The sequence below is a fragment of the Tachypleus tridentatus genome, chromosome 12, assembly GCF_004210375.1.
Source record: "Tachypleus tridentatus isolate NWPU-2018 chromosome 12, ASM421037v1, whole genome shotgun sequence".
Lineage (NCBI taxonomy): Eukaryota > Metazoa > Arthropoda > Merostomata > Xiphosura > Limulidae > Tachypleus > Tachypleus tridentatus.
The window spans coordinates 100,158,076-100,270,961 of NC_134836.1; the positions used below are offsets into that span (position 1 = coordinate 100,158,076).

Consider the following 112,886-nt stretch of genomic DNA (forward strand, 5'->3'; position numbering starts at 1 on the left):
AGGAATTTTTTTTTCCTCTTTCAAAATATAAATTAATTTCACACAATTACTGTGTAAGTTATCTAGTTTGAATTACACTTTGTAAAATAAATTTTTTACCTAAAGTAAAGAGCATTATTTCATTACTTTTCTCCTTAAGTTATTTTACAAATTTTATTGGGTAAAAAACAGAATGCTCACTTCTAAATGTCAAAGGTCAAGTACAGAATTGTATGAAAATCTGAAACATCACTTGTTCTTCTTTTAACACAACTACCTAAGTTTTTGGCTTTTTTTAATACTTGAATTATATATACTACTCTCATATATTTAACATTGTCTCTTGTGTTAAGACATTTGACTTGTTTCAGTGTGTGAAAAATGAAAGTCCATAAACATAATTCAAGATCCAGAAACAAACACACACACAGCTTTTACAATATGATGCAACTTGTACACTTTAAACATTTTTTACTAAGTTTGAAATAAATTGAAGGGTTTAAATAAGGAAATCATCATTAAATAAATCATTGTGTATTTCATCTCAAATCAAACAATGAAAACAAAACACTGATATTTCTCTTTATTTTATGACATTCAGTAACATGACAATCATGAAGCACAGGCCATGAACAGTCAAAATTTCTGGCATCCTTCAGTGACTGTTAGCATTTCTGTACTGACTCTGTGGCCTTCAGATTATAAGTTATTCATGCAAGTAATGCTGGAATTTCTACTTTTCTCTAGGGATGATAACAGGCAAAATAACATTCTTGCTTTTGCTCAGTCCTTCAATGACCATGAATGTGGGAACATATATCCTCAACAGAAGCAGTATTACCCTCACATAGATAATGGCAGTCTGATTGCAGGCTAAGAAATTTGGTCCTATCCTACGATAATAATTAGATACATTGACACATATATATTAAGACTGTTTTCTTTTGCTTTAGTTATCTGAGTGGCCTGGCATTAGGATAACAATATACTGAATAATGAAAAACTGAGAACTTGAAATGATTATCTTGAGTAACAACTTTCCTTCAAATTTTATATCAAGTATCTTTTCAAGTGAATGCCACACTTTAGAAAAAGCTTTCATAGTTTGTTTTAATATTTAGTAACACTCCAAGTATCAAGCATTACAAAATTAGGAAACTGATGTTAGATGGTTACTGAAGAGTAACATGGTTACATCCGTGTTATGTAATCAAATGTACAGCCAATATCCCCATAACACTAATCAAGAAACTAATCCAACACAAAAGTTCCAGAAATCAATGGCCCCATACTTAATAAATCACACTATTCCTTTACATACATTCATTCATACTAACATTTTCTATGGATGTATTAGTAGTTTACAAAAAGCTGTTCTATTATTTTATCACACTTTCATTGTTTATATAATTTGAGTCATCATTTATTCACACCTGTAAAAATTTCAGTGCAAACCAAACATGAAGTTTAATTTTATGTTGGATGCACACCATCTATTTCACTGTAAATCTAAATACAAGATGGACAATTATTTTAACAACATACTATGAAAGCAGCGTATAGAACATACCAGAATTGGACAATAAGCTTTAGAACCTTTTTTTCCTAATCTAAATATTGTAAAAGTGGCTCTGTTTATTCTCTGTAATTTGGATAAACTTGTAACAAAAGTGAAAAATATGGTAAAAGAAGTGATGTGTACAGACTGTTACGGCATTTTGATGTAGTATGTAAATTAGGTGAGTGGTTAAGCAACAGTTTTCATGTATCCACTTTTAAAGAACCCTAAGGGCAACCATGAAAAAATTCCTTTAATTTTTAGTTCAAACAGTATAGACGTTTTGATTAGAACAGTTTAAGGAAATTCGTGATTACAAAGGTATCTTAATTATATCAGCAATGCCTTCTCAGCTGTGTCAATTAAATTATTTGTTTCTTACATACTTACATATTTCACAATTAGAAAAAAAGCTATATAACTCAAATTAAACTGAGGACATCAATATATATATATGCCACAAACGTCTACTCATAAATACACAGTTTTTTGTAACTAATCTTGTCCAATTTACAATTAATTCATCAACTCAGAATAAGAAATCTGGACTCCTTCAACACTGTTAGCATCACTGGTACAGAGATCAAAACTAAGAAATGTAAAAACAAAATCATAATAGATGTACAAATGACATTAAATAATAGAATTTACAATGACTGGAATGTGAAGAAACATGTAGTTAAGTAACTGTAATCAGCAGAATAACTATTTAAGCAGTCTAGTGGTAAAGTTTGTCATTATTAGAAGTAGATTAATGTTTGAGAAACAAATTTAAGAATTAATGCCTGGCTGTTTATCAAACACTTGTGAGACTTTTTAAATTTTATCATACTCTTAGAAGAGTTTAGCTTATTAGTTTGACTATTATAATACTAATGCTGGTATTAATCATGTGAATTTATTGTTAGGTTTGTAACTTGGAAAGATTCCAGCAGTAAGAAAAGAACTGTATTAATCCCTTCTGTGTCAGGATTTTTTTAGAAGTGAGGTAAAAAAAATTTTCTTTGCACTTTTTGATAGCCTATTGTAATACACAATAATGTGCAAATAAATTTGGGTAAATTATTGAAATATTATTAAAAAGTGTTTACCCCTATTAAATTAGGCAAATAACTTCTGAAATGTGGAGGGTGTCCGAGTTATCTCAAGCAATCAGAGAAGAGGTTAAAATGCCCAGAACCTTATTTTAAGGTTGTTTTATTCAACCTACCCCTTTGTTTGTGTAATAATTTGTAAGTGTGTGTGTAGAGGGAGATATAATATGCACAGATTTAAAAGTTTAAAACAGAAAACTTTATATGTAATAACTAGCAAATTTCAGACATACCATACTTATTTCAATATACTAGAAGTCTTTCAGAGAATTTTGGATTAAAATTTTACTAAATATTAATTTACTATAACCTTTAATAGACAATGTTTCACTTAAATGTTATTTTTGTGAAAAAACCTTTTTTACCTATTGATAAGAACAATCAAATTTGGGGTTTTCACACACAAAATAATAGAGTAAAGATATAAAATGAGTAACAGAAACTAATTTCTTGATTGGGGTCCCGAAAGTTCCTAACATCATTTCATCACAACCTTGACTCTCACATGTCAAGATCATGTAATTAGGTTGTGTGAGCACCAATGGACAAATTCTGTACTATATTCAGACTGATATATTTAAACAGATACAGATAATTTTGTGCATTTTCTACAACCATAACTAAATACTAGCTATGGTTTTATGTTACTGTGAAGTACAAAGCTACAAAATGGGCTACCTGTACTCTGCCCACTACAGGTATTGAAACCCAGCTTCTAATGTTGCATGTCCACAGACACACCACTGTGTCACTGGGGGGCTACATCATTATGAAGTGACCATTGACTTGGAAACACCTTATCATAACTACAACAAAAATGCATCAGTATTCTTCCAATATCTGGTTCTTTGAACTCAACAGGAAGAACAGAACTTTATTAACACATAAGGGAGTCAAGAAAATAAAACTGTGAAGACTTTTTTATGTGAAATAATAACAGACAAATAAAAAAAATATAGATCATACATAATGCAGAAATCAAAGAATATAGAGCATCTGATTTCAAACATTAGAACTGTATATAAACACACACACACTCAATGTTAATATTAAACTTATTTAAACAACCAAGAAATATTGTGTTCAGAGATGGACAAATTTTTGTTTATTTTCTAACCTCCAAATCAATGTACATTTATTAGAAAGAAAGTAATTTCATAGTACACAGATTTCTCTAAAACAGAAATAAAAAACAGGTGATAATTTATTGACAATTCATCTCATTAGCAAAATAAAAACACAAGTTATAGCTAGTACATGGTTTATGCTTATAAATATCAACTTCTGTTGCACATGTACACTTACCTTAAAATAATCTAATTTTTTTAAGCATCTAATACAACAGCCAAAAGGAAAACTGATCTTTTTTTTTTTTTCAAAGTAGGGTCAAATAAAAGTTAGAATTTGTTTACATTCTGCAAGGGAAATGTTTAAGCATTTATATAGCACTACAAGTTACATATATAAATGAAAAAAACAATAACTTATCTGATTTTATTTAGTTTTTGCATACCTACATATAATCATTCACTTTTTTAGTTCTAGTATAAAATTCCTTAAGGCTATTTATAGTTTAAAAAAATCTGGGTTTAAGAAAAAAAGAAATGGAAAGCTACCTTACTGACGTGTTTTCTACAAAAGATTCTATTTCAATCAGCTATTATTAAATTTCACAAAATTTGGTCACAGACATTTATCCTCCATGATTTCCTTTACAGATTAAACTAACAGGTAACTAAAAGCTTCCTCTTCAAGCAAAAATGAGGAAATAAAATAAATCCTAGATTTAAGTTTATGTGTGAACTTTACACATACCCCATTTAAACATGACTTGTTCACTGAAGGAAACAAATCGTGTTAAACCACCAACCAAAAAACAAGGTTTTAAAATTGTTCAATTATCGAAACTGTATGATACAAGTAGAATTTTAACCATTTAAGGAGTACACTTAAGATTCAATGATAATATGGTGAGTTCATATTTAGTTGTTTACTATCAAATAAAATTACGAGTTTCTTAACAATACGTTCGGTGCACAAGCACATGTACCACACGTACAAGTTTTTACTGAGTACAATAAAATGTATAAAAGCTTAACTTCGAACATTTTGAGCTAACAAAATTGTTTATTATTTCATTTTTTACACATGCTGAATGTTCTCTGTTTAATGGAAATATTCAAAGATTTCTTTGCATAAAATATTCCTATGAGTAACAACAATTCCAGAGCACAAACCAAAAGTAAAATTAAAGAAAAATAATTACTATTCAATCTTTTGTTTAGCCTTTTAACCAGACAAGATGACCCAATTTCTCCTCAGTAATATATTATTTTCTGTTCCTTGTGTGGGTTACTCTTACATTTCATCAATATCTTCATCATCATTTGCCTCATCCTCATTTAAATCATCTTCATCATCATCTTCAACCTGAAGGAAAACACCATGTTATGATTTTGTATACAAAAAAGAATGGTCTGCACATAATAACATACGAGCAGTATGTTATAAACCAATCAAACAATTCTTATGATTAGAATCAACTTATAGCTTGCTTTCTTAGTGTAAAGCTACACACTGAAGACTTCTACAGCTAAAGCCTGAGGATGAGGCCCTTGGTATAAAAAGAGGGGTAACTGGTGATTTAAGGCAGTAGCAAATGCACTGATGTGAGGAAAACCCTAAAGACTACAAAGTGACAGGTAAACGAGAGGATGAAGAGACCACTCTGTTGGGTAAATCTTGTTGATGTGGGATAGACAATCTACCACAAGGTTGAAAACACCAAGAATATGGTACACAATTAAATGAATATGTTGTGTGTGGGCCTGATACAGGAGATCCAATGTAGGAAAACAGAGGGATCTCGACCAGGTGCCATTTCAGTGACTGATATAAGCCATTACTGTGGAAATGCTGGAATGGATCATCATCAGACAATGTCAAGTAATGGGAAGAAAATGATTAAATACCTGACAAATAGCTAAGAGCTTTTGGATGTTGATACATAAAGACTGTTTGTCAACATACCAATGATCTGACCCTGGTGACCAAAACACGTGCCCCACCCCTGAAAGGATGCATCTATAAACATATCTAAATCTCAATGAGGAGGAAGAAGCAGGACACCTGTCAATGCATGAGTCTTATACAACTATCAAAGGAGACAAGTGTTAGAGGAGAGTTCAACAGATCCTGAGCAAGGTTCCACTGAATGTGCAGAGTTCATTGATGAGAGCAAATGTGTTCACAGCTAATGGGGAGTAACAATGTCACAGAAGGTCACATGTCCAAGAGCAATGGAAACTTGCATGCAGAAAGTGAGGAAGCAGACAAGTCCATACAATGGAGGTGTAGAGGAGAAGTTTAGGCTCAACTAAAGTGAATGTTGAATGGACACTCAAATACACAAGTAGGATGCATGTAAAAATGGAAAAGAAAAGCAGCCAATGAGCAGGGAGGGAAAGAGCAAATGCTCACATCTTCCAACAGAAAACTTGAGGACCAGAAGCCAGCACGAAGGGCAGTGCATGAAACTGATACACCACCCCTTGACTGGCAAACAGAAGATATGTGCACAGCCAAGGAAGGGTGGCAGCATTACAGAAAACCACATCTCCAAAAATGACAGAACAACAAAAAAAAAACTGAGTATATTAAATTAAACCTCTTCAAAAACTAATTTAATCTAAAATGCCAATCAATAAGAAAAAAGAAAAATGTCTGAGCAAAGTGTTGCAAAACTAGAAGTGATACTTCAGTAGAAGTGCACAGAGGGAGTCACATGCATCATGTAAGTGTACTATGCTCCTACTGGTGGAATAGTGATGCACAATGATTTGTACTAGACACATGTTGGAATCATTCAATTATAATTGGGGGATGTGGAAGTCTTTTGGCAAGCATAATAAAAAGGTTCAGAAAAGGGAGGGAAGCAGCAATGAATGAGAATAGCTATTGTTTTGAGTGGAGGGAAGTACCATATCAGAAACCATGTTGTGCTTGTGTACTTTTTGAAATGCTTTAATTAACCATTAAATGGTAGCCATCATCAATTAATGTTGTCACCTAAAACATTCCCACTGTTTATGGGTTAATATTTATTTCCATTTTTTGTACAGTAACTGTAACTAGTTACTGATATGTACAGATGTTGATTATGCATATGATTAATTTTTGCCACAAAAACTAAACTGTCAGCATCAGGGAGAACTCCACCCTCCAGACTCCCTGTGACTGGTATTGCCTATCAGGGCAATTACAGGTTTCAGTGCACCCCTAGGTTAAAATATCTTTCTTCACATATCTTTAATCACACTATAATATCAAAACTGATCAAATAATAATTAAAGAAATCTAAAAATAATTAAAATGTTAAGACAACATATGAAATTAACATAAAAGGAAAATTTCAACAATGTGTACCCTTGTGCAAATTAATTGAAACAAATGGTCATTTTACAATATTTTCATCATGGCAGCCTGTGCAGACTCGCTGGACCCGCTGATTTCCTTTAATAGTCATTTTTTCACACAGACAGTGTCATTAGCTGTGTTTTGCAGTATGGTCGATCTATTTTTGGGATATATGACAAAATTCTGAGGAATATTATGTCATTCGAAATTGCATTAGAAGGGCAAGGAGATCAGTCAAAAAACAACTTCTTACCAACTCAATGAAAAAAAAATGGTATTAATGGGGTCTGAAATACAAGAACTGGATGCAAAAACAATGAAGAAAGGTGTTATTCAGTGACGAGACTCATTTCTTCGTACAAGGTCAAAGAAGTCTGCATGTTTGCTGATCTCCAGGTGAGAAACTTCTAGAATCTCACATCAATCAGTTCGTAAAACATCCCTTGAAGATGTTTTGGGGCTTTTTCAGCTAGTATGGCATCAAGGCTTAAATATCGTAGAAGGTATGATGCAAGGACCATAGTTCATCGAAGTTTTGCAGAGAAGAGTCATTCCAGAATTGAAAAAGAGATTTCCAGATGGATCTGGCATTTTTCAGCAAGATCTGGCTCTGTGCCACACATGAAACTTCTGAAGAATTTTATGACTACAATGCAAATAAAGGTGCTGGACTGGCCTGGAAACTCTATGGACTTAAAAGTCCTATTGAAAAACTTTGGGCAATTTGTAAAGAAAGACTGTACTATGAAAGATAAGCTAACTGAGGCCATAATTGAGGTGTGGTACCGTGATCCAAAAATTAGTAAAGATTGCGGTCAACTTGTGGACTCGATGCCAAAGTGGATTAATGATCTTCTGAAAAATAAAGGCGGTCATATCATGTATTAATTTGTGAGTAATTTTTGGATTCTCAGAAAAAATTGAAAAAATCGTAATTTTCCGTCTTGTTTCAATTAATTTGCACAAAGGTGTAGGAGTAATAAATGAGATAACACATAAAAAAATATAAAAACAGAGAGTACTAAAATAAAGATATCAATTAATGTGAAGTGTAATTTCTCCAGTATCAAAAGCATAACTTGCTTCAAACTTACCTTTTCCCCAAGCTCTCTAAGTTTTTTCTTGTAGGCTGTTAGTTTGTTGTCCTGCTCAGTGAGTAGTATAAGAAGGTCTTCTTGCTCCTTCTTTGTAGAATCTAATTCTTCTTGGATTTTCTGTTTCTCCTTGAGTATTCTAGACTTTTCATCCTCTAGCTTCTGAAATATGAATACCATAATTTTTAAGTTGTTGATTTTGTGGGGTTTCAATTTAAATATTTAGTTTGACTTGATTTGAAATATGCAAATCAAAATTAATCATTACTTTTAAACAAACAAATATGAAAAAAACATGTACAAAGAGTTATTTATGATCCATGATAAAATGCATATCTAAGTACCTTGTTCCTTGCCGTTCTCAGGACTTGTGATGACTGAACTTAAAAGCTAAGTATTTTGCAATTTAACTGAAATGATAAATTTAGGGTATAAATGGTTCTGCTTAAAACTTGTGTTTCTGGGAGGTTTAAATTGGTTAAAGAACTGCTTAAGTTTGAAGCAACTTCTTTTATTTTGTGATTATAAAAGCATACAAGTCATTAAAATTATAGTGTTTTAAAGAAAGAGATATTTGTATTGTTGAGCCACATCAGGAAAGAAAAAGAAGGCATTATTCCAGCAGGCACACAACATATTACTTCCCAGTCATTTACATGTATTACATTGGAGACAGTGAAAAATATTAAAAAGAATGTCACTGGTAATAACCAATGAGCTCACAGGTTTATTGCATATAATATACGAAACTTCTTTGGAAATGTAAGCAAAATAATTTGCAAAGATCTTGATTTACAAAAGTGTCACAAGAATTACATTCACAAACTTCTTTCAAAGCACATAATTGAACTGGAAACTGTCAAAAGCTGTAATAGTAGTACAATGTATCTACAATGTGGCAAATGAAAATATTTTGTTATACTGAACAAAGCACATAATTAGTTAAGTGTCTGCATCAAGGTCCTGACAATTATTATTGTCCTACTGTTGGTAAGGTATTTCAACTATGGTATAGAGCATGTTTAAAAGATTTTACAATAATTTTAAGTTCTAGCTATAATGGTAAGGCCAGAAAGTTGAGGGAAAAAGCTATGGCAAGTTCGGCATACTATCAGACACCACTATACCTTGAAGAAATATATCCAGAGTGTGCACTTTCTATGTAGAGATGGCACAGATGCCTGCATGAAAGCAATACAAAAGTCATGTGAATTTTTTTCTCTACAGGTCATCAGAGGCTTGATACAAAGAATTACCTCACATAGCCACTCTATTTCCAGTGTATATTCCAGCTATCATAATTATACCAAACTCAAACCAGCAAATAACCAAAACCAAGCTTCTTATTTTCATTCGTCTTTTTCTTTCAACAGATCCAGCAGTTACCTAGTTCTAGTAGTAACAATAACTTCATCATCATTTGATGGAGCAAATCAATCTTCATGATATTTAGCTACATCGTTTTCATTATTCCATACAAAATGTAAAAATTATATAAAAAAACCTGTAATTCCAGTGTAAGCAATGTTATTACCCTTTACAGCTAGCTTTCTTACAGAAATTTGGTGTTCCTTTAAAAAAAATATGTGCAGGAGTGAAACATAATATGACTGTAAAATGAAGAATACTCAGTGCTTTGTACACTGTACAACTGATGTCTTCAGAGAGTTAATCCCTAAATTATGTATGAAGTGTATCCTCTATAACCTAGTAACCCACAAATGACATCTTAAAAAAAAGTGAACAGAAAAATATTAGAAAAAAAACATTTTTGCTCATTACAAAAACTATGTAGGTCTGACTACTGAACTTGAAAAAAGGGGGCCAAACAAGACAGAGATGGATGTGGACTTATCACTTGATCAGAGTAATGATCACATAATAGACTTAGCCATCTTGAATTTACACAAAGAATAAACATCCTACATTACTGGTTTCTTTACTAGCACAACAAAAAGAGCCAGAATTTTTAACTGTAAGATGTTACTTTGTTGTAAAATAGTCATAAAATAATATTCTAAAGTTAGCTAATGGAAAAGTATACTAATGAAAGCTGAGAATCTATTCAAACACCAGGATTTTATTAGCCAAAATGAGGAAAAGAACAAATATTTTGAGACAGGAATTTAGTTTTAAAAGGAAAGAAGCTTTCCTAAATTGGGAGTATTCAGGTATATTGTTATTACCATTTATCCAGCTTGCAGTACTTTGTTACATTAGTGGAATATTTAATTTTAGCTGGAGAAGTTGGTCTTATGTTGTCTAGTAAGGCTTGGAACTGGAATATGAAGAAATGAGAGAAGTAGGTGCATGTCTGGAGGGTTCCATGGCAGAGAGAAAACTAATGATGTAATGCTATTGAAACTAAGAGAAGAAATAAGGTGACAAACATTCATCAAAATACACAGAAATAAATGTCCCATAGTCAGTGTCACAAAGTGGCTGGAATCTGTACATCCAGTACTACAGCTTGGATCACTAAATTCAAATGCCTTAGAATTTTTTGTGGGGAGAAACAAGAGTACCCTGAGAAAACCCACTTTCACAAGATAGCTACTAAATATTGTACCTTTCATGTGTCAAGTGCAGAAATTAGAAAAAAAACAAAACAGAAGAAATGATTAATTTTTGTACAGGGTATTCAGTATTAAACCTTTATCAGAAATTGTTTTACTTGTCTAAGGTGTTTTGGAGCCAAGGTATATGCTGTACAGAGATACTGTTTTGTTGTTTCTAATAACTGATAGTATTCTTGGGTTAGTGCTGTTAATCTGTCTGAGTATTTGGCAGTCTGTGGATTAATCATAAAACTCTCTTTTGCTGGAGTGTTAATGATTTGGCAATATTTTAGGGCATATTACATGCAAATTGTTAGCTGTATTCTATTAGGGGGCATATGTACTTTTTATGAACTTTTAAAATGTCATTAAGTTTGCATTCTTTACTGTTTCCTGTTATGAATTTCAAATGATTAATTCTTTTACTAATGGATTTATTAATACTTTTAAAATGCTGTGTCCAGGTGAGTCCCGTATCAAAAGTTGTATCTACTTAACAGGGAAACCAGTAGTGCAGTGACTTTATTTTCGACGTAAGGCCATTGTGGCTTAGTCTGCTATGCAATCATTAGCTGACCAACCAATGTGTCCACATTAATCCTTATCTTCTTTGGCCCCTCTTTCCTAGTTCACTAGTCTGCCCAACATAGTTTTTTATATAGAAATAATATTTTTCCTTATATTTTTATATGAATGTACTTGATACTAATAAGATATATGAATGTACTTGATATTAATAAGATAGAGATCCATTCAGCAGACACAGCATGTAGACATACATCCAACTCTAAACACTAGTTCCTCAATGAACAAGAAAGCATGCTATACAATTGGCAACTAGACATTTCTTCCATTTTTGTCCTTTAAACTGCTCAAACAGTCTGTTAGAACTTACCAACATTGTACAACTTATAGATAGCATATGAAGAAAGGTGCGAGAGTGAAATAAGATCTTATTGTATAGTAAAACAGATTCTGCAGTGTAAACTAATACAGAGAAATAGTTTATAAACATGATGAAGGAACAGAATGTAAATATCCATCCTCCTGTTACTTTGAATGATTCATAACCTCAAGGTAAACATTTAGATTATTATATATTACTTACCCTTTTTCTGTTGCTGAAATATTTTTATCATGACAAAAATTCAAGTTAACTCTTTCGGCGAGGTTGGTGACCACAGTCGACTTAAAGGCTCAGCGAAGCAGGTGACCTTCCTTTATTACTGTTATTTTTATGTATTGAATTTAACATATTTATATGCAAAAAACGGCTCGTTTGGGCTGAGAAAACACTTTACATAGAAGAGCGAACAACGTTTCGACCTTCTTCGGTCATCGTCAGGTTCCAAAGAAGGTCGAAACGTTGTTCGCTCTTCTATGTAAAGTGTTTTTCAGCCCAAACGAGCCGTCTTTTGCATATAAATTTCTCAACAAGTGGGTTTCTCGTCATCACTGAATTTAACATATATAGTATTAAGTACAATCACTGAATATTTCAGGGACTTTTGTTGAGTTACTGCTGAGATATCATGGTTTTAGTACTGATACCGTAATTAGTTGAAGTACCAAATGTATATATTTAACACCATGTCAAACATTAAAAGTTGTTATTCAGCGATAAAAGGGTTAAAGAAAAATCCTTAACCAATAATCACACTATAAACATCAGCGAAAAGGCCTGACAATGATCTAACTACCTCCTCTGATAATGTATTTTTTTGTGTAATGCAAAAAACATACAGTTATGTCAAACAAACTATATATATTACACAAAATTCACAAAAGTTGCAAATAGCAATCTGTAATATAGTTATTCTTCATTCTGTTCTTAAGCAAAGCTTTCCAAAGCAGAAGTTTGCTGCTAATAAAAGAAATTATTGCATAGTCAGATGCAGTCTTCAGCACATTCTTTGTTAAATAAATATGCAACAGCTATGGTTGAATATATATTCAAAATTTTAGGAAATTCAAGTCCAACTGTTAAAGTTATTCATCAGAAAGAACAGCTATCTCTACACATAGATAACTACATACAGAAGGCTATCCAAAGGATAAAACAGTAAAATCAGAGAAGATTCAATATTTTCCATAAAAGTGGAATACTCATACAGCATAGTGTTTAGGACAGTGAAAACCCAGTTATTATCAAAGTCTTTATTTACACAGTGAAGGCTATGGTTATTTAACCTTTTCACCTTTCACAACAGGTGCTTCTTTAAATGCTTTTCCGCATAGCCCACTGCATTACATTCTAAACTTAATTACACTTTACTATCTGCGTATGCGAATGAAATTAATATTATAACATATGTTACAATTTGAAGTTTTATTTTATCTGAGTTTTAAGTCCTTTATTTCTAAATAAACCTTTACAAACTACTTAAAACTTCAGATGTATTGTCATGTGACCAACGAGCTAGGAAAATTTTCTACTTTAGCTCTCTATATCTTCAATAATACAATGGTAGTTGAGCAGAATTATGTTTTGACAATAAGATAATTACATATTCTTTTGACTTATCCATTTCAAAACTCTCTGAAGTTAAAACAAGTATTAAATTGTTTTAACCCTTGATAGGTGCTATGCTCACCTTGAACAAATTTGTTTGAGTTTTATAGCCTAAATGTAGATGTTACATACTTATGTGTATAGTCACTAAAAGCAGCTCATTTTAAACCATACTATAACAACAGTTATACTGAAATTGCTGCCCAATTGTCTTCATGAAGCACATCAAACTGACTGTAGCATTGTTAGTTGCCTGATCGACTACAGCATTTATGATACATACTAAAATATATTATAGTTAGAAATACAGTTGATATTGTGTTTAGGTATTCCTATTATATTTTAGTAATTATGTATTATGTTTTAAAATGCATAATTAAAAGGTTTAAACATTTTTTTAACATACATAATGTTCTCAAGTCTTACAATACTATGAGCAGAATGGAAATTTTGCTGAAGGTTTGCACATGTTTCCCAAAGACACTGTAATATACCTCAAGGACACTGTTTAACAGAAAAAAAAACATTAAAAGATAACAATATGTGAAAAGGAAAAAGACCTAAATTATATACTGAAAAAAATGAAAATCTTTAGAGATATCGTGCAAAAAGATCAAAGGAATTTCCTTTTTCTATTTTTTAGTTTTAATCAGTTTGTTTCATTGTACATTGATGAGAATAGCTAGTTAGTCATATCATATAAATATATGTATATATATATATATATATATATACATATAATAATTTATTTTAAACACTTTTTCTAATCACTTAGAAAGTTCTAGAAATCATGCTAATGAAATACAAAAATTATAGAATAAAGAAAAATATTTTATATTTAAAATGAATATCACCCCATTGCACTTGAACTATCCACAGTTTGAGGGTACATAACTACTGAAAAAGAACATATTTTTATTATTAAGATGTAATTAAGATAATGTAATTCTTTGTGTACAAATTACTTATAAATGTTAACAAAATCACATCAAGTATTGTGAAGAACACACAGATTTACTATATTTTTATTGCATAAATGCCTTTTTCTAGTTGAACAAACAGTAAGCATATCTGCCTGTGTTGAAAGGGTTAAAAGGGAATCCTCTAACTCAAGAGCCACTGTCATATGATATCATTAACAAAAATGAACAATGATTTGAAGTTAATGAAGGCTCAAAATCATTTAAAATATAATGGCTATGTACATGAGAAATATGAGAAAGAATCACTGCAACCCTATCTCACCACATACTGTGCATGTGGTTCACAATCCACCTTCAGCAAACTCTTGTACATTGATCTATTTGAGCATGCATTTGAGATATTATATTTATATTTCTCATTCATTCTAATTAAGCTTAAAATTACTGTATGTTTAAAAGTAGCACAAATGGCAGTTAGCCAATACTCAATACATTTAAAATACAAAAACAATCAATCAATCTACATATTTAGTATTTATAGACAAATTATATATTACACATTTGTGAAAAAATTTTGATTACGATTAACAAACAGACTCCTCAAGATCTGACAACTTTGGAGAGAAGATATATGTACCAACTTTTGATAACTAAATGATAAGATAACATGAACTCCAAACGATTGCTTTGTATACACATTTTTGTTCTAATAAAAAAATGGTACATTTAATGGAAATCAACAGTTTACAATAAACATGAATGAGATGATGCTATTAAATATGTCAACATTATCAATGTCATTCCAAAAGATTAGTAACCAATTATGGCAACAAAAGATGTTGATAATGTTGGCCCATACTGCTGGTATAGACATAAACAAAACAGATATTATTCTTTGACATTCACAACAATTAACAAGAAATTAACTTTTCCACATGTGATTACAAACTAATAACTGTGATAGTAATTTGGAAAACAAACAAAACAAGTGAACATTTCACTTAAAGCACTGGAACCTGTTGTGAGATGAATAATGAACATACATCATCATGAGGACTTCTGTAACACAACAAAACTTATGACAACTAGAAAATGATGGGATAGAAACTGAGGCTATTCAATACACATCATATACTGAGCAATGGACAACAATGATTGGCAGGCCACACAGAAACGAAGAGTCACCTGGTTTTTGTCATTGACACGAGCCAGCCTTTGCTGTAACCTTCGCTTCTCTTCTGCTAACTTTGATAACTCTCCCTGCCCAGATGTTTTTCAAAGACCAAAATACGATAATTTTGAAAATAAAATAAAAACAAGGAATAAAATTAAATATTAGAGACTACACCAATCATTTAAATAAATTACAATGACAAGCAAAATGGAAAAATAATAAAATAAAGGAAAACACGTTAAGATCTCACCAAAAATTCATGATATTTGATGTCTCTGCTTAAACACAAGTAAAAGCAATAGTATTGTTAAATATTAAATACTTTGATTTACTATTTATAATTTTTTTTATTTTCACAAGAGTGTCATCACAAACCTAAGACTATTGTCACAATGCAATGACTTGCTAGTCAAATAACACATGTACAGTAACTTCTTACCATGAGAAAACTGGTGATAAATTTATGAAAAGACTGATTGACAAATATCTACTGTCCTTAGAGTTAGTCTGTGATTCATGTTAAATGGATTTCCACAATCATAAATGATAGTAATGGATAAATACACAATACATAAATTTCCATGCCTTTAGTTTCATTTCAAACTGAGCAGGTATGTGAATATAAGATATTATTATGAAAACCCTACTTAATCATTATTAATTATATATTTCAAACTCTAGGCAACATGAAAATTATAATATATAAAGACCATTTTGTAATTATACTAAATACAAGCACGAAACAGTACAGAATGAGTAAATAAAATCAGCATTTCAGTACAAGTGCTGTGAAATTAGACGTGATGTTTGGTAAAGGAACATAGAGGGAGTGACAAATGTAATATGCTCCTATTGAAGAGGTAATGCATGATTATTTACATAAGAGACACAGGGGAGCAGAAGGCTTGTGGCATGTGTAAATAAAAAGTTTGCATATAAGGGGGAGCAATGAATGAGATTAGCTAATATTGTGAACAGATGGAAGTACCATGTTGGAAGAATAATTTCATCTCTGAAATTTCTTCAATTACAAATGCAAAACATAATGTAACCTACAATGTGTAAAAAAAACACACTCCCTTTTGACACCAATAAGTATGTTATCTTTTGATTTCCAACTGAATGGTATCGCACAGCACAATAGAGTACCTGTTGTTTATGTTTTATTACATATTAAGACTTTTGAAATAAGAGCTATTGGCAAGTATTACAAAGATACCAACATTAGCCCATCTCTGGCTTATATACATCGATGACAGTTTACAATGTGAAACCATGACCTTTATGTTTGTAATGAAAATTCTACCTTACAAATTACACAGACACTATCATCCAAATCCCACTTAATAACTGAAGCATAAACTTGAAAACAGATTTTACTGATGTTACATTAGTGATTAATATTATATCTTGTTTCATGAACTAATTAAAAACCTATTTTTCTTCGATTTCCATCCAAAAGCCTTCATCAAAAGTATAGTTACTGCAATATGAAAGGAATTATTGCAGTGGTGAAAATACCACATTCTGGGCTAAAAGTCACTCCTTTTGTACAATGAATATCTAATCTTTTCTAAAATAAACATTTGTCACACTATGACAAAACAAATTAATATCAGACACATAGAAAGACAACAGAAAAACCTAGAAGTAAGAAGACATTTTCCCAAATATAACACAATCAATTTTTTTTACAGTATTTCTAATTCATGGGACTATCTCCAAGAAGTTAAAAAAACAATAACCAAGAAATCTGAGCCATCTATTAATGTTACAGAGTAAACAGGTCCAACTATCAGTGCACAACCCTTCACTGTAATAAAACCATTTTACAAAAATGAATTTACAATCTAAAGATGGTTGTCTTGCTTCTAGTACTGTATATCAACTACAACCACAACTAAACAGGTCCACAGGATGGCATTTGTAACATTTGTTTTTATCTTAATTTTACTTTTCTATATTCTTAATATAATTGTTTGATTAGTATAGATAACATTTTAAATTTTCAAAAATATAAATACTGGACAATAAGCTTAGGTGCATATGCCAACATTAAAATTTCTTGTATAAACTAACTGAAGCTTTATGCTGTTAGTTATTGTCCGTGTTTTAGTAGAATGCTCGATAGGAGACAAAGTAATTGAATGTCCAACTAAACAGAAAGAAAAAACTAATAACTCTAGAGCATATGGTGTTATAAGGTCGCTTATTTCAAAAATTATTAATGTCTTAAATACTTTAATATACAGTACACAAATGAAATATAATAAAGATTATTTGTAGATCAATGAACTAGGTGTTTTTGAACATATAATAATGGTATTAATCTGTCAAACAAGGTCAAGTACCTAGTAAATTAAGAACTATACAAGTCTGTTGGTTTCTAATACATTGCCAACTTGTGGCATCAAACAATGATTTATAAAGTATTATACAGCAGATATATTGTGTTTGTGAAAAAGTTTGTCTGTCATTATTCAATTTAACTGAAGACATCTAGTATTGAACAAAAGGACTCTTGAGCAGTGACTTGTGGAAAACAAATTATAAACCTGAAATGTTATTTTTTATATGCTTCTAATTTTGAAATTGCAAGACAAATTAACTCTTTTCATATGGTGTTGGTCTATGTGACTGATTTTGTAACCATAAAGTAACTACCAATTTATACACAACAAGCTTTTAGTAAACTTAAGTGTAGTACACAAAATATTAGATTTTTAAATTAAGCAGTTTTACTAAAAATTTGTTTGCAAGTTAAAGTCATGCACAGTTAAAGTTTTAACTGCTCCATGTTAAATCTGTCTGATTTTCAAGTCTATGACTCTGCAAACAAAGAAGATTGAAGTATGTAAAAATTAAACTGCAAATACATTTCCAATAGGTACTTCTCACAAGATTAGCTATTCTCATTCACTGCTACCCCCTATATGCATACTGTTTACTTACTCATGCCAAGTGATTCCAACGTGCCTCTCATTTGTAAATGTATAAATCATTGTGCATCACCTCTATGTCAACAGGAGCATAGTACATAAATGTGACTTCCTCTGTGCACCTCTACCAAACTATCACTTTGAGGCCTTGCAGAAAATGAATGTACCAAAAGTGTGTGAGAAGGAAAGGCAGGAAGTGTGAGAGAAAAATAGCTATTGGAAATACATTTTCAGTATAGGAAAAGTTTAACTTCTTGTATGGTATTTCCTTCCAATCACAAGATTAGTTAGAATTGCACACTGATTAGGAAGAGGAATCAGTGCAAGGGAAGAACAAACGTAACCCCCTTCCCCCATGCATCTGAGAGATAATTCCATTGGTAAAAAGAGTCATATCTGAAGAGAGGAACCACACCACTTCTAAGCCAGGTATTCTCAATGCCCACTCATGGAATGTGTAACAAATCAGGGCAGAAAATTAGAGGAGCACATTTGAGTTGGAGACAACTTGGTAGGAAATGATTATAACCAGAAAAAGATATTGTACCTCAATCTCACAATGAGAAAAAGTGGTGAAAAAGGATGTGCCCTTGGATATATAGTAGTCAGGGCATGGCAAACTATATTCAGTAACACAACCACATCTGAAATTTCCTTTCAGGATACTGACATCTGCACTATGGTAAGATAAGGATCATAAATCTTCACATCAAAATCAAGAAGAGAACCAAGGAATTGAGAACCACTCCTGAATCCAAGGTATGACACAAAGATTAACTCTGAGCTATCAATCCAAGAACTAGTCATCTACCATCGAAAGGATGTTTATTGCAAGCAACTTTCCTTGCTGTGAAACATGCTGGGACCTTCCAAATGGCAATAACACCCCTGTAAGAAGACAGAACAAGGGATAACTAAGTACAGAACCAAGAGGTTATTCACCTGCAAGTAATCTTGTGGAACACCCCATCTCACCAGTGAAAATTATGAAGCCATGGAAGAAAGCACAATTCAACATGGCTGTACAGCATGAATTTCAACAGAATAATACATGGTCAGGAAGAAACCATAATGTGGTGTAAGTATGGGGAGACAAATATATTAAGCATAGTCCTTATGTCTGAATGTAGAAACGTCTCAACTGGCTGACAAAGATGAGATGCCAGGATGCCAAATCTGATGAAAAGACATCTGAAAGAAAATGATAAAAGAGAGTGAGCCCATGAAATCAAAAGTAAAACACAATTGGTGAGAGCAGAAGGAGGAAGATCTTGACTTAAGACTAACTACTTTAGGAATAAAGAGGCAGGAGAGAGCATCACAGAACAAATTCATACAGGCAATGTAACAAAGAGCAGAAACTATATGTAGAAGTCCAAATACAAGTGTTGCCAAACAAGTGATAGTCTGACATAGATGCATACATGGAGTTGCATATGTAGTGTACAATACTCCTATCAGTGGAGAGGTTATGTATAATGATTTACATGAGAGACATTTTAGAATCATTTGACTTTTATGGGGGAGAGCATTTTATTTCATGTTCTATTGAGGATAGCATTTGGAAGTAAAGAATTTTAAAAGAGAAGGCTGAAAATTATTTTCTTGTGTATAGTTAAGAATTTCGCATATAGGGGACAGCAATGAGAATAGTTAATCTTTCAAGCTAAGGGAAGTACAGCATCAGAACATGATTTGAAACTAATTACCACAACTATTTTTTCCTTTTGACAAGCTGTACTTATACCTCTAACAAATGATTTAAAATATATACTATGCCTAAGCTGATAAAAACACTTAAATATAACATCGTCACTTTGTATTACAGATAAATTAAACCATATATTTCAAATCTTAGTCTCAGTATTTTTGAGGTGCTAAATGAAATAAAGATCTTTATTGTGCAATATATGATTGCTTAAGCTGAATAAAATTAGTTTATTCACATGAAATAATTTATTTACTATTCCAGATATGGTTATCATACTCTTATTACAAAACAGAAACCTATAGTAGAAAATAAGCTGAGTCTGATACAACTACAATTATGATACAATAATAGTTACTTTATAACATGAAAAATACATAAAAAGTAGAATCCTGAAAAAAGTATTTTATGAAAATGCTGAAAAACATTAGTGGTTATAATTGAAAAATTTTCTTCACATCAAAATTACACAGACCTGTTTTTCTCCACTAATTTCATTCTTTGTCTTAACTTCTTCTTCTAATCTATTAATAGTTTGCTTAAGTTCTGTGATTTCTTGTCTTTGGTGTTCTAGTGTTCCTATTAATTCTGAATCATTTATTAATGGCTCCTGTTTTTCAGCATCTGCCTGTTTCTTTTCTTTTTCTTCTTCCAGTTCTTTCTTCTGTATTAATAAAAGATAGATGGCAAATGAAAATAAGAAACACATAAACCGAAATAAATATTCAACAGTTGTGAAAGAGAATTTGAAATGCGTTTCTATTTTTTTATCTTTGTTATCTTTCCCTCAAATACTGACATGAAACAAATTTGTTTTATTTTTTTAAAACTGAGTTTAATATTAAAATATTTTACTATATATACCACAAACTACATAGTGTTTTTAAAAAACTATCACTCAATTTCCAAAATACAGAATTTCACCTGGATTTACATCATTCCTAAATATTTGAAATTACCATAAAATCCATTATAGAGATTACAAATGAGATATGTAAATACCTTAATATAGAACAAATTGTAACAAGGAGAGTTATTTATATTTTCATAAGAATCTCTTTCACATACACCAATTCTGCTCATCGATCCTTTCGTGACGAGTCATGGGTTAAAAACCATGTCATTGTGTTTGTTGTCTTGCATACAAAATGTTATTGAATAGCTATTTTATGAATTTGTCATGAAGTTTGGAATTAAATTCTAGATTATAATTCAAGCTTTAAGAACACATCTAAATATAGATTTTTAGTAAGTCATGTGATATGTTAAATGCAAAATCCTACCTTATCATTAAAAGTCTCCCAAGTTAACAGTTATTCAGAAATTGTATTATGACTCTAGTATTAAAAATTTAATCAATAACTAAGTAATCATTCGTATTCTTCTGTTAAAGTTTTTTTAAAATATCAAAACAATAGTACAACTAACATATCAACATAATAAATCAAGACCAATAGGAAATATTCATACAGCTGAAAGGTTCATGGATATGTTATTTAGGTCCTGAAACATCACCTCATTTTATTTTTTTCATAAAAATACATTCTACTTTTAGGACCCAAAATATCTAAAATATGTTGGATTGAAATGTGTTCTGACTATAATAAACTACAAGTATCCAGGTTTACAGCAAATAATATTAGAAATTATACACAGTAATTAGTAGTTTTATTTAAAAAAACCAAAAACAAACTACATATTTGTAGAACTCTTCATCAATTTACACTGTAAGTTATTTGTTTACGAGACATTAAATGGTTTAGATTCCTGAAAATACTACTGTAAAGTACAGGATCTCTCTAAAGTTCAAAGACAAATCATTGTGGGCTTTATTATGGGGCATTATTTCAAAAAACAGACTTTGACTGATATCAATCAGCAATGACAATGGAGAGTTGAATGTGACTGATTGAGGAAAAATTAATAAACCTGTTTGCAATGGGTCATGAGTCAAAGGCCATGGAATCAAATTTGTTGACTTGCATTCAGAATTTTATTGAACTATTATTTTATGAAGTTACGTGAATAAGACTGGAATCAAATTGTAGATTATAATTCAAACTTTAATATCATATACAAGTTAATTTCTTAATTTAAAAGTAAATATCAAAAGAACCCACCTGAATATAGATTTTAGTGAGTCACGTGGTATGCTAATGCAACACTGTTTAAAATTAGATGTTTGTGGCATTGAAATACTAAGTCTATAATTTCATACAAATAAGGAACTCTAATTACTAACGTTGACAAGGTAGAATATAAAATAAGAAACTCGTATCTGTTTATTTTGTTGAAATATGGCTTATGTACTGAATCAAACATGGTGGCCCTCTTCAAATGTTTCAATTTTTAGAAACAGTTCCCTATATATTCTCACTACCATATATAACATGTGAATAACCAATCAAAAGCTTAAAAATGTCCCCAGAGTGGTTTTCCCAGACATATTTGTAATCTGTGAAAAGGCTACCATGTCCTTTCAATCTAGGTTTCCAAGAATGTTGGTTGTGTTTTTAGTCTACTCTGAGTTTCATAGTTTTAAAAATCTAAATACATCTTAGTTACTAAGCTTAATAAATTATAGTGGAATTCTATGGTATCAGTACAGTTATTTATGATTTTCGGGTTATTCAACAGTATATATAAAACTCAAAAACATTTTTGTTTGATATCCTTCACGTGTGAAATTTTCAAAAGCTTAGCAACCTATGTCTAGCAACAACAAAGCAAGAGATAATTGTTTGATTTACTTCCTGATATATTGTTCTATATTTTAAGAAAAATAAGTTTAGTAACACACACACACACATATATATATATATATATACATAATGTACTATAATTGAAATGTGACAGTATATTACAAAATACTAGCCCACTAAAACACAGCCAAAACAGGGAAGACTAAAGGTCAGTTTTACATAACTGGATACGTAATATGTGAGCATGTGCACTGCATCAATGCAAGTTATGTAATGTTAGCTAAGCATGACTGGAAGGTCAATATAATAAAAAACATATACATGTAAATACATATAGTGTTACAAGACTTACGCTACTTAGACTAAACATTTCTATATTTATGTTATAACATGTAGCCATTCTAGCAATGAAAAAAGTATAATTTATATTTACTTTCTAACTTTTTTATAATTCTTACAAGGTCGATAAAGTGGCAGACTCCACATAGAGTATAGAAAATAAAATATAAAGTCTTATTGAAAACAAACATTTGAAATGTATTTAGGAGGTTTTAGAGATTACACAGATAATATTTGAATTTTTTGTGACAAATTGGTTTTTAACCACAACATGAAATTACCTTGCATTCAGACTGGTAGCAAAACAGATTATTTTCACAAAAAAATCTTTAGTACAGATATTTCATTAAATATCTGAATTTTTGTATACAAAATACTTGTAATCTTTGCTAAAAGTCTATTAGATTTTGTGAAGATACACAGGCTGCATCAAAAGTAATAGTGCAAATACTTAATGTGTGTAAATGTGCAGACAAACTTGTGTATATTATACAGAGCTTGCAGTGAAATGGTTAAACTTTGAAAATTTTACTTCAACATTAACAGCAACAGAATCTGAAGTTCTATGCTGTTAAGAAACCAACCAGTTTTTCATAAGAATCCTTTTGTTCTTTTAGGTTTTTTTCAAGGTTTTCTAGCTGTTTTTGTAATTCTTCTTTCTCATGTTGAAGGTTATTAATATCAATACTACTAGGACTTCCACTTCTTTCTGCTGACTGTGATGCCACTGGAAAACAAAAGCAAACCCAAAAATGACAAAAAAAATAATAATTTAAATACTGATCAGTTTATTTCTAGAATTATTTCACAATTCAATAATAATTTTCATCCCCTACTATGAGATTTTACTAAATTGGTAATTTATACAATAATAAAATATCACTGATCACTGATAAATCTGAACACTAAACAAATAAAGACAAGTATCAAATTAATCATTTACTATCCAAGAAACTAAGTCTACAAAGAACTGTGATACTTTGCAAAACTAAAAAGTTCTGTTTTTCTTTTACTAACTGAGGATCAGTTACAGCTAATAATAGATATCATGGATATCCTACTTAAGTTGGCAGAAAAATATGAGAGACCTATCACAACTAATATTCAGAATTGTGATGAAGACCAAAAATCTAAATTTTGGAATAAGATTACTTTCACATTTAACCATGATATTCACAACAAGAAAGCATCATCTGAAATAATAACTTCATAAATGTAATGTATTCCAAAAACTTACACACATTATCCATTTGAGTACATGAGGGATAGCACTGAATATGTATCTTCTTTAAGATGCATGTTGAAAAAAATTCTGTTCAGTAAGATTTTAAAATTCTATTTTGATACTGACATCAACAAAATTCCAAATACTATGCAATAAACAAACAAACCCACTTTTCACAAGAATTTTTTTTTTATCTTTCTTGAAGTTCTCTTCTCAAGATTAAACTCTTTTGGACACTCCTTTCCTTTTAAAATAAATAATAAATTCTGCAGCCATCTCAAAGAAAAAATTGTACCATTAATTTTATTTCATGTTCTTCAATTTTTTTTATTTCATGGTATACTGGATGATTTTGTAACAGTTAGTGTTAGGGTACAAAATATAAGGGCTAAAATACAGTTTTATTAAAATGACTTTTATATCCACTTAGGAGATTCTATGGGGTCATGCATATAAAACATAAAAACTGTATGATGAAAACTGTTTTCTTCTTCTTAGTACAAAAATCATCTTTCACTCAGAGTGAGTCAAGAAAAAAATAAATAAAAACTAAATACTTTACTAAAAATATCTGAATTTTTTGTACAACAGACTTTATTAATTATTAAATGCTTTCCAAATTTGATAAAGATACACAAAGTAAATTTACTGTTAAACATTATTATGAAAAGTTTTACAGATACACAGTTTGTCAATTTGACCAACCCAGGAACTCAAAGTTAATTAAGAGTCAGTCAATCTGCAGCTCATTCAGCATCAGTAACAAAATAAGTATTTAGAGTGCATTTTGCATATGTCCAAACTCTTGAAATGAAAGAAAACAATTCACAATTAAACAGACTGAATATTTTTGCTTAATGACATATTTGCTTTCTCGATAAGACCTATAATTTATTGGTTTGAATTAACTCACAAGATGCATTTTAAGTTATACGTAACAAATATTAATTTTTATGATACTATGTTTTTATATTTCTTGATAAATCATCTGTTGAATATTAAAACTTTTTTTTGTAACTGTAGCATTTCTAAAACTAGTTGCTGCTTTTCATAGGCATTCCTGGAATTTTACATACAGCTATCATTACAAAAAACACATCTTGATATTTAATTTATATCTAGTATAATATTCAGCTGCTGTCAAATTATATTTTAATTTTCCTAATGGCTTTCAACAGTCTTAGGGAATTTGTATGATACGTACAATGATACAAGTGGCTGGAATTATATTTGTATTGGTATATGTTTACTGAAATAGGTAGATAACCATTAACACTAAGACATTTATATTTGTAGATGCAGCAGACATAAGGGCCATGGGTTGGAAAACTGAATTTTGCCTAAAGCTATAAAATAGTATCTGAAATGTCATTTATTATTTAATGAGAAATAAAATCATTTCTGTACTCCAAGTTGTTAATCATTATAATGTACTGGTAGATACAGTTACAATTTAATTGCTAAATTTTTTGTGTAACAGCTGTTCTGATGTATAAACAATGTATATATGTATACACAGAAAATGAAAAATTTAGAGGTAGATATACAATTTTTTTACCAATTTTTTTTATATGTTTAACAAACATTTTCTATATATATTCAGAAGCTTTCAGATACTCAGTAAAATTAGAAACTGAAAACCTGAATCTACAAAACAGATTTACATAAAAAAAACCAGCATGGTGCGTAGTGTTTCAAAAATGTACAAAAACACCAGAAGAGGTTTTTCATATAGTTCAAATAAGCAAAATATAAAAACTGATACAATTAAACTAATCCAAAATCATTATAAGAAATATACAGAAAAATTAAACACAGAAAAAAATGATTAAGGGAAATCAACAGTTATTCTCCAAAAGTTGGTTTGAGGCCTTCATTAGACACTTTGGTTGGGGAAGGTACAAATAAATTATCTGCTTTATACCATGCCACTCACATTTTGGAGAGAAAGGAATAACCATGGAATAAAATAATTTTACTTAAGAGAAAACTCTGTGATAAGATGAGAGGCCAAAAACTAAAACCAAAACAGGCACAATGAAAGATTTTAAAACAAAAGCAATGACACAATCCTTATATGTTTTTAAGCAAGGAAGATGTTGGAATAAAAAAAAATAAAATCATACATGGAAGTAATGAATTTTACAAGAGAAGGCTCAAAGTGTCTTAACAAAAGATAGATGTATGAGAAGCCAAGTAGCCCATAAGAAATGAAGAGATAAAATATTCATTCAAAAACAGAAAAGTAAAGAGCTTTGCCAACTGTCAAATTAAAACCAACAGAGCATTACAGAATTATATCCACTCTTACCATGAAAACTCTTAACCGTAAATTACAGACAAGAATTGGTTTGATCATTTTGTAAGCAAATTGGAATAAGAATATTACAGCAGGTGCACAACACTTTAGGTTCTTACAAAAGCCAGTGTTAAAATTAAAATTGAGGTCGTATTTCAACAGATCTCGTCAAGTACATTCTAAAAACATATAGTTTTATATATTTTTCTGTTATCTAATAAAAGACATACAGTAACAACATTTTCAAAAAGGTTCACTTTTCTCTGCCCACCCTCTGTGTATATATTGTTGTATACATACTATATTTCAATTTAAAATCAAAGAAACAACTAAAACCACAACAAAAACTTGTGACTGATGAATTGAAAATATGAATGCACTGCACTACCAAGACTGTGCATTGAGAAATTTGCTACAATGGGTCTTCATAAATAGCTGGAAGGAGGAGAGCCCATTCTTTGAATGGTGCTTAACATGTAAACCAAAACAAATCACACAATATATTCATAACAGTTGACTTTAAAACAGGTTTAATGCACATTTAATGGCCATAATACAATCACAAAACTAATGACGTTATGCAGTAGTCCACTTCAAATAAAATTTGCAGCACAATATGTTATCTATATATCCATATATATAACTAATATCAATAAATAGTATTTATCTTACTATATGCAAACTAATAAAACAGCTTGTGTGTTTTTATGTCAGTCACTCAACACTATGCCTTAAAGATGAATGAACCTAGAGACCTGAAATGTTAAACAGATACTAATACTACACTAAGTGTGTGCACTTGGGTATTATTTTTCTTACATATAGACTTTTGACTACATTAACATACTTTTTTATCTTCAAGCTTTTTGCCCTCTTACCAGAGCCTTCATCAGAACAAGGCACTCAGCAACAATGCAATGAGCAATAAAACTGTTTAAAACAGGTATCAAGGCAACAGTCATAACAATAGCTGACACTTGCTATTAAAGTTATTATATACTTGCAATTGTGATGAAAACAGAATATAAATTGATTGCTTTGATATAAGAAAACATAAGGAAAATACAACTACAATTATTATATAGAAAAGAAAAAGGAATATTTAATTCTCCAAATAATACAGTGTAAAATTAAAGGGTTAATTTTACAAAGAAACCACATAGACATTATTTTTGTGTAAGTTTCTAAATATTGTTTTTGATTTTAAATTATAAAGAAAGCTGATTAATTTGGCTAGCTGAGAGTGATTGTTAAGCTGAGGGTTGAACAAGAGTTTAGGTTTTATTCCACATAACTTTCAAAACCCTGTCATTGTGCAAAAATGTATTGGAATCCATATTATTATTTTCAAAACAAATGTGCAAGGTTAAGGAATGTTAATATCAAGTTATTGTTTCAAATAAAACCATTTACATAAAAACAATTTGACATATATTGACATAAAACGTTGTTTTAAAAATGTTATTTCTGTATTTTTATTATTTAAAATTTCTTTCACTGAACTTGTGTTTGAGCAAACAAAATTTATGAGTTGCAAATTGTAAAAAAATTTTAAATAAGAGTTATCACCTGTGCAGTGGAAAGAACAAATCTGACTATATTTAAAATGAAAAATGAAACTGAAAGAGATATGAATAATGCAAAACTTTCTTCAAGCTAAGTTTGCATCTTTCAGCCCCAACAATAATAGTCCTATAAAGATATGGAAAAAGCATAATCAGGTTTGAAATTTAATTTTTCCACAGAAGACAAATTAGATTTTCAGTCTAATTTAAGAGAAATATAGTCAGAAATATTTATTTGTATTTTATAGAGATGTGTGCTGTTGATGCATTATCAGAATAAAAACCCATCAAACCCTGTTTTGTTTGCAAACAAACAAAACTAATTATTTTAGACAAGTTGAACCTACAAAATTCTGTAAAAATAAATTTGTTTTTATTTACTTTATTTTGTGAGGAGAAAGGGGAGACAGGCATGCTAATATTTTTTTGACAGTAAAATGTCAAGAAAAAAGAAAATTTTTATTGCCAATTGCAATTAGCAAAATGTATGCAGCAAAAATTACAGTGAGACTCCACAAGAAACCAAAAAATTAAGTTTATCCAGGGGCACTGCAACAACTGTTTGACTGCTATGGGGGGAGGGGAAGCTGCATATTAAATTTATGACTTCATCTATTTCATTTAATTCTTAAGTCATTAATCTTAAGTCACTGATCCTTTCCATTTAAAATTAGCTTAACATCATCCTCTGTTCAGGATAATACTTGGGCAATTCTGAGTAAGGATGGCTAATATTAATATAAAAGTTACCTCTGTACTCTTTTTAGAAATTATGGACAACTATTCAAATAAAACATACACAAAAATAATGCTAATCTCTAAGTTCATGTCAGGGGAAAGTTTATAATTTTAGATTAAAAATAGTAGTTTTGTTAAGCAAAAGACAACTGACAAATGCTAATTAATATTTCTTTGAAAGAAAAACAAACAGAAAACCAATAAACTTAAAATACATAAACCAAAATACGGTCAGATTATTTAAAGGCAAGCAATCAAGGCCGCGACATTATAACTAAAAGTGTTGAAATTAACAGCTACATAGGGAAGACATGAAGCTTTACTACAAATAGACTGTATATAAGAAAAGAATCCCAGATGTCAGATGAAATATCTATGGTTTTGTTGGGTTAGGAACTTGAAAATCATAATAAACAATATAGGAAGCCAGTTAAATTTTACAGGCTATGATACTACCAACTTCAAAGATTTACTTTTTCAAAAGTATTTTCAAACAACATTATAAATAGCACACACATATGTGCAGCTTTGTTTCATATACTGACAATATTTATCAATGTAGGGAAGAAATTTAAACATGGTGGAATTTTAATCAAGGTTAGTAGTGTGAAATTTGTTTTATTACTTATTCCAAGACAAATGTTATTAAAATTTTAAATATGAAAATTTCATTTATTATTTCATTTTACTGTTTACTTGAAGTGGAGAAATCAGACAGAATTTTAAAAATTTAATGATGTAACTTGTCCTCATAAAAGAAACAGAATACCACATTAGACAAAGCTATTAGTAAAAATGTACAAAAATAATTCGACATGCTACTCAGAGTTATACATGTATGTGTAAAGTAATCTCAAACAATTTAGGAAATCTCTACCTCGCTGTGCTTTCAACAATGCATTCTGATCTCGAAGCTGTTGTATTGTACTTGTCATTTCTTCCATATGAGATTGGGATTTCTCATTTTCACTCTTCAGCTCATTGAAATCTTTCTGTAGTTCATTTAGTCTTTGGTCCTGTGGAACAATATGAATATTTTTAAGCTGTTCAACTTATTTTAAGTTACTGAAACAGTATTACATATCCAACAATAACTACGTGAAGCACTGCCTCAAACTTCTCATTTAACAGTTGAAAGGAAAAAAAAATAAAGATTTGCAATAAATATAATCACAAGAATGACAACAAAACAAAAGACTGTCAACAAAATTACATTCATGTTCAAATATGTTAGCTAAATAATCATGCTTGTATAAAGAAAATCCCAAGGAAAAAAGAAGTCAAAAAACAAACAGCAATGGCAGAGACCAATAAACCATGTTTGTATAGCCAACTGAAGAAAAGGCAGAAAGCTGAAACACAGTAGGACAACTGGGAGGAAAGGTGTGACAGTTTTCAATAAACATATAAAGTGGAAAGGCAATATGAATAAGACAAGAAGAATGCTAAAGGACAAAAGAGTGCAATTCAATGGACTGGACAAATCCTACATTCAAAGAGGGAAGGATAACATCTCTTGATGAAAAAGAGATGTGTAAAGAGGAAGAAAGTGTGAAGGGGCATTGAATACATGAAGAGAGGTTCTAAAGCCAACTGAAGAAGCAGACAAAATAAACACTGGGGCATGCAAAGAAGAACCACAGTAAGGATTGTCTCAGGTGCCACAGGCAGCACAACTTCACCGATGCGGAGTTCAGAATCAGGGTGAATACCCTGTTGTACATGAAAATGGTCTCAGAGAAAGAGAAATTAAATGATATACCTCATGTTCGACGACTGACATGAGATATGAAAGTCGTCATAGAGCGTGTTTGCAACAGTGAGAGGGAGTTGTTCAGTGATGGCACTAATTTTTATACTGAAAAGTGTGACACTCAAAACACAGCCCTGAAGGACACCAAGTTCTTATAGAAAAGAATGGGAAAGTGTCGAACCCATACAAATTTGGAATCTCCTGTCCATTAAAAAATGTTTACTAAAAATGGGCAAATGGCCATGTAACCCATATATATGGAGGTCTTACAAAATGTCATACCTCCATGTTGTATCATAAGCCTTCTCAATGTCAAAGAATATTGGTACAGGATGTCATTTGAAAAAGTCTTCTCTGATTGACGTTTCAAGTTGAATCAGGTTATCCACAGTGGAGCACTGTCATCGGAATTAGGTGGGCGAAAGAAGGTTGTTTGATTCGAGGAACCAAACAAGACAAACATTAACCATCCTCTCTAAGAACTTACAGAGACAACTTGTCAAAGCAACTGGAGGCTAGTATGAAGGACTCTTGGGATCCTTCCCAGGCTTAGAGAAATGTATGAAAATAGCCTGGTTCTAGGCATCAGGAAAAACATTCTACTGCCATATCCAGTTAAAAACAATCAGAAGAATAGCAATAGAAGGAGGAGATAGATGGCACAGCATTTCATAGTGTACATCATTAGGTCCAACTTATGCACTGACAGACTGATGAAGGGCTAGTTTGAGTTCCACCAGTGTAAAGGAATGACTATTCATAGAGACAATCAGCTTGAAAGGAAAGAGATGATTGCTCTGCTCGAGTCTTGATGGCTAAGAAGGTGGAGGAAGAAGCAGAAGTGCTAGATACCCGGCAAAAGTTTTCACCTAAAGTATTGGCGATGTTCTGGGTATCAGCTACTTCCTGGCCATCAGAGCAAGATCGAGAGGGGAACAGAATTATATTGCCCACTGACCTTTTGAATCTTGTCCCATATGACTTTGGAACTGATGATAGAAGATATGCTGGTTGTGAACTTAATCCAAAATTCCTTCTAGGTTTGACGTCTTACCCACCGAGCATGTGCGCGGGTCTGCTGGAAAGCGATGCAGTTAAAAAAGTTGTGGGATATCTATGGAAAGTATCCTAGGCTTGTTTTTGAGCCTTCCGTGCCATGTGGCAGGTAGGATGCCACAGCGGACAAGGATATAGTGGAAAATGTGTCGAGGTTTTAGGAATACATTTTGCAGCTGCTTGTATAATACAGTCAGTTACTGCTGCCACACAGTCGTCTATTGATGGCTTATGGATGATGGAAGAATCAGGTTCTGCAAGAGCAGTGAAAAGAAGGCCAGTTTGTGTGATCCAGCTTCCACTGGGGCATGGGGGTCAGGTGGCATCAACCATGGCCAGTCTCTCTCAAAATTATAGGAAAATGATCACTGCCACATGGATTATTGTCAAACCTCCATGAAAAGTGGGAGAATAATGAAGAGGAGCAAACTGAGAGATCAATAGCAGTAAAGAACTGACTAGAAGCATGAAAATAAGTAGAAAAACCAGGACTGAAAAAGAGAAAGGTTGTGATGAGAGAGCATACACTCTACAGAGCAACCCCTCCTATCAAAATCAGCACTTCCCCAAAGGGAAAATGTCCATTAAAGTCCCCCAGGATTAAAAAGGGAGTCGGTAACTGGTTAATGAGAGCTTCAAGGTTTTATTAAACATATGTCTCTACAAGCACAAGGAACAGAGAGCAAACAATGATGGTATGACCCAAAGAAACAAGAATGTCTACGGCCTACAAGGGTGTGTCGAGTGACAAAGACAGGGTAGGCACATGCTAATCAACCAACAGTGCCACCCCTTCATGCACTTGTCCATCACACAGCCTGTCATTTCTGTACAAAGAAAACCACCGAAAGGTGACTGTATCGGCAGTTTTTAGAAAAGTTTCCTGTAAGGAAGAACATACAGGATGTTAGGAAGCAATCAGTGTTTTGATGTCATCCTGATTAGAATGTAAACATTGACAGTTTCATTCTATCAAGATAGACATTTTAATTTACATGCAGGTGAGTTGGGTGGAGAACCCTTCTATTTACAACCATGTCTTTTTTCTTTACCGTCCTTATTCGATGGAGATCTATCAACCTCCATGGATCCTGCCCAAGGTCAATTGTGCAGGTCTTTGCTGTTGGAAGAGAATTCCATTGACTGAGGACGTGAACAAATAATCGTTTTGCATGAAGATGTATCCAAGGAAATGCCTGTACCTGGAACCAAATGAAGCTATCCTTGGGATTTGTTGGAGTATGTGTAAGGGACAGAGATAAGTGTTGAAGTGGATTCACCAACTTTTTAGCCATGGAGGTAAAAAACTTTTCATTTGGTTTGAGAATGATTCTTTTGGAGGCACAGAGAGATCTGTCTGCATTCCTATTCCCACTGCAGTTGTGGACCGAAGTGCAGCAGCATATGTCCGAGATGAATTGGTGGATAAAAAACTTTCGAGCCTCAGGGTAAGTAATGTTATGAACTGTTTTCAAATGCTGCACCTCTTTTTCTTCCAACCATTTAGGGCAAGAACAAAAGTAGGATGGGTGAAAGCCATTGCAATTGATGCAACAAGGGTCCATTTCACACTCACAGACATCACAGTCCTTGCCACCGCAACGAGCACATGTCAAGGAACCACAGCATGACGTCTTTGAGTGACCGAACCACTGACACTGGAAACATCAGAGAGGATTTGGAATGTATGGCTATACCTTGTAATTAAAATAACATACCTTGATGGTGGCAGGTGGAAATGGTAATGTAAATGTCAGAGTGAGGATACATTGGTCAGCATTATAATTCCATATTTGTAAGTGGATATATGCCTCACTGCAGAAATTCCTTGAGTGGAGAAACCTAATGAGAATCTAAGACTCGATGTTCTTCAAATCCTTCTTAACAACAGTTCCTCATGACAAATTCAAAGTAGCATGAGGTGTTACCTCAATAGGTATATCCCCAATTGCCTTTGAATGCAAGAGGAGTTCACCATGTTGAAATGTGGATATGTCACCAGATCAAAGTTTCTTTACTGACTTTGGAGAGCCAACAAGTCCCTCTGCTCCCTTCTGAATGAAAAAGGGAGACATTTGAACCTAAAGTTTGTCTGAAAGACAATGTAAGATAAGAAAATGAGGTACAATAGGTGTTACAGGTGTTGAAGATTGCTGCTCAGAATCTTCAAAACATGATCGTTTACCTATTGACTGTTTTTTCATTATTTTATTCAAGTTTTTATTTGGAAGATTCATAATAAAAAAGGGAGATTTCGGTGCCCACTGACACCATCCACCATGGAGCTCTTGATGCACTACAATGTCAAACATGGACACTGCAGCAATGCCAGAGCTGTGTGAGCACTATACCCAAACACCAGCATCATATACAATGTCCACAACACCTGCTGAGAACATCCAATACTGGTACTTGGTTGGCCCTAGCCCAAGTGGACCAGCCAATTGACCCAAGACCATCTGCAGGAATTCAAGGCCAAAGTGGTGTGTTAGGGTTGGACCTATGAACCACCAGGATCATCTCCTCCCCTTCACGGGTCACCACACATGTCAAACACGAGTGAATGTTTAGATCCCAGAGGAGGTAAACTGAAAGAACAGAACCTTCCCTGGGAGGTCCCCTCACCACGTACAGAAATCCACACCAAGGTGTCCAACCAAGGCACCCTCTTCAAAATAAGGAAACTATGAGAAGAGAATACTACCAGAGAATGAGCCAACAGAAGTTAATCATCTTAGAAAACAAATGACAGCCCTCAGCTACAAAAATAGTGAGTGAAGGCCATTAGAATACAAAAGTGAAATACAAAAAAAATGTTGAAGGGAAGTGCAAGAAATTAAAAGACCTGAGTCTCATGGACCGAAAGTTGAAAGCATATGGAGGATGGATCAAAGGAAATGTGTAAAAAGGCGTTTAACACCTTGACTGTGGTCAATTGCAGACTAGGGGATGAGGCATTTGGATATGAGAGAGAAGCTGTTTAAGAAAGGAAACAGCATAAACCCTAATAACATGCAAAGACTCAGAGGAAAAAAAACAAGATAAAAACATACCTAAGAAGGAAATTCAGAAATATATTGTACATGTATGGTGATACACAAAGGAAATAGGTTAAATGTGCAGTCAAATAGGCCATTCTTGACTGAGGAGAAATTGCATCAGCTGAAAGGACAAGAATAGAAGACCCAGTAAGCATGTAATAAATCTCAACACACTGAACAAAAGCTGATTTTATCGCAATGTAATATAAGACTAAAAAATAAGTGTGTAAAAGTTACAAGTAGTTAAGAATTCTTGACATAAAGCTTTTGAAACAAACACTGAAGCAAATTAAACTTTCATTTACAAACCACATCAAATTAAAGACAGGTGAAAGTTAAACACATCTGCATCACACAATGCAGAGGAAGAAAAAATAATATTATTGTGAGTGCAAGTGTATAAAGGGAATTACTGTGTATTAAGTGGAAGTTACCTCAAAACCAACTGCATGCAAATCTCATCGGCAGATACACAAGAAGATAACATTTTTGTGTGAAAAGAATAGTTATTATCTGAGAAATTCTCTTTTTTTAAGTCTTGGTGGGTTGTTTGAGCAGTGTATTTTACCACAGTTTTCTACATTTCTTTCATTAGTTTAATATTATTTTACATCTATAACACATTCTTATCATTCTCTGCATAATTTCAAAGTAACTGCAAAATTTACAAGTTTTTATGACTTAATTACTCAATTAGTTTGAGAATTTTTTTTTTTAAATATTTTAATGATCTATTTGTCTCTCTTTTTTACATTTTTATTACTGTATTTTTTTTAGATAAACTTAAAGGTCTGGTAGGGCTTCAGGCCTACCTTATAATTTAAGTTTATACCTCAGAGTGCAAATAAAGGTAGTTGTTTATTATAAAATAAATTGTCCACAAATAAGTTAATATTTGTACCTGTTCTCTGATAACATCTTTGTATTGCTGTAACAAACTATGTTGTTGGACTGTCATGTTGGATTCTGGTCCATTCACTAAATCTTTTGGTTTTGGTTGAACTGCTCTGATGACTGCACCTGTGAGAGACCAAAAGTTGTAACAACAAAATACAGACTTTGAAAATTACATTACACTGAAATGTCTTTTATAAAATACAAGCTTTGTGAAATTACAGTATACAACAATTTATTCTCAACTTCAAGACACACTTCAAATACTTAAGTTTGGTTATTATGAACTCAAATTTTGCAGATTTCTGAAAATATCACTAAAACTTAAAAAAAAAACTTCAGGTTAAATGAGGGATAGTATTACCAAATAATTAGAATAATTCTAGACACATTTAAATGCTCATAGAGAGGCCAAAATACAATATTTTAAATAAATATTTTTGTTTCTGGAGTGATTGCTCACTTTACAATAAAATAATTGGGTAATTAAGATAAATGATACTTAATTAATATTTTCTGTTGCAAAAAAAAAGTAAGAGGTAACCTGCAGCACAAAAATAATTACTTCCTGTATTATATTATATAACTGTGATAGAAATTATACACCATTCTTCAATGTGAATGTTTGTTTCATACATTCACACAAAGTCATATACACACACAAATTTGTCTTAGATCAAAGCCAAATATGGCTATATGCAGTGTCCATTACAGGGAATCAAACTCAAAATATTTGTGTTTTAGGTTCATAAGCACTCCACTTTCCCTCTATGGAACCACACAAGAGCTACCTGCACCAGTCATCTCTAATCCTGAACCTACTGATTAGATGTAAAACAGCTAGTCAACAGCACTTTGTGACTTAACAGAATCATTTGTGTATGTGTCTATATAAAATACAGGAGTATATTTGACTAGACCTCTAGTATGTGTGAAATATGACAACTCAATTTGTTTTATGAAATTAACTTCTATAAGAGTATACTATAAAACAGTTAAAACTACAAGTACCAATGTGCCACCTCATACTGTGTATGAACAAAGCCTGGGTAAATATCCTCAGTATATTTACCTTCTAATGACTTGAAAAGACGACAAAATTCATAGTCAAAGAGAACCTCACTGGGTTGTTTATATTTCAGATGAGGTTTTTGTGCAGCACGACTGTAGAGTTCATGCTTGGATACAGAGCCTAATTTGTCAAAGAAAGTTTCTTGACCAATACGTTTCAGTATTAGTTGACACAAGTTTTCTCTGAATAAAAATAAAAAATATTAACAATGTTTCCTTAATGTAAATTAAGAATAACTACAGGGAACAGACTAGTTTAAACATATGCACAAGATAAACTGAATATAGAAAGTTGATAAACCAAAACTATTACCTATTAGCCTTTTGCAGGGACATATGTTTATCTTTTAATAACTTTATTGTCATTATTTTATGTTTACAACAAGCAATTACCAAGGCCGATGATTATAACAAAGTAACTTAAAAGATAACATTGATTTGATAAAACAAAACTAGCAAGGAGTGAAAACAAAAATACAATGTATCATACCTAGCCTTTGAACATTTTCACTGAAATGTATTTACAAGGAAATATTATTTAATATAAAATAATTACAATCATTTATATCACATTAAATCAAAGTGGATGAAATTATTAAAAATTAATAACTAGGAAAGATACTTAAAAGTTATGCACAGAAATCCAATGCTTATATTAAATGTAATAATATGTAACACAAATTTTGTTCCTGAATAGTATGTGTTATTTTTTTATTGCTTATGTTGTAAAAGTACAGAAAATGGCAATTATTCCCTTCAAACTTTGCTTTTGTGACCTGGATAACGAAATTTAGAAACTAATCTAAAGTTATACAAAAATGAACAAAAATGTTTAGAAGTGAGTAGTTTTTCGAGATTTTTAACTGTAATGTAAATCTCTTTCACATATCAGCCCCCAAATATAGTTTTCCATTGTGTTTTCGTTATATGCTCCCAGGTCACAAAAGCAAAGTTTGAAGAGAAAAATAGGTCTTTTCCATTTACTTTAGGCATAAGCAATTTGAAAATAACAATTTCTGCCAAGGAACAAGAAAAACTAAAAATTTTGTTACGTGGTGAGGTAATTAATACAATATTAAATTTATGCATTTAGAAAATACAAGTTGTTATGAATACAATTAAATGTTTTGTTAGAATTAACACACTCCCAAATTATTTATAGAATGAAGACTAGTTCCATTTTCTACATCAGTAAAATAAAACTGAGCAACTGTGTACAAATGAAATTAATTTGTCTATGTTTATTAGCAAAACATCTATAGGACAGATTCCAATTTGCAGGACTACTGACTATAATTCTGAATTTACTATGTGTGTCTATAAAAAACACAGCAAGCATTTAGTAACATAATTGTTTCTATAATACATAAAAAACAAATATGTTAGAAAAGTATTTGTTCTAAAACATGTCTGTGAATTGATTACTCTATTCCTAACAATTTGGTGTTGAATGGCACTGTAAAAATCATAACATATGCATTTTGACACCAACTGGTGCACAGACAGTTACAATAAGCAGCACACCACCCCACAAAATCACATTCTAGATAGATCTTTAATATGAAACATTGTTACTATATAACAAAGTTTAATAAGTAACCATTCAAGTGATATGAGCCTCTCATACTATCAGTATTAATTTTCCAAAGGCAGTGTATGCATAACACATTTTAACAAAACATTTGGTACTACATTTAAAACTTTTACACTCAACTACTGAGTTTCAGATTTAGTTTCTGATTAACACAGCTTTTTTTATGTCAGTACTGTTTATTCTCATGAATAAAATGCTTAAAACATATCAAAATTTAAAACACATAATATATTATGTTAAAAATTAGTTCATTCACCTTGTGAAGCTTGGAATTGAATCATCATTGAATTCAATGCAAATACCAAGTAAAAAGGCACAAAGACCCTGAACCAAATCTTCATGTTCATCTCCTTCTGCCAAACCAACTTGAGAAGTTAACTGAAGATGATGTTAAGGATATTACATGCACACATTATTACAAATGATTGGAACTATAAACTTTGAAAACTTAAAAAAGCATATTGAAATGTTACATGTTTGTCCAAGTTATATGTATATCTTTTAAGTAGAATGCAAGTACACAGAATAAATGTATTTCATGTATATTAATGAGTTTGAGCAACTAAAAAAACCCAGAAGGATACAGAATCATGTGTCTAACTCTTTTTTTCTGAATATCATCATTATATAGTGTCAACAAAAAAGAGAAAAAAGATTTTACCTGCACAATTTGTGACTTTGTTTAATCATACATACTTTACATTGTTACATTAAATAATGTGAAACTTAAACAACCAGTACTTGTTTAGCACCAGCTAAGAGTTAACCTAAATAAACTTTCCCAAAGCAGATGTGTGAATAAACTTCTAAGAGTGCATTAATGATGTTTTATTTCATGTGTTTTATAAAATACTGATGAAAAACAACTTTAAAAATGTTTATCAAATAAGTTCCAAAAATATGTCATGCAAAAATTTTGAAAACAATTTTATGACTTTCACCCCAATATAGAAAATTTCAAAAACAGTTTTAGAATAAAAGTACAAAAGTAACTTATAAATAACCAGAAAATAGAGTACCATTTTCGCTGACTATAGTTATATGTAAGGATAATTTCATTCTTGTATCAAATGATTGGATTTAAAAATATATCAAACATGCATACTAAATTACTAGTTTTATGTGTACCTACTTATTGCACCAAGGATACATAAGGAATATTAGTTGGTATGCTAAGAAAGTGAGAAACTGCTTGAGTGCTGTGAGCTAACCATGTACTCAATAGCATCAATAAGCCCAGTCGTGTTTGCACTTTTCCACCCTGCATAAAAGAAAGATCTAGTTGTTATCAAATACTTTAGTCTAAAAAATATAGAGTAGAGGTAAAAAATTCTGATTGAAGTTAAACAACTAAAGCAAATAAATTATTTTCAGAAAAGTAATTGAATAGTTTTATAATAAAACTTAGTCTTTACAACAGATGTTTCCAAACTGAAGTTTTTACAAGGTTGTAATATTATGTTACCCAAAATAAAAGTAATTAATGTATAACAATTAATACAATGAAGATATATCCCTTATCTTTTTGTTGTTATCAGTTGTACACATTTTTATTCAATTCATGATCATATACTTAGAATAAAGTTCACACTATTTTTTTTTCAATTTTTGTGTGTAATTTAAATCAACTTTGAATGAAATTTTATGCAGTTTGTTTCTAATGCAGCATAGTAGTTTGTCTAACTAGACTTCATATACCTGTCTCAGAAGTCAAATAACTAAAATTAACATCAGTAATCACTAAGGTTTAAACACAAAAAAAAACTTTGAAATACACAACTTTATTTGCTGAATAAATAAATAAAACTATACATCCAACAATGGTAAACAAGAATCTGAGACCAAATATGAACATTATAATTCAATCACTGTAATCTGTACTGTACCAAACTTGTCACCATCAAAAAGCATTAAATGTCTTTTACTCAGGTTACTTTATTAATTGAAAATACTTAAGCTGTTTAAGCATGCTTTGGTATAAAGGAAGCTAACTGAAAGTTATTTTCATTACTATTTTTATCCAGGGATGGATGGATTCCTACACATATTTGAATGCCCACTCAAATCACCAAAAAGTACGATGAGGTGTACATTTAACATGAAAGATAATGTTTTTAAATGTTAAGAAAAAATATAAATAAGAGAAAGAAAAATTTCCATAATTTTTATGGAAAAAAACAACAACAAGAAAACGTAAAACTGGAATACAAATTTGTGATTTTAAAAACTAAAAACTTTGGTTATCTACATACTTTTGTTTTCACTAAGGATTGTAATTTCTACATAAAATTTAAATCAGAAACAAAAGAATATGACAATAAGACTACTGGTACAATAAAGAAAAGAACAGAAAGTTCTTAATTTAAGCATTGAATATTTCACACATTAATGATTACTTCTAATGTCCATGAGCACGTGTTTCTCATTAAAATAAATTATATTTAAAGAATGAATAAACTAACTTCATTCAAAGATTGGTTGTGATATGGAAATAACACTTGAAAATATTATTTACATATAATGTCAATCACATCAATGATTTTGTTTGTTTGTTTGTTTTGGAATTTTGCACAAAGCTACTCGAGGGCTTTCTATGCTAGCTGTTCCTAATTTAGCAGTGTAAGACTATAGGGAAGGCAGCTAGTCATCACCACCCACAGCTAACTCTTGGCTACTCTTTTACCAATGACTAGTGGGATTGACCGTCACATTACAATGCCCCCACGGCTGAAAGGACGAGCATGTTTGGTATGACTGGGATTCGGACCTGCGACCCTCAGATTACGAGTCGAATGCCTTAATCCACCTGGCCATGCGGGGTCATGATAAATTATACACATTACAGAATGCTATTCTTCCACAGTTTTCATTCAGTTGATTTTGACACTCCTATTACATGGCAATAATCTTGACATTCAACATTCTATAACTAATAAGGACATTTAATAAGCAAGTGCAAAGGTCTATTTGAATCTTAAGTTACCTCTAAGCTCACATAAATAATATGCATTTATAATATAATTATACCATGCTATTTACATAAAAATATCAAACCATAAAATAAATATTTATAAAAAAAAATTGAGCTATAATATTTTTTACGATTCATGTTAAATAAATAAACTTTTTAAACACTGCACCTGTTGCAGTATAGTAGTGCATTGTTTCATCAGGGAGATTGGTGGGTTTCCTACACTTGTAGCAAGCTGAACACGCAGCAACTGCTCTTTCTGTGTTGGATTATCAACAAGAGAATGTGACAAGGCAACTGCAGCAAACCAGTTGGACAAACAGTCTAAGCTAAACAGTCCACCACAAAGTAACTGACCAGCAGTTATGGTTGTCACTAAAATAAAAGTTGTGCATACAGTTGCAAATTAAGCACAAAGTGTTTTCTATCTGTACAGAATAATGATAATATCCTTGAATAAAAATACAACAATTTAAAAGGATGGTATAATTCTTCAACTGTATTCTTGACTCTGTTACCATGACTGCTATAATAAGAAACTCAAAGCACTTTTTAATATCAATGAAAGTTATTCTAAAGGAAAAATGTTTGCATTTTTAAACTTACGCTTTAATTTAAAAAAATAAACCAAACAATTTATGACAATTTCGAGAAAAATGAGTCTATGAGATTAGGATTTAATTCAAAAAAATAATACTTCAGAATCATGAGAATACAGAATACTAAAAAACAGGAAACAAGATAATATTTTATTTGAAATAGCTAAAAAAAGTACTAAGTTCCAAAATACTTTAATTAATATGAAAAAAAACAAATTACATGTTGGTAGTTTTTGTCAAATATATTTGAAACTTCATGACTAATAACTATGGTAAATTAATATTATTACATAATATAGTAATTAGATAAAAAATATTAAGTATTTTGATTCTTGAGAGTAGAATTTAAAATCATGTTAGACATAACATTGTTGATATGTTACTTTAGATTACTTGACTGTATGTTGAGATCAATGATTTCTTAATTTTTTGAACTGTGTTGTGTCTTCAATTACTTAATCAGCAGTCTCTCTTTTATGCAGAGACTGCATTCATCAGTTTCAATAATTGCGTTTCATCTCAACTAGTATTTACTAAATGTAAAGAGCACTTGAATTCATGATTTTCTTAAGTACTGATTGAACGAAAAATTAGAGCCATATTAAATTCCTCTGTTTTTTATTGAAATGGACATTATGCCATAATATATTTTTACAAAACGCTCCTGAAAAACTGGATATTCAATTTCATACATTACTATTTTAATCTTGTACTTAGCTAACTTTAGATCATATACAACATAAATTTGACACTTTATTTTATAAATCAATCATTACACATAGGAGATTAATAAATATAATAACGACCAGTTCCACTTTGTGATTCGTAAATAAAAATGAAGAAGTTCCTAAATTAACATATGCATAAGAAGTTGCCATAAATGAACTGAAACAAATCACAACAATCCATGAGTACACTATAAAGACCTGCAACATCTCATACACACACTAATCTAAAGACAAAAAAATTTTCAAAATGTTGTTGTTTACACTTGTGATCTCTACAACAGGTAGTTGCCATTCATTCCAGGTTACTAATCATGAATACTCTGCTTAAACAATCTATTAAAGAATATTATAATATATGTTCACAAAAGTAATTTGATGTTTGTAAAACAACAAGTAAACACTTTTCATATATTTAAACCAAATGTTAACTACTATGTTACAGAACACATAACAATTTGTTGAATTACAAATATACCTTTTTATCCTTAGATTAGCCAAGTTACCATAAACATAGCAAACACATAACATAATGGATTCTACATGAGGACACTGATTTATCTAGAGATTGACAGTTACTTTATCTTTGGTTAATACTTCTTTTAAAAATTATTAGAATAATCAAGTTAAGTCCACTTGTTATTATTTAATGATTTTAACAGTGAAGTTTTTTTTCCCCATAGAGACTCTGAAACTCATGTTTTATGTGCATTTTGTCTGAATTACAGCATAAAATCATTAACACAGTTTTTATATCATAACAAAAAACCCTGAAGACTTTCCTTATATAGTAATTATAGGTGTTATCATTTTCCTACACTGAAATTGTATTTGCTACATGTACTTCCTTCCTCTCACAAGATTAACTAGAATCCAAAATTTATTGGGAAGAAGAATTGGTATAAGGGAAGAAGAGATGTATCCCCTGAATAAATGAGAGACACAGATCAGAAAATCTGACAAAAGAAAATCCACCCCTTTTGACCAGGTATACTCTTTGCCCATCTGTAAACAGTGGAGATAAAGGGCAGAAAAAGGATAGGAGCACATCCAAGCAGGAGCTGAGGGAGGATAATTATCTGAACCCTTAAACGGATATAAGCAAGTCAATCCCATGAAGCAGAAAAATGGGTAAACAAAGGATGAGCCCCTGGATGTACAGGGCAAGATAGGCTGTAATTGGTAAATCAATTACATCCAAACCCCATGCTGCTGGGAAATGACATCCACACCAGGGTAGGATGAAGATCATCTGAAACCCAAGAGAATGGATCAAATTTAGAACCACTCCAAACTCGAGGACACAACTGTTTTCAAAAGCAAGGTACTTGAGGAATATCTTCTTCCTGGAACCCGACGTCCAGTATTGTAAAGATGCCTATGTAAAAAAAATCTACTTCCCCAACCGAAAAACTAACCAGTAATATCCGATAAGCAATAACATCCTCTGACAAAATTACACAATGTATAGTAAAAAGATGGAACTGGAACAATTCCCATGAACCCTTCTGTGACTCACAACACATGGGGAACAAAACTGAAAAGGAAGATAAACCTTGAGAATGCATGAGAACCTATTTTGATTGTTTCACTCTAAGTTCAAACTTCAGCCCTGGAGTACAGAAATCCATGCTGGAATAGGATGAGGGCTCCCAATTGAAGAATGAACTGCAATTTGGCATCTTACTCCATAGTAACTATATAATGCATACTGGAGGATAGCATATCATTTACACTAGCAGAACACCCCACTCTACTCTGTAATGAATGGTATAGGTTTGTGTGTGTGTGTGAAACACATTCCTTTAGATTATCCTATGCATTTTCGCCCTTCTTCAAGAGGAGTAAGAGAGTCCTTCCCACTTACTGCTGGGGTGTGGTTGACCAAGGAAATACCTACTGAAAACAAAACTGTTTTTAAAAGCAGACAATCCCAAAGTATTCAATCAAGGTATGAGCAGCTATCCCTCTTCTGTTTTACTCATAAAGTCCATGGCCAGTAAGGCCCAGAACAGGCAAGTTTATGAAGCAACACTGAGAGGTTATTCATCTTCAAACAATTTTGTGAAATACCTCATCTCAACAATGAGTATTTCACAATGGAATGGAATGTGTCAAATAACATAGCTGTATGGTGTGAATTCTAAATTATAGATTATCTTGGCAGACACCATTCTTATAGAGTGGGATATAAGTAATGAAGGTATGAAGGATGGGCCTCTGAAATAAAATAAAGCATTATTATAGACTTACCCAGTCTTAGAGCTGCATTGAAGCTTGAAGAAAGACATAAGTGGTAGGCAAAAACCTAAGAAAGCTGAACTCACAATATAATATAAATAATGGGAGATTAATGTGTTAGGTGTGGTCCACATGTTTAAATGCAGGATTTCCTACAATGACCAATGTAGATATGAAGTGATGGTAAAGGTGAGGTGTTGAATTCGATGAAAAGTTATTCTTGAAAAATTCCAGAGGGACGGGTACAATAAGGAATAAGACAACTGAATTAAACAATGAACCGAAATGGTGAGGGTAGAAGAAGCGAGATCTCTAGTGAAGAAAATCACCAGAGGATACAGAGTCCAGAAAAGAAATCACTGAAGGAAGCCATGTTGGCAAAATAGCCACAAAGGGCATGCATTGAACATAGAAGGCTATTCAGATCAGGGTGAGGGTAGAGATGAGAGATAGCAGGGAGGAAAATAAGTAAAAAGGAGGGCTTACCCTCATATGCTGCCAAAGTTTAGGGGAGAAAGAAATGAGAAGGTAGGTAAGGTGATAAAATGTGGGTGTAAAGTTGATGGCAAACAAGTAAAACTGTCAATGATTACAGACCACGAGGAGAAGGAAATAACCTTTAAGGAAAGGGTGAAACACAGAACACAGGAAAAGAGGTTCAAAGAGAGATAAGCTAAGGGAATGAAGGATGGCATTAACATTCCAGTCTAGAAGAGTAGATGACAAATTCAGAAAAAAACAGATTAATATGGTAAACCAGGTAAAGCAAAAAATCTATGGTAACAGGAAAGTAGAAAGGTATGGAACAATGCTGTCTGATAACCCAAAATCAAGGTGAGTTAAGACCCTGGTCAAAAAGCCACATCAGAAACTCATGACACACCAACCACAGTATGTTGAGAAGCAGGAAATCCTGAGAATGGAGCCACATAAGAAACACTTTCCACTTCCATTGATATACCTCCATGGAAAAAAAAAATGTATTGACTAAGGCAATGAAAAGCTACATAATGGGATAACCCTTGCCAAAGACAGGGAAAAAGCTAGGCTTAAAGACAGAGGATGAAAACTGCAAGATACAGAACTGGTAACTGGGGTTTAAAAATGGAAGGGGTATGGGAGGGAATAATTTGAGTTGGTTCAAATGAGCTAGCAAATAGGGAGCTATCAAAACGATCTGGCATGCAGTGGTAAGGATTAGGAAAACCAACTGCTGAAGCAATCAGATAGGAAAATAAGCCAAAAGAGGGGAAATTTGTGATTCAGGGCAGTGGCAAATGCATGAGGAGAACCCCACCAATTGAAAAGCCACCGGACAAAAAAGAGAAGCTAGGGATCATTCTATTAGAAAAATCTTGTCAGAGCAGAAAAGACAATTTGCTACAATACTGAAAGAACCCATGGCATGAGATTAAAAAAAATGTCGTGCATGTGGGTCCAATAGAAGAGATCCAATGTACAAAAACAGAGGAATCTCAACTGGGTGCCACCTTAGTGATTGATACATGCTGCTATCACCGTTAAATTGTTAGAATGAATCATCACCAGACAAAGTCTGGTTAGAAGTAGAAAGTGTGATACAAACTCTAACAGATGGCTAGAAGCTCAAGAACTTTGAGATGTAAGGACTGCTTGTTGACAGATCAACAATTCAAAGCTTCCTAATGATCAACTCATTTACCCCAGCTGTGAACTGAAGTGTTCATAAGTAGATATGAATCCAAAGGAAGAGGAAAAAGTAAGATGCCTACCAATGTACAAATTTTGTGCAACCACCAAAGCAGGTTGTCCACTAGGGAAGTAGAAAGTGTACTAGGAGCTACCAAGGGATCCCTGCAAGGTTCCATTGATTGCTCAGAGTTTACTGCAGGGAACACAAATGTGAATAACCTAGTGGAACCGGTGGTGCCGAGGAAGATCACATCTCCTAAAGCAATAGAACCTTGCATGCAGAAAGTAACAGAGCAGACAAGACAAGGCAAACTAAAAATTCCATGGAATAAAGTTGGAGAGGAGAAGGTTGGGATCAACTAAGATGAATGTTGGAAGAGACACATAAATGGAAAAGGTAATTGGTAAAATGGAGGTATAACCTCTCCAATTTGATTAACCAGCCAACTCAAGCAACCATTTAGAGGAGCTGATGAGTATGACTGGCCAATTCCAGTTCAGAATGAGCCAGAAGCAGTTGGTCATCTATATAATAATTAAACCTCAGCCCCAGGGCATGAAGATGAAGAGCAAAACCTCTGACCACCTGACAGAATATATAAGGTGCAGAACAAGACTGAAGGGTAGGGTGCAAAACTGGTATTCCATCCCATGACGGACAAACTGAAGATAAAGATGAGACTGTGCTGAAATCAGAATATGCAGGTAAGCATTAGTGACGTCCATCTTGATAAACCTAGAGAAAATGCTCAAAGGACATCATGTTGAAATCAAAAAAGTGAACAAAACTATTGAGCTGGGACAAATCAATGGCAGGTCTCTGGTATCCAATTTTCTTGGAGACAGCAAATAGTCTGGAGTAGAAAACTGGTGATCAATGAAGAACAGGTGTGTTAGCCTATTGAATAAGGAGTTCCTGAATCACCTCTTAACAGATTCTGACAAACAACAGGATCCTAAGACTGAAAGGAAGAAATTGGTACTGGAGACAAGTGAGGTGTGAGAAGAAATGGGATCTGTAATTCTTTTGACAAAACATGAAGAACACAAACATTGTAGATGAAAAGGGTGCAAGTAAAGCCCCTATTGGACCAGGGTCCACCACGTAGTCAGTCACTAACAATGCCAGAAACATGATGTGGGTCCTTGAGGAAAATGACAAGCTATGGAACCTTGAGAGGGGAAGATAAGGATCAGAAAAAGAAAGAATGAGAAACTGTAACAGGTGTTACACCAGGTTCCAACAAACACAAATGGGCTACTAGATGTGAAATGTAGACTGTTGTTGGACCAAAACCACCCAAGATTCCAAAGACAAAATGCCATCGGAGGCGTACACAACTGGTAGTTTATAAAGTACAACCACTTCATGAAGAAACTGTATTTCAAATTGAAATCAGATCATATAATAAACATGTCTGAGCACAATCACCACCAAATGAGAAGTGATAGTTTAGTGGAGGTAGAAAAAGAGAATCACATACATCATGTGAGTATATTATGCTCCCATTGGTGGAGATGTGATGTACAATTTACACAAGAGACATTTTGGAATTACATGATTCCAATAGGGAAGAGTGAATGGCTTGTGGCATGTGTAAAGAAAAAAGTTCACATACAGAGGACAGCAATTAACGAAAATAGCTAATCTTGTGAGAAGAGGGAAGTACCATATCCGAAACAATGTCGTGCTTGTGTGCCTTTTTTAATAGATGTTTAGATAAAACAAAAACACTGTTTGCGATCCTCTAGTACATCGATTTCATATAAGTTTTTACAAAGAGTGGAATTAAAACATATTTTGTTTCAGATAATTACAGGTATCACAAACATTTAACTTAAATAACAACAACAACAAAAAACCAACTTACTATCAGCTGAGGTTGGAAGAAGCGTTTGTACAATTTGAGCTTGACCAAGTTCATTTTTATACAAGAAACACTGAAAGCAGTACAGAACTGCACAGCGTAAAACAAATTGCTGTTTTTCATTAACCATGGACATCAGAAGCACTACAATAGCTGGCCTGTGATAAAAAAACACGTTAACAATAAAATTCACAATTTTGTTGAATAAACATTTAAGGTCAAACAACTGACACACAACAAGTTATTCACATTTTTGCATTTTTTTTTTAAATATCAGTAATGAAGAAAACAACAGACCAACAATTACAAGTACTAAAGCAGATGTTTATCTTCTGAAACTCTTTTACTTTGATTCTGAAAATAATTTGAAGTTAAAAATAGTTGTTCCAATATACTACTTTATATAATTATGATTAAGTGTCAATATTATGGGCCACAAACATGTAACTTTTTTATGAAAAATTCAACACTTACTTCACAAGTAGAATCTTTCATACTAAAAATGATACTGCATCAAGTAAAGTGTTTATTGCACCTTTGATTAAAAGCTATAGCAGGTCTTTATACCTTCTAAAGCTTTTAATTTATAAAGTGCAATCATAAATTCTTTTATTTATTTTGCTTACAGTAAAATAGTAACTGTTAATCAAATTCTATTATTTGTAGTTTCTAGTAGTAAGTACACTTAAAACTGTTTTTCACTTGTTCATTACAAGATTAATCAGTATTTACAATTGAAAATGATAACTTTAAACACACATGAACAAATGCTATATTTTTTAAATTAACATTTAATTTCTAATGACTTTACTACAGAACTACATTACAAGTTATACATATGGGTTTATTTAAGTGCAATTGTAATGCTATATATGCTACTAAGAATTAAAATATGCTAATAAAAATGAACAAAACCAAATCACCTGGGTGGACTGGAAGGAGCACTAACTGTGGCAAAGTATTCCTGATTGGCATGATGTCCTCGAATTACTTCTGCTACTGTGTTTATGGTCTAAGCATTCAAAAAAAATAAAAAAAGAACCATAGTGAAAATGACTACTAGTAACTACACAAACGTGCCATTTGCCATTGTGTCATAATATTGAAAAATATTTTCAAAACAAGATTAGAAACCATGTATTTAACACGTATAAGTCCGTGATGTAGAATATCTTAGTAAATAGTATGTGTCAAACATATGAGTATAGCCATTAAAATTAGTCTAACAAATGTAGCTGTACCAAAATTTTAATTATTTTAAAAACTTCAAAAGTACCAAGTAAGTTGTAACTTTTGTAAGAAATTGGTTTTACCTCTGTTAGAATATCAGCAGGAACACCACTTGCCATAAGTATATTACACAGCTGTTCAAGCAAACCTTTAAAGAAAATGTTTTCATGTAAAATACATATCTACTTATAACTCTCTTTATATTATCTTAAATCTTGCATTCTATTAATCTGTAAAGAAACATGATAATATCATTTGGACCACAACAGCCTTTCATATGTAATGGCAACATTATTACATACTCATATACAAAAACACAAAAACATTTCAGCATGCTTATTAATCACTATTGATATTACTTGTAACACAAGTTTTTCATAAGAAATGATTAGAACTGATTAAAGAATGCATTATATGTGAAATATCAGCATAAAATCTCACAAAAAGTATTTCAAATTCTAATCCATGAACAGCTGAAACTGTAATTACAGTTATTAGCAAAGTGTATGCTTTACAGTCCAGCTAGGCCAATAATAGATATTATCATTCAATGAAACTACATGACTTTAGCTACACAAAAAAGCTTAGTGTGCTTTTCAGGAATCGAAATATTATGTTACTGCATTTCCATGGAATTTAACTTTGCTGAAGGAATTTTGTATTTTTAGTTGGTTTTTCTCAACCTGGAATGCATGGTCCATTTCTATTCCTTTAGTTATGACCAATGAAAATGAACATAATACATGGATTAAATAAAAAAAACAATTCATGAGGAAATGCAGCTTTACTTGAGGGAATGTAATCTTCCCAATTTCTTTCCCTCAAGTAAATGTAATTTTATTTCATTATTTCTATGCCTGCTTTTTAGACACACACACACATACAGAAACATATACACCATTATACTTAGGTCAAAATTAAATTTGAAAAGTTATTACGCTTAAGTTTTAAAACAATACAATTACAAAAGACCCACGTGTTGCTCTACTAACTCAGCTTTCTGAACACACTGTACAGATATTAAAGTATATATGCAAAACTAAGTTATACTTGCCAAATAAGTTTCTCAAAACAGTTAATTACTGTTTTAAAAAAAATGATTTGCCCTTTAAAATATACAAAACAACAACTTAAGTTACAGAAAACTGAGTACATTAACTTCTCACTTAAGTATGAAATCATATTTAATATTAATATTAGCTTCTGGTCAGAACAAGCTATATATTTAAATCAAAACTAAAAACAAACCAGACAATGAGTGTTGATAAACAAATATATTTTTCTTACATTTTCTACTTATGAAGATTAGAATGCATTTTCATGAATTGAATACTCTTATTATTAACAATATTTTTGGCTCTAATCCAATACTGTCTTCCAAGTTTTTCAGCTTAGAAAATACAGATTAGTCTTAAATCCAAATATCAAGTTAACAATGTAAAATAATCTCTAATGAAAATTTTATAATAAGACCAATTAAAAAAAATTATCAAATTAGATACATGAAACATTCTAACCAATATTATTATAAATGAAAGTAACAAGAGAGAAATAATAGAGTACATCTGATTCGTGGAACACAGTTACAAACTATTTGTTGGTTTAAAGTACTGCCACAAATTTATTGTTCATTGATACATTTTCTCTGAAGAACATCTTGTGACCAATGTAAACCCAACAGTTTGACTTTAGAGTAGCATGGCATCTGGCATTGATTATTAAAGTATATGTTACTGCTTACGTGTGGAGTCAACTAGCTGAAAATTACCAAGAATACAGACAAAAACTGATGTTTATGAAGATACAAAATAATAAATAAAAAATGGCATGAACACTTGAATTGTACAATAAGTAGCAGGAATATTGTTTCTGTAATTATAGCATAATACTGTTAAATGTAATACAAATAAATCAGTATGTTAAATATCCTACAAGCTGTATGTAACACAACTACTGCAACTTTATCTAGCCTATTTCAATTAGTAAAACACGTGGAGCAAGCCAAAGGAAGTAGTGAATGAAATGTTGTGTACAGCTGAAATTCAAATCTCAAAATGTTATACAGCAAGAATTAATTATACATAATAAGTGCCTGAATAAACAGGAAGTAAAAGCCAATGGTAGTCAATACACCAAAGCAATTAACTACTACCTTGAACAGCTTGCAAAATAATTAAAGTATAAATGTGAATAATTTTATATTATAAGATCATCATATTTTGAAGAACTTCTAAACTCATCAGTAGAGAAACTGCTGTTGAATCTATCAAAGAAATGAATGCATTTTTTAGGTTTTAAATGTTAATTTTTGAATTTTGTGCAAAACTACATAAGGTGCATATGCGCTAGCTGTCCCTAATTTTACAGTGTAATACTAGAGGGAAGGCAGCTAGTCATCACCACCCACCACCAACTCTTGGGCTACTCTTTTACCCACAAGTAGTGGGATTGATAGTCATATTATAAAGCACACACGGCTGAAAGGGCAAGCATGTTTATGTGACAGGGATTCAAACCTGCAATCTTTGGATTACGAGTCCAGTGTCTTAACTACTTGGCCATGCTGGGCCTGTTCAAAATGCAAGAGGAAAAACCTGAAGTGTGAAAAATGAAAGTTTATAAGCTCTAAATTTTGAGTATATTTCATGGTATCTAATAAACCATTAGGAATAAACATTGTAATATAACACCTTTAGAATATTTGTATTTGGAAATTGAAGGTTTTAAACTTTAAAGTTGAAAGCCTGTTTTATTCTAAAACTTTAAATATTTCATTGATGTTACTGATATGTAAATCCATGTAGTATTTTGTTTTAATGAATAAACCTTTTTCCAGAGTAAACTACAGTGGGTAAATCTGTTCAGCTGTGCCTAGAAAACCTGAATAATTAGATATATGAATATCATCAGTAAATCTGCAAGTGAAACTGATGTGCAAAGCCTTACTATAAGACTTTCCTATTATTATTGGTAATGCATGAAACTCCAGTTTGAGAAGCAAATGCTCAACATAGGGAATGAAGTTACTTTCCATTGTATTTGTAATTTGAAAGACATAATAACCACATTGAACAAGTATCTTGTCATGTATAAATACAAGGTCTTAAATTATTCATTTAAATGTGAAACAACAGTAGTTTTTATGAGTGGCATCACCATAAAAAAATCTATATTTACTTGGACATAGAATTAATTTTAAAAAAATCAATAAAAGACTGAAATTGTTAGTGAAAGACTTTATTTTCTATGTAGGAACATTAGTGTAAAAATTACCGAAATCAGATGTTTCTAAAATTGTAGCTTTAACTTAATCTTTTATTGGCAGAATTTTATCTAGCTTGTTATTGAATGTCTTCTTAACTGAAGATGAAAGCATTCAGTATCACCATGCATACTTCTGTACAAAGGATGAGGTACATTGATGATGTCTCGTGTGATTTTTAGCTCTAGCCTTGAGATACAATGTTTTTCAAACAATATCAACAACATTCATTCCAACAGCTACTTCACCAATATTTTGAATGTTCATATGATTAAGAAATCATCTGGATTTGAAATCTGTGTTTATAAGAAACCAATGCACTCAGAAAAATATGACAATGGAAATATACCCACATTTAACAAAAAATACTGGAAATCACAATTATTATTTCAAATTGCACTTGACCTATGCACTACCAAAAATACAACTCTTCATACGTAACCTCATCCCTTTTATTGACCCTGTGACCCCTGATTATGAAACTATAATTACAAATGTAGTTAAGTGTATCTTAAAAATTTAGCAAGCTTTTCAGTAAATATCACAAGTCTGTTATATATAAAACATGAGATATTTTTAATAAGATTTTTTTCCAAACTAATAAAGTCTATACTGAGTCAGTGTAAGTGTAAGGTCACTTTTATGTAAGAATTTTTCCTCAAATATTTATGTAAAAGTTTTCACATTTCACTTGCATAACACCTAGAAACTTCTAAATGAAGATCAAATTTTCTTTATTAAAGCTTTATTATATTCTGTTTCTTATTTTCTTTTCCCTAACACTAACTCCAGTAACATAGGGTAAAATGAAAAGTTGAAAAATATGTAATTAATTACAATCCTTATTAGTTTCATTTAACAGATGATTACACACTATTTATTCTTAAAACCAAAGCCAATACTTTACAAATCTCAAGGTCATTCAAATTTATTGCTTTACAGTTAAAGCTAATATAAAGAGGGAAAAAAAAAACTGCAGAAGCTATGCACATCAAAATATTAAATCTTTTTATGAAATTTCACATTACATTTTGTATTTTTATGTATTTCATATTTTTATATGTTTAGTTTGTTTGCTGTTAAACAAAAAGCTACTAACTGGATTACCTGTCTTGTGCTCACCACAGGTGTCAAAACTCAATTTTTATTGTTATAAGTCTTCAGACTTACAGTTGAGCCACAGAGGGAAGAGATACAATTATGGTAAGTAATTACTGTCACCCATGTTAAATACTTAAAATTCAACACATGTACTGTAAAAACATAACTGTTGTACTATGAATTTATAAGTTTGTTAATCATACATTGCCTAAAAACTCCACTTCTATGGATTGAAATATCAGTTTAGACTGCTTTAAAAGATGTCCATTATAATCTGATCATGATATTAAATTTAATCATCCAGTGGGGTCCTCATCCTTGAATAATCTAGTTATATACAGGGTGTTCGGAAAGTCACTGTGCACTTATATACTTATTAACAGACATGTTTCAATATAGAATACAGGAGGTAAATATGAATGACAATAATAAACAATGTTGAAAGTGGCCCCCGTTGGCATCAATACAGGCTTGGATCCTTCTTATTTTGTTTCTAAACACCACTATCAGTTGCTGGTTTGAAATAGACTGAATGAATGCTGTTAAAATATGATTACAAAACTGCACAGTGACTTTCCAAACACCCTGTATTTATCAAAATAAAGTACTTTAATAATAGATTATATTCCATGGTGAAAAAAATTAGACTGCTAGTAGTGAATAAAATACTATTCTATTTTTTACCTGACTGATTCATTACTTTCTGACATGATGATATTACTTGAAGTGGGTTGTTAGGAGATACGAGTGTTCTTATAACCTGTAAAAGGAAGTCATTACTATAGTGTAAAATATGTTTTAATTACAACATATCAGACATATGATACACCTAAATTAAAACATAAAAGCCAATATAAAAAAAAGTTTTAATTTTCTGAAACAGTAATTAGTAATTACTTTAAAACATTCTTGTGGAAGAGGTACAGACTACTAACAACAATTCTATTGTAATATGATTTTGAAATCATCTTTCAAAATCAAGAAACCAGAAATCTCAATCTGAGACATAACATTAACCATTTCAAGAAAACCCAGGAGTAAAAAATTAATTATATCTATCTATAGAATTATTATGAACACTATTTCAGTTCTGGGTATGGACACTTACTAGATATTTCTTGCTTGTATAATGTACTTATGACAATGATCTTAACGCTAAAGTTTTTGTTTACACATAGGTCTCAATGATTTATTGAAGTAATTTCTTTTTGATAAAAATTTCATCATTAGCACCATGACAAAACCAAATAAAACAGAAACTAACAAATTTTCTATTGTTATCTGTGTTAATTGATTTACTTCAGTTTTCCAGCAAGTGCAAACACTCTCTTCATCCATCTAATGATTTATAATTTTGCTCAACAGGTTTAAACAGTGTTCAAGTTTGTCAAGTGACTCTGAAGATGACACGTATTGTCAAGATAACAAAGTTTGGTTCTGATAAAAATAAAACGAAAGCTGTTCTCTTAATAGTTTAAAACCCACAAAAGCAAGTTCCATTATAAACAGATTCTGAATATGTTTGTCATATTTTATTAAAACCTTATTGTAGCAAATGATACCATATTTAAGCTATTTGATATGACTAGATGAAATCCTACAATGCTTTCATGTTTGACATTTAAGTTAATCCAAGTTTACTTGCCAAAGAAATAACTCTGTTGTAAAACTAACAAGTACTTTAACAATTTCTAAATCTCTCACCTGCAGCATCAAATGTAAGTTGCTGACTTTTTGTGCTGACCACCCCATATCTCCTCCTGATGAATCTCCTTGTAATTCAAAATAAGGGGTCAACCTCTGAATATAGCTTCCTTCCTTGAAAAAATTTTGATTGGAAGAGTTGTTTTTCAATAGGTTGAGCAGTACTGCCAAACTATCTTCCACAACTACACCTGCAAATACACAAATTGTCTTTTTCAATCTCAACTACCTCAAATACAGAACTGAAATAAAAGTACTTTTATTATATATCACTCAACATGAACATGGTTTTTTAATTCAAGTTTGAAAAAATCCATCCTAATCTTCTATAAGGATTTGTTGAGGTGATTAAAGTAGGTTTTAAGACTTGGACTTCTTGGCTAAGTAGAACATGAGTAGCACAATAAATTGTTCAACACTTGACTGATAATTTTTGTAGTGTGGTTACTGTATGAGCTACAACTGCATCTTGTGTACATTATTAAATCAGCCTGACATTTCACGTAGTGTATTTATATATATATATTTTCTTTTAGGTTCTGTTGGTACTATATATGTATTTTTCATTCTCATATGTGAATGATTCTGAGGAATTACATTCATAATTTTGTCGAAATTTCATAATAAATGTAGACTGTATTGTTTTATCTCGTAAACATTTTACAAGATTTTTGGTGTATTGTATTGAATGCATAATGGTCACTTTAAGGTACCTCATGAAAACCTTTCTACAAAATTTAAAAGCATACAAAATCTTACATTAAATCAAAAGTCAGTTATTAGTATATATGTATAAAACACTTATTTAAGTGATTTTGGCTGTCTTGAAAAAGAGCTTAACAAAATGTTGAATATTTTTGTAAAATTTTAATTCAGGTTTTAAAAAATCCATCCTAACCTTCTACAATACTTTGTTGAGAAGAATGAAGTAGATTTGAAGACTTGTACTTACTGTCTATAGAGAATATGAGTATCAGAAGAAAATTGGTTCAGATGTATGAAATTGTTACAAGTTTTGATTACTTTGTTTACAAGACATCTCTAAGAATAACTGAATTGTATGAGTGGAGAAAAACAAAAAAACTTGAATACTGATAATAATAAAAATTATAATCTCATATTCAGCAGCAGCACATGCACTTCTCATCAGCAAAAGAAAATAGTTGAAAGTTTGACATCTGATATTTATTGTTAATTCAAACTTACACAAGATTATTAAAATTTTTTTCTCAAAACGGAAGAATATGGATCTTCAAAAAATTACAGAAATTGCAAAACAAAAGGTACACAAACAAGTTTAAGTTTTGAAACAGTGTTAACATTATTTTCTCAAGCTACAAATATTTAGTTTGATTCTCTTTAATAGTAAAGCTTTTAGACATGGAATCCAAATAAATTTGTTTGCTTTCTTTTTGCAGTTACATTTTCTCTTTAAGCTACTTAGTTTGTTTTGGTACATTTTTGAAGATCCCCATTCCTCCTTTTAAAATAATTTTTAATAATTTTATTTCTTTAGTTTTTTTATGTGCATTGTAATCATAAATCCATATAATATTGATACTGTCATATTTGAAACAGTTTAGTTTAATGAAATACACAAGCTTTGGGTTGGCTTCCTGCAGATTGAATGGTTATTGTTCCTGATACTATTATCACAATGTTATCATTGATAGTGACTCTGCATGTAAGATCACAATGATGTATGGTGATGAGCATACCACATGTTAAGTGTATGCTTGTAAAATACATATAACTACTGTATTTATATCCTGTAGCTATACAAGAAGTCTGTAAACATTGGATTGAAGGGACTACTGAATTATACTGGAATGGTGCATGGACTGGATTTTTTAACTGCATGAGTTTTATATATGCATGCACGTACATTGCATGTTGGATGCTATTTATATTTATACATGTACATATGTAGGCTTTATATATTTTTTTAAAGTTGTAAAGTCATATATAAAGATAGCCATATGAATTTTTCAAGTTGCATAGATACATGTATATATATCCAATGCAAATATAAGACAATGCATCATAATATAATAGAATATTTTTTATAGTTGCTATAATTACTTTTCTAATACAGGTCAGTCCGACTCCAGTACATTTCAGTCCAAGTGGATGTTTCTGTTTTTAGTTCAATCTTTGCATATTTACAAATAAAAAAAAAATTTACCTCCATCACTATATCCTTCCTCAGCTATAATATCCAGTAATTTGTCAAAAGCATTTTCAAAGGCAACTATTTTCTGAATATTGGCATTTCCTTTTGTGAGATTAACAAGCAACAGCAAAGTCTAAAATGTAGTTAAACATATAATCATTATCTCTTGAATATTCAAATGTATTCACAAATGAAATAAAGAGTATAAAAACTATTCATGAAAAGAACTTTAGCTGCTCTTTCTAATGTATATATTAGACATTCAATAAAAATACATCTTATTGTTTTCTACACAAATTAAACTTTTAGTTCATAAAAAACTACAATAAAAACACTTTATCATGATATTGTTTATTTACACTGCAACGACTGCAGGGATTGAACCACAAATATTAGCTTAGCAATATCAGTCTTCAACATCACCGCTGAGCCAACAGATGGGAGATAGGCACAAATCTGCCAACACTGTGTTTGGGATAATGTATTGCAATGTTATTTTTTAAGTTAAGAAATTAATTTTTTTGTAATTGTTTTCCTATTTCCAAATACTACAATTGATAAACAACTTTTGTATGACATAAAAAAATTTAAAATCACAAAATTAGCAATAAAAAGAACCAAGGAAGTATTTGAGGATTAGAATTTCATAGCTGAACATTACTCATTAATGTAAACTGCCAAATGTCTTACTACTTCAGTTATTAGGTTATTTATTTTCATAATTGTATTAAAATCACTATAATTTTTTCATAAGTTGTAAACCTTAAATCACATTCATAGAATAAAGTATCAAACAACATAGTAGTGATATTTTTATTTGTGCTATGATTTTTATTTATTCTCTTTTCTTAAGGTGAAAACTGTATTTCTAAGAAAGTTTATATTTTAATACAATTTTCAAAAGGCTTGTGAGGAGTGTGTTAGTTCCATATACAGGTTATATTATAAACACATTCCAAAATACTGGGAAACCATAATAGATTTACACTGTACTTAAGCTAATTTTAATAAGTGTACTACAATGTTATACACACTATAATGTACTTTTTAACAGCTTTTCTTCAAGAACAATGTTTGATTAAATTTATTCACTTAGATGAAAGAATCAGCTAACTGTAAAAATATGGGTATTTACAAAAACTGAAGCTTTGAAAAAAAATGTGCACATAAAATTTGTTTGATGTTAAAATAAATTCCAAATAATATCTACTACCTGTACATAATTATACATATATCTTACTTTTATATGATCAAATATAACTTTTAAAATAATTAAAAATCAGCTACCTACAACTGACATTGTTTTTTAAATCTATCTACAAATACTGCTTATTGAGTTTCATACAACAACACCATACAAGCACTGATTGACAAAACTTGTTTCTGTGAGTGAGAGAAACAGACTAAACAAAGATATTTTAAACTACCTATTAAAGTAGATAAAGCAGTAATGCTTACATCATTTCTAATAACTTCACGGCTGTCAGAAAGAAGGTCCATTAACCGAGAAACTCCCATGGGACTGACAAGGACACACTCCTGAAGTTCTTTAGGCCGACACTCCAGTAAACCAGTGAATAGCTTAACTGCTGGCCATCTCACTTTGAAGTCAAACTCCTAAAAACAAAGGAAACAATAATAATAGTAACAACCATAAAACGCAAATTAATTAATTATAAAGTATTACATGTTTATAAATCCATGTTAAAAAAAAGAACACAACATATTAAAATAACTATAATGTTCTTTATCATTTCTTATTTAGCTACAGAGATATTTCATACTAGAAGGCAAGTACACATAACTTCCTTATTAGTGTAACAAACACATTAACATTTTTAGAATGTATGCATCTTGTACAAATATTTTATTAAATTCTACAGACAGAGAGTTTAAAAAAAAGGGAGAGAAATTACATTTTGAAATTAACTTTTGCTTTTCTTGAAATACAATAATATGGTTGTAACTGGTTCAATGCCAACAGTAACTATTGTAGAAAAAACATACTTCACAACACTGAAATGTACAATGAAAACTGTTGTATATCTTCAAGAACAAAACAATAACAACTGTACTTAACAACAGTAAGTCAGAAAGAAAAGGTCTTAGAAGAGAGGACTGGCAGAAATAGGGCTTCAGAAACCATCAGATAATATTATAAAACAGAAGAAATGATGCAGACAGTATGAAGCACTAATTGACAGAGGTACAAGTGCTGACTCAGAAAATATATTTTATTATGTAAATTTGTACTGTTAAAGTCAAGGAAGTTACAATATATATTGTAAATAGCCCATTTGAAATGACTGTGAAAAAAGTACCTATTATCAATTATTTTATGAACCATTTATATTTATATAACACACATTTCATGACAAAATGGATTAAAAGAGTAGATGCTCAAAAAATATATAAACTAAAAGAGATATAGTAACTACTGTGCATTGGACAACATTGTCATCCTTTTTAATAAATAGATAAAACTTCTTTTGTAGTCCATATCTGAAAACAATGGATTAAAACTGTTTAAAACTAACATAATACCTTAAGTTCTAGGTAGAAGTTTTATCATAAATTGAGGTAGTGATTCATAATAGAATCATGCATATATTATTCTTTATTATTAAATAATGTTGTCCGGCAAGCCAACAACAAAAATGACTGTGGATATTGTAATAAAACATGGGCTACATTCAGCATTGTGCATTGTGTAAGGTATATTTAAGCTTATTTGACTACCTAGTAAATAACAATGGCTATATAACTAATAACAGCAAGTTATTTTAATCTAGTCTGTGGTTTATATGAAGCCTTATAATCTACTACATGTGTACACATGTAGCTGTGTGCCAACTGTGGATGCATTTTAATATTTATATAGAAGACATGACACATGTACCATAGTGATTACTAATTTATTGTTACATATCATTTGCTTATAAATAGGGTTCCTGCCCTTTCAGACACAGAACTCCTTACAGAATCACAGTTTTTTTTAACCACTGCAAGATCAATTTTGGCATGTTACACAAACATATAAAACATTATACAAAACTTTAGTGTCTCCCAAAATAGAAATCTATAAGCCATAATTTAAAAGATAGCAACAAGCTCAGTTTCAAGTATCAGATCAGTAATTATGGTGATGACTGATGGTGCATGTCAAATTGTAGCAAACATTGCATTGGCGTGAATTTTATAGATACTGCATATAGAATAGCTATCCTTGAATTTGATTTTAAAGAGTGGCAAAAATCGTGTAAGCAGCAGATGAAGAAAGTGATGGCAAATCTAGGCAAAAGCAAAGCAGTAATTTTGTAGCTATATCTTTAATTGGAGAATATTTTGTTTTAAATAAAGTATAAAGCAGTGACAGCCCATAAAAGTTTAGAGATGCCACAGTGGAATAGTGTCATAGACATATCAAGACCCAAATTCCATGAGAAATAGAGGGGGCAAAAGTATACTAATATAATCAATTCATAATTATTAACTAACATATTTTGTACCTTGTAGAATATCACTCTAAGAGGAAACCTGGCCAGCTGCAGCATATCTGTATCTGGCCTTACTGTGGCCAGTGGAGAAAAGAAAGAGGAATGGGGAAACATGACAACTATAAAAAATATTAAAAATGCTTATTTATATCCATGTGCTGGAATATTATCATAGATTATCTCCTCAAGCTACAAGTCTCTATTCTGACTCTATTAAAAATGCTTATTTATATCCATGTGCTGGAATATTATCATAGATTATCTCCTCAAGCTACAAGTCTCTATTCTGACTCCATGTCTAAAAGCTCTAACACTTAGGAAAGTGAAAATAAGGATTTGTAGCTTGAGTAAATAATGTATCAGACCTTAAGCTTGTTTGTTTACTGTTTCTGTAAATGCATTTTCACTTTAAGCTAATTATTTTGTTTCTATATTTGACCCCTTTTTAAATTAACAATTTTACTATTTGTTATAAATAAAATAATTACCACAGCAATGTGCAAATCTTTAGACAACAGACTTGGGTAAATCAATCCTAAAGGTTCAAAAATAATATTTACACCAGATAATCACTTCAATAATCATAAAATTAAATGGAGAATTATGTCAAATTCGACTAAGCTTATAAAGAAAAAGATGTGAATATTACCTGAATAAAAAAAAAGGAAACAATGTGAAAAAGTGTACAACATAAGTAAAGAAAGTCAGGTGTAAATCAATGGAATTATAAAATTTTTTAAACAGAGTACAGAACAGAAGAAAAATAAAATGGAATCTATGTGTCACTGCAATATCTAAAATTATCTCTATACTGACTGATTAATGAACAGAGTAGATAGTTTAGAATGTTATAAAATGGAATACATGACTAGACTTAGTTAAAACACTATGAAGAAAGAGTCTAAAATATAACATGCTTGAAGATAAAAAGACTTGTGTGAGAATCAATAACAAAAGGCCAATTGTGAAAGTACTGAGAGAAAAATAAAAAGCTTTTTTTTTACTCGCTGATAAGAGTGTGCAACAATAAATATAATTCAAAAACAGCAACTAATAACACAAGGTGACTAAAAGCAAGCCTCTCAGTAAAGATGCCATGGATACTAATTCTCTTGTATTCAAGGGTCTTTTTCCTGTGGGGCTATCTAATGACTAAATGTACAATCCAAGTGATCCATTATAAATAAAGCATCTTTGTGAAACAAAAAATATGCATATTAGCAAATCACATGATAACCACAGCTAATATAAAGACACAGTGGAGTGGGATATGTCAGAACTACATTTTGACATTGTTTGGCATTTTGAGGTAATGTGATTCCACTGAAAATTGATTGTTATTGGAAGGGTATCTAACAACTTTTTCTGATGCAAAAGTTTCATACAATCAAGTCATAAATATATGTTCAGATTCAGGATTATGAATTTTCAATATTCAAATATCCCTTTTACTTAATATTATTGGAAAATATTAGAATATGGATTAACTCTGGCACCAGAGCAATCCAAAGAGACAACTATAACATGTTGTATCTCAGCTGTGATATGCAGAGTATTGTCTTGTAACCTGTCAAAATCCATGAAAACATTTCAGTGAATTAAGCTGTTCCTATGTCACAGTATACAACATAATCAAGGATTATATCCATCTAGAAAAGTGACAGAAAATCAGATGTACACAAGTACAACAACATGTTCATTCAACAGTTGCATACCCTAAAGAACTGTAATAATGAAATAGGTGTTAATGTTGATTCCATATGAAGTCATACTGTTAAAGCCACTAGATGCAATGCATATAGATTTCTATGTCACAAGTCTGTTGAAAATGCTGCTGGAAAATCATCATCTTCATATGCTAGACAACTTATGGAAAGTATGCAGGGAACAGTAGTGTGCTTTTGGTACTGTAAGCTTATAACATAGCCTTTGCATTGTAAACTTAGCTAATGTCAAAGTGCATGGCCATCAGACAGACCATGACCAGACATGGTGATATGACTATAGTAATGTGGTAAGGTTCCAACCTCATTTTAATTAATATAATGTACTCAACCTCCAAGTATGTCATGTGGTTTACTTGTAATCAATTTCCAATAAGAACTATATCCACAATAAACAAAAAAGGCTTAAACTGTTGTAAGAAGGTAGCTGGGACCAATAAGTGACAGTTCCTTAAAGCTATATACTATACATTGTATAATGTATGACATATTCCTTTAGTATCGTAGCATAATATTAATGATACACTAGTTCTTTACAAGTTCTGCAGTAAGCTTTCAGAAGTTATATTCTCTGTTGTATTGTCATATTATCAATATGTTTGATTTTGAAGAAGTGAGATAATTGGTTTCTACTTAAAGCAATATAGCAATAAACTGAAAAACACATGCAAATCAAGCAGTGATAACCATTGCTATGATAAAATATATTTTATATAATCCTGGTGACTAAACTGATGGGTTTTCATCTATAAAGTCATGTCCTCTTCCATGTTCCAATACATATCCTAAGCTACTGCAGAAAACTGTTGCTTTCCCATATTAGGTACAGACTTCATAATGTAGCTTCTAAAACTGAGATATCTTACCTCCAATAAATCTAACAGCAGAGTTACATTTTCTGTTCTTTTGATATAAATTTCTGTGAACTGAGTTCCAAGGTCTTGTTCTTCTTGTCCTTCAATATAATCTAAGAAAAAATATATTCAACAAACTTTCTATTATTTTTAAGAAATACTAAATAATTTCATAGAAAACCACATACCTGTGTATGCAATGAAGTATTTCTTCCATGACACACCTCAAGACACCCATAAAAAAGGGCAGATGAAAAATACATGTACTGTCCTAACAGCATTCAAATAAAATATTGAAAACATTGTCTTAAAACCAAGGTGTTAATTCCTTAACTGTTTTTATACAGAATTATGCCACTTTTGACCTTGCATTATTAAAAATTAATATTTTATAGAAGGCTCCAACTCCAAACAGACAGATATTTTAACCATACATCACAATAACCATAGCACATTTTGAAAAAAAGGTTTGATTTTATGGTAAATTTACAAATTATAATGATATAAAACCAATATGTAACGTACTAATACAATATTCCACTATGCAGTATGCCCATAACTGATGGCCTGCAAGCTGTGTTTTTCATGCAACTAACTTGGGGTTTAAACAGATTATGTTACTCAAGATTCATCAAAATCTATCATTCTTACACTATCTAAACTATTGTTTATCGTATAAGTTGAGTGTCTAACAAAGTGACATGCATTCAATATTTAAATTAGTTTAATATCTTTGTACATCACCTCTGTTTGTTTTATTTTTTTTATTCTATCAAACATATGTAAAACATAGTGTATGCCTCATTGTACTGTAAGAAAGTTGTGAGCAGTCATCAGTGTTGTAAAAAGAAATGATGAAATATAATGTCAATTTTCATCCTGTTTCAAATAATAAAGACTACAATACATTACGAGGCAGCTGGTCTGTGTTATGTTCCCTTTAAAAGAAAGTTAAAATCTCAATATTTCAATTCACTTTTAACTTGGAGAAAATTTGTTGAAATACACAAAAATGTGGTGTTGCACATTTTCTTTGAGTTCAACGTAGAATACCTGGCTGGAAAAAGTTAAAATAACTTAGAATTATATTTGCTACCTTTTATGATCGTTCTTTAAATTTTTTACCCCATCAAGTGTATTAAAATATTATGAGTAATAAACAAAAATATAGTGAATTATGTTATTCTCTTAATGTGAATTCCTGAGATAACACAAAAATAAACTCTACTATATATATATTTCTGTAATTTCTAACCATTTATTTTGAGATAATTTACAGCTTCAGCTATCTTTGTCTTTCACATCTTAAAATTTGTAATAAAATAAGGAACAGATAACTGACATGCCACATTTACTAAATGTTTGATAATTTCATTTTTTAATGTGGCTGACTGGCTCTGTTTCATCCCTCTAACACATTGTTGACTGAAGTTTCAAGTTTGAAACTTTTACAAAAATATTTTCTGTTTGACTTTAGTTAGGTGTACTCATTTAATTTTGTGAAATATTATAGCTTTTACAGTTGCAAAAGTAATACCTTCATTGCTTCTTTGGGTTGATATTGAATAATGAGATGATTTTCAACATATAGTTCAGGCCATAAATATATAGAACACCTTAGCTATCAGTTTATTTATTTATTGCTGAAAATAATGTTACACACTGTGTTATCTACGCTACACCCACTACAGGTATCAAAACCTAGTTTTTACTGTTATAAGCCTTCAGACCTGTTGCTGAGCCACTGGGGAGCCTTAACTGTCACAGCATAATATTCTGTAACAATATTTACAAGTAGATCACAATACGACTATTAATTTTTCATAGCATTCACAATGGCCTGGAATTGGGTCTCCAATGTGCCAATTAAATGTGTTATTGCATAATAAATAACTAATATAAATAATTTATCAAGTTAAGTCTTCCTGTTATGTGACTCAAATGACTCGATCAGTTTTGATACCAAATTAACAGTGGCATCAACAGCAGTATACAACTTACACATGCACTTTAAATGCTATTATACACTTTTCTTAACAGAAAATTGTTTTGGGCTTGGGGTGATATGCTATGTCAGCCTCCTTGTAATGTAAGACCACTAACATCAAGCCATTTTTAATTTTCAGCCATCAGAGAAACAAACTGAAACTACTGTTCTTGATACTGCATATCAATACATGTACGTGATAACTTAGTCCCTAAGTCTATTGTTAACTGTAAACTTCATAAGACAAGGAAAAATAATGAGAAAGTTGGAAAATAATTTTTATTATGAGCAACTACAAGTAAAATTTATTGTTCTATAAAATTGGTAAAAAAAAATTTAAAGTGAGAACTCTCATATTTTTACATAAAAATTAAAAAAGGAACATTTCAGATAATTATGTAATGCATTAGTGGAATTGATTTTGAAATCATGTAAGTTGCATATTTAAATACACAATTCTAACACTGTACTATTTAAACACAGAGAAAAAAATGGCTATGTAACAAGAGGCTGGGAAGATAAATTGTAAAGTAATAATGAATTCTGCTAATAAAACAAAGTATGTCCTAAGAAATAAATGATCTGTGCTCAGTGTGTGATGCACAACTAAAATAGTTGTTATTAACTTCAGAAACACAATATGTGTACTTGCATATGGCATGTAAATGAGTAGTTACTTTTACTGCAGTTTTGAATTAATCAGGCTGGTTATATTCCATCCATTAAGACTGACTCACTCAAGATGAAATTCTACACTGTCTAAAGTTCATACTACTTATTTTAATTAGTAACATTAGACTCCTCCCTTAGTAACAAATGGTATCCACATGACTGGTCATTCCCATTCAAACATATGGGAGGCTGTGACCTTGAAACCCTACATGATATATATATAGACACACACACACCATCAATGAACACTGCTGTCTACATTTTTGCACAATGTTCAGGATTATAACTATTCACTTTAGGGCAGAATAGACATAATATTAACAAAGGAACAAAGGCAACTGAAATGAACTTAATGATTTTTTGACCATATGCAACATGCACATTGCATATACTATACTGATTTATCTTGTAACTTTGAATGTCTACCTAAATCTTCCCACACTTATCAAGCAAAAAAGCAAAAACCTTGGAGGGTGTCCTAATCTTTATGGCCTAACTCCTATAACAAGAGAGTACCAAGGTGGACTAAAATGCCCCAAAAAGGTTGCCCAGGTATGATATGGATAAAAGAGTAGGTTTTCAAGGTTACTGAGAGTGAATCTAGTATCAGATCATATGTTCCTGGCTTCCTTTAGGATCTCCAAAAGTGCTATATTTAACTCTGTATGGATCTCTAAATCTTTGTCTGACAAATACTACCCACAAACTTGCAGCCGCTAGAACTAAACTCAGCAGGCAGTCTTGTGCAATCTAGGGAATATCTTTATGGTGCAGCACCCTGCCAAGAGTATGTTTTCAGGTTGTGACCCAAACATATTATTAGATCTTGTATTCTTGAACCCCCTCAGGATCTTGAAACTGTTCATATCCCATTAACAGGCTGGCAGGACCAAATCTGTAAAGTGCTCAGGTACCATGATGCATGTTCTACTGTTTTTTTGTTTCTTTTGGTGGAAAGGGGAGGTAGCTACAAAGGTGACTTGGGATAATGGAGGAACTTGTTAAACATACCAGGGCTTCTGCTAGTGCCTACATTAAAAATCAGAATATTTATGCCATACCTGCATACCACACCACAGAGTAATGTTTTGGAAACAGTTTCATATCAAATACTTGTTTTATATTTAAACCAGAATCTTTATAGCATTCAAAAATATTTAATTTGTTGAGAAACTAGTATGTACATAGAAAAGAATATAACCAAGATCTTAAATTCAATTGGATGCAGTCTTTACTTATAATTCTAATAATTCATTTTCAGCATTGTCAACTATTAATATGCAAAATTTACAATTTAGAATTTATGAAATAAGATTCTATGACATTTAGAAATAAGAATAACTCTACATTTTAGTATACAATTTATTTCTATACAATAAAATATATAAATTAAACAATAGTTCTCTTCTTATTGCTGCTCCTACTACAGAAGATTTTAATTAATACCTAATCGAAGGTGAGCTAATGCACTTCATAAAACTTTAATTTAAATACCTTCATCATCTTGTGGTCCAGAGATGACATTTGAGAGAGCATCCAAGGCATACCCCACAATTTCAGCATCACTGCGGTCCATTTCAATCACATAAATAAGAGCATCCATTGCCTGGGCTCCCACTTCTACCCTGTATTTCTAAACAAAAAGTGACAAAAAACTGTAATACCCATTATATTATATTTCCAAAGACAGTAATTACAGTTTTCACTGAAATACCACAAAATATATATAAATGCAAATATTTATGTCTATTTTAACACCATGTACATAAATGGGGTCAAAGTATGCAAGCCACAACATTTATATTTAAACCAGAATCTTTATAACCTTCAGCAATATTTAATTGTTGAAGCATGCTATTCAACATGATATTATGTATCTGATATAAAATTTATCAACTATTCATTTTACCACACTCTGCTGATTTAGCAGCACTTCACGGTAGAGGAACATTAATTTCCAGATATATATAGCAATGATGAAAAAGGAAAATGTAAATATGCATTACAGAGGTTCTAGATGTTATGAAAGTGCAATATCCAAGCTATATAATGGATAAAAGTATATCTTTTTCTTTACATGTATGTCACCTTGCATTCTGACCTGCCAGTGTCTAGGCCAAATTGACATTCTCAATTCAGAGACATATATTGACTGTTGTAATTCCTTACTTTTTTAGTGTACAAAACTTGTGTAAATTTCACTGAAAGCTTGCCACTTTTCATGTCAATACACACATAATATTTATAATGACAGTCAATGTTCTATTTCCATTTGTTTAAATAATTTCTTTCAGTGCAAAATTATAGTTTTTACATACAAACATACATTATCACTTGAAAAGCGGTATCTATTGAAAGTGTTATATACATCAACTTGTTCTGCTTATTTTATCAGTATACAAGTTCCATATGTATAAAATATAACAAAATTCCTAAATTATTTATAGCCATTGGGTAGAGACCAATAATGAATGTGTGAATTCAATGAAATCTTGTATACATGTCCATATTATACTTAGGTTCACATTTAAAAGGTACTCCTAACATTATCTCAACTATTTGTTTTATATTTGAGCCAGAATATTATCTTTAACAATATTTAATATTTTTGAGACAAGTATGTGCAAAAAATAAATAAATAAATATATATTATTTAAATTATTACTTACTTTGGATTACAAACTGATCCTATACTTTCAGTAATTATTTACATAATTTATATCTTTTGAAATATTAATTTTTGTTAACTTACAGTACTTTTATACATATTAAGTTCACTTGTGCATAATTAATCACATGCTACATTATATAATGTCAGCAATGAGCAGCAATTCAAAACATAAAGCACAATATGAACAGGAGTTGATAACTAAAACCAAATTTCATAACTTACACAGAAAACACCAGAGGGTTGCAGCTTTGAAACACCAAAAAACAAAATTCAAAAGGTCATGCTTATTACACAGCTATTTAAAAACAATTTCTAACATTTGTTAACCTAAGCACTTGTATTCATACAGAAAAAAAATTAATTATGGAAGAAATGAATAATACCATAGTTGTATTGTGTTACATAAAAAAATATATATTGATGTACTAAAGTAGGAGGGCTGGATTATAAAACTGTTTCATGTACTAATAAGAAATATAATAATTTAAAATATTATTTGAATTAGATTATACATTTATTAGAGTTATAATCAATGTTTATGACCTACACTAACATAAACCAAGAGTACCTTTTATGTGAAACAGCATATAGCATATTCCTTGATATATTGAACAGACAACTTGTTATTTAACCACAGCCTGTAAAAATATGAATACATATGAAATCATAAGACTTTACTTACTGATAAAGTATATTTTATTAAAAATTATGGCTTTTACAGTAGGTTAGATTTTAAAACAGGTATAAAGTTTTTAATTACTTTATAATGGTTGCATCAGTAGTCAAAACATTGTACCTGCTCTGTAAACTGATCTTACTTACTGTAAAAGCTGTAAATTGTAATAAAAAAATGACACTAATTTTGTTTAAACCATTATGAAGTTCTGTAGTACAGCACCTGGAAAGTAACATATACTATTTGTATGAACCTATGTACTTTTTATTTCAAATCTAATCTAGATTATCTAGATACAGTCCATATGAATAGCTGTACAATAAGTGCAATGGGTAGATATTTCATACAAAATGCATTAAATGAGTATTTTTTTGCAAGCTGTACTAAATGTTGAACATTTGTCTGCTAGCACTTCTTAAGTTTTTTACTTTCTAAACTGTCCACATCTACAAGTGAATAAGCAATATATGTGTGTGCTGTTCAGCCTTACCCATCTTGTACAATGCAGTATTTTAAATTAATTAATAATACAGAACACTCCTGTTTCCTTCTCTTTAAGTAACTTGTGTATCATAATAAAGAACGAAAACAACAGATATCAGTAATATTTCAACTCTCGATGGATTCATCTGCCAATAAACGTAGAATGAACATGGGAATTCCAATAAGCACAAACACAAATTAAAGCTATGAAAGATTTATAACAACACAAGTTTCTAAGCCACAGAAGAGATGTTATTAAACATCACTATTTTATTACCTTGATATATGATGAGTTTAACAAATAAAAACAAAATATTATTAGTATCTACTATTACCATACAGTTCTCAAGTTACATATAAAATAAGTGTTTAAACTATGATATTAATATATTTTAATAAAGAAAAAAGCAGTATTTTTGCATGTTCAATGCAGGAAAAACTTCAATCTACATATATCCAGTATTTTATAAAATACCCAGTTGGCAGTTGTTTCAAAGCAAAATAATAACCAAAATTACCTCAGAATTATTTGGATTTTAGTGGGTTTTTTTGTTGTTTTTTTCAAAAGTTGCTATAAGATTTTTGTCAGGTATAACTAGAAAGAATATCAATGGATCATAAGATTATTCTATGAATATTTCATTTTTATTTCAATAATCTTTAAAAAATTAGAACTTCAAATTACATCATTAAATTCCCATATATTTGAAAATATGTCATATCCTTCAAAAATACATACTTTTCCTTTTTATGTACTTAACTGTGTAGTTCAGTTAATTTTTACACATAAACACACACACACACACACACTCATATATATATATATATATCTAGGATTTTAAAACTAATGCTTTAAGAAATATTTTTGAAACAAGAATCTACATGTTTACCTTTGACATGGATTTTAAGGCACGGCAAGCATCTCGACGATCATCTAAAAGAGTTGAAGTCTGGACTCTTTCAACTAACCGTTCAACCTACAAAGGTTAATAATAGTCACATATTTTGTTTCAATATTTTGAGTAGTACTGTATGAGCAAAACTTAACCTACATATACAAGTTAGATGTATATACAGTTGTTGAGAAATATAAACAAATTGAAAGAAAAAGTGGTTAGAAAGATAAATGTTGTAATAAATGAGGAGAGTGTGACTATACGAGTCCTTAACTGTGTGTATACAGCACTCTTTTGTTCATACTTTATGTTAACACACTAGATAGTTCTTCAGACACTTTTGTCCCCTGTGGTACAGCAGTAAGTCTACAGACTTACAATGCTAAAATCAGGGGTTCAATTCCCCTTGGTGGACAACACACACGTACACTTTATCTCTTATATGCTAAAGATATTAAAATAAATACATTTTTCTTGCTGGATAAGATCTTGACCAGAAAACATAATTTTTATTAGAAATATATAGTAATCTTAGTTAAATACAGTTCTTCTACAGTAGGTGTCTGTGACTTGTTAGCAATAAATTCAACATTAAATGAACAGCATGCACTCCATTTGCTTTTACTAAATATATATATATATATTCAAAACAAGTTAAATATATGCATAAAATTCTTTACAGTACAGAGATAATAGTTGTATCATAAACACCATACATTTTTTTTCTTCTTGTCAAATGTCCACTTAGGCCAATTTAATTACTCCACAATTCAACTGATAAGCCAAAGTATTTTTCTATTATATATTATAGTTACACCTTAAAAATTATACAGTACTTTTCTTCTTGTCAAAAATCCACTATGGTCAATTTAGTTGCTTTATAATTCAGTTGACAACCCTATCTATTTCTATCACAATAAAATTCATGTATAGTTCACTTCGTAATGTCATTGAAATACTGTGGTTGAATCCTGTATTTTCAATAATCATCTGCCTTTTTGTCAACTACTTTCGAACAACCTTTGACAAGACAACTTATTCTTTTCCAACCCTCTTAAGATTGTTCATCTCACTCTAATATATCAATGGTTAGGATTTTCACTCCTATGATGGTTAACTTTACATTTAAATTTTCTCTAACCAATTTTATCTTTTGAATGACTTCACTTTTTCTCTCTGTTTTCACTCATCAGGTTGCCATTACTTATACCACTATTATTTAGCCCTTCTAAAAATCTCTATGGCTTCAACATCAATGGACTGCATACAATGTGTGAAAGTCTCAACATTAATGAATTACAAATATAAAATTAATTAATCTCTAATGCTATTTACACTGAATAGTTTTTTATATCTATTTACATGAATTAATAAGTAGGCCATAATTTGAGAAACACATTTCAATATTTAGAAATGTAGTTATATAATTAGGTTACAGAGGGGGGGAGATGATTTAAGTGTAATTTTTGATAAACGAAAATGAGTCTTTCAGCTGCGTGCTTAACTGTAAAGCAAAAAGTAGTCTTAGGAGCTATTAACAATAATTTTGAATTGAAAAGTAGAAGGTTTATTGCAGCTTTGTGTTAACTTCCCTGAAGCCTTATCTGGAATACTGAGTAATGTTTGTTGAAGGAATTTAATGTTATAATGCATTATTAATTAGTCAAATGGGGGAGAAAAAAAAAGATAAAGTGGTAATACTGAAAACACTCCAATGGGTTCTATGGCATAACATCAAACACTTGGCTCTTGAATTGCAATTAATAATAAGTTCTTATTAGAGCAAGTTGTATGTACCCACGAAAAATCAACCTGGTAATCAATAGAGGGTGTCTCAAAAAATATATACACATTTTGAATGATTATAACTCAGTCAGACTTTCTTTTTTTACAGGCGCAACTGATTTGAAGTATTGGCAGAAGCAAGACTAAGCTTTGAGAAAAGGAAATTTATCATAAAGTGTTACTGGAAGTGCGAGAACGTAGCTGAAGTGCAAAGGAGGTTTAGAGGGGAGTTTAAAACAGATCCACCATTACTCACATCAGAGATAAGTTTGAAACATATGGAACTGTTCAAGATGTCCATAAAGGGCATTCTGGAAGACTGTGGTCATCCACCAGTCCCATACGAGAAGCAGAGCTGTTGGAAAGTCTCTACCGATCTCCAAGAAAATCTGTTCTGCAAACAACCCATAAGACAGGAATCCCAAAATCAAGTGTCCACACATGTTGAAGCTCATTCATTAGAAAAGTTTCATTCTGGCATTAGTCCACACCCTCAATGAAGATGATCCTAACAGGAGAGTTGAATTTTGTAAGTGGTACCTGGCAAAATCTGCAAAAGATGCACAGTTTCTAAACAAGATTGTTTGGAGTAATTAGGTCACATTTAAGTTAAATGGCTCAGTTAATCGCCACAATTGCACCTACTGGGCACCTCAGAATACGCATGTTATGGTTGAACACCACGTAAACTTACCAGGGGTTACAGGGTGGTGTAGATTATCAGCATTGGGCATAATTGGTTACTGGTCTCATTTATCTGAACTTACTGCAAGAATTTGTTGTGCCAAGCATTCAAGAGCAATTTGGAGATAAGGAGTTTTACTTTCAGCAAGATGGAGCACCTTCCCACTACCATCGTAATGTGACAAAAATATTCTGAACAGATGGATTGGGCAAAAAGGTAGCACTGAATTTCCCCCACGTCCACCAGACCTTACACCTCTGGACTTTTTTTATAGGGATACATCAAAAATAAGGTTTATAGCACAAAATCTGCAACAATCAATGAGCTGAGAGCAGCAACTGAAAGAAAATGCATCCAAATACCAAATGAAATAATTCGTGAAGTTTGAAATTCCATCTGTCCGCATTATCGGCGGTGCCTGGATCAGAACGGTCATCAGTTCAAACATCTGCAATAACTCAAAAGATTCTACACTTGTCTTCTTAAACTTGGATTATAAAACCTAGATATATCTTAGTAAACATTGTATTTACAATCATTCAAAGTGTGTATACATTTTTCTGGGACACCCTGTATACTTTTCTAACTTATAATGATCAGAATGCATTGTTCTGTCAAGTAGATACCTCAATATTCATAACAGTTTTGGTTGTAAATCCAGTAATATCTTACAAGATATGGCCAGCTTAGGAGATTAAGGTTAGTCCTAAATCCATAAATTATGCTAACAAAGTAAAAAAAAATTTACACTTAAAATATAATAAGGACACACATCTATAATGTAACTTTAAGATTATGATGTTGAAAAATAAATGATATAATTAGAGTATACCTAAGTTGTTTGATTTGAGGAACAAAACAAAATAAGCATTGACCATCCTATCTAAGATCTCACAAAGACAGCTCGTCAAAACAATTGGACAGTAGTTTGAAGGAATCTTGGGATCCTTCCCAGGATAACAGAAAGGTAGAACAATAGCCAGGCATCAGGAAAAACATTCTCCTGCCAGGTCCAGTTAAAACCAATCAGAAGAATAGCAAGAGAAGCAAGAAATAGATGGTGCAGCATTTCATAGTGTACATCATTAGGTCTGACCGATGTACTGCCAGTTCGAGTTTCACCAGTGTAAAGGGATGATTATAGTCAAAAAAGACAATCCACTCTAAAGGAAAAAGATGATCACTCTGCCTAAGAAGGTAGAGAAAGATGCAGAAGTGCTAGATACCCAGCAAAAGCTTTCACATAGAGTATCAGTGATGCTCTGCATATCAGCTACTTCCTGGCCATCAGAGAGCAAGATCGAGAGGGGGACAGAATTATATTGCCCACTGACCTTTCAGATCTTGTCCCATATGCCTTTAGAACTGGTGGTAGAAGATATGCTGGTTGTGAACTTAATCCAAGAGTCCTTGCTTTGATGTCTTACCCACTGCGCATGCGTACGGCCTGCTGGAAAGCGATGTGGTGCAAGAGTGTGGGATACCTACGAAAAGTATCCCAAGCCCATTTTTGAGCCTTCCATGCAATGTTGCAGGCGTGATTACACCACGGACAAGGACATCGTGAAACACATGTTCAGGATTTAAGAATACACTGAGCAGCTGTCTGTATAATACAGTCAGTTACTGTTGCCAGACAGTTGTCTACTGATGGCAGTCTCAAGTTCTGTGAGAGCAGTGAAATAGGGCCAGTTTGCTTGATACAGATTCCACTGGGGCACGTGGGTCCGGGTGGTATCAACCATGGTCAGTCTCTCTCAAAATTATAGGAAAATAATCAGTGCCTTATGGATTATTGTCAACCCTCCATGAAAAGTGGGAAAATAGTGAAGGGGAGCAGACTGAAAGATCAATAGGAGTAAAGTACTGACTAGGTGCATGAAAATAATTATAAGAACTGCTATTGAAAAGAGAAAGTTTGTGATCAGAGAATATACACTTTATGGATCGAACCCTCCCATCACTATCAGCACTTCCCCAGAAGGAATGATGCCCATTAAAGTCCTCCAGGATTAAAAAGGGAGACAGCAACTGTTCAATAAGAGCATCAAGGTCTGATTGATCATAAGTTTCTCCAGGTGACAGAGAAAAATAGTGATGGTATGACCCAAGGAAATGCAGATGGCTATGACCTTCAAGGGTGTGTTCAGTGGCAAAGACAGATTGGGCACGTGCTCATTAACCAACAATGCCACCCCTCCATGCACTCATCCATCACCCAGCCTGTCATTTCTGTACTAATAAACTGCTAAAAGGTGACTATATTGGCAGGTTTCAGAAATGTTTTCTGTAAGGAAAGACATGCAGGATGGTAGGAAAGAATCAGTACTTTCATGTCATCCAGATTAGAATGTAAACCTCAACAGTTCCATTGTATCAAGGTAGCCATTTTTATTCATGTGTAGGTGAATTGTGTGGCAAGCTCTCCTGTTTACAACCACATCTTTTTTCTTTATTGTCTTTATTCGAGGAAGGTACCTCAACTTCCATGGATCCTACCTTGGGTCAATTGGGCAGGTCTTTGCTCTTGGAGGAGGATTCCAGTGACTGAGGACCTGAACAAATAGCCATTTTGAATCTTGGACAGGGAAAAGAAGATGTACTCAAGGAAATGCCCATACCTGGAATCAGAGGAAGTGGATCTTGGGGTTTGCTGGAATGTATATTAGGGACAGAGATAGGTGTTGAAGTTAATTAATAAACTTTTTTTAACCATGGAGGTCAAAAGACTTTTCATTAGGTTTGAGAACAATTCTTTTGGAAGCATAGGGAGATCTGTCTGCTCTCCCACTGTAGTAGTGGAATGAGTGCAGCAACATATGTCTGAGATGAAGTGGTGGACAGCAACTTTCAATCCTCAGGGTAAGTAATGTTTTGAATCATTTTCAAATGCTGCACCTTTTTTTCTTCCAACCATTTAGGACAAGAACAAAAACAGGATGGTTGAGAGCCATTACAATTGATGGAATGAGAGTCCATTTCACTCTCATAAGCATCGTGGTCCTTGCCATAACAAAAAGCACACATCAAGGAACCATAACATGGTGTTTTAGAGTGGCAGAATAGCTGACTCTGAAAACATCTGAGAGGGTTTGGAATGTATAGCTGTATCTTGTGATTAAGATAACCTGCCTTGATGGTGGTAGGTGAACATGGTGATGTAAATGTCAGAATGAGGATATTGGTCAGCATCATAATTCCATCTTTGCAAGTGGAGATATGCCTCACTACAGAAACTCCTTGGGTGGAGAAACCAGCAAGAATCTCTGACTCGGGGAATGTTCTTGAAATCCCTCTCAACAATAACTCCTCGTGATGAATTCAAAGTAGCATGAGGTGTAACCTCAATAGATATATCCCCAATCACCTTTGAATGCAAGAGGAGTTCAATGTGTTGAGATGTGGATGTTTCCACCAATATGTCACCAACATGATGGGAGTCTGCATCCTCAATGCATGATTTGCAATGCCAAGTGAGCAATTCTAGTCTAGCACCAGCAAAACTAAGAGAATACTCCCTAAAGCTGCATGGAGATGGGAAATACTAGAACACAACGCTTGCTGAATTCAAGGTAAAGAGAGCCAGGTTTGATGAAAAGGCTACTTTGCCTGTTCTCGGCTTTGTACCCATTGACAAACTGATCCTCACAGCATCGTACAAAGTTGTGTACTTGATCGCAAAGCAGGGCAAACCACACACCATTGGTGAAGCACTCATAAAACCAGCTGCGTTGAAGATGGCAAATACCATGCTGGGAAAAGCTGCTGAAAATAAGTTATCTCAAATTCCTTTTTCATATGACACCATCATCAGCAGAATAGATGACATGAGTGATGACATCTTGGCTCAAGAAGTTGCAGATCTAATTTCAAGCCCAGCAAAATTCAGCCTTCAACTTGATGAGACCACCGACATTTCCAATCTAAGCCATCTTGTTGTATTCGTGCGCTATGTGAAGAACGACGAAATAAAAGTTTTTATTTTGTAAGCCTCTTACAACATCAACTAAGGCAGCCAACGTGAAAAAACTTGTGGATGACTTCTTCAGAGACAACAATCTTTCGTGGGATATGGTTTCTGCAGTTTGTTCGGACGAAACTCCAGTCATGCTGGGATGAAACTCTGGTTTTGGTGTGCTGGTGAAAGCTGATGCATCACACATCATTGAATGCACTGTGTTCTGCACAGGCATATGTTGGCAACAAAAACCTTGCTTCAAAACTGGCAGAAGTATTAAAAATCGTAGTGGAATGTGTAAACTTTGTGTGAAATAAGTGCCCTGAAGCATTGCATCTTCAAAGAGCTGTGTAATGAAATGGGCTCTGAATTCGAGGTACTTCTGTACAATTCTAACGTTTGTTGGTTATCCCAGGGAAAGGTACTGAATTGTGTTTTTGCCATGTGTGTGGAATTAGCCCTGTTTTTGCAAGAACACCAACATTGTCATGCAGATTGTTTCAAAAATCTAAGTTCATTCTCATTTTGAAGTACATGGCCAATATCTTCAATGCTCTCAATCATCAGATGCAGGGCAGTGAAGTCAACATCATCGTAGCGAAAGAAAACCTGAAGGCTTTTCAAAAAAAGCTACCGTTATGGAAACGACAAACAGAGAATGATAACTTCCCAAACTTTCCCCTGCTAGACGACTGTGTGAGTAAGATTGAAGATGTGTCTGAAGTCTGAGACATTTCTATACCTGGGGAACTGAAGCAAGGACTTGCCATGCACTTAGATGAGCTTGCAAAGTCTCTCAACAGATACTTCCCTACCAAAGAGTCATATCCAGCATGGGTGAGACAGCCGTTCACGTTTAGTGTTGCAACAACAGATGTCAATGATAAATACATCAATGAAATCACTGAACTTCAGCAGAGCCAGGTTAAACAGCAACTTTTCAGAACAACCAAGCTCTCAATGTTTTGGTGTCACCAAACTGTAGCATACCCTCTTATTGCTGAGAAAGCCCTTGAGATACTCATACAGTTTGTTACAATGTATCCTTGCAAGCAATCCTTTTCAAGGATGGTAGACATAAAAACATAGAAAAGGAACAGACTTTGTTGTGAAAATTATATGAGAGTGGCACTTGACAAAGTGAAGCCACACATTTCTGAACTTGTTTCTGAAAGGCAACAGCAAAAGTCACATTGATTTGCAGTAAATATTCATTGAGTTATGTTTTTGTTTTTGTGTGAAATTCATGTTTTGTTGGTTTTGTTCTTTGAACACAGTGATATTGAGTGCAACTGATGCATGGTTTATTTTGTGCACTAATAAAATATCTACTTACGTTTTGAATTTGAAAAAATCATACTTTATTTTTTCCAATTGTGAAAGGTTCAGTGAATGCAAGTGCGAAACTTCCGAGGTTCAGTACTTCCAACAAGGTTAAGAACCACTGATTTAAAAACAGCTGGTATAAGTAGAGAAAGCACTAGTAGAGGAGCAAACAACGTTTCAACCTTTTTCGGTTATCATCAGTTCACTGAAGAAGGTTGAAACGTTGTTCGCTCCTCTATTAGTGTTTTCTCTATCCATACCAGCCATTTTTAAATATATAAGAATACGTCTATGTTAAAACATTGAAAATATAGCTCACAACAATGCAACTTTCATGGATTGTAATGTTTCTTAAATATCCTAATAAAATTTTCACTTAACTGTACATTTACTAAGTCTTTTTGATGATTTTTTTTTATGAGGGTTATGGTATATTGAATAGATGGCCTCTTTTCCCTTACTGTCACTTGCTGTCCTTTCACTTAGAATATTCATCCTGAGCAGATCATCAAGCACATCTAGTAATGACTCTATCCCTGTTTCTCTTCTGAAAGTAGTCTTGATAGTAATCTTATGGTTCCTAACAGGTATACTTTCTGTAGACAAATTCTTCTTTGGGTTACTTAATTAGCTGATCTCTTACCAACGTACCTCCCAACACCTACTTAACTGGAGATCATCCTTTCTTGCAGTGGGGATTGTATATAATGATACCATACATCAATGGAATCCAGTTTTATCTGCATTGTCATTGAAATATCTTTTCATTTTACTGCTAGCTCATTAAGGTCTTTCAGAAATAAAAGTCCTGTATGACCTCAGTGTTCTTTAGTCCCTCTACCTATTCTGTGCAACACTCTAAGTGACCAACCTCTGGATCTGAGTACAAGAAGTCCAATGGCCCTTTAAATTATTTCTCAAACTTCCACGATCATGATGTGTTGCCTGTATTTTCCTGTAATTTTGTTTGATAACTCGTAAGTAGCAATGGAAGATCTTGATCCCATGTTTTCTGATAAATGTCTAATTGAATATGTGGTTATATCTCTCCACCATGTCATCAGGAAATGGTTAATAGGTTGTTGGCCTGGTCTTTTTAGTTCCAATGATTTGATACATTTCAGCAAGCAAGGTTGATTCAAAGTTTAATCCCTGATTTGTATTAAGATCCTTAAGCATATCAAATCTTCAAAACAATTAATAAGTGATTATTTCCCAAGCTACAGTTTCTGCTTCCTGATTAATTAACTAAACATACATGATAATTCTCATTGAATAACTTTTCTGACAATGAACTGTATCACTCACTCCATAACTGCTCTTTCATTACTCACATGTATTTATAATGTGTCCTTATACCTCCACATACTATACAACCTTCTCAGTAATTAAATCATTATGATTAATGGCTCCTTCTAAATTAGAGCATTGAATATAGTTTACAACAATATAACTTAAGAAAACCAAGGTGCACTGCATTATACTTTACGTTTAAAAGCTACATGCCAATTATTCATCCAAATCACTAAATGACTTAAATCATTTTGTAAAGCAGCAGCAACCTCTTCAGAAACAGCAAAATTAAACTTTAGGATTACTAACAAAATTAAGCAATTTATTAAACATTTCTTCATCTGTTTCATTAATGTAAGTCCAAAAGAACAAAGATCCCAAAAACGAATACTGAGATACCCCCTTGTGACATTAATACAGTTTGAACTCCATTTGTAATAACCCTCCAATTTCTTCTCTCTAGCCAATTTTTGATTCAATATGCCAACTCAAAGAGATAATATTTTTAACAAGCCTTTTACTTGACAACTTGTCAAATGCACATATACAAAAAACAACTTCAATCTCATTCACATATCCCATGTGAAAGACACAGCTTTCCCATAGATAAAAACAAAGAATTAATGACTCTGCAAAGTATTGGTATTCAGATTTTCAGTAACTTTTCTAACCAGTGATTTAGGAATAATAGGTCTATAATTACATGGATGATTTTTATCACTTCTCATAAAAAAGGGGTTATAAACATTATACATTTTCCAATCCTCTGTCACTTTTCCCACTACTCAAGGACTTACAAAAAACATATATTAATGATATGGTCCCATATCTAGTCCTTAACCTCCTTTATAACTTTGGAGAAACAACAATAGGGTCAAGAACTTTGTCCAACTTTAAAGTTCACAATATTTTCTTAACAAGCTCAAAATTAATATAATCTTGTTCATCAACTAGCAATGGTTCAAGATGAAGAATACTGCTTAAATATTCTTTAGTAAACACCAGAGAAAAATCTGCATTTAGTAGCATGATGACATGTATACTCCAGTTAAGATGGTTTTCATCTTTACAAGCAGAGTGATTAGCTCATGAAATAAGATGCTATTGGTCAGAACTTTATGAGATTTTAAATAGGGAATTGAACTGATGACTTCCTGAAAAATAAAGGGTATGTTAAATTTTTACTTTTTCTCAACAAAGTGGTTCCTTGTTTTCTTCATCTTATAAAATACTTGAACTCAGTACTTTAAGTGTGGCCTACTGACTTGCACAGTCCTAGAATTCTGAAAACAATAGGCCAAGAAGTTTTTAAAGTCAAATATTTCTGGTTGAGGTATTCTTATTTCCCAAAAAAGATGGTAATTCTGTGCAATAAACTGTCATTTAAAGTGCTGACAACTACAGCTTTACAGAAGTGTTAAAAAAAAAAAAAAAGCTATGAACATTTGGGGAATCAGGGCTAGATTTACAGATTAGTTTTGTTTTTATTAAGACAGATTGGAATTCAGGGCATCCTAAATCAGCCAAAAAAAACTTTTATGCCCCATAATTTATTACTTAAATATTGATATAATATCACCTAAGTTCAGCAAGGGACTAATTAGCCCTCATGTATACACCCTTAGCAAAAGTAAATTTTAAGACCACCATTTACTTCCTACAAAATCATCAAGCACCTCTCAATATTATTAGTGTAAACCAGAATAAGAATTAACAAAAAGCCTAAGCACTGACCTCTAAGGTACTCCACTAGTAACAGAGTAGATCTTATTTAATGTGATTCTATTTATAACATCTTTTTACTTGCTCCCATCCAAATATCTTGCAGTCCAATTAACTAGGCTTTCTGGAATACCTACCAATTTGATTTTCTTAGTTAATTTTTTCTTATTGAAAACTTTTTTTGAAAATCTGAGTACACCAGATCCCCAACTTTCCCTCTTCCAAATAATATAAAAACAACCTTGAAAAAACAAAGAATTATTGAGGCATTATTTACCTTTAGCATATTCATATTAACTTAATACATGTTTGTTAAACAGAATTTTGTTTCAGTAAGTACTTGAGGAATGGTTTGCTTGGAGCTTAAAAGTTATGCCTTAGTTTCTTGCTTTTATTTACTGGCCATCTACATTGACATACATCCAAAAATTTTCCTTAACAATCCAGAGATTCAATCCCAATGTCAAACACAAAGCCTTTTTTCACTTCCCAGTTTATATAAATTTTCAACCATCACAAGCAGTAACAGTCTAAAAAAAAGTGCAAGAAAATACAAAACATGGCAGTGAAGAAAAATCAGTGTAGAACTGTTTTGTGATATTTAAATACATTTTCTTTTTTTTACTTAACAGTTCAGTTATTGTTGTTTTTACCACTTGTTATTACTTTATTCCAATTTCATGACTTATGACATGGCAATCCTGAATTGGAAAGGTCTGGGCTCCAGAACTCTATTCCCAAAACATAAATATCTATTTAAATGTTGAGATTACAAATCAGTATTATACACTAGTTTCTTAAGACAAAATATCCATAATTCCTCTTTCTTAAAATAACATGCAACTTATTTGTACATTACTTCTTTTTCATGGAATACTTGATATAATAAAACCAGTGCTTAGAGTTAGAGTTTGTTTTAGAGCAAAGCAACATTGAGCTATATGCTATATCCACCCAAGGGAATTGAACTCTGCAAGCTCAGTTAGCACTGAAGGAGGATGCAGTGCTCTGATATATGATCAGAGGCTTGCCAACCGAGTTCCCAAAACTCAAGTCCCAAGCAGTTAATGCTCCATCCTTAATAATATATTCCTGAAAGTTAGTTTAATGAGTTAAAATATTAATTTACAAAGTTTATAAGTAAATGTATTCATGTTGTTACGTCTTTGTAAAGAAAAATTACAGATTTTCTCTCTGCCAACAAAAATATTTGTAATTTACTTTTTTTTGTGCTTTGGCATAAATATTATTACTACTAGTACTGTCAATTCTTTTTTTTTTCTTTTTCTATATACCTTGAATTGTTTAATAAAATAATCATATTTCCTCAAGCCTGTGACTACGACGACAGGTAATTTATCTTGCCCTGGTCGGCTGGCTCAAGATTTAGGCTAGATAGTTGTATACGTTTACAAAGGATTTTCAATAAGCGTCAATCCTCAGTTCATTATCAACTTTTTTTTTTCTGTAATTATCGAAGGTAAGTGTCATTGGCTAATCAAAGTGAAGTTCATTTTGGCAACAGCAAGTGTCTGTAACTTTATTTACTCGGTCACTGTCACTGCCGAACATACAACCATGTGTACATTGTACTTCTATGTAAAGGATTCTGGGAGATAATATTTTAGTAATAATATCTAGATAGCAAAGTATTCAACAACATAACTAATTTTATTGCAAAACTTAAAACGGTCAAAATTTATTTCTTACTGTTTCAGCTGCGGTTGGTTGTTGTGAATCTGCTTGAGCACCCAAAACAGATTTTAAGCCACTTTTCAAATAATCCATTTTTACAAATTTTAGCGTCACGAAAATCTAACTTATGGCGTGGCGAATATTTCGTCTGCTTCCGCTTTAACATACAGAGACACCTGGTACTTGTTTTGAATATATATGGCTTCCGGTTATATATCCTCATAAATCTTCAAGATTGTTAAATATTTTATTATAATGTTTTAACTTATTGATAATGAATTATAAGTTAACTGGTCTTGCACAACAGTTTAGCTGTACTTTTGTTTTGAGTATTACACTAGAATATAAAGTTTTTATTGTGTTTTAGAATATTGCCATTGAAATACTAATTAACTAAATATACTTGGTAAACACTGGTGAAAATTGACCGTTCTTATTCTTAAGCCTTTCGTTCCGATTTGGTTATTGTTGCCAGGAAGAAAGCATCTTGGATTTCGGGTTTTACTTGAAAGAATATTATACACTGATTAGGTCGCATTTATTGTATTATCGTGGAGTTGGAGTTGTTGGAAAAAATTAGTCCAAAGAAGTATTACTGTTACTACTGCCATAGGATGACGTCGGGATGGAGAGGCTGTTATACGAAGACAAGTTAAAGTCTTTATAGGGATTGTTTTGTTTTTTTAAATAAATGTTATAATGTATCTGTTTGCAGTATAAATGGAATAGTTAGGAATATTGCATCTTTTCATTTTTCGTGTTTAAAGTTAATAGTAAGAGTAGTTAAATTAGGAGGTAGATTTAAGATTCAACAAAGTGAAACTAAAAGTCTGCAAACGAGGCAATTTTAATAATAATGGTCTTTGGAGAAAGTGTAGTAGTTTTAGTAATATGACTTGGAATGGAGGATTTTTAATTGCATTGGCCAAAACGATTTATTTTATTATTAGATATTACTAATATTATAAGTGAATGTGAATTTAAATATGAATAATGGTTATACTCTTCCAAAGTCTACCTGCTTCCCCAACTTAAGTTTCATTGATTAGCAGACTTGTTGAATAAATGAAATATGTATTATGTAATTTTTACATAGTGAAGTGAAAGTTTCTTCCTCTTTGAAAGACCATTCCATGAGTTTTGTAGGATATGAAAAATATGAATTAGTTGGTAATAGTAGTAACTATGGTTTTTAAAAATATTTTTAGAAACTGATGCCAAATATTTTTAAAATTTGTCTTGAATTAAAAGTTTTGATGATAGTTAGCATGTTAATGTTTTTAGCACTAAGTCTTGGTTAAATGAATATTATAGAGATGTGATGCTATTTCAAAAGGTTCTAAATGTTTTTTTATATTAGTAGGGACCAGACTAGTAAATATGCAAAGGAGTAACTGCATTTATTATAAGTGAGAAGTGTTTATTTATCTGTTGAGATTCTACAAAATATAGGGTGTTTGGAATCAGCTTCCTGAAGAAAATGTAAGAAAAAAAAAAGTTGATTATTGTTTGTTTTTCTGTAGACCTTCAGGCCAAGTTTGAATATCAACAAGAATTTGTTCAGATAGCTTAACATTTTTATCAGTAGAAAAAATGTTGGTATAATGGGAGACTAATTTTAGTGAAATAAATTGATAAAATCTGTCTTTATCACTTGAAACTGAAGAATTTCTTGAAGTTGGGGAGCTGCTTTACTACTCAGCAGAGATATAAAGATTCTACATGCCAGCATTATCTATAAAGACATAACATTTTTTTAACTTTAAAAAATATTTTTAACGTAACATCACAGATGTAAATTTACAGTTTGGCTGCCCTTGTACGTTCATCCTGAAAAAGTAGTAAAATCTTCAATTATTCTTTATTGTCATGGAATGATCTGCCCCTTATCAATGTTGCTCATAATGGTACAATTAATATATTATATTAATTATATATACATATTTTTAATATATATGAAAAGTATGTGAATATTAAAATTGAGATTGGGCCTTGAAAGGATACTGGTGAGAAGGTTTTGTTAAACACTATGAGATGTCTGAGTTTTTTAAATGTTTACTTCTTGTGTCTTTACAAGAGAAGATACCAGCGATGTTCATGACCATGAGCATTCTATGGTAGATATAGTGGTAAGTAGAAAGAGTTTAACTGAAGTGTGTGGATTTGGTGTTATATTTAAAAGAACTTTTGATAATTGTTCACACAAAAGAGTATTTAAGATAATTACATTGATAAGTTAAGACTAGTTAATTCCATTGTAGGATGGCTGAATAGATGAAAGAAAGTTTCTTATTAATGGAGTCCATCAAAACTGGACCTTTATTACATGTGGGGTACCTTGGGTATCGGAGCATTGACCTTTATCTCCTCTTATTTACACCAGTCATTAATAAGAAGTTATGAGGATAAATAAAGAAGAGTCTATAATAATATGTTAGCTACACATTATCTGCTATACCCAACGCTGCTAAGGTCATTGTTCCAGTCATAGTACCACTACCGGTACTAGAGTTCTCTAGGCTGCTTGGAATATGACAGACATAGTAGTGGTTGAAATACAAGGTGTGTATACAAATTGCTTAACAAATACTGTTATAGTATTATTGGATTATGTTGATGTTCCATCATTTTTCTTCATTTATTTTAATTATATAATGGCACATCAGATTTATGATAAAGATCATTTACTGATAGAAGCATGATGGTAAATTAGAATACTTGCTAATAAAATTAAACTTTTGGGTTTCAGCTGTATTGAGGATGTTATGGTATGACTTAATTGAATAAATCTATAGGTTGGACAAGTACTTTTCAAATGATCTTGAATAATAATACATGTAAGGTAATACATTTGAATTGTAATTTGGATAACATTTAATATAGATAGGAACCTACTCAATAGCAAGACGGAACAAAAGGATCTTGGTGTTGTGGTGCACAAGTGACTCAAACCACTGTAGCAATACCATGTTGCTAGTAGTAAAGTTATAGAATTTTATATTGTATTTGCAGGCACAGAATACACTTCAAAATAAATTATTATGTTTCTAGATGAATCATTGTTTTTGAGAGTTGTGCTTTTCTTGAATACTGTGTACAGTTTGTTTCCTTATCTAAGAAATTGTACTGACTTATTAGAAAGTGTTCAAAAGAGTTCTGCTGCTGTGGTGATTTGGGGATGAAATGTTTGCCAAGCTGTTGAATAGATAAATGTCTTTTAATTTATTTTCATTTGAAGAAAGAAGGATAACAAATGATATTATTTAAGTTTACATTATCCAGAAGGTTGATAAGGTAAAAACCCATGATTTGATTTTCTGTAATCTGAAGAAAGGACATAAGAACACAGTTTTGAGATTAAAAAACAAAAAAAGACTGACTGTACCCCAGCTGGAACAGATTTATTTTTCAAACAGCATTATTGACTAATGGAATGAGTTACTATTGGCACTTTAAAAGAATCTAAAATATGAATTCATAAGTTCCAAAAAAAAAAAAATTGGTTGTTAGTTTTTACTTTTACCAGAGATGAAGCTATCCAGAGATAACATTAAAGAACCACAGGGCTCCAGTACCTATGTTAAGTAAGGGAAAGACCTAATTAAGTTAACCTGTTGGGACTAGAATGCAGTATAGGGGTTGTATGTAGTCTCTTTTTTTTTTATCTGTTTACATTGGTATGAGTTTTAAATTTCATCATGCCCATATAAGGACTCATGTGGATAGGTTAGGCTCATTGAATATTGCCTGCTTATCACTGTAATTAGGGTTTGTAAACATACATTCAAGAATTGGGCAAGGCTTAAGGGTGTCAGAAATAGTCTTCATTTTGTATAAAGAAATCTTCTGTTGTATGTGGTTCCAAATATGGCCAGATTTTATGTTCGTTCATTCTGTGAACTGAATCACGTCGTGTAAAAATGTTTGTAAAATACAAAATTTATAGTTTCCATTAAAAGAGTTGTTGTATCTCTTTTGAACTTTGAGTGACTTAATAACATTACTAGTTTGACTTTATCAGTTGTACTTAGTGATATTTATGTCCCAGATATTGTACAAGACTGATATCTGTTTGTTACATTTTACTAATATATGGTACTTCAAATTAACTGTTAAGTTTGTCAAGCTCCTAAACACATTTCTGGACCTAATATCAAAGCTTAGTTATGCTTGTAGTTATTATATACAGTCTTTTGTACAGAATAATAATTAAACAGGGCCATCAAGTGTGTGTATATAAGTGGAAATAAGTTAACATCAAAATACACCAAAAGTACCTGGAAGAGCTTATAAAAAAAGAAAAAATTAATGGAATGGACCCCTCTCACACTTTTCCCAATTGCAGCTTTTTAAAAGTTTTCATCGTGGCTTATCATGACACACTTAACACCTTGACTACCTCATATGGTAGTTGTAGTATTATTAGTGGTCAGTTGCTACTACCTGTTAGATGTTTGCAAAGCCATGTGAATTCTAAAGTGTTGAACATAGTGTTATTGTTACCAAGAGTTGTGTATAAGGTATTTCTTGATAATTAAAACATACATTTTACACTGAAGACTCCAATGCATTTATTAAACATAATCACAAGCATATTACATGCCATCAAAATTTGGAAAGAATAACAACTGATCATATATTTAGGTAAACTGAACATTTCTTTGAGCTCTTTGATAGGTTTGTGAGATAACAGATTCATTTAAGATGCTAATTGTGCAGTGAAACTAAAACCCTTACTTAACTAAGTTGATGTTCAATGAAATGATGAGGCTGCACAGGAACAATACAAAATGAACAACCTTTATTAATATATCAAACACAAACATGTATTGTAGAGCATTTATTTTGGATATTTTCTGTAAGTAGTTTTTCTGAAGTATAATTTGGTCAAGATCATTCTTGAAATGTGTGACTAGTTGAGAGGTGAAATTTAACTAATATCAAATTCCATAGCTCCTGAGAAACCTCGCAATGTACCCAGAGTGACATGTGTTAGCATTCAAGTGGTCATTATTTATTACACGTAAATGTCTGTAACATCTTGATATACCCTAAACGATTATTGAGATATCGGTGTGGATATCTCTACAAAAGATTGCATTAAGTAGTATTCTTCTTGGGTAGTTAAAGGTATTAATAACTTCAACAGAAAACAACATAGGTGAGTTGAAAAAAGTTTTCTTAACCATATGTTAGGTGAAACCTCAACATATTCAAAATGAAGAGTAAGCTCGGAATCAGAATTTTTTCTCATCATTACATCAACTATTTCTGCTCCTTCTCAATCAAACAAGACAGATTACAAGTTGTAACTATAGTTATACACTTTATTTTGCTTCCTTTCCACTTCTTTAGATGGAGCTGTGGGTTTTGTGATGACCCTTGTCCATTTCTCACAACAACCAGGGGATGCCAATTTGGCTTATTTACAGGGGACACCTTAATCATACGCTGAACACCAACTAACCAATGGCCCATATTTTGTATTAGCCTAGAATTTTTATAATTTGATGGCTGTCCCTGACAATACTCTCCATTTTCAACTAGGCTTGAGACCACAATGATCACCTGGGTTGGAATAAGCTCAACCCAGGTTCTCATAGCAAAGTTTAATCACGGTAACTTGCTCTTCCTCCTATATAGGAATTACACACTGACATTTACAAGCAAAATAAAGAACACCACTTTGTTAAACAATAGGTTGTAAATTAATATGCAGAAACAAACCATTTAACAAAAATATATCTGTTAACATTAAATACAAGATAAAATGCACCCAGACTTAAAACTTTGCTTGTTTTAGAGCAAAGCCACAGTGGGCTGTCTGCTTTGTCAATTATGGGTAATAAAACCCTTCATTTTAGTATCGTGATCCCATAGATTTACCAATGTCCTAGGTGATAGGTTGATCTGCAGTTTATTTTCACCTCCATACTGACCTCTTAATCATAACTTGATTATGAGGTTCTTTATGTTGTTGTTCTGTATAAATCATTGTTTAGCTATATTACTTGTAGAGATGTGACTACAGATGAACTGCATTTCTCAGAGAATGCCTGGAGTTGACTCCTTTATAAGAAACAAGACATATTAAAAAGCAAGTGAAAAACAAAGTATATCAAAATAATATATGAGCTAATAAGATAAACAGAATGAAAAAAATCCAAACTACAAAAGTATGTGCACACATATTTAAAAGAGGAACCACTATGTACAATAAATTAAAGCAAAATACAATAAAATAAAAGGATGAGTTAATTTTTTTTTACTGAAAATTTAACACAATATACAGAAGTATGTTTATAACACAGAAGACTAAAACAGTTTATCTCTGTGGTAATAACCTTTCCAATGGGAAGCTAGATTACCAACTGTCTATAATTACTGAATACCAACACCAAGATTTCAACTCTCTTCTGACAAATTTATTATTTCAGGTAATGCTACCTGCTGTCTGGACAGAAAACAACATTCTTTGTATTGGCTTTATCACAGTGTTACACTGTGCCGATGTCCTAAACCTTGTCTGTAATAAACTACAGACCATAACATAGAACATGGAGATACTGAGATTTCTTTCATAATGATACTCATGTGATTATGTAATTTACAGTTCTTGAACTAGGTGACTTTCTCATAGAAATGCAGGTAATCTATTACACAGACAAAAATGACCAGTAATTTTTGCAGTATGTCCATCCCTAGTATGTTAATTCCAAAACTGAGGTTAGAGATGACTGTATTTCTTCTGTGGCTGACACCATCTGGATGTAATTGGAAATGTTCCTTCTTTATAACATCTAGCTAATCATGGTTTCGTAGAACAGAGTCAACATTAACTGACTAAGGTAGTTCAATCATTGTCCTGGTTACTCCTGTATCAAAAACAAACTCCGTCACTCTTCCTCAGTACTTTTATGAGCAGATACCAAATATCACTTAGCTTCAAAAGAGCTGGGCTGACCACCAAACCTTTTGACACGAGCTATACTTTGCACTTCTCCTTGTCAATGATTATACTGGACTTGAGTTACTGCTTACTGTTGACCTTCCTGAACCTTAATTCAAAACTGGTACTTTTGCTGCTTAGCAGGGAATGGTCATTTTACTTAACTCACCTAACTGCCTTCATCCAAAGCAAAAGCTACAAGAGTCACATCTAAGTGGAAGCATTATCTACAGTGGCACAACCATTATGGAAGGATCAAGGAAGGTCTGCCCACTCATTGAAAAGCAGTGAACATGTGTCTGTTGTTGATTTGCCCTTGGCAAAGCTTAGGCTTACTATTGTATTGTCACTACAATAAAGTGCAGTCTGCCTTAGGTACAGCCATATCAGCTACCACTGTTGATTTCTTCCTCTCTTATTGAAAGTAATGACTTTGGGCATTCTAGCTGCAGAACCTGCCTCTCACAGTTAATCACTTGGCAAACTTGTTTATAGAGACATAGGCCCGGCATGGCCTAGCGCATAAGGCGTGCGACTCGTAATCCGAGGGTCGCGGGTTCGATTCCCGGTTGCACCAAACATGCTCGCCCTCCCAGCCGTGGGGGGTGTATAATGTGACGGTCAATCCCACTATTCGTTGGTAAAAGAGTAGCCCAAGAGTTGGCGGTGGGTGGTGATGACTAGCTGCCTTCCCTCTGGTCTTACACTGCTAAATTAGGGACGGCTAGCACAGATAGCCCTCGAGTAGCTTTGTGCGAAATTTCCAAACAAACAAATATAGAGACATCCTCAGAATCTACCAAAGCTATTTCAGAGTATTCCTTCTAGTGATTCAAATCATACACCCAAACTTTCTTTTAAGCCTTGAACACTGTCTGATAAACAACTCAGGTCAACACTATGTCAGAATATCAGAGAAACTCAGCTACAACAGTGTCCTAGTTTCTGAATTACCACAGCCAACTTGTCCATTGATTTTATGCTACCCCATGTTTCTCCATAACCTGGTAATATACCTTCCATTACAGAGAAATTCACGAGTGCTCCTGGATTGCAAACTTAATCAATTAGTACATGCTATCAGAAATGCTGAAAAAACATCTTGAACCGTCAAAATCTGTCCACCAGCTACAACCCCAGTTTCTATACGCTGGTGTTGACCAAAGTTTAAGTTGTATTACTCTTGTCAATAAATGCCTGGATGTCCTGTAGAGACTACCCCATTCAGTTTAACTGTACACACCACTGTTGAAAATCTAATATCCAAGAAAGTTATTCTCCGAAATCAAAAGAAAATGAACAGGTTCGTTTTTTTACATTTTTCATAATTCAAAAGCCAAAAAAAAAAAGGAAAATTGTTTTGTTGTTCATGTTCTCTTGTTTGAAATATGAAAAGGAATAAGTTCATTTTCGTTGTTCAAAAAATATATTGGTTCCTTGTTCCTTATTCAGTAATGGAAAAACAAACAATGAATCGTTTCTTATTTAAAAGTCAAAACCAAACAATGTAAAACAAAATGGTTCTTTTTTAATTATTCGTGTTCCCTCATTCCAAAATTCGTTTTTCTTTCATGTTCCTTTATTTAAAAAGTGGAAAACGAAGAAAAGAGCAAATTCATTTTTTGGTATCCAAAAAATTGAACAACAAAAACAATTATTCGTTTTTCATTGTTTAAAAAACGAACAACAGCAAATAAACTGGCACATTCTTCTCTTTTATTATCCAGTAGCTTAAAAATGAACAGTAAAATTGGTTGGAACTGTAGCCTTTTTACAAACTTACGTTTACTTACGCCGTGATGGCACGGCCACGTGGTGAGAGCGCTTGACTCGTAATCTGATGGTTTCGGGTTCGAATCCCGGTCACACCAAACATGCTCGCCCTTTTAGCCATGTGGCGTTATAATAGCATAATCAATCCTACTATTTGTTGTTAAAAAATAGCCCAAGAGTTGGCGGTGGATGGTAATGACTAACTGCCTATCCTCTAGTCTTACACTGCTAAATTAGGGCCCACTACGGCAGATAGCCCCAGTGTAGATTTGCGCGAAATTCACAAAAACCAAACTAACACCTAGAAGAAAGTAAAATTAATTTCAAAGTAAAGTCTGTTATTACGAGTCAGTAGTTTATATATATGTGTTAATCTTATAATTGTAGCTATCAAATTGTACGCGAATGTAACCGGAATTGTAACGAACTCCGGAAATCCATGAATAAGACCTCAGACGTAGTTTACTTAAATAAGTCTACTGAATTTACAGTTTATTTATGTTTATTTTTTGTAATCGCTACTTTGTGACAGCAAACGTTACTTTTAATTTGTACATTTTTTTTTAAATTCATTAAATTCCACGGGAACAAGTTTGACGATTTTTTTTGAAGAATATCCCTGCTCATCCCAACCTGTAGATTTTCTGTTTGCTAAAGAATATATTATCCTTGTCTTGTTTTTCTTGTGGTTTTTCCTCTTCTCTCCCCCCCTCCTTTAGTGGTTGGGTAGTAAATATTTTATGGGCAGGCTCGGCATAGCTAGGTGGTTAAGGCACTTGACTCGTAAGCTGAGGGTCTCGGATTCGAATCCCTGTCACACCAAACATGCTCGCCTTTTTAGCCGTGGGGACGTTACAATGTGACGGTCAATCCCACTATTCGTTGGTGCAAGTTTGTTTGTTTGTTTTTGAATTTCGCACAAAGCTATTCGAGGGCTATCTGTGCTAGCCGTCCCTAATTTAGCAGTGTAAGACTAGAGGGAAGGCAGCTAGTCATCACCACCTACCGCCGACTCTTAGGCTACTCTTTTACCAACGAATAGTGGGATTGATCGTTACATTATAACGCCCCCACGGCTGAAAGGGCGAGCATGTTTGGCGCGATGAGGATGCGAACCCGCGACTCTCAGATTACGAGTCGCACGCCTTAACACGCTTGGCCATGCCGGGCCTCGTTGGTACAAGAGTTAGTGATGGGTGGTGATGACTAGCTGCCTTCCCTCTAGTCTTACTCTGCTAAATTAAGGATGGCTAGCGCAGATAGCCCTTGAGTAGCTTCGTGCGAAATTCAAAAACAAACAAACAAACTTTAATAAGTTATTTGCACATTTTTATACCAAGAATTTGCAAGTAATGTATTAGTTCAATCTTAAAGAGATTTGTCATTTATTACTGTATAATTTACCATTATCAACTTTTGACATGAAGAAACTTAACTTACTTATTCTATTATGTTTTATTTTCCATAGTAACTTGTGGTTGAGACTAATTGCATTATTCCTTTACTACACAATTTCATTAATACATTCTCTTGTTGGATCATTAAAAAATAAAATATAAAAATATTGGTAGTCTGATTAAAATTCATCTTTAATAACATATATGCAAATGCGACATAACATTAAGATCTCCACTTTACTAAACAAGCAAGTCAGATCATGATAAAGTTAAGAGTTACAGATTGAACAACGAAAGATGGCGAAGCATTAGAAACCAATACACCTAAAATGTGTGAAAAAGTGGCGGTAAATGCAGACGTTTTCATGAAATTACTCATACTTTGTTCATCGCGCATTAGAAAACAGAGGTCTGTAAAGATGGCAATCCAGGTCTACCTTTTCTCTTCTACTAGTCACTGTCTGAGAGGCTTTTCGTTAATTACTACAGATCATCAATCAGGCTAGACGATGAAAACAAAAGATTCTCTGAAAAGATATATGTTGTGCAATACTTCAAAAGATGTGGTTTAAACACCAAAACACAGCAAAGCTAAAGAAACCAGCAAGTTTAAAATTCGTGATAAAAATTGTGTTAACTGCAAATGTGTCTTCCCCACATTTAGTTTAGTTTATCTTATGACAAAAAAAGAATACATTATCTTATGAAAAACTATTTTTCTAAATCCCTTATCTATTAATATCGAAAAACTGTTACAGATGAATTAATTTATGGATATTATACTTTATTTAGTGAGAAATTATATTCTGAAAGCTAGTTATGTGATTTTTTTTTCTATTATTGTTATAACCAACCCGTTTCCATAATGCTAACGACAAACAAAACTAGAGCATAACCCATTCTAAAGCAACAACGTAGGAAGAGTTTGTAATTATACAAAAAGTTACACGATGGGCTCTTTGTGCTCTGCCCACTATGGGTATAGAATTCTGCTTTCTAGCGTTCTTCTAAGTCCGCAGACATTCTGCTGTGTCACTAGGGGACGAGGGGGTTAGGTGTGCGAATACGAAATTATTAGAAAACGTATAATATTTCGCTTTCCGAGTTGCTTGCTTTCAGTAGTTTATGGTAAACATGTTATAAACATTGTAGCAAGATCCATGATTAAAAACGTTTTGTATGCAAATAAATAAACTGGTATTGATGCTGGCTTTGTTTTACTAATTTATTTTAACCTAACTACAGTTGGCTTTATCGTTTTCATCATCCGTAGATGGATGACGATTTTCACTAACAGTTTTCAGCATCCAGTTATAAAGCCTATACAGCTGGAAATAGCTTCCTGGCTTTGAAAATTATAACGTTGGAAATTATTATTAACAGTACAGATGTTCATTATATCAGTGGTAATAGCTGTTAACAGGTGGCGCAACAAATCTAATACTAGAAACCCACTTGAAATAAGAATTTGTTTGATTTTTGAACTTCTTACAAAGCTATTTCAAGGCTATCTGTGTTATTCATTGCTTATTTTGTATAGGTAAACTTTTGATGTTTTGCGTTTGTAATGCTGTTATTGTATTGCAATGTTGTATTTATGGTATAACGTTTGTGCATATAGATTTTTTAATCCATATCACCTTCACATTATGACTAGTTGCCTTCCCTCTAGTCTTACACTGCTAAATTAGAGATGGCTAGCGCAGATAACCCTTGTGTAGCTTTGCACAAAATTCAAACCAAACCAAAGAACCTATTGTTATTATAGTCAAACTGTGTACTGGGCCAAACGTTTGGCCAATGTACAGACTGAATATTAGTCCTAGGTCTTTGATTAACAACTTGCTTTGTTACAGTTTTTAGTGATCGAACAGTCGTTTATTACTCACTTGTATTGTTACTGATTGTGCATTTTTCTGTTCTTCGTTAAACAAAATTTCAGCATGTTAATGAATATCATTGAATTATTGATTTAATTTGACTTAAAATTTGATCATTCGATTTCAGCATAACTTCATGTTTTATTAATTATATATTTATTCTATTTGTTTTCCATGTGTAGAAGAATTCAGTTCATACGTGATCTGTACTCTTTCATTTAATTTCTTTTATATGACCTATGCTTGCTACTGTTATATTGTTGTTAAAATCTAAACTAATCCGGCATGAAAACAGTTGTACAATAACCTGATAAAGGATTCTAGTATTATATTCGAAAGTTCATTTCGAAAGAAAGAGAAAAGAATGGGTAAAGTTTTTTTTTCTTCTGTGCTATCAAGTTTTGGGTGCAGGACACCTTTAACCTGAACAACGTGACATATATATCAATTAACTAACTCTCCAAGTAATATTCAAACACGTTATGAATCTTAAGGGATACTTAGAACAAATTGTATTTATGTCACTTGGTAATTTGTGTTGTTGGTTGACTTAGATACAAGTTTTATGAAGTTACTAATAAAAATATTACAATGATAGGAAGTGATGTCATTAGAAATTGAAATCTGTTTTACCGTGTGGAGAATAATTTATTATGTCATGAAGAATAACCATTTGTAGCGTAGTTTATTTTAATGTTATATCAGCACGTAGTTGTATTTAACCCTTTTATGTCAGGAAATGACGTTCTTGTCACGTCATGGCCTTTAGTTTCGTATAAGGTGAAGTTTCTCTTACGTTATAAAATGACCTAACACACAATATAAGCATGAAATAAAAAACGACGCACTCTGGCAATCCAACAAAATTAGTTTTCCGATATGTAGCACTATTTATCAGTAAAGTGTAAACATATTTAGATTTTGTAAAATTTTTCGTTTAAAGTTCGAAGAAAAGCGAAAGATTTTACTTTACGTTATCAAACCAGAACTGAAAGAGGTTTGTGTATGTATGTATTTAACAAAAGAGCCAATGTTCTTTTTATGTATCAGTTCAAGTGGGCCACGCGTCTCATTACCGCCCGTAGATATCAGTTGCTTAATATAACGTTTGTGATTTGTCATCATGATTTCAGTTCTACGAGGTTCCCGATTTAAAGAAATTAAAAATATATATTTTCTAACGTACATTACTGTCCTAGTAGAAGATATATGGGAAAATTCAGTGTTGTGAATAGAATATAAATTTTACAGTTCGTAGCCTGTCTCGTGTTACATTTTTCAGTGAACTAAAAACGTGAAAGCATTGTTTATATTGATTATAAATTTTATAACAATCGAACCAAGGAAGAACTAGGTTTGGAAATTCCCCCAGTGGCACAGTGGTACGTCTGCGGACTTACACATTAAAAACCGGGTTTGATACCCGTGGTGGGCAGAGCACAGATAGCCCATTGTGTAGCTTTGTGCTCAATTCAAAACATACAATGGGAAGACATATTTTTCAATAAAACGATATTATAAGTTTGATCAAAATCTACCCTCGCTGTGTAACTAAAATATAAAGTCTAGTGTTGATTTTAAAATCGTAAACGAGCAATAAATAAAACATGGTATTCATTGTATAAGTTACAACTTTTTCGTTATTAACACTGAAACTTTCAATAATAAAAGTATCTTAACCAAGTTTGATGGGTCTGAAGAAATGGAAAAAGAAGTCTATCATATCTTAATGTTTAAACAAAATATTTTCTTATTATATTATCTTTCCTATCTTCCAGGTAATTCTTCATTTGGAAAACATGGTATTGTTTCGTTAGGTCATCAATACTCCAGCACCATGATCTCTGTGAAATATAAATATTTCCAATCATGTGATGGTGCAAAATAAATTTCCATAACAAAACAAACCCATGGGGCACCCCGAAAAGTTAAGCATTCAAAGATTCCCATCAAAGGATTCTCTATCTTGGAAAACTAAATAACGCATCACATACTTCAAATCTGTGACATCAAGATCATATGTAAACATTGGTATATTTATATCTTAATGTAGAACAAAGGAAACCACACGCATTTAGTGTTACTGGACGAATTGTTAAAATGCACATTTCGTTCTTTGTTTATTAATTAGGTAACGGAACAAATAACATGTGATAATTAAGTGGTTGAGTGCCCTTGTATTAGGACACAAGAATAGAGGGACTGGAGTAAATAAATAACACGTTTTCTTGAATAGAACAACAACAAAACCAGAGGTCCATGAACTGTCTTGCAGATTTTATATTTGTACTTTGTTACAACTAAACTTACGGGGCAATGTTTTGGAATATTAACTTAAAAATAGCCTCTCCACATACACACTTCTACTCGAATTCACATGAAACTTGTCATACAATTAACAGTTTAAGAAAAAAAGTAACAAAAATTTAATAAAAATAACTATTTAAAATTATAGTCACGATTTTAAAGTTTGTCTTTTCTCTCCTTATCAACCCTCATAAACAACTTTTATTTTCAAAATACGAGTAACCCCCGATGACGCAACGTTATGTCTGCGTCCTTATACCGCTAGAAATCGGATTTCGATACCCGTGGTAAGTACAGCACAGATTGCTCATTATGTAGCTTTGTGCTTAACTACAAAAAACAGTAAAATACACTATTCATATTTTATCACTTGTTTGAAAGTATTTCATTGAATTGCAGCTCAAAGTGGGTAATTTGTCGGGTTTTTTTTTCAATAACTTTATTACGTCACTTCTCTTTTAATGTTTAAAATCCAATAGCACGGTTTTTTGTGCTTGTGGACTTTAAACATAAAAGCATAAGAAAAAAAACGTAATGAATAACTGATCATATGTATTCCTGCTTCGTATACAGATGGCTCGGCCTGGCTAGGTGGTTAAGGCACTCGACTCGTAATCTGAAGGTTTCGGGTTCGAATCCCCTTCACATCAAACAAGCTCGCCCATTCGACCGTCGGAGCGACAGAATGTGATGGTCAATCCATTTATTCGTTGATAAAAGAGTAGCCCAAGAGTTGGCGGTGAGTAGTAATGACTAATTGTCTCTCTCTAGTCTTACACTGTTAAATTAGGGACGGCTAGCGCAGATAGCCCTCGTGTACGTTTATGCGAAATTACAAAACAAAACAAACGAAAACAGAGTTCGCTGGTTTATTGTTTATTTAACTTCTCCGACTAACGCACACGTTCATACCGTGAACTGTGCCATATGTTCTCTTTGGATTTTACACTCAGACTCACATATACTGTTTAATTCTTAATTTGTAATTACCTCACGCACCGGTTACACTGATTTACTACAATGGCATACTGTGTACACCCGTATACTTTATGTTAAACACCGCTTACCAACACTCTTTATCGGCTCCTTACATTCTCATAAACCTCATAAGCTGAACTTTGATCTCAGAACCCAAATCCTTAAAATAAACCGTTCTCCATCAGTACGTATGTGTTCCAGACAGATATTTCGGAAGTCAATGACCGCAACAGATCACCAACCTGCAACTACTTGTAGCATTATACTCCAACTAATACAGGTAATATATACATAAAGATATAAATACAAAAGATTCTTTTGTTTCTACAAAAGCACGATTGTTATATCTGTGCTATCGCCACCACCAATAAAGAAACCAGCTTTATAGCGTTGTAACTTTTCAAAAATACCGCTGTGCTACTGAGAGGGGGAATACAAAACTACCCAAACAGAAGTTTCCAAAGTCACTTCATAGTGCAGACTTACCACCATGGGTATCTAAACCTGGTTTCTAGCGATGTGAGTCCGCAGACATACCACTGGGGGGTTGGGGCGAAAGACATATCAAGTTCTGTCCTTGACCAGAAAGCGATAGCCAGACAATTGTCGATTTGGGAGATGTTTGAACAGAAAGTATGTCATCTTACCTTCAATATATTCTCATCGATCAAATAGTTATAGACTTTTATAAACATATGCATGTTCCACCTTCTCAGTTTTGTACAGAATCAGACATAAAGTTACAGCTCAAAATGAGAAGCTTGCTTCTAATTCTGAACGAATAAATTCACGATGCGAAAAACACTTTCATTCAATGAAGTGAGTAAAATTATAAACAAAATTCCATCCTCTGAGTAGGCTTACTTCAGATTCTGTTTATGTTAAGCACTCTGTGTATAAAATATTTTTCAATTAAACAAAATATTTATACAAAGGTAAAGATCTCCGAAACTACACTAACCAACGAATAAACGAATGTGTTACCATAGGGACAAAATTATCATAAACAATAAAACGATGTAGTTGTCCTCAGCTGGGTGAAGTGAACCTGTTTTAGAAGAAGAAGGAAGAATCCACGTGTGAACATAAAAGACGACAAAGGAGCTCAAAGAAGTCCCGATACTAGTAAGATAAGTTTTAGTACTCAGTACCGGTGAGTACCAGCAGAATTTTATCCCTGAATAACGATCATTAAAATGAAAGAGACAAATAATGTGTATCAAAGAAAAAAAATTAACATACAAGTAGTACCTTCTATAACTTATATTAACTCCTTAAATTGCCAAGGCAAACAATTACATTACAACTATCAAAGCATCACGCTTTAACTGAAAGTATTATTACAACGTCGTATTTTGTTTGGCCAGTTCTTGTGAAAGTACTCTGAAGTCCTGTCCACGTGAAGATAATATATTAATTTGTTACTTTTTTACCTTCTCTGCGAGGTGTGGTCAGTTGTACAGTGTTTTAACTTATAAGCTTAATGTAAATATAATGTTAATTGTATGACAAATTATGTTAAAAAAGAAACTTCGTGCGCAATTTCACGCCTGACTGATCAAGTAATGAAATTTACTAACTCTTCAGTGAATGACCAAAAACAAAGTTAATTCAATACTCATTCATTATCCATTATTCTCTCACTAACCGAATGCAAAATATCAAAATATATTGACGCAATGCTTTACTGAATCTCGTAATCATAAACATCTTTTGATATTCAACAAATTTCTTTAGAACTTTCTTGGCCAACAGCCAAGAGTTATTTTTATTTCATCTTAACGTCATGGGCCCTATAGCTAACATCTAAATCCAAACGTTAAAAATATAACCCACACTAGTATGTAGCCAATTACAAACAATGATAAAAACTCTTCAAACCTCGGTGACTGTCCTTCTGACACACTTATTAAAACTCTGTCATGAAGGAGAATGTTATTAAAATCACTCATCAGCACCAACAAAGTTATTTCAGCCACTGGCACCCCTGATCTCCAGATGGGCAACTCGAAATACATTTGTTTCTTGTTTGTTTTGAATTTCGCACAAAGCTACTTAAGGGCTATCCACAGTAGTCGTCCCTAATTTAGCAGTTTAAGACTTGATGGAAGGCAGCTAGTCATCACCACCCACCGCCAACTCTGAGGCTACCCTTTTACCAACGAATAGTGGGATTGACTATAACGCCCCCCACGGCTGATTGGCGAGATGGGGATGCAAACCCGCGACCCTCAGATTTCGAGTCACACGCATTAACACGCTTGTCCATGCCGGGCCCCCTAGAAATAAATAACAGAATAAGTTAACTATATGAAATTTTCTCAGGATCATATTATATTTATCTGTGCAAAATACTTGTTAAGAGCCATTTGTCTTGGTTACACAAAATCAGCAGTCGCGTGCACATTGTTAATAAACAAATAGGCTATACTGTCAAAGAGTGCGGAAGAACATAAATGACCTCAACCATCCAGGCCAATTAGTCAAAACATCAGTAAGACGTTGAACTTGTCAATATATATATATATATACATATGTAGTGAATGGCCAAACTCAGATTATTAGAAGCTACATAAACTGAACGTTTGTATTATCAAATTAATTAATTAATGTTTTCTCAGAGCTTGGTAAACACCTTCGCAAAAATAACGATAGTTTTTATCCTACCAGCTGAACAGATTATTTGGTGTTGTATTGCAAAACAAATTTAGTGTTCATGTATTTGTAAATTATATGATACAATATGTTTGGTTAGTACATTTGTTGTAGTTCGTACGTCTGGTTAGAAAATAAAATGTTTTAGCATTTATCGGAATCATCGTTGTTGTTGTTGTATACATAGCCGTCAATGTTAAAAGAAAGGTTTATCAAATTACCAAAACTGTTTTCCTTTCATAATTTCGTTACTTTCAATGTTTTTATTTTCCCTATCTTTCAAGTTGGCTGTAACCGACTAACTGGAATTTTGTTCTTTGTTTTATAACAAAGCCACTTTGAGCTACCTGCTGTGTCCACACAGCGAAATTGAAAGTTGCATTTCAACGTTGCAAGTTCGTAGATTTACTGCTCTCCCAACCAAGATTTTAAAATAATTGATCTAAAAACATAAACCATTACATTATGTAACACAAATTTTGTTCCTGGACAGTATGTGTTATTTCTTAATTGCTTATGTTGTAAAAGTACAGAAAATAACCATTATTCTCTTTTGTGACCTGGATGAAACAATTTATAAATTAACCGATTTTCTATGTAAAAACAGGCAAATTTGCACATTTACATTTACATAAGGTCTGAATAAAACAACATATAAATCATGGTTTACATGTATTTATACTAAAGTGATACAAAACTGTTTAGAAGTAAGTAGTTTTTTGAGATTTGCGACTGTAATGTAAATCACTTTTACGTATCAGCCCCCAAATATAGTCTTCCATCATGTTTTCATCATATGCTCCCAGATCACAAAAGCAAAGTTTGAAGAGAAAAATAGGTCTTTTTCATTCACTTTAGACATAAGCAATTGGGAAATAACACTTTCTGTCCAGGAACAAAAAAAAAGTACAAATTTTATTACATTATGATACACGAAACGTTTACTTGAAATGTGTTATTATTTCCGTATCCATGATAACAGTTCTATTTAGAGTCTGTGATTTTTATTTATGTGCATTTATGATATTCAACTAGACTAATACCTTCATTGCGATGAAAAGATTAAAATATATTTTCAACTAGAACGTAAGAAAAACTAAAAACAATATTATTTGTTCTTAATGTGAATAATCAGCTCATGAGGTTTATTTAAGAAGGAGCAAAATTATATTAGAAGTAAGGCCTGGCATGGCCAGGTGGGTTAAGGCGTTCGACTCGTAATCTGAGGGTCGCGGGTTCGAATCCCCGTCGCACCAAACATGCTCACCCCTTTCACCCGTGGGGTCGTTATAATGTAATGGTCAATCCCACTATTCGTTGGTAAAAGGGTAGCCCAAGAGTTGGCGGTTGGTGGTGATGACTAGCTGCCTTTTCTCTAGTCTTACACCGCTAAATTACGGACGACTAGGGCAGATAGCTCTTGTATAGCTTTGCGAGAAATTCAAAAACAACCAAACATTAGAGACCCAATACAGAAGAACTGTATACTCCTTTTTTACAGTTAGTTAGTTTACTAATAGATCATGAACGTTATGTTTATTGAAATATAATATTATCAAGACATGATATTTTATCACTTTTTTATTTTCCTTCAAGTTTTTTAGAACAACCACAGATTGCTGCCTCAAATAACATTCCAACAAATATTCATAAGGTTTCAATCTATTGGCGCATAATTATCATTAAATGGTCCATTGTTCCATAATTTTAATCCTTACGTGATGAAGAGTTGCTTATAATGGAACATAACTTTCTAATTTTATATCATAAGCTTGTTACTTATTAATTTATTTTTATCTTTTTCTAATATAATGCCGGTTTGGTCTATAGTACGTCCAATTAACAATGAAGGTAATATTTTCGAAAACTTTAAAAACACTTCCTGCTTTTAGTCTACACAAAACAGTATACACTGTACACTTTGACATTACGTTAAATCTCAAAATGAAAACTAAATCCTCATAACTTCATTAACACTTAATTTGTATGAACTCGACATTTATTCTTGCATAGTTCCCTCCAATTATAGATGTCATGTCTACATAACGGAAACGCACAGAAGTCGTTTGTAGGTCAATAAGTCGGTTTAAACAAGATAGCTGATTGGTGGCTTGAAATAAAGCCAAAGGGAAAAAAAATACATTTTTTTAAATACCTAAATACAGTTTTAAGTAATACAACAAAAACATTTTAAGTCAGTTATTTACTGTAATACTAGTAAAGTACATGATATGTAACATATGAAAAGTAATGACATACACAGATTAATAACACAGCTTACGTAGCTCTTGTATCAGGATGTATATATCATCTCATCAATGTCTTCATTAAAATTGGCAATGTCATTCTCTTGGGTTAAACAGCACTCTATAAACAATCTGTTAACTTGACCAGTGAACTTTTCAGCATATATAAGGCTAATCACCGAGTGTAATAATTCATTTTCAATGTTGTTGCTGTTAATTAAGCACAAAGCTACATAATGGGCTATCTGTGCTCTGCCCACCACGGGTATCAAAACGCGGTTTTTAGCGTTGTAAGTCCGTGGGAATACCGCTGAGCCACTGGCGGACTTGTTTTCTATTAGCTTAAAAATAAACATAAATTTTCTAATTGTGATCTTTTTCTTATATTCGATTGATCAACAAGACAGACAGGTATCTAATCAACTAAACAGGTGAATAGCAAACATTATATATTTGAAGACTGACTCTGCTGTATTTGTGTTATAATAAGAAAAGGCAGATTTTCATCTCCATAAAACGAATCATCTCGTTTGGATCATACGAAATATTTGTCTAATCTTTTGTAAATTGATACAAATTAACATACAACGCATGTTAAATGAAACGAAATACCAGCACGCAACTTCAAATGACGTGTTCAGTCTAAACTAATGTACACACAATTTTGCGAAAAATATTTAAAATATAACCTACTTGAACCAATTTGAATAGATTTAGTCTGTTGAGTTCATGCACCTGAAACGTGTTATGAATTTGAACTACAAATCATGTCACAAGACCACGCGACTGACCAGACTTCTCTACATTTTGATATCAGTGCATATCATGAAATTAATTAGTAAGGTTTTTATTTGTAGGAAGTTTTTAAATAAGTTATTTTATATCACAAAAGTTCTTCTAGAAAAATCAAATTTTTGTAAATCATAAATGTGCATTATGAGCTCTTTGTCTTTTGCAGGATAAATTATACTCACTAGATGTTCTTGCTTCCTGGCAGAAATCTAGTGCTTTGCTTGTATTCCAAAGGGAATCGAAACGTTCCGACATAAAAATAGCGTATTATTAACAAATGTTTGATGAGATGTCACCTCTTGACAAAACGGCAAATATTACATATTTATTGTGCTTATTTGGTGTATATAGAGTTGAATAACGTCTCAGAAAAATGTAAAATTACAAATTGAATAGACGCTGTTGCGTTGCTTGTAGCAATTAATTTTTGCCAATTGTATTGTCTACCAGAGCGATGCATACGATATATATTTAATAGTTTTATATATAAATAACATCAAAACAGGACCACGTATAAAACCAAATATACATGAATAATTATGTCAGTAAACTGTCTTATTTTTAGATTCTTTTCCGAACGTAGGAATGTCAGAGTAAATGGTGAAGCGCCTGATCAGAGAGAGGACTTTACCCCAGAAATAGGTGTTCCGCAAGGATTATTAGGCTTAGATTATTCATCATGTACGTTTATTTGTTTGTTTCTGAATTTCGCACAAAGCTACACAAGAGCTATCTGCGCTAGTCTTCCCTAATTTAGCAGTGTAAGACTAGCGGGAAGGCAGCTAGTCATCACGACCCACCGCCAACTCTTGGGCTACTTTTTTATCAACGAATATTGGTATTGATCGTCACATTATAACGCTCACACGGCAATGTAATAACAGTTAAACACTTCCATTAGGCCCGATATTACCAGGTGGTTAAGGTACTCGACTCGTAATCTGAGGATCGCGAGTTCGAATCCACGACCTTCAAATTACGTGTCGAACGCCTTAACCCATCTGGCCATGCCGGGCTCTCATGTATGTCAGCATAATGTCTCTAGAGCACTCAAAATCGCATTTCTGCTGACAGTTTGTGGACGGTTTTGCTTTTTGGAAGATCAGATCATAATATATAACTTTGTTTCAACGAAATATAAAAATACTGTAATAAACAGAGAACAAAAAGCAATGCACACGAAACACAGTAATATTATTTACCAAATTTAGTGAAATAAACAGAAGCAAGCCAGAACCATTACCTAGATGGTAATTGCCTTCAGGTCGTAACATCCGCAAAATTCCGAGGACTAATACATGACTCCAAATTAATCTGGATTCTTCAAATAAGAAGTTAAAATAAATTTGACGTATTATCTTAAGAGTTTGACTGATAGTAATGAAAGAAATGTACTCAAATATATAAAAAAAGTGTAGGGTTAGGGTGTGTGTTTTTCTTATAGCAAAGCCACAAAGGGCTATCTGCTCAGCCCACCGAGGAGAATCGAACCGCTGATTTTAGCGTTGTAAATCCGGAGACATACCGCTGCACTATCGGGGGGCGTATGGTTAGGCATTAAATATGCCTACCCAACGTTGCTAAATAGCTTGATTAAGGTTCGAAAGTAAGCCAATGGAAGAGTTACTCTATCAACCAGAGATTCTGAAACTGTGGTATGTTTTTTAAAGTTAAAATGAAATTAGAAATTGGAATAATTTCGTTACATTACCATAGATTTAAAAAAAGAAATATATGGGGTCTTTTTCAGACTCTCGCAATACAGACTGGGAGTTACACCTAGATATTTCTCAGAAGAAGCACTTATTTGTCGCTTGATACCTCCAATTGAGAACATCCCTATATTGTAAGCTGTAAGTGCTTGCCCTGAATACGATCTCTTTCAATGGCAAAGGCACTTGGCATGTTCATTCGGATAATTATGCAAGTTACCATTGTCCCGTATTCACTTATCTTCTTTATTTTGTATTAAATTGTGTCTTCTCTTCCTTGTGATCACTACAACATAAATTAGAATAAAAGACTATTCTGCCTTTGTCAAGTATGCTTTAATGGTATTGCTCTGGAAAGGTAATTGCTTGTGCAATCCTTTTCCAAGCCGTTTAATCAATTTTATATTCGTCCTGTTCTACACATAATTTGTGACATAAAGTATAATGGTGGAATGCTCAGTGGAAAAAATTGTTGCCCTTTGACACAGACGATATCATTGTTTTATAATACTATTTTAGTGATATTACTTTATCATGTTGTTTTACTGGTTGTGCTAAAATTGAACGTCATATTTGAACTTTCAAGAAACATAATACTAATTACTCAGCTATTGATACATTTCGTTGTTTCCATTATATACAAATTGTCCCTGAACACATACGGTTTAGATTTCTGAATATTGTTTCTCACTCACCCCAAGACAAATGTTGGCTTATGTTAGAATGTTTATCAGATTCGACAGAAACTCTAATGCCGAGATCATGCTACCTAAGGCAGGACTTCAAAACATGCTTTAACTGGTTTATAGAATGCTGTTACACATTTACGCATTTAGATTTTCCGCGTTCGGTTCTTTTGAATTTTGCACGGAATGTCAGTAGCTCTTTCTCGCAAAATCATAATGACTGGAATAAAATACAAGACAAATATTAATTTCAACCTCGTCTTAACTGTTATATTTATATATTTCAGTAGTTACATACTAACAAGAAGACATAGATTGTTGTTTTGGAATTTCGCACAAAGCTACTCGAGGGCTATCTGTGCTAGCCGTCCCTAATTTAGCATTGTAAGACTAGAGGGAAGGCAGCTAGTCATCATCACCCACCGCCAACTCTTGGGCTACTCTTTTACCAACGAATAGTGGGATTGACCGTCACATTATAACGCCCCCACGGCTGGGAGGGCGAGTATGTTTGGCGCGACTCGGGCGCGAACCCGCGCCCCTCAGATTACGAAGCGCACGCCTTAACGCGCTAGGCTATGCCGGGCCCAGAAGACATAGATAAAAATATCATTAAAGTATATACCATATAAATCAAGTTATCCTAAAACAACGAAAATAAATAGGACATAAATTCAGAAAAGTATCAAATTGGGCAAAGAAACGAAATCGTGCAATGTAACATGACCAGGTGGTTAGGGTTACTAATCTGAGGGTCGCGGGTTCGAATCCTCGTCACACCAAACATGCTCGCCCTTTCAGCCGCGGGGGCGTTACAATGTTACAGTCAATCCCATTATTCGTTGGTAAAATAAGAGTGAGTGGTGATAACTAGCTTCCTTCCTTTTTGTCTTACACCGCTAAATTAGGGACTGTTAGCGCAGATAGCCCTCGTGTAGCTTTGCGCGAAATTGAAAAACAAGCAATCTAATATATTTCCACATTTAAAACAACTATTCAAATACAGCCAGAATTGACAAGTTTAATCTTTTTGATGGAGGCAAGAAAAAAATCAAAATATTTTTTATCATGATAAAATAAAGTAAGAAAAAAATTAATCGTATCTTATTCTGTGTTGATTAAGGAAGATATTTAATATAAAATGTTATCGGAGAATTTTGTAACGGGTTGTAACATACTCGAAGGTAGACTAAATCAAACAATCTTCTAAGTATAACAGCTGCATGGCATGGGTCGTGGAAACACCTTGGTTAATGTGTTTTTATAAATGTTTGGTATTCATGACTGACTATAAAAAATAAATGATTTTTTTTATGCCAAATAAAACGTCCAGCGGCGAGCGAATTATTTTTGTTACATGATTCCTAAATATGTCAATAACACTTTTAACACGATGTTCGTATCACATGTGACAATAATTTTTATTTTATCTAGGTTAAGTTGCCTTGCCAATAAATGACTTGCCTAACTGAATTTTGTATGACTTTTTAAACCGACCTACAAATAAGTTTACAAGGAGTGTAAAAATAGGACTTTGAGGTTTTAATAACTTTTTAAGTCAGTAACGATGAGTGTCGTATATTTTGCACATAAACACAAAAACACGATTTTGGTTCGGACCCGCCTTTCTTTTAATCTCCAAAAGGAACAGGAATACAAGTTATACAGTGTGTGAACTTTATATAAGGTGTCTTAGTAGACCGAAAATGTCATTAATGGTCACGCGCTAACCTGGAATTCTGTGTATGATATTAAAAAAAATAACGGTGAGTTTAAAAGAAAATCAGTAACTTGAGATTAACGCCGTACCGAGACTTTGGGGATTAAAAAAATATTCGATACCAGGTAAGTTACTACGAGGTTTGTTACTACGTGGTTTCAGTTGAGAATGTTTAGAAATTTCAAGCGCATAATTTAGTGTGTTCGTAATTAAGCACAAAGCTATACAAAGGGTTACCTGTTAAATATGCAAAATAAATTAGAAATCAAAACCATGTAATAAAACATGAGTGTTACATTATTCTTAGCCCGAGACAGAATCGATTAGAATGACTTATTAATTTTTCCAAAATTACTTGTATAGTGTATACCATGCATGGAGTGATGAAATCAAAATAAGATATAAATAAAACAAAAACTAGAATGAACTATAATTGGTTAATTTACTTTTGGTTTCAGTGATGCTTTCCGTGGGTTTAGTGTTATATGAAAAGTTTTTGAAAAATACATAATTATGTTTTGAAGAATTGGAATTTGCGTAATTTTGGGGTATACTAACATCACCGTAAAAATCATAAGGTTGAAGTAATTAAAATACGTATTTATTTCAACGTTGTGCTTTAACACGTTTTATTGTATTATCATCATCTTGGATTTTAATATTAAACTCAAATTTTAGGAATTGCTTCTTAAGCGTAAAGCTATACAATGAGATCTGTGCTCCACCCATCGAAACTCGGTTTTAACGTCATTAATTTTTAAGCTTTCAATACTCAATGTAACGTATAATTTTTGTTCGATTTTAGATTGTTCTTGATAGTTTCAGACTTAACTGATAGTAATAATATGCTTTTCAATAAGTTTGAGACTTACAACGCTAAAAACCGGTTTACGATACCCGTGGTGGGCAGAGCACAGATAGCCCATCGCGTATACCAATCAAACTTATTGTTATACTTAATACATGTAGTTTTCTCATAATGTATAGAAATATTTCTGGTGTACGTATTAAGTTTGTTTGATTTTGAATTTCGGGCAAATCTACAACAGGGCTATCTGCACTAGTCGTCCCTAATTTAGCAATGTAAGACAAGAGGTAAGCCAACTAGTCATCACCACTCACTGTCAACTACTGGGCTACATTTTTACCAACGAATAGTGGGATTTACCGTAAAATTGTAATGCCCCAACGGTTGAAAGAGGATGAGCATGTTTTGTGCGACGGAGATTCGCGATTCGAACCAAGCGCCCAAACGACCGGCGCTGCCGAACCGGCGTGTTAAGTATATATTTATTTCCTCACTACATGTGTTAAGTAACGCTGATATATTTATTTCCACACTACATGTGTTAAGTAGTGAATATTTTCATAAGTTCTAGTTTTGTTTTTGCTCATAGCTGTTAATAAAGTAATGTTGTATTCTATTTTATTTATTTTTTGAATCTCTTCACTTTCGTGTTTTAATTAGGAATTTTATATTTGGAGGCAATATTACGAAGTAATGTTCACTAATGTTTACACTGTTGCTAGAAACATGCAATGTCTGGTTGTTTGTTTAGAATTAAACATAAAGCTACGCAATGGGTTATCTGTGCTCTACCGATCACAGGTATAGAAATACGGTTTCTAGCAGTGAGAGTATGCAGTCATACCACTGTGCCACTGGAGGGGGGGAGGCATATAATGTCATAAATACAACTATTCAAATAAATTAATTAAAGTGCATTGAGAATGTTGCGGAGATAACTTTGATCTGGTCGTATTGTATTTAATATGCAGAACTTGCTAGATATTTGGCGTAGGAAAGATATTATGTTCTGGTACTGCATTGTATATAATTAAGACAAAACAAAGGTATTTTACAAACAAGTAGTTAAGTTTTCTTTGTTGTTGTTTTCGAATTTCGCGCAAAGCTACTCGAGGAGTATCTGCGCTAGCCGTCCCTAATTTAGCAGTTTACTCGTAAGACTAGAGGGAAGGCAGCTAGTCATCACCACCCACCGCTAACTCTTGGGCTACTCTTTTACCAACGAATAGTGAGATTGACCGTAACATTATAATGCCTCCACGGCTGAAATGGCGAGCATGTTTGGTGCGACCGGGATTCGAACCCGCGACCTTCGGATTACGAGTCGAACGCCTTAACACGCTTGGCCATGCCGGGCAACTAGTTAAGTTACCAGTTCTACTCGCGGAGAGTAATTAGTCTTACAAACTGTATGATATACTTAATTACGTACTAACGCGTAATTTCATTACCTCGTTGATTAATTATTCTACCTCCCATCCATCCCCATGGTCACGCTTCGCACCATCCCTACCACAACAAATTATAGTTTTGGACAACAATTTCTCTGTAGGTCGATAATTTAATAATTTCTCATTTTAACATTGGCTAAAACACCTATTTACTCATCACTTCAACCCTAATCTCAGTAACATCCGACCCGTAACATCCGTCAAGTAGCTTTGCGTGAAATACAAAAACAAACAAATCAGTTCCTCCAAAACAACGTTGAAGAAAGCTTGTACTAAATTTGAATTTTTTAAAAAAATTATTAAGTTTCTGAGTGCGACAGGATTAAGTTTACGGACTGGCAATGTTCAAGTTAGAGGAGTCGATTCCCCGTGATGAACACAGTAGATAGCCTTCTGTAGCTTTGCTCTAAAATAGATAAAGAGTGTGTTTGTGTGTTTTTCTTATAGCAAAGCCACATAGGGCTATCTGCTCAGCCCACCGAGGGGAATCGAACCCCTGATTTTAGCGTTGTAAATCCGGAGACATACCGCTGTACTAGCGGGGGGCAATAGATAAAGAAATATTGTTATTTGCGAATAAAAAAGTAAATATGTTTTTTAGAACAAAAAGTTTGTTCACCATGTTCAAAGGGGGATTTTAAATAAATTTACTTATTTAGGTGTAACTAAAGAAGTTAGCACTTTTTCTTATAAATCATGCAACGTTTCATTAGTTGTTTTTAAAATTTTCATCGTGTACCTTACTTTTAGGTTATTAAGATATTATCTTCATTAGTATCAAGCTAAACCGTACTCTTTTCTTTCAAACTTCTTTTAATTATTGTATTATTAATTTTACATGAGAGACTTACAAGAGATGGACCTGCAATACGAAATTCACATCTGCAGTCTAATATCTAATAAATCTATTGTCTCTGATGAGGTCTGGTATTGAAAGAAAAGTTTCCTGGACAATGACTTGTAGATCCAAAATGTTGTTTTCACACGTACTTGACGTTAATTCTCTGACGGATAATTAAGAGAATCGAAAACAAAATCCTGATAAAACGTACAGTTTGGCTTTTTTCTTTATCATAAATATTAGTCATAATTTTTCCATTATAATACCAGAATTATTTCAAGATTAAAGACATTTCAGATTATTATTTGACTTTGGTTCCTCTTGCACTGCTATACAACTTACTTTTGATAATGTGTAAAAATTAGGTCTATCAAATAGTTTAACATGTTTGTGAACTAGAAAAGGTTCACGTAAAGTTGGAAATAATCATTATGCAACACTTTTAAGGCATATTGATGGTGGCTCAGCTATACGTCAAGTTATCCAGTGATAAAATTACTCGATTGCGAACAAAACGTTTGTTTGTTGAATTTCGCGCAAAGCTACACGAGGGCCATCTGCGCTAGCCGTCCCTAATTTAGCAGTGTAAAACTAGAGGGAAGGCAACTAGTCATCACCACCCACCGCCAACTCTTGGGCTACTCTTTTACTAACGAATAGTGGGATTGATCGTAACAATATAATGCTCCCACGGTTGAAAGGGCGAGCATGTTTGGTGGGACGGGGATTCGAACCAGCAACCCTCAGATTACGAGTCGAACGCCTTAATCCACCTGGCCATGCCGGGCCCTAATCAAGACGTTTCAAAAAAGTTGAAACATAGTGTAACATATTTGTGTCATATCGCGGACAAAATAAGTACCACAGGACGCCTTTCTTTAATATCTGAAATGTCTTTCATATTCCTTGTTCTCGTCGTATGTAGATTATCATTTGTAACATCTTTGCAAAGAGCTGATTTTTGGACTAATTAAAATATTTATCCACTAA

The 112,886-nt window shown here is 32.4% G+C and overlaps 1 protein-coding gene across 2 annotated transcripts; it reads right to left on the reverse strand.

The window, feature by feature from the left end:
* Positions 1 to 3,713: 3,713 nt before the first annotated feature.
* Positions 3,714 to 83,880, reverse strand: p115 (General vesicular transport factor p115). 2 transcript variants are annotated; one of them, XM_076471275.1, is made up of 22 exons: positions 83,717 to 83,880; positions 71,232 to 71,318; positions 68,006 to 68,144; positions 63,865 to 63,965; positions 59,236 to 59,394; positions 57,790 to 57,910; positions 55,605 to 55,795; positions 54,585 to 54,660; positions 49,621 to 49,685; positions 49,231 to 49,319; positions 48,311 to 48,465; positions 41,373 to 41,578; positions 39,383 to 39,493; positions 38,489 to 38,610; positions 36,640 to 36,821; positions 35,575 to 35,693; positions 29,701 to 29,839; positions 23,581 to 23,723; positions 20,431 to 20,619; positions 15,320 to 15,394; positions 8,142 to 8,303; positions 3,714 to 5,061 (listed from the first exon to the last, which is right to left on the reverse strand). In XM_076471275.1, exons 1-22 carry the CDS (start codon positions 83,792 to 83,794, stop codon positions 4,990 to 4,992), a joined length of 2,781 nt encoding a protein of 926 aa, XP_076327390.1. In that variant the 5' UTR covers positions 83,795 to 83,880; the 3' UTR covers positions 3,714 to 4,989. The 2 variants fall into 2 exon arrangements, with proteins under 2 accessions (XP_076327390.1, XP_076327391.1); XM_076471276.1 differs by lacking the exon at positions 15,320 to 15,394.
* Positions 83,881 to 112,886: the final 29,006 nt, after the last annotated feature.

Coding starts and splice junctions, on each gene's coding strand:
- p115 (XM_076471275.1), bottom strand. CDS start 83,794: ATGGATTATTTGAAAAGTGGCTTAAAATCTGTTTTGGGTGCTCAAGCA. Junction 57,911..59,235: donor GTGAAGTTATTAGAAATGAT/GTAAGCATTACT, acceptor ACTACATTTTAG/ACTTTGCTGTTGCTTGTTAA. Junction 54,661..55,604: donor ACTTACATTTGATGCTGCAG/GTGAGAGATTTA, acceptor TTCCTTTTACAG/GTTATAAGAACACTCGTATC.